This window comes from Spea bombifrons, chromosome 2, assembly GCF_027358695.1.
Source record: "Spea bombifrons isolate aSpeBom1 chromosome 2, aSpeBom1.2.pri, whole genome shotgun sequence".
NCBI classification, from domain to species: domain Eukaryota; kingdom Metazoa; phylum Chordata; class Amphibia; order Anura; family Pelobatidae; genus Spea; species Spea bombifrons.
The window spans coordinates 74,469,492-74,613,670 of record NC_071088.1 but is presented as its reverse complement, the minus strand read 5'-3'; the positions used below and the strand labels follow the sequence as shown (position 1 = coordinate 74,613,670).

Here is a 144,179-nt window from a genome sequence, read left to right as displayed (position 1 = left end):
TTTCATTAGCTTTTATAGATGAGTAAGTCAGAAAAAGACTAAATTCTAAATTTTCACCATATTTGATACTTTTTTAATAGTAAATTATATGATACAATCAAAAGAATGACTTCTAAAGAAAGCCCTTCTCGTCCTGGAAGAAACAATATATAACTTGTGTGGGTTCAGTAAACGGGAAAGAAGAAAATTACAGCTAAACACGAGCAGCACAGAAATGTTCCAACAGCCGTTGTAACGAAGGGTACAAAATATAAAATCAGCCATGCGGTGCCTATTTTTATCTCCATAACATCCCTAACATGATGTTTATTTAAATTTATAAAACAATTTTATGAATTCATATGGCAGGGTTAAAGGCAGCCTTACATGAGACAAAGGTCAGAGGTTTAGGTCTCCTTTTACAAGGCACGCGTGTTAATTTATTCGTATGTCCGGTTTGAGAAACAGTCTTGTATAATTGTGGAAATGTAAGTTGTGACACGAAGACCTGTACACTGACTTGATACACCCGGCAAATCACACTTCCTACAATCCGAGACTCCGTGGTTAACCCTTTGAGCGCAGGCGAGAAGAAACAGAACCGCAATCCAATGGAGCCGCGCTGACGCTATGGCTAGCCAAAGCTGAGCTACACAGTGTGACTATTGTCCTAAAAAGACAAAGTATCATGACAGCCCACCCCAAGCATCAGACAGCACTCACGTTGAGGTGACAACAGGAACAGTTTATTAAGAAAACACACAGCCTTATATACAAAGCTGTCAGATAAGGAGCATAATCACACAGTGCAAGTATATAACCAGATGGATATAATACGATGGCATTCATAACGCTACATCAAAGGGTTTTATTTGGCAAAATTGAAGGTTTTCCGATGAATGAATCATACTTCATAACTTCTCTATACATTTTGAAGGGCTGTTCCTAATGCACATGACTTCCAAGAAGATGGAAATCTTGCAGCATGGAAAAAAAACATTGAATCTAGTACTGAAAACCATCTAGGGCTTGTTTTTATTTCATGTCCTGTTTTTAAGTTATTAGGCCACATATTTTCAGACCCTGGCATCACATTGGCCTCCACTGTAGACATACACAGAGCATTTGACCAAAATGTTCCTTTGTTTCTCTTGATCCCTCTGAGACGATAACATTGATGTCCTGCGATAGGACACTTTACAGGATTCCGTAATCCCTGTATTGTTTCAGTCGACCTCCTGTAAAGTGAAGCAGCATTAATGAATGTCATGACTGCAGCCTACCCCACCCATTCACGAAGATCTAAATCCAGACTCAATAATCCCCATCTTTTCATGTGCCACAAATGTTATAACACGTATAAGGAATTCATATAGGCTTTCTTCGCTCATGTTAATACGACATTCGTTTTGGGATGCTACAAAATATGTAGTTGTTAACCATGGAGTTCAAATGTTTGGACATAGCTAACAAGTCAAAAAAAAGTAAACTTTTAAAATGTATGTGTGTATAGAATTGTAAAATATTTACATCAAGCCAGGAAAAATAAATCAAAGCAAACCACACAAAACAGTGAAATCGAAATACATTTTTTAATACCATTTTGGTTGTGCCAGTTTATTTGGTGTGTTTCTAACTTCAGAGAAACTAGTATGCCGCTTTTACATGTTATTGCACACTTAATAAATGCTAGTGCAAACATGTATTTAGTCTTTTATATGACTTTTATATGCTTCGCTTTAAGGCAGTTTTTGCTTTAAAGAGGTGGTCTGGTCCCCAGCCTGTGTATAATTTTAATAATTGAAGTACTTTGATGGTGGCCATTCCCCTGTAAGGGTGCTGTTGCACCTCTCTAGTATGTTAAGCAAATAGATTTTAGCAGGTCTGTTACATTGTTTTGAATTGGCATTAAAAACAACACAGAAACTCTTAAGAAGCTTTTTCGGTTGCTATAACATTAGTGCCAACAGGGGATGTGACATTTAGTTCTAAAAGTGTTAAGTTTGCAATAAACTTATTTTCACTGTTAAAATCATTATGCACTTTTTTTTTTTTTTTTAAATAGTTCTTACTGTTAAAAGTAAGGTTTGCAGAACGGTTCCCTTTAAATAACCAGTTTCACTGCGCGTTATTAAGGCCGACCACATTGAGTACTTCCTACAAAAAACACGTATATGGCACAGCTTGGCAGTGTATAGCGATATCTTCTATTGAAGTCATCTCAGCACTTGCAGTATGTATCCTGCAGGAGATGTTTATGGAGGCTGAGCCTTCATAATGAATTATGATGTAGCAGATGCCACCTTCATGCAGTCTATGTAAAACAAGACTCAGAGCTAAGAAACTGTTTCATGTTGTTTATTCAAACCTACATCTGATTTACATAAATTTACAACATTTACATGTTTTAAAATTCTGTACTTGCTTGAGATGCTGGAGGCAGAAGGTCCAACCAAAGTGTCACCTTAAAGGGAAAGATTCCCACCAAGATATGATACTGGACTATAAGGAGTCGATGTAACAAAAACCATGGATTATTCAGGCAGACAGAACCCTTCTGCACAGCTTCCTGAACTACCCAGGCTTTTCTCCTTTCTAAAATGGTCTTCACAGCTAGTCCTTTGAGCAGAATGGTTTAGGTAAGTCATGCAGAAAGTCATCTGTGGAATACACACCTGCTATAATGAAGCTCACAGACTCCCGATTGATAGAAAACTCCTCATTATTCCACAAACTCCATTATCGTCATCAATGCATTTGAAATGGTGGTTCTGTCTCATCTTAAACATTATCCAGGGGATATGAAAAGAACCCTGGAAATAAATCTCGTCCCAAATTAGTCCTCACCATTTGTTGATAGATTTGGTAAGAACTCCCATGTTTATCTGCTCATAGCAGGAACACAAATGCAAACGTCCCCTAAAATTCACAGAATTCAGTATTCTAAAGTACATGATATTTCAATAAATATTGTTTGATAATGTGTAGAGATCACATGGGTTGCAGGGTGACAAATTGCATGGTGCCAGCAGAAGATGGAATCCTTATATTGCTTACATCCCTGTACTGTGCTGGCTGAGCTGAAATATATACAGAAACTGTGTTCAACAGCACACCAAAAGGTATTATCCCGGACTTCTGAACGCCATGCTTTTCACTTTATGGACATTATATGGATGCATTTTATAAAACACGATCCAGTATTTTAGCGACACATTCCTAACCAAGGGTCTAGGCAATCCAGACAGGATAATGCTGTGGGAGCCGTCACTATGAAGCTTCGGTGCCTGCACTAATCTCATCCAGTATTCCAGAGCATCCAACCTGCACCTCCACCTCCAGGTTGGCGGGCTATAGAAAGAGAACAAGAATCAGCAAAGCTAGCAAAAAAGGAGCAGACTGCAAATGCGAGAAACGATAACAGAAGGACAATGGTGTTTTACTATACCGAAATAGGAGGGGAAAAAAGCAATACATTTATGTGACTGTGAAATGGATAAGCCTTAGTACACCACAGGAAGTAAGTCAATCAATATGGGAAAGGAAGATGTCAAAGATTTATAGAAATAGATAGCGCTACAATTGTTATAAAGACAAAGTCACGGGCAAGTACTTATATACAATGGAGTATTCAAGATTGGGGATAAAATTAAGTTGGTTTTTTTTCATTCAAGGCTATAACAAAACCAGACTGTAAAATATCCACCTTGCCCCTTTTGAAGAAATGACGAACGCTGACTGTTTGGTGGTATTAATGTTCATCTAATGGAAGCTGGGAGCTGTGGCTCATAGAGGCAAGGCCAACACTGTCTGATCAATTTCCTGTCCTGAAATTATTTCCCTTCTTACCAAGGCTGCAACCACCAACAAGACAGCACTTAATTATTGTCTTTGAGTAAAATAATATATATATATACCGTATTGGCTCGGATATAGGCCGCCCCCGTATATAGGCCGCACCCTAAAAGTTTGGTGCTTTTTTAAAGAAAAAGTTTTTTTTCTTTAAAAAAGCACCAAAAAAAACATGCTGCCACTGTCCTCCCTCCCCGAGATATGCTGCCACTGTCCTCCCTCCCCGCGATACGCTGCCACTGTCCTCCCTCCCCGCGATACGCTGCCGCTGTCCTCCCTCCCCGCGATACGCTGCCGCTGTCCTCCCTCCCCGCGATCCGCTGCGCTCCCTCCCCGAGATCCGCTGCCCTCCCTCCCCGAGATCCGCTGCCGCTGTCCTCCCTCCCCGAGATCCGCTGCCGCTGTCCTCCCTCCCCGCGATACGCTGCCGCTGTCCTCCCTCCCCGCGATACGCTGCCGCTGTCCTCCCTCCCCGCGATACGCTGCCGCTGTCCTCCTCTGCCCCCCCTCCTCGACTTACCGGAGCAGACTCCCGGGTGTCTTCAGGGCCGGCGAGGGACATCTACGCAATACGCGTATGCAACTTCCGGTACCGTTACCGGAAGTTGCATTTGCGTATTGCGTAAATGTCTCCCGCCGGCCCCTCAAGACACCCGGGAGTCTGCTCCGGTAAGTCGGGGGTGGGCAGAGGTAAAACGCTTAGATAACCTCCCCTGCCGGCACCCCCCCACGTGGGAAGTGCTGGCAGGGGAGGCTGTCTGAGCGTATCGGGGAGAAGGATGCAGGTCCCCTGCACCGCTGCGGGGGATCTGTATCTTAACCCCGCTGCCTGCCCGGCGCCCGGGACTGCATGTCCCGGGCGTCGGGCGCTAGACCCCGAATATAGGCCGCACCCCCACTTTAAAAACTTAAAGTGGGGGAAAAAAGTGCGGCCTATATTCGAGCCAATACGGTATATATATATATATATATATATATATATATATATATATACCGTATTTGCCCGAATATAAGCCGCACTTTTCCCCCCCACTTTAAGTCTTTAAAGTGGGGGTGCGGCCTATATTCGGGGTCTAGAGCCCGACGCCCGGGACTTGCAGCAGGGTTAGGATACAGATCCCCCGCAGCGGTGCAGGGGACCTGTATCCTACTCTCTGATACGCTCAGACAGCCTCCCCTGTGGGCACTTCCCACGGGGGGAGTGGCAGCATATCTCGGGGGGGGCAGAAAATTTTTTCTTTAAAAAAAACACCTAACTTTTAGGGTGCGGCCTATATTCGTGCCAATACGGTATATATATATATATATATATATATATATATATATATATATATATAAATATAATACTACTATCGTGATTATTATCCTTATCAATCTCTACATGTATGTATGTATGTATATATATATATATATATATATATATATATATATATATATACACACACACACACATACATACATATATACACACACACACGTAGAGATTGATAAGGATAATAATCACGATAGTAGTGGTGTGCATCAACCAACAAGATATGAATGATCCAGAAAAGTGGTTATAATGTGTTCATCAGGAGGCTGCTGCTCACTCCTAGGGAAGGTTATTCAGGCTGGTGTGTGCAGAATATTTAAAACAGTACAAGTGGTAGGTAGTTTTAATAAACAAATAATGTTACACCTTTTAGAATGTTAACAGTTTCTCTAACCATATGGTTAGGTGAATTCATCTTACTTTATGAAGAGGAAACTCACTTTACCGATTAAAGTATGCATTATGCACTCCTTCAGAAGATACAGGGGAAATGTCTCAAGTTTAGCCTTTTACAATGAAACCACAACTCTCCTGCGAGTGCTCCTGACATTGTCAACTTTAATGAATAACTCATAGCATCAAGGAGGACTTCTGACAATACCTGTCGTGATGACTTGACAAGGGATACAACACGACATTCACTTTCATTGCCACCCTCCAGCCTCTTCAGCAAAATGCGTGTACTTGGGACAAAGCTCCAAGAACGGCCCAGCGCAGGGCGAATCCCGGTGGCTCCATCCTTAGTGATATGGTTGGTTATCTACAGTTATAGCAACACAATGAGACATCGACCCCACATCAGCAGACGTGTAAGAATAGCAGTAAAGTTACTTGCAATATGCTCTAGTACTTAAATTTAGCTGTTCACTGTAACAACTCACAAGCACGGCTAGACTGAAGTCATGTGCTAGGGTCTGTAGGTCTCGTGCCAGATGCATCATCATTGCCATTCCTATACAATGGGTCAAGAAAATATAAGAATTAATGCAGACATTATTTACATAGACATAGAAAGTATTATATCTACAATGAATTCATCAGAGATCAAAAAACAAGTTGCCCTTTGTTAGAATATTCTTTGTCTTGAATATCTAAGCTTCTCCAGTGATCAAACAGCAATCAAGACCACAGCTTCAAAGTCTATTAATTAAGTTTATTCGATGACAAATTATCAATTCATACAATACCAATGCTGGAACAAATGTTGATAAAAGGTACTGTAGGCTTAGTATCTTGGTGAGATGAAGATGAGAGCGTGGAAAGAGACCTTATCCTTGTCGTCATGCCAATTTATACCCCTTTACATTTGGTTATGGTATACGTAAAGGAATCCTATTGGAACAGTAATATGATACACCAGCATCCCACAGAAGACCCTCTAAACTACGTCACTTAATTGATACCATATGTTCCTAGCACTCAAGTTGCATTCAGGCCTAAAATGTGCAGAACAAAATAAAAGTATAAAAATGATTTCTTACACCCTTCCAAATAATTTTTACAAATATCTCTAAAATAATAATTTCACCTGCATTACCTGGCTGTCTCTGTCAATTTTTTATATCATGTTCACTTCTAATATATTTTATCCCCCCCCCTATAAATTCCTCAATGGATTTGGTTTTATAAAAGCATTGGAGCGCTCATTTCTTACAATGTATTGTGTCACAGCCATTTCTTATGATTAAGTGTATTTAACCTTTCTTTCCGGCGAGTGCTCATACCTACCTTCGGTCTGCTTGCCTCCAAGAAGTGGGTAAATGACAGCACAAACAGAGTCTATAATCACAATTCTCAGTGGATCTCCAGATCTTAACAGCTGAAGGACAAGACAGTTTATTATTCTCTCTGTACACACCTAAAGTTCTTTATGGTTATATCAAACGTTGAGCCTGTGTAACAAAGTTACATTATTACTTTGCCAAGTTTCCTGTTGGGTTCCATCCTGAAAAAATGGATGCTATCCTGAAAAAATGCTATGGGCAATGCACTGGAAACTTCAGGTGGCTGGAAGCTTTCCTGGTGAACTGGAGTCAATTGGTGAAATCACCAATCACTTTTATTTATACATCCCACATACTGCAGGGCAACATTGCTGGTTAACAACATGCAAATTTACTTGTACCAGCTGTAATATGCTCCTCATCCACTTTCTCCCCAATGACTGGTCAAATTCACTCCCATGAAAGGCACTAAGGGGGACCATCCCTACCCCACAATGACTAGCCCTACCCCACTGTTATATTAGGCATGAAAAAAGTTGTGACTGTGTGGCCTATGATTATCATACCTGTTGGGAAATGTTTTGTCTCAGGTCCTGGAGGACATCTAACAACTTGTAAACATCGAAAACACTGACCACCTCGATCCTTTGTAAACATGCTATCTGGCAAAATACAAACAACAAATAGCCATTCTAGATGTGATCTTTCAGTAGTAATGTCTTATGATTTTGCTGGTGGCTATTAAAACTCACCTGCTCTGCTTCCTCCTGTGTTCTGGACTGTACTAACTCCAGGAGGCGGGTGGCTGTTAGTCCACCAGTAGTGTCAACATAAAGTACTTTCTGCTTCAGAGTGTAAGCCACATTAACTGCAATGCTCTGGCAAATCTAAAAAGTACAAGTAGATAAAAAACTGTATGTAGGACTGGCCTAACTTCTTTAAGCAGGAGAGCCCCTGGCTACATGAGGCCACATAACTTGACATTGCGTGGCCCCACAGTGATAGCACAGTAGCTCACATCATATAACAGAGTGTGTGTGTATATATATATATATATATATATATATATATATATATATATATATATATATATATATATATATATATATATACACAGACACACACACTAGGAACAAAGATCCCAGCCTTTTCACTGTGTGAATTTGATAAAAAAAAAAAAGTAGTTCTTTAATACACAAAAAGATTGGAAAACGTATCCATACCTGCGTCTTTCCACTGCCGGCTGATCCAGCAATCTCTGTTACTTCTCCTGTATATAAACCCGAATCCAAGATGAAGTCCAGCCTGCAAATCACACACAGTAAGGAATACTACAGGCAATTGATAAAATTGCCAATTTTAAAAACATAGCTGTATGTTCCAATCATTTTTCAATTTGAATGATCCGGCATAAAAATCAAAAAATAAATGTATCAATTATATAAACCTAGTACAAAATCATCATGGTTGCAATATTATTCATGTGCTAAACTCATAAAACAAATTTTGAAATTACTAATAATACTGTGCAACACATTATAAAGGAATGTGTCCTTTCAAAGTTATTTTTGCATAGCTGCTCCATGTACTTACCCCTGCAGAGTGTCTCCATGTGAAATGCTCTGCAAGGAACATAAAACACAGCCATTTCCCCGTTTGTTGAAATTAAATCAGCCTAGCAGGAATCCCGAAACCCAGGGTAAGATACTTCGGTAGTTCAAGCACGGACCCTTTAAGAAATAGTAAACTGAAATCTGACTAATTTTTTAGATTAAAAAAAAAGAGTGCAGGATTATCAAACTACAAATCTATTAGCTCAATGTGGCATTCCATCCTGTCTAAAAACTACCAATGTCAATGGCATAAATACTTAATTAGAGCACTAAATACATGTTCTAGCAGGAGCATAACTAGAAACCAAAGGGTGGAATTGTCCCAGGGCCCCGAACTTCAAACATGCTCCATCTTTGCCCCAAAATAGACAAACGGTAAGGGCTTCTAACCCGCTTGTTGTTAGCAGAGTCGGCAGGCCTGGTGCAGCCCCAAACGGATTTCCCCTCCGTCTGTCAGATGCATAAAAGAAACGAGCGATATATAGGGCGCGATGTCCCGATATCTGCTTGTTTCTTTTATGTACTATCTTTGCCCCTTCCTCCTCCAACATACTCTCTGGCACACATATGTAAACACACTTACACATGTTAACACACGCTCCTTCTAACACACACTCCATCACACATCACTTATCCATACATGTTCACACACTTCTATACATAGACATACATGTTCCCGTACACTTACACAGACATCAATGCCCTCTTACATTTATAAATACATACCTCCTGCCTCCCACATCCCCTTACCTCTCCTGCTGCTCACACACTGTGCAAGCAGCCTCGGTTTCACCGCAGGGTCACGTTCCCGTTCAAAATTGTTCAGAAATGGCTGTTCCGAACACGAACCGGCCAGCTTCAGGTCAGAAGTGCTCTTTCTGAACAATTTTAAAGCGGCACGAGGGGACATGAACAAGTGGTCACAGAGGTTGCTCTGTAGTTACGCCAGTGCAAAGTAGAGCTTCAAAGTAGTATTACATGCCGTTTAACCCCTTAAGGACCGGGCTCATTTTTCGTTTTCTACCCTGTGGGACCGAGGCTGTTTTGACACTTTTGTGGTGCTTGTGTTCAGGTGTAATTTTCTCCTCACCCATTTAGTGTACCCACATAAGTTATATATTGTTTTTTTCAGGACAAGATGGGCTTTCTTCGGATACCATTATTTTGATCGTATCATCTTATTTACTATAAAAAAAATAAAAAAAACATGGTGAAAAATTGAAAAAAAAGACATTTTATGACTTTTATTTGAAAAATCTTTTACTCACCTAAAAAAGCAAGTAAAAAAACTAGCTAAATAGATTCTACTACTTGTCCTGAGTTTAGAGATACCCAATGTTTTTATGTTTTTTTGCTGTTTTTTGTACGTTATAGGGCAATAAGTACAAGCAGCGTTTTATGATTTCCAAATCTTTTTTAACAAATCTGGTCAGTCTGCCTACATCTCCTCTTTGGAACATCTTTGAAGCCGGTTAACTCAATTTAACCCATTCAAACCATATATTTTTGAAAACTAGACACCCCAGGGTATTCCAAATGCTGTTATTTTAACCCTTTCCATGCACCAATTATACAACTACACTTTGTCAAACTTTGTAATAGTAATTCTTTTTATTTTTTTTTTCACACAAATTGTACTTTAGTTATAAATATACAGGTCCTGGTATATGTCACTATCAAACAACACCCCAATGTGTGTTCAGGAACATCTCCTGAGTACAGCGATACCCCACATGCATGGGTTTGTCAGATTGTTTGGCTGGTAAAAGGCTACTTTTGGGGCATGCGTAATTCAGGTGGTCATTTGGTCATTCTGCCTCCATCTCCTCTTTGGAATATCTTTGAAGCCGGTTAACTAAATTTAACCCATTCAAACCATATATTTTGGAAAACTAGACACCCCAGGGTATTCCGAATGCTGTTATTTTAACCCTTTCCATGCACCAATTATAGAACTACACTTTGTCAAACTTTGTAATAGTAATTTTTTTCACACAAATTGTACTTTAGTTATAGATATACAGGTTCTGGTATATGTCACTGTCAAACAACCCCCCAATATGTGTTCAGGAACATCTCCTGAGTGCAGTGATACCCGACATGCATGGGTTTGTCGGGTTGTTTCAGATTTAAAATGCCACATTTGGGAAGTGCGCTTTTTTTCTCCATTTTGGTCAGTCTGTACCTATGCCCTATCTGTGAGATAGGCCACTCCAATTTACCCCATCAGCAATTTTTTTATATATTAGACACCCCTTGGGTATTTGAAGTGCTTTTATTTTAACTCTTTGAGATTTTTGAGAAATTTTAGCACTTGCTCAAAATAATAAACTTTATTTTTTTATTTTTTTAATACTTTTTTTATATTTTTTTTACACATTTTGCTGGTACTGGATGGTTCATCTAGTGACATCACTGCATAATTATTTTTAAATGTTAGCACATTTTTTTTTTTTCCATTTTTTTATTTTTTTTTGAATATTTTACTAATCACATAGTGATTAGAAAGCTGGGCTCCATTGACTTGCATGGTTGAATGCAGTACCTGTATTCAACCAGCAAGTGGAGCCAGTTCTCTAGAGGGTCTGGAGACCGTCTAGCGAACTCTTTCTTCTTTATTGTTTTATTTCCCGGGCCGCCGCCATCTTGCGGATGGCGAAGATCACCGGCAGCTGCGGCTGTGACCGCTCTCCGGAGCGGTCACAGCCCACCTAAAGGTAAGTGTTTGGTGTCGCTGGATGCCTCCTGATCGAGGCATTCCAGCGACACCATTTAAGTTTAGGAGGCGATCGTTGATCGCCTCCTAAACGCTTTTAAAACGGGCGTCCGCCGCCATACAATGTATGGCGGCTGTTGACGCCCCGGGGAGGGGCCAGACATGGCCCCCGATGCCGATCTCGGCCTTGCTGAATGCCTCGACATCGAGGCATTGCAGCAAGGCCGTTTAAGCGAAGAAAGTGATCCTTGATCACTTTCTAAGCTTATTTAACTTTTTGACGGTTCAGAACCGTCAAAGGTCATTTAGTGACCTTCTTGTCATGACGGTCCTGAACCGGCAAAGGTCGCGAAGGGGTTAAAAGACAATGTTTATCTGGAGACCAGGAGGTCTGCATTAGATATCTTCGTGATGTTCCCTAAACAAAAACAAATCAAGCTGATTGCTTAGAGAAACGTTAATGGGGCTCTAATAATCAGATTTTTTCCGCCAACATTCTTTTGTTTACCGCAAGCAGTATGGTGTTTGTCTAGTAGATTGAGGTGAGATAATAGAGCTACACATATACACATATAAGCATTGCATTAAGTGAAAACTATCGTTATTTTGAAACAGAAACACCTATATGATATTGGTAATAAATTATTTTGGGGTCTTCCCTTTGAATTGACATCCACAGTAATCAACTGAAAAAAGGTAATTAAGGCCTACCACTTTAAAAAGACACATCAACTAAAAAAAAGATAATTAAGGCCTACCCCTTTAAAAAGACACATCAGCTAAAAAAAAGATAATTATGGCCTACCCCTTTAAAAAGACACACACAATATAGCAGTAGAACACAGACGGATACAGCTTTATTTTGAATCATTCCTAGCCACATTCACAAACATGTCATGATGAAGATCCTTACTTAGCATTGCCTGTTGGAAGAATGGCAGTGGAGCTCTTCAACTCTTCATACAAATCCGCTCCATTGGAAGGAAATGCAGAGTACCGAGCAAGCAGGACTCTCCTCACGGCTACAAGAGTCTGCAGGCAGAAACATGAACACAATATGTGCTCCTGTGACAGGTATTACACTGGAATCAGGTACCACTTAAGCGTTCATACACAGGAGTAACTAAATCTAAAGTTTTGAAATGTAACACCCTTTCTTTTATATTTTAGGTTACTGTGATGGGATGCCAGAAGTTGCTTCCTTTCTGCCGGGACACCAGCGATTAACCCCTTCAGCACCAGACAGAAACAGTGTTGTAGAGAGAAGGGGGGACGTCGCTGCACCAGAGCTGCGCTGACACTATGGCTAGCCAAAGCTGAGCTACACAGTGTGGCTATTGTCCTAAAAAGTACAATAAAGTATCATAGCAGCCCACCCCAAGCATCAGACAGCACTCATGTTGAGGTGAAAACAGGACACGCCCATGGCATGGAGGCTTCCTTACATTTAACAGTAAAGAGAAGATACCTTAGCATTTGATTTTATTTGCCAAGACAGCTGCGAGGTACCACAATCTAAGAGCTGAGGCCTTCATGAATCCTAACCAAAACCTGCTGGCCTTGTGCTTAACCATTCAAAAATTACCATATTTACTTTATCCCCCCCACTCCCTCATAACCTAATTAGAGAATATGAGGCATGATGCACACATAAAAGCACCCCTCATATCTGGCAAGAAGACAGAACATATGGCAACAAAAAACATGTTCGGTTAGACCCTGTGAGGTCATGGGGTGGATGCGGGGGATTGGTCTGTCAAATGTGCCACTGATCAGGGGGTGCCTGCCCAGCATAGGTGCATATATGTGCCCGCAGCTTACCGCTGCAAAGCTCACACACTTTGCAAGAGGAAGCAGGAAACTGGGCGGGAAAAGAGTTTCCTCACACACTGTGCGGGCGCTACAGCGGATAGCTGTGGGACTGAATTAGGCGACCGTGAGGCCGCTTAGACATCTACGTGGCCCCAGAACCGGTGAATGTTGTTGGAGAACAGGATGGTCCTGCTCTTTAGGCAGAATCTCTAAAGAGGGAAGTGGACCAACTAAATGCAGGAACAACAGAGGTGCTTTGACCAACAGCAGCTGGAAATCAAACCTAACATGGAGGAACTTGAGAAATTCAGAAGGGAGATGAAATCTGTGGCGGACATGAAGATGCTGCTGGAATCGCAGACACAGGAGGTGCAGATGGTGGTAAGACAAGTGGGGACAGGACAGAAGCATTGCTAGACCTAGCTTCATACAGTCTGTCTGTCACAAAAGAATACAACAATTTGAAAGAGGCACACAAGGCATCTATGGAGATGATCGAAAATGTAAAAAGGTAATAACATATTTGCGAGAAGAGCAGAATACCCCCCACAGTGCTCTCATTGCCATACGAAAAGAAATAAGTACAGATTGCAGACAAAGATATTGTGAGCCTAAAAAACGAAGCAGAGCTACCGCAGAAAACATTTAGTTCTCCACCAGCAGCAGCAGAAGCCGTAAGTCGCCCTTTCTACAACGCCCTGCCTCCCTGGTTACACCTTCTTTGAAACAGTTGGCCCCATCAACAACATCCAAGGCAGCTACTAGTCCTGAAGGATTTGAGAGACTTCCCTTCTTTGGACTCTGGCGACCAAAGCTTTGTTCCCCGTATTGAGACGCTTTACAGATAGTCATTAATAAATAATTAAACGTATAAATGTATTGTGGTCTTCTGTTTGAGTTGTTTCCAGTAGCTAAGTTAATGTTTCTTCAAAGTATTGAGATGTAGTAGACTACAGTAAAGTGCAGTCATGCCCATTGGGGCATCCTGTAGTATTTGTATGGAATCTCTAGGTAATAATTGTAATGTGGTAGCAATTTGCTGTGGACATACTTTCCACCAGAAGTGCATCCTCCAGCGGTTTTGCACTAGCCCAAAACAAATGTCCCCCCAAAATCAAAAGGAGCTGGGAGGCAGAAAACGTTTTGCAGCACACATGCATTGTTCTCTGTACAACGTTGCTTTACACCTCATCAACTCATTGTCTTTTCCCAACTCCCTAGTTGATTCCCTGCTCTTGAGGCCTACCACCATCAATGTCTGGCTCAGTATATAGTGATGTGAGTTATGCTGTACCATATCTGTTCAGTAAACGTTATTTATTTAAAAACTAATTTGATAAGTTTATAATTTATTTTTTCAGATTTTATTTTTTTCCAGTTGACATACAGTTTACAAATGTGTGAAATAAATATTCTTGCCAACATTAAGTTTTTTGTGGGTGTCTTTACATTTCAAAGTGGAGGGTGTCACAAACAGGATGCGCCTGGGTGCCAAATACTCTAGGTACGTCCCTAGATGATCAATCTGACCAGACAGAACTACCTGGGAACTCTCCAGGTCACTTCTCTGGTTAAGGGGAGCAGTGTTTAGCCGTGCCCACTTCCTGCCAACTTTTCTTCCTATGCAATATTGTTTTGGAGCAGGCCTACCTCTGACAAAGCCATTCCCCAAGAGGTAGGGCTCCTTGTAGCCTGCTCTGGGAAGTTCCCAGGTATGTAGATTAGATACCCTTTGAGACAATCCATCTAAGGTTGAGACTACCACACAACTTTCACTCGCAAAGTTCTGCCAACATCTGACACATACACAGAATGTGTATTTAAAAAAAATAAACATAAGACCACTTAATAAAGATTTATAGATCAGTAGGTCCCATTTGAATTTAGTTTGCTTTGGGTTATTTCAAAGTAAAACACGCATTCACATTTTACCTTGTATGAAAGAGAACATTTTCGAGCGAGTTCCTCTAAATCAGAAGCGACTAGGTCAACCACTAAAATGAACGATACAATATCAGGTTAAAAAAAAAAATCACTTCTTTCTAAGGCTATTTCAGCCTTGCATAGAATTCTTCGATACAGCACACATGCATTGTTCTTCTTGTATGCAAAACACAGAGTCTAAAATATTGAAATGACTCCTAATACTTGGTTTTACAGGATCACTAATCCTGATGTCTCTTCAGCGTTCCTTGCTGTTTTTCAATCAATAGAAGCTTATGAGTGGGTTATAGGCTTCCCAGGGAGATCCATTAACAAAGTAACAGAGCCTCGATAGTTGTAGCAGATTTTTTATTCTTACCAATGAATTACCGTATTGGCCTGATTATAGGCCGCACTCCCCCCCACACACTTTAAGTCTTTAAAGTGGGGGTGCAGCCTATAATCGAGGTTTAGCGTAGGGATGCATAATTCGTATCGCCCGATGGCCGGGACATGCAATTCCGGGCGCCAGGCAGGGCTTTTTCACTTAGCCCTGCTGCGGACAAGCAGCAGGGTTAGCATCCAGACCCCTCGCATCACTGCAGGGGTGCCTGGATCCTCCTCTCTGGCAGCCGGTGGACGATGCAGACAACCCACGTTGCTGCCGCCACTTTCGCCAGGCCTTCTATGAAGGAACGCCGGCGTTACATGACCTTCCGGTGCTCCACCATAGAAGCCCCAGCGGAAATAGCGGCCAGCAGGAGCGGAGGTTGTCTGAGCGCATCTCGCAGACGTTCACCGGCTGCCAGAGATGAGTATCCTACGCAGCACTGCAGGAGACCTGGATCCTCCTCTCGGGCAGCCTGTGAACGTCTGCGCAATGTGCGCGGACAACTTCCGCTGCTGCTGGCACTTCCGCCAGGGCTTTTATGACGGATTGCCGGCATAGAAGCCCCGACGGAAGTGGCGAGAAACAGCAGAGGTTGTCTAAGCGCATCGCACAGCCGTTCACTGGCTGCCCCACTAGACATCAGGGAGTCTGGGGATGCATTGGTAAGTCGGCAGGGGTCAGAGTGGCATATCTGGGGAGCAGAGTGGCATATCTGGGGGGATTAAACCATATCAGTAGGCAAAGGGGCAATCTGGGGGGCAGAGGGGCATATCTATAAGTAAGGTGCATTGTGAATTAAGGGGGGGACCTTAAAATGGCTATTGGTTTACCAAATTTCTGTTTGTATATAACCTATGCTGACTAACTGCATAATAGATACTAAAAATTTTAAAATATATGTATTTCGGTTCATTAGATAAAATATGGTTTTACCATTCCACTAATGTGTATTTTTTCCTCTAAAAATAAATTTTTCTTTAAAATAGCACCAAACATTAAGGGTGTGGCCTATACTCGAGCCAATATGGTATTTCATAAAACCAAGGAGGAGATAGGAGAGAAACAAAGTAACAAACACGCGCATCTCGACAATTATAAGCCTATGATTAAGTGTTACTTGTCACAAAACTGCTGCTTTCTTTTTTTTTAACAGTTCAGTTTGCTTAATGTTTATAATGTTTTCAGGCAAATGCATATCAGCCATTTGTATGTGTTCTACCTCTGTTATCTGAGCCCAATCTACTAGGCAAACACCCTGGACTCACACGGCTTGTGCTAAATAATGCAGTTACTCATTGTTAACCACACAGTCATTCTGACTAATGAAAGGCTACAGAGGAACAGACTTCATAGCATTGCCATAAATAATGATGTCAGTGTGATGACTGTGAAGGGAGAGTTAAAAATTGCAGCCTCCTGATCTGCAGATAATGGAAGTTTATTGGCACAAAAGGATATAAAACCAGGCTTTTGTCAAATGCTAACCTGTGTTACTGAATACAGCGCTGAAAATTATTTTTCCATGGGACTTCTCTTTTAAGCAGCTTATAGATTGTAACAATGCCTACTGATCCAATCAGATGGATTTAAATTGTTCAGTTTCTTAAAGAAAACACTTTATTACAGTTTAAAATAATAATCTTATGCAATTGTAACTCTATATCATTCCTTCCTTTGAAGCTGAGGCCTATAATCAACAAAATGGTGGAATACATTAATGAGGAATACACAATAAGATCTCTGAAGACCACTGAAAATGTTAATATCTACAATATGATAACACTTGCTGGGGCATTACATTGGTTAAACAATTTGCATTTACACACATATATTACCTGTTCTCACATTGTTTAATTTCAAAGTTCCAATCATGTCACCTGATAATCCAGGACAGAGGCCCTCCCGCAAAATGACCATGGCTCATCAAAATGCACACTGAATGACACAGAAATGAGATGTGTGATTTATCATTGAATATATTTATGTCAGGATGATATAATAAAACAGTAAAATGTTGTGAGTATAAAAACAAACCACACCACTAATAAACTCTTGCGCATGTCTTTACATCATACTGACCAGTAACCAATGGTTCTAAATTGTTACCCTTACTCATGATGAAGGGTTTTGCTTACAACTTCTTGGTAATGTGCAATGTGTTACATTCTTTAGATATACACACACAAGACACTTACGGTTGATGCTTGAGAGGCTTACGCAAATGTAATGGTAAAGTCCAAAAAAGTCTTAGGGGTATATGGATTTATTCAGGAGCGCGAGCTCATCCACGTATGATCAACACATGAGAATTCACGCACCTACAAGTGAGGCATGTTGTTGTCTATGTGAACACAGGTTAAGTGCATAATATGCTTTTCCTTTAGCATCTCAAATTTTTCCCTGTTCCTCGCTGGCTCTTAATTACATTCTTCTACTTTAATTTCTCTTTCCCACCATTTCCTCACATTCCCTTATCTTGTAATCTCTCTCTCTTTTGCGTATTTCTTCTCACAAGTGATTAAGCCTTAATCTCTTCTACAGTGCAGTAGTGAAATGTATTCATATTCAGTAGCACTAATACATTAAGGCCCACATGGGACTGTTTTTAGTACTGTTCAAACATCTGTGTTTATAGTAAGGATGCACTGTTTCCTATACTGGTAATTTAAGATTTATTATGGTACACAGGCCGCAAAACTTACAACCTGTGGGTCAATTGTAAGAGACGCTCCTGCCATCATACACACTTAAATATATATTGATAGCTGAGGGGTCCTCACTTTTCACTTGCCTCTTAGCAAACTCTTAGCTACTTGTCCTGCAGGAGATGTCTGATACAACAATGAGGGGCGCAAAAGAAACCCCTGTGCACATACTTACAAAGCACTTTGAGAAATGCATTTTAAAGTACTTACAAAGGCTTCATGTGAAGCTGAAGTGTTCGGTTAATGTCGGCCGTATAAGTCAAACACTGATATTAGAACTAATGCATAGAAAGGGGTGGTTTCTGCATCTATGTAAAACACATAAAACATAAAATGGCGATAAACACCAAAAATAAGCAAATAAAAACGGTTTTGCACTCCTGGCAGACAGGGATATATTTATAGAGCTTAATGAGCGATAAACAATTCTCCTCTCAGACTTCACTGTGTTTTAGGAAGGATCAAAAAGAGGCACACACACAATCCTTATTCTTATGTTGCAGCCTTTTAAACACAGGATATATAGTCAGGAACTGCAGTGCCATAGGTGATCTCACTTTTCTACTAGAGTGCGTTTGGAGTAGTACTGCTTTCCGGCCATAAACATTTCCAAAATGTCAATTACACCTAAGTAATGGCGGGTTTTGTCATGGGTAGTTCAGTAAATTCTACACTAATTGTCCCAGAAAGCGGGGGAATTTGTATTGACACTCTGTCTGTGTTAGCTTCTAAAACAAGCACACTAATACGTTCTCCTATATAATTATTAATCCTTAAGATTGTAAACTTTAAGATTGTAAGCATACTTGGGAACTTCTTCACTCTGCCTACCCTTGAGGGATGTGGCCAGAACTGCCCACTGGCGTCGGTGGGTGGTTCCCATCGAAAGAAAAAATGGGCGGGGAGCAGGGTGTGTCAAGGGTGTGTCCCCAATCCCGCAACTCGGAAGATTAGGGTCTTGACCCGGAGAAGCGGTGATTCACCCGGAGATCTCCGGGTTTGACCAGGTATGATTGTAAGCTTGTGAGCAGGGCTCTCACCACCTAATTTACCGGTTTGACGTAGTCAGGGCCGGCCGAAGACTTAATGCCGCCTGGGGCGAAGTTTAAAATAAACTTCGACGACACCATTATTTAACCCCCCCCCGGTACTTACCTTTAAAGAGTCCTGCGGCGAGTCTCCCTGCTCTGCCACGGTGCCGGCTTGTAATGCTGAGCGCCGGAAATTGATGCCACTTCCGGGGCCCAGCATTACAAGCCGGCACCGAGACCGAACAGGGAGACTCGCCGCAGAGGAGAGAGAGAGAGAGGGGCGCCGAGCGGGTAAGCGAAAACCACTCGGCGCCCCTCTCTCTCTCCTCCGCTTCAAAACGAACAACAACAAAAAAACGCTTGGGGCGGCAAAGTGCCGCCTGGGGCAATTGCCCCAGTCGGCTCCATTGTAGGGCCGGCCCTGGACGTAGTCTATCAATTCTATTCTTGTCATAACCCTTGATTATATGTATTGTATGGAGCGCTGCATAAATTGTTGGAGTTATATAAATAAAAGATACATAATAAATTATATGAAACTGTATAATAAAAAACTGGGGTATTCATTTAAAAATACATATTGTACACTCAACATTTAGTAGGCTGTATAGTGACTAACTAAATAAATCATAATAAAGGGTAGACCAATACAGCAGACAGCAGTTATGTTAATTAATGATCACACCTTGGGCTACATAGAAAAAAAGATAACTGTCCCTTTAAGACCATGGACCGGATTTGCTCTTTGGAAATAACCCTCGTTTTATGCATATGATGGGTATTCTGAGGAAGAAGTTAAAAGAAGAAAAGGCTGACATCATACTACGGCAGCTAATATAATGGGGAATTTGCTTTTTAGTGTCAAAGAGTGCCAGCCAGTTCGTATTATAGGTCAATATACGGTAGGAACAGCAGCTAAACAAATCAAAAAGTTTGGGACACTAAAATATGCCAAGTAGCGATATAGTGGGTGTAACTTCACTCCCCCCCGGCACCCGAATGGTCAACAAATGCAGGGAGCAAGACGTACACCAGTACGCAGAGACCTTACCAGCGAGAACCAGAAGCGTGAACGGGATGCATCAAATCATCGGCTCAACCAATAGGGAAGACGAAGGAAAGGCGGGCAAATGCAAGTAACTACGGGCTCTCGTACGGGTCAGAAACCAAAGTATAGGACGCGTTGGTCCTGTATAGCTGGTAATTGGCTGCTCTCCGCTCGACAGGAGAGAAAAATACGAGAAAGAATAATAGTTCTACATAACGTTACGATAGAGCGCTCTAAACAGAGCATATAAATAGGAAATGAGGGACTGGATGCGGGACAGTCAGCTGGAGCATTCTCCTCAGTACATTAGGGAATGTTCCATGTGTACCTGGAAGCTGGGAAAGATATTGAAAATCCTGTTACCTGCCTCCTCCCATTGTGTGTTTATATCCACCTTGTGTGTTTATATCCACCTTGTGTGTGTATGTCCTCTTGCTCTACACCTTATGTTCCTACCCCATTCCCTCTAAGGGTGTAAGTTTGTGAGCAGGGCCCCATTTACCTAATGTATCAGGTTTGTCTTAGTCTGTCAACTAGTTCTAGTTTTGTCCTACTCCTTGAATATTTGTATTGTAAGAAGCGCTGCGTAACTTGGTGCTATATATAAATAAAAGATGATAGCGTAAGCTTGCGAGCAGGGCTCTCTCCGCCTAATGTATCGGTTTGTCTTAGTCTGTCAATTCTCGTCTTGTCATACACCTTGAATATTTGTATTGTATTAAGCGCTGCGTAAATTGTTGACGCTATATAAATAAAAGATAATAATAATAATAGTGTATTCATTCCTATTGTACCCCTGAACAGAATGTCCATATGACAACAGTACCTATTATATGCACTTCCACTTTAATTATACTGTGATTGGACAAAAACCTTCTCTCGGTGACAAAACCTTAACTGTAAGCTTTTGCCATGGAAACCAAAGGGGTGCTGATTACCCCCTATTAATAGTACATTGTGGGTATTGCATATAAAAAGTGATTCTGGTGTTAAAAAAAACTTATCTGGAGTTAAGGAGGTTACGGTTCAATGTGTCACATACACACAAATAGTAATAAAGAAGAAATGGAATACAGATTGTGGGTTTGATGTTGTCCTTGATGTTTTATTTTTAAAATACTTAGCAAAGTTTTGATCAAAAAAAGTTTGGGATGGACGGTGCCGTGGGGGTGAAGGAGGCTGTTAAACATGGAAAACATGAAATACTTTTAGGATTATGGGAGATTATAGAAGTTTGAAAAGCCGAAGAGCATGAGTTTGTAGGAAGACCTCATGCAAGCATAACATCACTAAATAGAGATTTAGGGGTATGAAAATACTTTATGGCTGAGGTGGAAGGTTTGTGGGATGGTGCACAACAACAGGGCAACTTCATATAGGACTGGAGCTAGAGTATGGTTGTACTATGCTGTGGCACCATCAGAACAGAAGGAGGATGAGATCTTGGGAAGGTGAGGTAGAAGTGTGTTGGTTGTAGTGGGTCAAGGTCACTGAGGTAGCGTTTGTGTACTTGGATTTGATGCGTTACAGTTTCTTCAGAATTATATTTTGAATAATTCCTAAAAAAAACAAACAAAACAGCTAAATTTGAGATTCAGAAGCTTTATAATTCTGTTTTCCAGCAACAATAATGCCTAATACAAAAAGATCAGAGAGCAATTCAGTAAGCATCAGCTCATTTAAGGCTGTTTGTACTACTAAACCCAAAACACACATGAGAGTCCCAAAGTGGTAATAGAAACTTTTTACACAATGTTCAGGACAACTTCTTTATCTTACAATGGAACCAAAAAAGGACAATTCTTCTGATTTAAGTTTTATTACATCGCAGTGGTCATTGTGTAGCCATCTGAGCCCAGTATTCAATATACTCCAAGCCCATATCTTAATCACTCTCACAGTATAATTGAATGTAGCCTGTAACTGGAAACAGTTGAGATGAGGACTATACTAGGTGTTGAACATTTTTGTTGCAACCTTATTATGCTATATATGTCAGCGTATTAATTAAAACATTTGTAGAGACACGTTACTTAGATCAAGCAGCACAAAGGAGGATGCAAAATTTAAGATGATTTAGCTGCTCAGCCGACCACGTTTGGGACATTCAGCATTGCTTTTGATGTTTAATAAATTAAATACATGCTCTAAACTGATTTTGGGGTGGACTGTTTGCTAACCATACAAACATCTCTTCATCACAGTTCCTATGCCTTCCTCATATTACTTACTTAGGTAGCTATAGTTGCATGACAAATTGAATGTGTGACAAACAACCAATGTGTGCACAAGATATCTCTACATAGGAACAGGTATTTTTTTAAGATGGGATAAAAGGGTCAGCTGCACTGGGTCTATGTTTGCCTATGGCAATGGCCCCTAGGCCAAATTAGGCATAGAGCAGCAGTTCCAGGGGGCAGCAGTTTCTCTGCCACATAATTAGGTGCAGATTGCCCTATCAGACAATCAGGCTTCATGAAACACCACAGTTCCATGGCCTAGTTGGGGAGGTTTGATCTCCCTTGTAGACATCAGATATCATGTCCCTGTTCTCAGTATGATGTCTACCTATGTAAGTTATTGAATCGGCGGAGAGAGTTGGTGGGAGATCATGTAGATTTGTGGTGGTTTCAAATTTTAACTTTGCTATACATTATGAAGGCCCCTCCAAAATAAGCTTCTACTGCAGTAAGAGCTTGGTTAGCTCTTACTGCAGGCTGGAATCAGGGCATAGGCAGATCCAACTGTCACATTCAGCTTTCCTGCAACGTCTTCAACGGAGCTCATGTGAAGATGAATTTGTGCTCCTGGTACACCTTCTGCCCACAAGAAGCATTTGACAGAACACTGTAACTCGTTGGTGCAGTTTGTAGATTTCACAGCCATCTTTACCCCAGGGTGAAAAGTCTTATACTAAACTGCAAGGGCAGCCGGCTTGCCGACAGAACTAGTCTCATGAAATACGACCAATTACTACTACTTCTGCTTCCGTAGAAAATATAAAAGTGAGGAAACTTTTCGAACGGCCCATGTATATATATATATATATATATATCTATATATATATATATATATATATAGATATATAGATATATATTTATATATCCAGAATAATATGTCATGCTCAGTATTTTGGCATCAGCCTGTCCCAGCAGGTCACACACCTCCAACATGCTACACTATCGGCAGGGTTTCCTTGGGGCCCCTCTTTGACCAAAGACCTGTAAAGCAAATTGTCTGGTGTACTTATGGGTGGCCATATTTGTTTTATTTATTTCAGGGATCAGTTATCAAAATTTACCTCACTGATTTTTGGGAAATCCAGACCTGTAGTAAATGTGATATGTAGCTTTTCCCTAGGACAGGTAGAATAGTAGGATAGATAATGGGGTATAAGACCAAAAGCGGTATGTTTATTGTATATTTAATAAATAACTACATTTTTGGCCAGAAACACAGAAATTAAATATGGCTTCCATTCTAGCTTTGTATCAAAAGCCATAAATACATATATGTTTCCCTTCTTTATTTACTAACAAGGGTCAAAGTCTGAGTGCCCAGGCCTCTATGACTAGATAGTATTGTGGTACTAAGCATTAATAGCATTTCAGCAAGGTGCAAAGATCACATTGGAAATTAGAAGGGAGCTTATTGGACAATAGAGAAGTTCATATTCAGGGCTTTATTCGTATTGGCTAATCACTGATAAGAAAATATATCACTTGAGCAGTATTTACACCACTTACGCAAAAACCTGAATCCTGGCTACCCAGTTGGATATGTTCCAGTTTTCTTGGTTACCTACACCATCTGTGTCTACCCCGGTAAGGTGATGTTTTGTATCCATAAACTGCTGTAATATAGCCAATTATATATATATATATATATATATATATATATATATATGAGGTTCAGTGCCACAAAAGATGGTGATGTTGTTTTGTTGTTTAAAAAATGATATGAATACTTAAGGGAGGGAAAGCCAAACATGTTGCTTTCCATCTGTTATTAAACTATAGCAGTCATGATTATAGGTTAGCTTTTGCTAGCATGGGAGTTTACCAGCATCTGAGGAGACTCAGACTGGTCTTCGGGCAACCCTATGGGCCAGTACCAAGTAGCGTTACTCATGTAGCTTTATTGACACTTGAGGTGCCAGATGGATACACAGGCCATTTGCTGTAAGAGTGCCCAGGCCAGATCTGTAGGGATGTTTGTTGGTTACCAATGCTTTAGGGGATTTCCCACCACATAGGATTTTTATCTGGCGCTGGTGCCCCCAGTGGGTTAAGGCCATAGGGAAACCAGGTCCCCAATCTTCTTAATCTTGGACTGCACTTCCTATTAGTGGACATGCAGCACCTTCCCTCCCAGACCAAAATCAAGGTACGGATAGATCCTCTAGGGTCTCCCCCTAAGAGGAGACCCACTGTGGTATTCAAAGAAGATTGCTTTTTGGTGGGAGGGATGGTTGAGGTTTTTGGTCACCATCCCTCCCACCAAAAAGCAATCTTCAGGATCGCAGCTCCACTGTGTCATTTTCCAACGTGACAAATAAACCGTGACAAAAATTAAATCCACACATAACCCAAACAACAAAAAGTGCTTGATCACCCACCATAGGCCAGGGCATTTTTAAGTGAGGGATACAAAAAAAAAGTGCATGCTTTGAAGGGTCCAGGTGATTTCTAGCATACTTACCAACTCAACCCCGTGTAGCGAAGGTGACCCTGCACAAACACATAAATACGTGATAAGTGCTCTTGGGGACCAAACCAGGAGCTCTAGAAATCATACCCTGGCTTTGTGAATCCCACTCGGCCTTTTCGCCAGAGGACCAAGCTTTCCCTTCCTCATATGTACTCACTTGATCTTAGCCAAAAGGGAGCTCACAATTGGACATGTTTAAGTTTACGTGTGCATACAGGTTATAATTATCCTTCCTGTGGATTTGGAAGATCCTTACTTTGGGACTGGTAAGTATGACCACGCTTATCGATATTTATAGGAGCTGATTTTGAAACAAAACATCAAAACATTCATATCAAGAAACATCTTGAACATCCATAGGTTTGTGAGATTCCAAAAAGAGGGACTTTTAACCCCTGTCCCCCTCAGCTGCTCTGCTTTAAATAGTTTGGGCCACTTCCTTGCAATTCCACATATAACCACTAGTGTTACAATGGTGGTATCAACACCCAGAATGAATCCTTTCATTTTTCCACTTACAGGTCCTCTGTTCTTTCCATTTGGTTTATAAAACCTTTTTTAGATCTGCATAGTAAAGTAAAGTGATTATTTATACTATATGTATTATATACCAATATTTATCTATAAATGTATGTATATAATCTTTGTGAATTAAATTATGCTCTGTAGGGAAGCTATAAATTGGGCCCCCCCTCTGAGCTTTTATACCCTTCTATTGGGCTACCTGCTGAGATATACACCTATTTGGGCAGGCTTAGGTCCTATCAAGACAGCTGACACTCTAGTGATATGCTGATGAGTGGTGTGTTATAGATAGCGTATTTGTACGTTGAAGCATTGCTTTGTTTAAATGAGGGCTGGGGGCTGAATCATTACTTTTATTTGGAATAGCCCTCACCCTGGACAATCAAGAGGTATAGTCTGTGACAAGGCAGTTGGTGCATGCGGGTCACTTTGTAAAAAGTCCACCATATAGGCTACTGTGGTGTACATTGTATATTCATTTTGATGTGTATAAATGGTTGCATGCAGGGTAAGAGTTCAGCTGAATCTTGCTTTGAGCACCAGCCCCAGGACCTGCATGGGCTCAGCAAGTTCCCTAACCTAAGAGCTCATGGCCCCCAGTGATTCCTCCAAACACACCCTATAGTTTTCTCATTGAAAATAAGCCATGTTATAATGCATATCTATTGTAAGAATTTTGTTTCGGTGTTCAAAATGCCATTTTTGTGTTGAGACTTATGGCTGACAGCTCGACTTTACTAAAATATGTTACTTGGCTTTATGACCTGTTGATGATATAGGGTAGATATAGTAAACAAATATTTCTCCAGCTGTCCAAACATACATTGTGATTTCTAAAAGTATGAAGAGCAGCATAATGATATGGATACATACATTTACCATCTTTTATATAATATATATATATATTATATAAATGTTGCAGATGCGCTACATGGTTATACATGGGTTGCACCATGTATTATATAGTGATTGTGTGCCTTTTTTTTGTTAATGGATCTACCTTTTGGCATTTTCTCCCCATTGTTGCACCTGTATAAATCACCCTCCATGTATCTAAACACTATAAAGATTATGAAGACCCACCAATTCAGTTTGCCACACTTTCCATTTGGAGATTTGGTTTTATAGTGATTATGAAGATGTATATTTTTATTGCCTAAGAAAAGTCTGTTCTTCAAGTGCTTTTTTTTTTTTTTTCTCAGCCATCACATGTCTCAAATTTCTGTAGCCCTGTACTAGGGAGAGTTCATTTGCATGCATGATTGAACATTGTTCACACCCCTTCTATTCAAATGGAGATAGACCAGGTTTGGAAAGTTCTTTAAGTAACACAGTAGTGTCTTCCAGCTTTGAGATTTGTAGGACTGAGTTGTAGGTGTAGAAAGACCTCTGGGGATATTTCAAATTCTTACTGTGTTACTCCACGCTTTTCTTTGCGAAGAGTTCCTTGGGAATGTAAGTATCAATTAATGAGAGTGTGCGTTTTCCTTTTTTTTGTTGGGCTTCACGTTTCCATCTGTTTCAGATCGTATTAAGCTGGGCAACAGACCTTTTTTCTGAATGTTTTCCCCTATCCTCCCACCCAAGCAGAGGAAATAGTGTTTGTTGTAGAGTTTTCTCTAGTACCTTTCACTTATGAGTATACCAGCATGTGAGATTGTGGTCCCCTGATATTAACTGGTCCAAGCTGGGATTATCTGTGTATAATGGTAAAGCTTCTTGTTTCTTATTATATTTCATTGTTTATCTTTATTGTTTTTTTTATAAGTTGAATTCCCAGCATATCCCAAGAAAAAACATTTGACAGCGAGCGTACAAACTCTTAAGTGTGTGTGCCAAAATAAGTTAATATTTACCGTTTTATCTTAAATAGGTGAGGTTTGAATTAATTTCACATCTAGATAACAAAACAAAAAAACAACTTGTACTTTTAGGTATAGATATATTTCCATGTAGAGAACTTTGGGAATAAAAGTATATATGTAAAGCCTTTTTAGTTTCTAGATTGCTCCTTGGAGGTCCAAGATATTTTGGGATATCAGTTTGGTGAAGAATGCTGGTATACATCATTCAACCTTCCTTAATGGTCAAAGGCAATTTCCCCTGGTTAAGGGTCTTTGACAGTTGATAGTTTAAAAGGAACGTGATATCGGATGCAGAGCTAGTTTTGTTAACAACTGGCTTGGAGAAATTCTTTTCCTTTTCACTGGTAAGAATTGTTTTGCTTTGGTGGGACTGAAAGCAGGGAATGAACCATGACCTTTGTTACTTAATTACTAGTGCACTTTGGTGAGCACACAAAAGAATGCATGGGTGGCATAGATCTGTCAAATTCCTTCTCAGTTCTTTCTGGATTTGGATTAGTAAAATGTATCATTTAAAGTGACGGTAATTTCCTTATTAGCAGATTTTCCTGTAACATCTATTAGCCAATTAGTTCTTTTCAAAGCCAAAGCCATTCTTATACTGACCTTTTGTGTAGTAGACTGGTTTTATTTAACAATAACTCATTGTCAGAATGGAGTTTTGTTTTGCAGAACAAAAAAAGTTGTCTTTATCTGGTTGAAGTAGAGTAACGTTTATATTTTTTTTTTTTATTGTGTTAGTCAATTTTGATGTCTCTAGTAATTTATGGTGAATTGTTATCTTCAACAAGCATTTTCGAGACCTCAGGCTCCTTCTTTAATATGTCAATGTGTGCATAGCTTGTAGTAGTAATAATAATAACAAGTTTCTCCTGTCCCTTCTATATTTAATAAGCTCTAACATATATTCCGCAGAGCTATAGCGTACTTATATCTGTCTCTGTACGTGTTATAAGTTTCTTGCCATTATATCCACATGGAACTTGATGAAGATTAAGAAGACCTATGCATTGCTGAATGTCATGAGACCCTGATGTTCCATGACAATATTCTAAAAGTATTTTATTGAACGATGTTGTGTATTATCTCTTTATATTGTATGATATAGTGATAGCTGTTGTTAGTACCAGATTTATTTTTTATTCACTTTTAATTCCTCCATGCATGTTTAAATGAGAAGTGGCCAGCTTTGTGCTACTATTATAAGATTCATATCACAAGAATTCAAGTCGCTTTACTGATGTGGTTAGCACTTGTAGAGTTCAAATAAATCTTTCACTGAGATACCTGTGATTAGTTGAAAAGGCCTATATCTCAAAAGAGCATCAGTTGGAAGACATGATGAATTAGCAGTGAATGTTGTGAACCAGCTCCAGAATGTGTGACCCTAAAATAGGGAGATTGGACTAACAACACTGAGAGCTGCCAGGTTTGTTTGTATAGGGTTCAATTTCATCTGAAAAAGACCCCTCTTCAGTTCCATGGGCTTTTCCCTAAGATCTACAGTCCTAGATGTGAATATAAAAGCCCAAGTTGCAATTTAGTTAGAATTCAAATGGAATGTAAACACTTAACAAGAATTATAAATGCGTGCAACCTATAAAGGCCTAGACATTCATATTCCTGGCTTGCTGCTAGAATAATAATGACCAATAAGCCTCATTTATGGTGTCCTTAAATTGCTTTAAATTTCTCTCTTGGGTGAAAATGCAGTGCAGTCCCACTGATTCAGCATCTTGATAAGCAATATAGCCATGAAAAACTTGGGGTAATTTTGACATAGTGACGGGCTAAGCAATATATGGCGTTACGGAATCCCCAATATTTAGAATGTTTTTTGAATGGTAATTCACTGGGCATGCGCTGCATTCTTTCTTTGTTTTGTGTACTGATAACAAGGTCACATGTAGACCTTTCTTGTAAAATGTCTAATAAAACTTTGGATTGGGAGTATAAATTGAGAGACTTTGATCCCTAAACTTTTAAAAATCTGAAGAATATGGGTATATGGTAGTTGCAAAATTCTATGTAAATCCAGGTTTTGTCCTTGATGAATTGTACCTTGTGTGCTATATCGCGTATTCCGCAGCTCTACAGGCTGTAATGTGTTCTATCCTAAACCCGGACAGAGCCAAAGCCAGCTCTGTGGGCCCATACACAATCCAACCAATGGAGACACATCTCTCTGGATTGGGTGATCACACGGTTTATTTAATAGGGAGATGATTAAAGAAAACACGGGCAGGAACGAACTGGGGTTTCAAATTGGCCCTGGCATTTTAAAGAGAGTGGCCAGTAAATGTCATGCATGTGCCAACCTGCTGGATACATATGCACAGCTCAATGTATCCAGAAGTTGGTCACACGCTAAAGGACAGGATCGTTCATGCGAACTGAAGTAAAGGTATATGGAAGGTGCCATTGGTCACTGGCCCCCCCCATGCATTTGCCCAGTGTGCCCAGGTTGCCAGGTCTGCAATGATGAACTGTTTTTAGGCTAAAGTAGCCTTCTGGTTACCATAATGTGGGAGAAAGCACCCAAGCTAGATCTTGTTCCAATTTATGCTCTTCTCCCTCCTGCTGAATAGAGATTGGAATTCGGCTTGGGCCAATGTCCACCGCGGCCTTGGTTAGAAAACATAGCTTATTCAAACAAAGAAGCACAAAAAGGTAGCCATGCTCCCTGGAGCATACAATCAACCAGCTATTACAAGATATATTTTCCAGTTCTCCAAATGTAACCTGCTGTGGTGATGTTGTAACAGGATATTTTTTTTGCTCCTTCATGTAAAGGCATCAGTTTCCATTGGAGCCATTAACGAGCTAATGTTTGGATTTGTAAATAGTATGCCTTTTGGATTTTACAAGCTTCTTTTGTTTTACTTTATTTTGCAGTAACCTGTTTTGTCCATCAATTCAGCATGTCCAAGGGTGACTCCGACTGTACTTCAAAAGGTATGTCATTTCATTTGGGGAAAAAAATATATGTATTTAGTAGAACTTAATTGTAAAGACCAGTGCATTGCAACCAAGTTATGATGTACATAGTGCTTATATAGATTGGTTACACATAACTGGAGAGTTTACATACAAAACTATTCATTATTTGTTGCATTAGAAGAATATTGGGATGCATTTAAATAGGCAAATATATTGCCATTAGTGTATAATCCAACTTTAGATGATTCACTAAACCACTAATTGTAGGGGAAACATTCACCTCACCACGTTAACTATACATTATGAAGGGATAGCCTCTGTAATCTTCTCTTGAAGGAAAGACACATGTAAGCTTGCATAATGCAGGGTTAACCCTTTATAATGCATAATGAAGCTAAGTTAGAGCAAATGTAATCCAAGTGCACAGAAGGGCCACTTTGCAAGCTGGATACATAATTTTTTGTGTGTGATACACACATGTATATGTATGTATGTGTATATATATGTATGTGTAAATCACACACATATTCCTTGGCAACGTATAATAAGTGCATTGTTTAATAACAATGTTTCTCAGTTTTTAATGTTATCACAAGGTATCACATGTGATGAGTATAAATAAAAAAAAAATAATATTGCTAAGCAGTTATACAAAAACTATCCAGTTTGAACAATAACTGTTAAAAATAACAGTGATATAATAACTAAATAATGGTGACAATTTTGCCAGTAACTCCCTGTACGCTGCCCTCACTAAAGTGTTTGTGTTACAGTGTGTTTCTACATTGGAGAGAGTGATAGCGAAGACGAGGATGAAGGCTTTGTTAACGACTGCCAGTGAGTATCACTTGACAGAAAGTCTGTGATTAACCTGCAATAGAGTTTTATTAAAGCAAGAATTTCTGTAGCCATGAGGAAAACACCCTGCTTACACAATAAGCACTTCAGCGATTACAAAGTAACCATCGCAGTTGCAGGTTGTATCGTTGGATATAAGACCAGGTGCTTTCAGGCTTATAGCTTGTAAGATCTGGTTGTATTTTACATGCTTTCTTCACGTTTTACGCCCTTTTAACTCTTTATTGAGCCTACATTATTTTAACAGCGTGTTTCTCTCTCTTTAAGGTGCCCTCACATTTCCCCTTCTATATCTCCTGCATATAGATTATCCCCATTTGACATATTTTTCAATTTAATTCTCCATCTTTGTACTGTTAATCATTCTTGTTGATAGGGGTCCAACATAATCCCTACAGCCAGACTGACCTGGTAAATGAGTCTGGAGTCAGTTCTTGATTGTACACATAGATGATTCTTATGATTCCATACCTAATTTTTAAGAAATGACGCACAGAACTCATTTTGGACACAATGTTTTTTTTTTATTTATTGCTTTTTTTATTTTATTCTGATGTAGCTTGTTTCCATGTTCATATACTGATAGATATGTTATTGTTTAAGGATATGAGTTTTGTTCCCAGGCTTTCTCCATCTTCATGTGTACCCTTGCTGCTTCATATCTGGAATGACACCAATAGTTGGGAAGAGGGACAAGATCCTCCATTGGAGGTTGCTGTGAAGATTCTGAGGATCCTACAGGGACTAGAGAGATCCCCACAGCAAAGACAAGAAACACTTCTTAAATATAATGCCTATCTGGTGAGAACTGATGTCTGATTGCTGAAGGTCTCTTTGAGTTTAGAAGTTGTGTAGCGTGAGGGAATTCTATGTATCTCCTGGATCTAGTGGCTACCTGCTGTTGCAGGTGCTAGGATACACTCCTCGATAATGCCCAGAGAACTGGCCGTGTTTGTGGCCAGCACAAGTGGTTTTGAGGAGATTAGGTAAACAAATTGAAAGCCACGCCTTTTTTCTAACCCATTTTAACCCTTGTAATACACTGTCGGGATACATGCCTGCCAACGGAAGTCTTAGTGACATCACAGCCTTTCAATGACATGTATCGTTGCAGACCGAATTTTCTAGTATCTCCTACATTAGTATGTCCAAAATATAACAAAGAGCAGTGTGGGTGGAAATATGATGCCCTGCGTGCAGGAGGCATGCGGTTTTCAGTAAACATTTTCTGTTTACATTGGAGATACCCGGTAATCATGCTTTTGATAACTTATTGGACGTTTTAGGTAACTATTCTGTGATTTCCAAATTTTTTTCATTTTCTAAAATATATATTGATTTCTACTTTATTGATTTTTATTTTCTTATTTTTAGAATCATCGCATCTTTAAAGTGTCAGCCGCACTGCAGGAATACAGAGAGAGGCTGTGTGCTCAGGTGCAACATATCTACTGCACAGCAGTACTTTATAAACTCATTTGATATATAATTGGTATATGCAGTGGGTATAAATACATTTTCTTCAACTTTGAGATCTTGTAAGGCTGCATCTTAATGCTGAGCACTGGCTCATGACCTTACATGACCATATTCATGACTTGCTAAATGAGCTGACCCTGAGACTCATGAAACCCTTTATTAGCCCAACTTGAATATTTTTTGTAGTTACTCACCAAATATGTTGACCAAATGGCTCTAATAGAGGTCCTCTAGGAAAACTTGGAACTTTCTGGCTCCTGCTACCCAGAGCCCTCCACTCGAATGAAGCCGGTGGGCTAGCCCCACACAGAGGGAGATGCCATTGTTGTAGAGGAAGAGGGCAGGGAGTGGGGCGTGCTGTACACCTTCTCCCGCCACCCAGAGTTTCCCCAGGTTGACCCAGAGGAGCAGAGCTTCTCATAGAGTATCCAGGAAAAACTCAGAATTCCTTGCTATGCGTTATTCCCTTCTGCATATTTATCTCTAATTTTCAGAATATAATTTTTATAATATAGTACATATAACATATGATTAATACAGTACACCCTTGAATAAATTTGTATTTTATATGCCTGTTAAAGGTAGTTTCCATTCTAGAGGAAAGAGAACAGCAGGAACTCTCTGGAATAAAAGAAGAAATTAAAGAAATTAAGGTAAAATATGTGCTTATCTTGCTCATAATAAATACAGATCTTGGCTGTTGTACACTTGGAAACATCGGTGTAGGGATAGGTAGTCTTTGTGACTGTAGATGTGGTTTGCACTGCAACTCTCATTCCTCAGCCAACCAAAGGCTGAGGATTGCAGTTCCGTAACAGAAATGCGTGTTGCTTACACCTGTCTGAATATATATCTTTATATATTATTTCCATATTAGTTGAAAGGGAAATTATGCATGATGTTGGAGTTTCCAAACTAAAGCATTGCAGTGGACGCTGAATTTGGTGAATTTAGAGAACCTGACACGTATTTTAAATATTTCAATAGCATTTAATTGGGGTTTTTTGACAAGACTTCCAAAGAGACAAACTTGGTCTGCCAAAATATAAAAAAATACTCAAATTTCCAGGCACAATTTTAATAGTGAGTTTGGGTCAGTTAAATACTGGAATAAAATATTCTGGAAGGTCAGTCCAATTAAGTTTGTCTTCTTGGAAGGGTTGATTCAGCTCTACAGAATGCATGGTTAAATATGGGATGAATGTTTCGACTCTCTACAATTCACCTAAAAACCTATAGCTTAGTAAATTTAGTTAACATGGAGTTGTAGTACGATTTTTGTTTCATGTTTTACCAATTTGTATGCATGTTAACATGACCACTGAAAACTTATTTTGCAGGAACAGATTCAAAATGCCAAACGATTGTCCAGTCACAGAAATCACGTTGTGCGTAAGGTAAGCAATACAGCACAGTTACTGAAGTCTAATGGGGAAATGCAGACTAGTACATACCATTCATAATGATAATACTTTATTCATGTTATTGGTTATAATTAAACATAAGTTCTTATGACAACAGGGACCGAACAATAATGTTATATAAAGATGGGAATAACCTAAGCCTGGTTGTGCATAAGGGCACACAGCTATATCACCTTTACCAATGGGCGATCACTACTGAACACACTAGTATGCAGCAGCTCTCAATGGTCTGATGCAAAAGATGAGAGATCACCTTTAAAACCTGGGCCATGTATACTATGGAGGACTGGACAGGCATCGAAAATTGCCTATTACGTGCCACCTAATGTAGAGCACTTGGATTTGATATGTAATTTTATATCATGCATATATAAAAGTAGTTTTAACTGTTGTTGAGTTCAGGATGAATATACTCCAATGTCGTATACGGTTTACATAGCTTCCAACTGTCTCAATTTGAGCAGGATAGTCCCCATGTTCCAAGCTGACCCACTATACTACATTTCAAAGCAGTGGTGATCATAGGCTGATTGAGAGTACACTTGGTAGTCAAATGTATTAAGGGCTGTGCTTTTGCGAACCTTCCATGTGGCTTTGTTACAACCTATTGTATAGCGCAGAGCCTGGATACATCATATCTTTGTGTTCTGCTTCAATAGAAGCTGCAAAGGCTGGTACATTGCAATGCTCGTCCTGGTAGGTTGAGGGGGAGAATGAGTTGGTGCAGAACCAAACATGATTTAAGTGCCTCTGGTATAAGGAGCAGTGTCTAGAGGCAAGTCGGAAGTCGGCTTGGGTGCATCTCAGCTCTTACATGTCTAATTGAGCCCCCATTGCTTGTTTTTGTTTTCTGTATAGACCCACTCTTTTCTAAGAAATGTTAGAGGATTATTGGTTGGCACAACGCAATTAAAACCGGTAAGTGCAAAATTGACTGTATTCTACTAAAATTGTAACTTTGAATGTAGACTGATTTTGGAGGATGGGTGTCAATGGCTTTAGTTTCTAAAATCACTGTTTTTATACAAAAGAGTCCTTATTTATTGGCAAAGCATGCTATTATTGAACACTGTTTTCTCCTTAATACTCCAGATCTGTGGCTTTTCTTTTATATACTACTCTTCTTCGAGATATACCTGTTTGTCCACATTATAATTGCTGGGCTGACCTTTCTCTCTAGTAAAAGAGCTGGGATGGCAAAAGCTAAATGGTTCTTCCTTAATATTCTTCTTCCTCACAGGAACTGGGCTTGGAGAAAGAAAACCTTCATATTGTCATGTCCCAAACCAAGGAGTAAGTACTAGGCATGTGCATGGCGAGAAAAATTGCTTTGGACAAAATTTTCATTTAGTTTCCCAGCCGTTCGTTTCAGCTGAAATTCAGCAGTCTTTTATTTATTTTTGTTTTTAATAAAAATTAAGAGAAGGTTCCCTCAGAGTAAGGACGGTCCAAGAGCTGCATCAGCAGCGGTATTAGTAGAACACTGCGACTGGGTCGGCAGACACTGGCAGATGATAGGCACATGGAGCCTGGATTTCCCCAATAGTATTGGTTTTTTTTTTTTTTTTTTTTTAAGTTCCTCCAGTGTAAGGGCAGTGAAAAAGGTGCAGTAGTTGTAATAGTAGTAAAGTACTGGGCCTAGGCAGGCAGATAATAGGCACATGCAGCCCCAGCAGCAGGAATACATTTCCCCAATATTTTATATTATGCCTGGTCACCAATATTTATCAATGAAGAATAATACATGATAAATGATGATATAGAAATATAATGAAAATGACTTGTCCACAAGTTACAGGTTTGTCTGGTAGCATAAATGGGTAACTGTTTGAATCAATTAAACTCCACTCAGTAATAGGGGGAAAAATGTCTGCTGCAGTTGATGTAATACAATACAGTAACAGCTTCTCCAGTCCACCAACAGTACATTTTCTACACTATTAATTAACTTGCAGTATGATATATGAGTAACGAGCATCAATCTTAGCCTCTGCTAAGCTAACTGTCACCGTCTCACACTCCAACTCCCATCAGTCTGTAACTGCAGATACTGACAAGTTAAAATGGCGTCCACACACTTATATATATATCCAATGCTTGTCCCCTCCCCCTGTAAATGCTGATTGGCCAGAGTGAAAAACATAAGGAGAAACTCCTACAAGCTGTTGGACCCATCAATCACAGCTATAACAATCAATGCGACCGCCCCCATTTTTGGCTACGTCTACCCTGTCATTAATATGTACCTTCCTACACATAGCCTCTCCTACTGTGCCTCATAAACGAGCACCAAAATGCCTTGTAATGGCGGCTACACGTGTAAACTAATCCAAACAAATTTTCGTCACTTTTGAAATTCATTTTCGGTAGTTTCGTCTGAAAAGGCCCTCGTTTTTGTTGATTCGTACGTACAGTAAAAATAAAGTTAGTACAAAAACAAATGCACAAGTCTAGTAAGTACTGTGCTTCTAAAAGGCCATAATTAATAACACATTACAATAACCAAATATGAAGACAAGATTGTATTTTCACATAGATTTGCTATGTTCGGAAGAGGAGGTGATTTATAATGTGTTTGCACACTGCACTGCACTGATCACATTCCAAAATCTATCACATGGAATTTAAGATAAAAATATTAATTCAGGCATAGTTTTGCTAGTATTTTTTTTTCTAGTGTATAAAAGAAAATGTATTTTTACCATTTAAATTTGTCATTACTGTATGATAAATGAACATGGGGCGAAGGGGTTTGTGCTAATTTGCTAACCAATCAAGACCGCTTTTCGTGGCAATTACAAGATGTGAGAATGATTGTGGATTGCAAAACTTTTTTTTTTTTAAATTCGGAATCTTATTGTCAAGAAGACTTACATGTGTTTTTTCCATGTTGACTTAATAATAACGTTGGTGTCTTGGTGACTAAATCTGCATTGTTTCCGCATTTTTTCCCAAAAGGGGGAGAGGCAGGCAGATTTTCAAGATCATATGGTGTGCAGATGGCTTACCTGATTTATTTTTTCATAAGCGTAATGCCTACTAAATTACTACTCGGTTGATTTAGGATATCATTAAAGGTCCGCTCGAGATGGACTTTAATAAATAAACCCCTTTTTAAAACCATTTAACAGTGAGTTTTGGATATCTTATAGCACAGGGGTGTCCAACCTGCGGCCCTCCAGCTGCTGCAGGACTAAATCTCCCATAATGCTTTTTCAGCTAAGGGGCTGGCTGAGGAGGATGGGAGAAAACTATTTTCATATATAAATGCCGCCTAAATCGTATTTTATTTTCCAGAATGGAAGAGCACACACTTCTCGAAAAGGAACTTGAGGATTCTGTTACATGTCTACGGCTCTGCAAGCTACACAGTCAAAGAAGAAAATGAACTGCCTAGTTAATAAAGCTTTGCCAATACTTCAGGCCTCATGTCTTCCATATCTTACAATGCAACTTCTGCCACCAGATGGCAAACACTGTGTGACCAGTACAGATTTAACCAATTTAGGTTAATTACACTCTTAGGAAGAATGTCAGTGCATATGGACGAGGGAGCGGAATATGTTTGTTGAGAGGAGTGCAAGTGAAAACTATCAAGGCTTGCAATCGAGTGGCCAAATTGCCCCTGTAACCAAGTAACTGACTGATCAAGAAGTGAAAAAATGTCTCGGGGGGACTCTCCCAGGTATGGTGGATACATCATGGGACCTATCAGGGCTTTATGCGTTACATAGGAATTGCAATAATAAATATTCAAACCAAAGATTTAACTACATTCTTAATCTGCAAGTAAAGTGTTTACCACACAGAAGGAAATATGAAACTGTCGGGGGCAGGCTCACTTTAGAAGGCTGAGCTTCAGACCCGTTATCATGCCAATATATCCACTAAGCAAATATTAGAATATGCCCCATACACATGCTTTAAAATTTTTAGTGTACTTGTGACATTATTCCCGTCTGCAGCTTCCCTCTACACATTCTTCAATATGTGGGCAAATTTCCATGTTGTGATGCATGCCAATATATTCATGTTATTCATGTTCCTGGACTAGTGGAAGGTTTCGCGTAACTTCATCCATACAAAGCCCTAACCCAAGTATGATGATACTCAGGCATTGGGTTCAGTTATATAATGTTTCCTGCAAATCTGTTCTAATGCAATAAGGTCCATGTTCATTGCCGAAGTATGGCTATTATTTAACACCTTATTACTTCAGAGTTCGCGTTTTTCGTTGTTCCTTTTTTCATACACCACTCTTATTCAAGCAGCACTGTTTCAGCTTGAACGTGGTTTCATACTTTTCTTTCAAGAAATCTACCCACATCCAACCGGTATAGAAGAGAGAGATCTCCAGCTGTTCTTGAACTATAGTTTTGTCCAAATGCCATCTGTGTATCAAAAGAGTTTAGTTGGACAAGTGGAGGAGAGCTATCGGTGTAACAAGACTAGGGGTTGCAGAGGTGCGACTGTGTCAAAAGTGCCACTGGGGCCAGAAGCATTGCTCTTGCTGCAGTCCTGCTTCTGGTGGTGGACAACTGAGATATGTGCCTTTGCTGAGGAGTAGAAGAAAAATCTGTTGATGGAGCTGTACATATCAGTGTTATACTCATGACCGCTAGAGAATGAGATCAGCTAGACCAGTATCCTGTTCTAGGAAGGTAAACTTTCCTAGGTCGACTTATTTCTCATTTCATTCAGAACTATTCAGAGCTGAATGTGTAAGCTTCTTGGGTTTTGGCAGAAGAGCTAATTACGTGACTATAGTAATTACTCGACTATAGCTCCTGATTGCAGCCCCCATTGAGGTTGTTTGAAATGGCACTACTCTCTGAAGATGGATTTGTAGAGCATGCTGCGAGAGTATATCCTGCTGTCCCAGGTGTGCTGCATGTGGAATAAGTAATATTTTTATTAAACAACATTTGGAGGATGACTGCTGCTTCACACAACTATGGGAAGCTGAGTAGTGGTGAACTCCATCCATACATTTGCATTTGAAAGCATGTTCAATTAAAGGTGACACAGCTATTAAATACCTACATAAGTACCACCAACCACATCAAGGTTAGCTTTACAGGCACTGCTGTCAAAATGTCAAGCCTACCTGGCTGCCTATGTATGTGACCTGTTAAAATATCCGTGTCTAAGAATGTTGATACACATATAAGAATTTGGTATTTCATGTGCAGTTTCATTATGGCGCAAAAAACCTCAAGATGACAGTTTTGTATAATAGCCAGTGATAAGACGACAAACTGCTCGTCCATAGTAATAAATAATTACAAAAGTTATTAGCAGACAATGTAATGGCCAGGTCCGGTGTCACACCAGGTAAATGCCTGGTGAGGTGCTGGCCAATGTCATAACATAATTATCCTTACTGCCACACCAGCAGCACATTGGGTCCTGCTGTCTACTGCAGAGTATAAAAGCGCAATGTATGGCTGCAAGTCAGCAAGCTGCTGGCCTTAAAGTGCTACGGATGATTTTCACCCACAGTTTGGCTCTGCTCATTAATGACAGCTTTAAGGGGCTCAATCGGACACCAATAATTGTTGTGTGCATCTTCCATGACATTGGAATTCCATGTACTGCATGTGTTGCGGCAGGGGTTTACATTATAACTCTCCGGGGCCATATTCGTTGTTGGCGAGAAGTAGGGAGATGAGAAATGGTTAGATTAACATGGCTGAACAAAGGCCTGCAGCTTTGGCAATGATATGCATAAGACTTATCATGCAGTTTCTCAATGTATCCACATGGCAATCAAAACTAGGAGTGGAGCAGAACGGCTGGTGACATGGATACGTATTATTTTCCAGAAGCTGCTAGGCACTTCCAGCAGTGGCAGCTGCTCTAGATCATCTCCAGCTATTACTCCATCCAGCATAATGGTCAGCTGTCATTCAGATCCTTAAATGGCAGGACAGGTGGATTTAGCCACTGCTAGAGAGGGGTGGACAGAATGTAAAAGGAGAGCCAACAAGTCCAGAAATACTTCAAATACACATATTATTTAGTGGGGAGATGGTGTAAATGTATCTTAGAGTTTCTAAGTGTTTAAGTGTTTTCAACCTTATCTAGTAAATCATGAACATTTGTTTGAAAAGGGACACCCCCTCTGCCTTTAGTGTGACCCAGCATTCCACCGAGCTGGACCAGTTCATTGAGATCTATATATAACACAGAGGAGGGACATCATACCAAAGAACCACAAAGAAGTTTAGCAACAGAAGGGAAAAGGGTGACCTACTGAAGACAAGGATTCCAGAGCACAAGGTATGTCATTCAATGTAGTATAGAATGGAATGAATCTAGAATTACTGTACACAATGAAAAGTTGCATCCAAGTTTCTATAGATTTGGTTTGCAAATAACTTTGTTATCACTGTATGAGAAGATGCCTTTGTAGCAGTATTGTCAAGTTACAACCATTTGTAAAAACACTTGTTTATTTTTTTTGTTTCATTTTAATAAAATGACATATATTTTAGCATGTCTAGTGGAAAACATTATAACAGCATGATGTTTTTGTTTTATTTTTCACATGGTGTATCTGACCATAATATATTCTAAACGTAAAGAAAAGGGGGAAATAATGTGTTTTTTTTCATATGTTGAAAATATTTCATATTTGTAGCAATCATAGGATAATATGTGGACACTGTTTGTATGTGACAACACCGAACCATATAGTGATTTTACATTGTGCATCGCATAGAGGACCTCGAAGGTATACCAGACATAACTGCATGCGGTCCAAAGTTTTGTCGGTGATAAGAAAATAAATATAAAAATGTATCTAATGATTTAATTCTCAAAAGTCTTACAGACCTTGTTGTAAGTAATCAAAAAAGTTTAATAACTTTTCTGCTTTATTACACATATTTACAACTCCCCATGATCTAACAATACAGTATTTAATTGTGCATATGGTTGATTTTAATGCTTTTGTCTCTGATACATACAGTATACGGCAATTGCTTTGTCCATAATTTCTCTACTTTTCTCTGAATGTTTACATGTGAAGATGAGACCTGAGTATCCTGAAAGCTAATGTAACTTTACATGTTTTTTATTTTATTGTTGATCCAATCAACTGTATCAACTTCCGCTAAAGACTCCGGTTTTAACCTGGAATACATGGTATTCAATCTCTTCTTTGGTACATTTAAATTAGAATTTGCTTGATAACACACCTGTCCTTTCTGTATGTAATCTTGTTATGGTATATACCAATTCTTATGTCCTGTCTACCCTTTGTACAGCACTACGGAATTTGATGGTGCTATATAAAACAATAAATAATACTAACAAATAACAAAGGACACTCACTACATAAAAAGACAAAACCAATAGTAAATCATATAAAATATTTCTCCAGAATTACTTTAGATTCCATGGAACGTTATTAAAGCAGTAATCCACAGGCACTATATTAATCTATACATATATATATATATATAGATATATAAATTGCCAACGGCTCCACGTGTCTACTATGAGTTAACCTGTTGATGGTGGAGTACAGGAATAGCCTGGTATATCAGTGCTGAATGGAGGAGGGGTACGCTCTGTGTGGTTTCAGCAGTGACAGGTGACAGTAACACATGGACCAGCAGCAGCTTGCTTTCCATAAATGGTCACCCGTCCATCAGCCCGACACATAAGCTACAGCTGTGGGAGCTCTATGTGTGTTGCAGGGTAACCACACCAGGCCTGGCTGATCTTAGCATTTTTATCTTATCTTCCCTAGACTAGAGGGTAAGATGTAAGAGTGGATGGTAGATAACTGGAACAGCCAACCAGCAAAAGAAGTAGAAGTTAAGGGGAAATTCATGGAAGGACATAAGATTATTTTGAATCTAAGACAAGACCAAGGACCAAGAACCTATTAAGGTTTGAGTCTTCACAGTAGAAATAATGGGCAGAATAGATGGGCCAAATGGTTCTCATCAGCTGTCAAGTTCTGTGTCTATGAAATGTGATGAATGCAAAGCTGTCTTACGATGGCTCAATAATGATCGGCAGGGTAAAGCAGCTACCTAATTTGGAGATATGGTAGCAGCCTTATGTTTGATGGAGTTGTTAATACCTGCAGATGCAACATTTTGACATACCACTGGGTTTTTACAAACACTACACTGTTATTCCTATCCCTTGGATCCAGCTAACTATGTCAGTCTTTTGTAGATTAAAGAACACTTTCTATTGTTGAACTCAAAAATCTTACAAAATCAGAGCTCTTGTAAATTGTTCTTATACATCTACCCACTCTCTACTACTACTTATCCCTACTGCACTCAAAGTCTCTCAAAGTCTCTGTAGGACTACTGTACTTACTACATGGCTGCACTTTTTACACCTTCCATTAAGTACATTTGTTAGTATTACATAAATAAAATATACAAACATTTTATTTAAGCAGGAAGCTATATAGATTAATTCCTCTAAGCACTTGCATGCAAAATAAAACATCAACTACAAGGTGAAACTCTGCGACCGTGAGCACCAAAGTGCATATGATGGCTGGAATGCATCTTTAAGTACATTAGGTGAATAACAGCCAACATGGACCTGGCAAAGTTTAGAAATATGAAAATCAGTAAAGACATAACACCTTATCAACGGTTACAGCCATAGCTGACTGAGCATCATCAAGTCGGTGGCCGAAAGGGCAAAATACTTAACTGAAACTGCGGCTCCAAAGGCAGTTCAGGTTTTGCAGTGTATGGGGACCGGCTGGATATGCTTTATTCTGAGACCATAGAAACACATCATGTGACACAATGTATGCACCTTCGGCATTTGGCGGCCACTGGCCTTAAAGTGCCAGGGCTACGTAGTCGATCTCAGTCGGGCCGTGTTCTACAGTATGTAAAGAACTTAGTAGTGACTATAACTGAGCTATTTACCACAAATGTTTTACAGCAAGAATCGTGTCGCGCTAAGTAACTCTATACTATGTGTTTAATGCGTTTTATTTTTTAGATGGAAGACCCGAATCAACTAAAAGAAGAAGGAAACAAGTATTTCCAAGCAAATGATTATGATCAAGCGATTGATTCTTATACCAAAGCCATTAAACTTGTAAAAGATAAGAAGGTGTTGGCTGTTCTGTATCGTAATAGGTCAGCGTGTTATCTGAAAAAGGTAAGAAACACAAGTTAGTGCAGAATGTGATATTTTTATAGGTTGTTTTTGTCACAACAAAGTATTGTTTAAATGTCTGAAGTAGGGACATAAAATGATCACTAATACTAGGTTGGTACATAGTTACATAGCAGGTTTTTGACTGTTTTTCTCTGTTTTAAAACAGGAAAACTATGTACAGGCAGCAACAGATGCAACAAAAGGTAGGTGTTAAGATAAATATTAGATTCACAACTAAAGAGGCTCAGACCTCTAAAAGGGCCAAATGGTTCTTGTCTGCTGTCCGATTCTATGATCCTTAATTCAGACAAGTCGTGACTCTTGGCTACAACATAACCGTGAAACTGCTCTGCGGAATTGTGTAAATGGCAGTGGTGAATGTCAGCTCGGTAGCCGTATGCTAGTTATGTGGCCGCTCCTAAATTTGAATCAGCACAGGGGTGTTGCTAGGGAATGGGGGTGTCATTGAAACCAGTCCAGGAAGGACAAGGGAAGAAAGAGCCACTCAATGCACTAAGTTCTGTGGGTGTTTGGACTGAGGTAAACCCGATGGCTGCCACCTCTTAAAGCCTGTCACCCTAGGAAGAATACTCCATTGTCGGTCCTCCTCTGTTTCAGGCTTCCCAGGCAGCTGCCTTACACGTCGGTTGCTAAGACCGTCCCTGAGTCTAAAGTTAGTATGTCAGTCAGGTGTGCACGTGTTTCCACAAGGCTTCAGTGGCTTGTCTCAGCTGTTTTACGCAGTGTTAGGCAAGACAGCTGAGAGGCAGACCTGGAAAGTAAATCTTGGGTCCCCATTCAGGACAGTCCTGCTAAAAGGATACCAAGGAGCTATGTTTGTTGTAAGAGACACAAACAAAACCAGTACATCCAATTTTATTTGGATAAATGTGGTGTTATAATAAATCAACTCTTTTCTTTGTATGCCATCTAGTGACTGTTATCGTGATATATCCATATGAACATTAGTATAGGCAGCATTGATAACATCTGAAGGACTATCTTTGGTCACAGAAGACTAGTGATAGATCATACGTCAAAGAGTTTATTATTTCAATATTTCAGTTGTAGATTTCATGAAGCCCTTATTTTATTTTGTTTTGTTTGATACCAGCTATTGATCTAGATGGGTCAGATATCAAAGCCTTGTACAGGCGTTGTCAGGCATTAGAGAAACTTGGAAAGCTGGACCAAGCCTTTAAGGATGTTCAGAGGTGTGCAACCCTGGAGCCAAAAAATCTGACATTCAGAGAAACTCTGCACAGACTGGGCACCGACATCCAGGAGAAGGTAATTTTTTGCATTTTTTTTAAAAAAGACTATTTTAAGGAAATTGAGCACCACTAACTTTCAAGTTTCAACCACGACCAATTCTCTTTCACCTCTAGGCTTCTTTACTTAACACAGTGGCTTGACTATAATGCATAACATATCAATAATCACTTCTGCGTATTCTAAATCTGTTGCATTTTTCCAGACAAAGATTATTTTACTTTGAGCACCACAAAGATTCAAGAATCAGCCATGTTCAATTCATACGTTGCACTAGCAACAAAAACTACTTTACACTCTCCCACTTATAGAATGAAAAACAAAATGGCTCCACAGGCTGCAGCTTGGTGGTTTCATCTGTCTTGTTTTATGAGTCTTTCTTGTTTTAAGTTTAAAGAGAGATGTTTCCGGATCCCATTACAGCTCTGCGTCTGTGAATTCGTTATCCCTACATAAACATATTTTTTGGATCCATGGATTTTAAGATGTCCTGTGTGTAAGCCACCATATTGCTTTGTTGAAGCCTCTACCAGCATTCCATTTCGCCTTTTAGCCTCCCTGACAAACTGCTCTCATATATTAACTATTCATATCAGTCCCTAAGTTTACTAATGATGTGGATTTGAATACTTTATTGAAATAGCAGACTGCATTAGGGGAATAAAGTTTACACAAGGACAGCTTTAATATACATATTATACAGTAGAGAGAAAGACCATCTGAAAATAGTCACAACGCTTATCTTGGTTTTTTTGCTCTTTTTAAAGCTCCGTGTTCAGTTCTCTACTGACTCCCGGGCTCAAAAGATGTTTGAGATACTTCTGGACCCCAACAGTGAAAAAGAAAAACGAGAAAAGGTAAAAACGTAATAGATGTTCTGAAACTTCATGAGTGCAGATGTAGGGACAGAATGCCAATTCATCATCGTAGATGGCAAACTGAACCAAAATTCTACTTGATCATAATATACAGTGCTGTATAGAGCACATTGACATTAACATGTCGGTATGTCATTTTGTTCCTATAAACTTCTTTTGTCTGCAGGCCTGGAGACTGCCATTGCTCCCAATCATGTGATATTTTGTGTGACCTTCCCTGCTTAATCACCACACTAAGCTTATTCTTTATGGTATTGCTGATGAAGTCAGTTCCTCCATAGACTTTTATTAGCCAGATTGTTTGGTTGGATGATTAAGAGCCAATCTATTGTTTACTACAGACAGCGTGATAAGGAGTCAGGGTGTTTGTCTAGTAGATTGGGCTGAGATAACAGAGCTAAAACACTTCCAAATGGCTAACATTCTATTATGCAAAAAGGGAAACCTTTCAAATGAGAAAATCTGATACTAGTTATAAAACATTTGATGGGAGTTCCCCTTTAATGTGGACCCAATGTACAAGAGAATTGCATGGGGTGCCTCAACAAACGTAATACACTCTAGATGGTCTAATAATTATAAAGTTCTGCATAATTTAAAATAAATGTCAAATTATGTGCCAAAATATATAGTCGCTATCTTTTTGATTTGTAATATGTTCATCCTGGTTTTTTTTGTTACCCTACGCAAGGCTGCCAACAACCTGATAGTCCTGGGCAGGGAGGATGCAGGTGCCGAGAGAATTTTTCAGAACAACGGTGTGAACCTGCTCCTGCAGCTGGTAGAAACCAAAGACCCAGAATTGATTTTATCGGCAGTGAGGACACTTTCTGGAATGTGTACCGGACACAGGGCAAGGGTAAGTCATTATATGTGAGCCTAAATGTGTCATAGTGTCATAATGTTTATAGTAAATATACATTTATGGCACACTTGTTTTACTCTATATATCGGCCTTTGTCTTTGATGCTGGTGCACAGAGCTAGCAAACTAGTAAAGACTACAAATACAGGCTACTACAAACCTAAGGTAAGGAAAAGTGTCTAGGGAATTGCAATGGACTTTGTAATCTAAATGTTTGTGACTAAAAGGTCTACTTTAATCTCCAAACTGTCACCAAAACTATATATAGTTTTTTTATACTCTTTGCTAGTTCATTAATAGTTTACATAGATCAATATATTGTCCTCTGGGTCCAACACCCACAAAAAAGAAAACTGCTACCAGGGGAAGAGGGTTCTCCTGCAAATAAATAAAATACGTTTTGAAATTGACAAATTAATTTAACCTTCTATTTCTCTATCTATCTATCTATCTATCTATCTATCTATCTATCTATCTATCTATCTATCTATCTATCTATCTATCTATCTATTCTGCAACTGATTGAATGAATAGTTTGAAAACGTAATTGTTGGTATGTGTAAATACTTTACATTTTGAACACTTTTTTTGTTCTTCTTTCTGGTGAAGGCAACAGCCATCTTACACCTTGTAGGCTTTAAACGAATCTGCAGTATAATGGCTGTGGACAACGAGGAGATTGCTTTAGCAACGTGCAACTTGGTGCAGAACATTGTGGACTCCTTAACCGGAGAGGACAAGAAAGTCCATGGGAAGGATGAAGCTGTGGTATTAGGTAAGACAAGACAAGGTCAATGTGATTGGTTCATAAGACAGATCATTGAAGTATATATACCTAGTCTGTATATTGCTTTGATTTAATATTTTATATTGGCTTAAATGAACTGTATATTCATAGTCTGTGCCATGCTACCATGAGAAGTAGAATATGCCTAGCTAGCCTTCTAACGGTAGCAGTAAAGGATTATGTTTCGGATAAGAGTAAAATTACTCAAAATCAAAATCCAAATACATATGTTAAATTAACAAACTGGCTGCTCTTGATTCTCACAACCATTGGTCTTTTGAACAATTTGGGGTTAGATATGTGTTATTTTCATTTAGAATAATGTGTCCAATTCTGGAGAGAGAACTCAAAAAAAAAAGGATAGTTAAAACGGTACTAGCAAAATGTATCTAAATGTATTTGGCAACTTAAATATGTACAGCTCGAAAAGCAAAAGGAAACAGGATAAAACCATAAGGGTTAAAGGTTACTTATTTAAAAAAAGTGGGATGGCAGAACTAGAATGAATTTGATTAGAGGGTGGAAGGCTATGGGAACGTGTTAGACAAATTCTATTGTACCAAAAGGATAGTAGATACCTGGAATTGGCATCCAGTGGAAGGAATAAACACAGTAGAGTGATTCAAGAAAGCTTGAGATGTGCATAAAGTTATCCTGTAGAAACAATAAGACAAAATGGGCCAAATGGTTCTTTTGTATTGTCACTTTCTAAAAATATGGTGTTATCAGTAACAAGTAACAATAGTTCAATGATCAAAAGTGTGAAAAATAGCTGAGTTTTGCATGATTAAAAAAAAACGGAAATGATTCAAGGACAGACCATTGCACTATGTTATTGGTAGAAAACAAGTAGATAAATCAATATGATAAATAATAAAATAGAAATGTTAGGAAAATTTCCAAGCAAAAAAACATGAAATGCTAAAAAAAAGATTTGACAGCAACCTTAATGTTATTTGAATCATCTTGCAGATCACCACAACTTTGTTATTTGTATTCTCATGTATTTTAATCTAACTAGAAATGTGTGATTTAGATACCCAGATAAGCATTAGCGTCTTATCCTAACACAGACTTCCTTATTTACGTGTGAACAACAAGATGCATGTAGACAATGTCTTCATTAGAATGCTCTTCTTCTACAGACAGTAAAAAAGATCTGAGGATGATCACCACCGATTTGTTGGATATGCTTGGAAGTAAGAAGGTGTCAGGGCATGGAAGAGATCAAGCCTTGAACCTACTCAATAAGAACATCCCTCGCAGTGACCTCTCAATTAAAGATAATTCCAAGACACTTTTTGTGGTGGACACAGGTAAGACTTGGCACCAAATTTGTTGGGAACTGAGATGTGTCAAGTGTATGCTGATAGAAATAAATGCACTCAACATCAAATTCTGAAAAATCTTAACATTTGTTGTTTGGTCCAAACATTAATCTAAAAGAAATACAAAAATGTAAATATTGTAAATACAGTATTTTCACATTCAATAAGAAAACTTTATAGAGGTGAAAGAAACATTGCTAAACCATATTCAACTTATTAGTTATTTTGTATTTTTTATTAATAACAGATTTTTCTCTCTGTAGAACTATATATTTTATGATTCTTAATCTAAGGATGGCCTAGTATCCCAACCATATTAAATTCAATCCACTTATATTTTTGTCCAACTGAGGGCTCCAGGGTTTTTGTGTGGATCTATCCCACCTGAAAAACCTTTGTATGTTTAGATTACTTATTTAATTTAATGGTTGCCACTGCCCATATAGTGCTTCATATATAATGTCATTTTCAACATGTGCATTTTAAACAATAAAATCCCCAAAACTCTACCCCTTTATTTTTTTCTACTAGGTTTGAAAAAGATTCTAAAAGTTTTGGGACAGATACCGGAATTACCCAATTGTTTGCCTCTGACTGTAAACACGCGAATAAATGCCTCTGTTCTTATAAATAAGCTGTACGATGATCTGAGGTTTGACCCAGAGAGAGACAACTTCAGAATTCTCTGTGAGGAGTATATAACGTAAGTTCCAACGGTCACATACAGAAAACTGACATATATAAGAATTGAAATATATGGTAATTAAAGTGCTTTATTTCCTAAATATTTGTTTTTAAACTTTCTTACAGTGGAAACTTTGACCCCAAAAATATGGAGAAGAACCTGCATGCCATCCAGACTTTATCAGGAATCTTGCAGGGCCCCTTTGATCTTGGCAACAAGCTCCTTGGTTTGCAGGGGGTGTTAGAAATGATGGTAGCACTAACCGGATCAGATAATGAGATAGACCAGTTGATTGCAGTGGAAGCCATAATTCATGCTTCCACCAAGCTCAGCCGTGCTACCTTTATCATCACCAATGGAGTATCCATGCTTAAGGAGATCTACAAGAAGACAAAGAATGAAAAGATAAAAATACGTGCTCTGGTGGTGAGTAGTTGGTGGTGAAATATATTTCTGGAACATATATATTCCCTCAAAATAAGAAGGAAATTGGTTAAAGGGATACCATTTGAAAATCCAAGGACAGCTATTAACCATAAAATGATTATGTTGTGTAGAATGAAGACAATAAAAAGGACATCTTATGAAAAATGCATTATTGAGTGTTGCGTTTAGCAGCTTTTGATTATATTTGCTACTAGATATCCCAATATTTGTAAACTACTCCAAATGTTTCATGAATATTATGGGAAATTTTGTTTGCCTGCTTACTTCTTAATTGGACAGTTCCAAGAACAGAACCATGGTGAAAATGTCCCAGGGCATGACCTTCCTTGCCATGTATCAATATGTGGGTTGACTCTAATACTAGTTAAGGGTGAAGGGATATGATTATGTAATGCCCCCTCACCCAAGTTTCTGGTTACAAGGAGTGATGAGAAAGCTGGAAAAATACATCCATAGATTCCTTTAGGTAGTTGAAAACGTGTCTACTCTTCCTGTTTATCTTCAGTAAAAATTATTAAGGTTGGAAATAATATGATGCATCATTTGTGTTGCAGGGTCTCTGCAAACTAGGATCTGCTGGTGGTACAGACTATGCATTACGACAGTTTGCAGAAGGATCTACCGATAAACTAGCCAAGCAATGTAGAAAGTAAGTTTGAACACAAATTTGAACGCTATCTTGCATTATTCAAAACTGACAACAGTGAAAACACCCAATAGTGGTGAACTTAAAGAAAAGGCTTGCGGATATGTCCAAAAATACTATGCCTACCCAGGGACACAGGAGAACAAGTAACTACAGTACATAAAATATATATAAAAAAAAAAAGTTATAAACTCACAAAGAGCGCCCAATACGTTTTCACGGCATTGTTGTGTCATCTTGCGCAGGGTTATCTGTTTTTTTTTGTTTGTCTGCAGTAGATTGTTACCCTGGCTATAGGATTTCACATTATTTTTGGTCACCCCATTTTCTTTAATTTATTAATGTAATAAGTGGGAAGATGTATAAAGCTGTCCAAATGGCCTCTTATTTATGCCTTTTGTTCCCCCAAGGTGGCTGTGTAACCCAAGCATTGACATACAGACCAGGAAGTGGGCGGTGGAAGGTCTGGCTTATTTGACGTTAGATGCTGACGTGAAGGATGACTTTGTAGAAGATGAGCAAGCCATGCAGGCCATGTTTGAACTATCTAAGGTCAGACAGAACATGCAATTAAAAAACACTTCTATTTTGAAGAAAAATATGTATTGTTTAATAATTTAAGATATTAATCTTGAGATTAAAATTTGCAGTGTTCCCTGAAATTACCCTTTTGTAATGTGTGCAGTTACAGTGTTCTAACAATTACATGTTTATATATATATATGCATCTATATTTTATATAATAAAAATGCAAGCAGGACAGTACTGCAAAATGTACCAGCTTATTCACTATTTGCAGGCGATTGACCTGAAATGGATGTGCAAGTAGCGATCCTCTCAGGTGTTGTGCCGTCGAGTGGTAACTGCTTTGGGTTCAGGTTGGCCCAAGACATTGTGCTGCCCCCTACATTGATTAAAAAAATAAAATAGAATAAAAATGTCCACCTGAAAGTCATGCACAAATTTAAATCAAACAGTATTTTTTAGCTCATCCCTCCTTTTTCTTTATCTCTCGTTTTTTCTCCCTATCGCTCCACTTTCTCATTATCTATCCCCTTCTCTTTAGCTCATCTCTCCTTTTTTTCTTTATATCTCTCTCGCTCTCTCCCTCTCCTTTTCTCTCTCGCTCGCTTTGCTCTTTCTCTCTCTCTCTCGCTCTCTCTCTACTGCTACTTTTTCTGGCAATCACCTTTCATAAGACCTCTGTTTCAGTGCGTTGAGTGCCGGCATAAGACATCGTATCCCGGCCCTCAGCTTCAATAGCCAGCACGCTTCGCAAGGTATGAATAGACCTCGCTCTCATTTTTTGCATGTTCCTCTTTCAGACAAGTGATAAAACAATCCTTTACTCTGTGGCCACAACCCTGGTTAACTGCACAAACAGTTATGATGTGAAGGAGGTCATACCTGAACTGGTACAACTGGCAAAGTTCTCCAAACAGCATGTACCCGAGCAGCATCCAAAGGTAAGATAACATACAGCTCAGGAACAGCTTATGGGAAAAGGAGAGCTGCAAGCGATGATGGAACACAAGAGATTACTTATATAACGAAGTGTCCTTCTTAATATCTAGATTGTTTTCTTAGATGTCATTTCTTAGATTACATTTTTGGGGGTTTAACATTCTTAGAATTATTCTTTGTTCTACATTCATTAACAGTAGTGTTTATAGGAATAGCAGAAAGTGTAAATTAGACTAGCTTCTTATTCAACAGCTTCCTATAGGTCACAACATCACAAAAAAAACCTTGGTAAAGCTTTGCCCACAAGCTACATCCACAAAAACAAGCATCCCTCTGTGGCTATTTAAAATGTATGGTGGCATACATTTCCCACAAAAAATAATAATAATTTACCTGATGTGTAACTAAACGTCTAAGAGCCACGTCCCATAGACCCATTGTACCGTACCGTTGTTTGCATTTGTATATTTATTGGTTGGTGTTGGCTTTCTTAGGATAAGAAGGATTTCGTATTAAAACGCGTCAAGAGGCTACTAAAGGCTAATGTTATCTCTGCTCTTGCGTGCATGGTGAAAGTGGACAGTGCCATCCTTACAGATCAAACCAAGGAGCAGTTAGCCAGGTAAGACTAAATCCAACATTATTTGGCTAAACCATCCTTTTTAAACATACGAAAGACTGCTATTTTGATATGTTGCATTACACAAGTACAGGGCTCAAAATGCCAACACTTTTTCATCAGTTTCTTTGGTCTCAATTTGTTGACCTTGGGTGGCATCAAAAGGGAGCATCTAGCTGTAAATAGAGACAGAACTAGCTGGAAATGGAGGGGTAAGATAGTGAAACAGTGGTTGTTCCAAGAGAGGAATAAAAAATAAAATTAGCCCGCACATACAGTAATCACTGTGGAACAAAATGTTTTAAGTCCTGAAAAATGTCTGCCACATTAATACGGACATTCCTCCTTATCGGTGGTGGTAACACTTTGTTACTCTCCCTCTCTTGTGTTCTGAAATAGTACCATGCAGATGCTGACGGACCAGTAAGTCAGTTTTACCTTACCCATTCATTTTTTTAAAGGGTCTTCCTAGCATTGTGTGAAGATCCCAAGGACCGAGGCATCATTGTTGCTCAAGGAGGAGGAAAGGTAAAGTTTATCCCAATTAGCCAATGTGGAGCAACTGCACAGCCTTTTAGTGTTCTTTCACAAAAGGACCTTCCAGTACTTATATATCAACCTATGTTTTGTTTCGGCAGGCCATGATCCCATTGGCTCTGGAAGGCACAGAAGTAGGAAAGACAAAAGCTGCTCATGGTTTGGCTAAGATTGCAGCAGTATCAAACCCGGACATTGCATTCCCTGGAGAAAGAGTAAGCACATGGGACAATTTGCAATCAGGTCTTTAATGTCTTACCTGAGATTGTGACCCATTTATACAGTGCTTTTGAAGAGAGATGACTTGCCAATGGATTATGTTGGGTTATTCTGTTCCAGTAGGTTAAGAAAAAAAAATGTAACATGCTATGGATTTAATTTTAACCCTTTAAGAGGCTTGTATTAGTTACATGTATTAGTTTCAAGCTCTAGGGTTCATCCTGTTATTGTACTAACTTTTTACATATGTGCCTAATGTGAATGTCCTACAGGTTTATGAAGTTGTACGACCTCTAGTCAGTCTCCTGAGCACAGATAAAGATGGCATGCAGAACTTTGAAGCCCTTCTAGGTCTGACCAACCTAGCTGGGAGGAGTGACAAGTTGAGGTTTGTATCAAATACACATTAAAATGTTTTATTCTTATACGCAAGGATTTATTTACTGGCAGGAGAGTTGTGGTTTCAATATTACTTACTTTAATATTCAATAGGGAAGGCAGGTAACGCCAGTAAGACAAACAGGTCCTGTATAATATATTCAGTGTATGAATAAATCTCATTGATTTAGCTAAGCATTATAGAAGGCCAAACAAACTCATCCTGCAGCAAATGCTCTCTGGGGTTCAGTCAGGAGATAAAACCACAACTCTCCTGTCAACTCTCCCCTTAGTGAATAAATCCCTTTATGTATTGCAGGCATCATGCACTTGTGATACGTTTATATTTAACCCCTAAAATGTTTTATATCACTCCAACATTCATGCCAAGCACTAGTAAATAAACCAGCCTGCCAAAATATATTAAGGAAGCATTATGAAATGTTAAGCCTGCAGGGACTGGTCTTTTAGAATACATAATTAATACAGTTTAATGAGATTTGAGTCAAGTGAAAACAGTTAAAAATGTCAGATATTAAGGTCAGATTCATTACCTGTATATGCCATCTCTTATGTTTCCTTAATTTTGTAATGCTTTCTAACTGGGGCAGAAATTGGATCAGAATGAACGTGTTCATATTTAGCTTCATTACAAACTGGTTAGAAGTTATGCAAACCAAAAGTGAACGTGTGCAAAGAGAGTGTGAACACAAATATCAAACGTAACATATGTAAATACTTCCTTGGTAAACCGCTGCCTCCCACTGAAGCACTTCTCCCAAATGCCAAAATCAGCAAAAAACCAGCCAAAACCAGCGAAAAACAAAACCGAAAAGGGGATGGCAAAGGGACACCAAGACAACGTGAAACCTTTCGGTTTTGTTATTACCAATATGCAGTAGGGTGGATGACATAGCTGACAGGCATGATGAGGTCTAGTGTATCGTTTAAGGACAGTCTCATACAGATATGTAAGTAACACAAGGGCAGAATATACATAATTAGTCATGATGTAGTTATATGTCATGCTCTGCCCACATTACTGAACCAAGATTGGAGTAAATGTGTTTTAGTTTTTTTTATTGAGTCTCTATTACCAACATGGTAATGTAAATGTTTGCAAAAGAGTGATATTCAATAAAATCAAATGCTTGGTGGGGGTTATAATGATATTGATTGTGGTCGATTATATATTAAGGCATTTAAATATTTTTTCTCAAAGGCAGAAAATTATAAAGGAGAAGGCCCTTCCTGATATCGAGAACTACATGTTTGAGAATCAAGAGCAGATTCGGCAAGCTGCCACTGAATGCATGTGCAACTTGGCTGTGAACAAAGAGGTGAGTGTGGAGTAGGGGAAGGGGACAAAGGGTTTTTATGGAAGGAAGACCTACGCGGTAGAAAGAAACAAAGTTCAAAAGCAATGTTAAAATGGCTGTTTTGTCTCTAAAACAATGCACATAGAGCCATATTTGTGCTCATTTTTAAAATTTCAGTGCATCCTTTCTCGTAATATACACCATAAACTACAACTAGATAGATTAGATCTATTATCTGAGCTATTACTCAAAAAATAACAACCCTGAAGTCACCTATGGACGTACATTTATGTCCTTAAAAGGTCTGCTTAAAAGCCCTTTAGGACGTACAGGTACGTCTTGACTTTCTTGCAGCCAGCATTGCTTGTAGAAAAAAAGTTTTCATTTATTTAGAAAAAAAATCAGTTAAAATAATAAAATAAACTAATAGAAAAAATAAAGTGAGCTAAGTGATGTCATTGGAACATCACTGGCATAGATGAGATCTCTATCTATATCGTACTAACAGTGCAAAATAACTAATAAATAAATAAAAAACAATAAAAAAACCTTACATAACATTGCCCTAGCTCTACATTTAAAAAGTATAACCCCCTGCCCCCGTTCCCTACCCCCGAACCTGTTAAGCCAGTATTAAAAAATGGATGTGGCCCTTTACAGCATAAAAACAATATGTACGTGGGTTATGTCTGTAATCAGGGGATATTGCCAAACATAAATTGGGTTATTGTTCAACAGGGGCACCTAAAGCATAGAAGAGATTCTAAGAAAATGAGTTTCATTTTTTTATGGTTGTCTTTAACATACTAGCACTCACAATGACATTTTTTTCATGTTTCTATGACTTTAAATGAAAGCCTTATTTGTTCAGAAAAAAGGAATGCGTCATTTGTGTGGGTACATCAAACATAGAAAATGAAAATCTTAATTAAACCTAAATTTGGCAAAATAGCCTTGAGACTTTGACTTGAGGTACCAAAAACCCCGGGACTGAAGGGGTTAAATTTGACAGGATCTCCCTTTAGTTAACCTGTGCAGTTTCAGATCATGGAAAACATTTAACAATACTGTCCTTTAGCATGGTTTTCATTTATTTGCCAGCTGCTGATGTAAGACTTACTGGTCTGTAGTTGGCTGAGTCTTCACTACTACCCTTTTTGTGAAGTGGACCTACACTTGCCAACTTCCAGTCTGCTGGAACTACTCCTGCCAAAAGTGACTGGTTAAATAAGTATGCCAATGCTTTTGCCAGGATACTTCGAAGCACTTTTAATAACTTTGGGTTTATGCCATTAGGTCCCATAATTAATAATCCTTTATCATTCAGGTTCAAGAGAGGTTTGTGGCAGAAGGGAATGATCGTCTAAAACTAGTGGTGTTATTATGTGGGGAAGATGAAGAATTGAAGCTCCAGAGAGCAGCAGCAGGAGCCCTGGCGATTCTGACATCCTCTCAAAAGAAACTATGCCAGAAGATGCCAGAAGTGGTAAGTACCTAACAATGAATCTGACCATCACATTCCTCACAGAAAATCAATAAGCGATAACGCATATGTAAGAATTCTGACAGTTACTTACACATTTGACTGAATAAGGGAAAAACATGAACTACAATTGTGTGATTAAATTCACTCAAGAGTAAAATGCTTCCCTACTAATTGTAGGAACAGGACATTCTGTGTAACATCCTACAAGATATTGATAGATGATATTTCAAATGAAGGTTAGATTGTACAAGACCCAGTCATGAATTTATGTGTGGCTTTCTGCTTCCAGACAACCCAATGGCTGGAGATCTTGCAAAGACTTTGCCTAAATGAAGACATACAGGTCCAGCATCGGGGAATTGTGATCGCCAATAATCTTATCTGTGCAGATAAGGAACTGGCAAAGAAGCTGGTGGAATCAGAAATGCTGGAGATCCTAACAGTCATTGGCAAGCAGGAGGATGATCCCAGCAAGCAGGAAATTATCAACGTGGCCAGAGAAGCTCTTGTAAAGTGCCTAGATTATGGTCTGATAAAGCCCTTTTCTTGAGTCGTTTTACCCATTTAAGATATGTCTGCCATATTCATATCATATGTGACAAATAGTTTGTATGTCACCATTGTGTGGTCTTGCATAACGTCTTGCAGTGGGGGATGGATATGTCATTCACACCTTGAATAATACATTGTAAACATACCAAAGATATCTTGTACCAGAAGAGCCATTATTTATTTTCTGACTGTAAAGGTTTTCTAAGTGTGATCGCAAGTCTATGTTTCAATTCTTGGCACGTGTCCTTAAAGTAATGTTGTAATTCTGGAATTTGACGCATGGTTTCTGCCACACAGATTATGACTTTTTACAATGAATGGAAAACATTGAAATTGCTGGTGTGTGTTTTTTTATTTTAAATTTTGGATAATATTATGACATCATAGAGTGACAATGTGATGGAACAATAAATTAGGTTTCCTTAGGGCACTCTAGGCACTTGCCTAGGGCAACATTAACGGACATAACAGGGAACATTGGAATAGCTAAATAGTATTCCTGGTAAATTAATGCAATATTCAATACATTATTGTAATCGTTCTCAGTGTATTTGAAACCAGCTCAATTATGGTAAATCCGTTTTAAGTTCTCTTTCTCCATATTCCTTCTGTATATCAGAATGATTTCACGCATCTTATCCAGATCCTCAATGCATGAAAAACATCCTCTTTACAAAAAAAGCAACAGCAGCAGACTATATTTTGGTCTCTCATGGGTAGCAAAACTCAAATCACTTTGAGACAAGCACAAGTAACATCTGCCATTCCATTTACTGACTAAATCATGGACCGGATCCTGTAATACAACCTGTATGGTACCTGTGACATTTTTCTATTATTGCCGGATACCTTTTTATAGGCTATGCTGAAATAAATAATGAGCAATAAATATAATTTGCTGAGTGAGCCAGTGTCAAACTGAGCCTAATGTAGGCTTAACCATCTCCAAGGTGGTCTGGCTCAGCAAAGGGAATGAGGTCTGCCACAACACCTTCTCAAGTTACATATTTTGATGCCGTGAATGCACATAATGAAGATATATTTATTTACTACTAACTGCCCAGATATTTATTCCTTGCCTAAATATATCTGGTTGTGTGTCTGATGTACCTCTATGTTCTCTAACCGTGTAAATCTAATGTAATGTTCTCACTCTCTCTAATACTTGATGTTACTTTTGAAAAGATTGTTTAGTTTTGTTTAGTTCCCAAATTTCTGGAGAAATCTACGTCAGAATACATTTGTGTTGCTATTACTTCTTTTTTGACCAATGTCCTTGAAACACTTTGTTTTCTCTTACAAAACTTGTAAGCTCCTGGTTATTTTCTAAAACAATTTACAATCACGGAAATCATTTATGATCTTAGAGACAATCTGGTGTCCCAGGAAGCCCCCTAAACAACCGATCTATTTGAAACAACTTTGTAATTTGGAAAAGAAAAAAATTTACTTTCCTTACGGGAAAGCTCTGCAGCTTTCCACCCCTTCATGTGCTGATGTTTTGTGCCAATGATGGGGTACTTCAAGTATGCCACATGTATGTTTGGATGAGTAGCTCACACACGGATTTCCTTGCAACCATCATTATAAAGGCACAGGACAAACCTTATTCAAATTAAAGGCTCTCATTGTAATGCTGTCCCTCTTTAGATACTCCCAATCACAAACTGAAGACACTACATCATGAAAATGATATACTTCATTTATAAACAAACAAAACTGAGGCATTTAAATCATTGATCATATATTTTTAATATGAATTAAAAAGTTTTTATTTACATATTTCAGATATCTTAACAATCAGCTTTGCTGTCAACACCTGGAATTCCTTTGGATAGGTTATTTTAGTTCGCAGTAATAGTCATATCTGGAAACTCTCTGGGTTTTGCCCACTTTCCCTCCAAAAATGGCTTGTGGCCCTAACATCGGCAGGGTCTACCCACCGACACCAGCGGGACCTCCTGCAAGGTGAGGCTCCGGGCAGCTGAAGCCACAGAGTTCCCAAGTATGGTAATAGTGCAAAAGATTAATTTTATAAAACCTTAATAGAACTGCCATACAAAAGATACCCAAGATTTTTACACTGCTTTCCCTTTAAAACATATGCTTTACATTTTGGGGATCCCCCCCAAAATGTCTCATAAAACACTCCAGAGCTTTCTATACGTGTTGCATAGTTAAATATTATAATGCAAGATGGGATTTAATGTTCATCATGGAGAGCGGCAAAGCAAAATAAAACAATTGGGCTGCGAAATGATGTCATTTATTTAAACAATAAACTGATGAAATGTCCAATAAGTAGCCCATGGTAGGCAATGTTTGGGATTTCTTATTTTTAACTGTAATTCTTTACAGTGGCAGTGCAGCAGTCAAAAACTGTACTACACAAGCTGAGGGATAAGTAAAAATTAAAAAGGTAATGTTAGTAGGACAGCAGTAAAATGTGTGTATGCAGACTTTATCGTTCAAAGCATGTAAACCCATCAATCCTTTTAATGTATTTACCCCCTATATTTAAGCTTCATATGTACAATAAATCAGTAATTGGAAGCGGACACCTCGGATGCTATTTCTGTTGCTGCAGCTTCGTTTCAGATCAACTGCAAAACAAATCAAGAAGACATGTAAAAAGCCAATATCTAAGTGTTCTAACAATTGTCAGCAAAACTCTGTGTGTAATATCACGCACATTAATACTTTATTTGCATAAATCAAGGGATGCTGCATCTCTAATATACATTACTACGGAAAAGAGAGATAATGGTGTATTTAATAAAACAAGAGTTGGCTGGAGAGTTGAACATTACAATTCCCTGAAATCATTGTAAGGTTCTCCTGCAAGTAGAGGTGAACTGGCCCTGTGTAATGTATAGTGTAGAGATTTACCTACAGTATATTTACGATCCAGGACTAGCTTAGGCGGAGAGGAAGAAGAAAGTGACTCAGGGAAGCAGGGCTTCTCCCAAGTATGGATATCACGGTACCGAGATCTCTAACCTTTCTCCAAACTCCTGGTTTAGTAAATATACCTCATAGCACTTTCAGCATGTATCAACCCATAGATGATAATTCCAAAAGAAAATTACTCATTCTTGAAAGTGCATCCGCTGATACTTTTCAGAACATATTTTCACAGGTGATGGAGGCAGCTGAAACGGCCGCCAGGGCCGTCTTTAATGCAGGGAAAAAGGGGCAGCAACTGCGGTCACGGGGGTCGCAACTGCAAACAAGCCCGGCCACTCTAGGGGGCCTGGGCAACCCTTGTGATCATTTCCGCAGGGGCTTGCTACTTACCTGTGCGTAGCTCGCACACTGTGCAGCAGGCCCCTGCGGAAGTCTGCAAGCAGCACAGAGACATCTGCAATTCAGGTAAGGGGGTAGGGAAGCTGTATGAATAAGTATGTGAGATTGAGTGAATGAATGAGTGAATTAATGAGTATCTGAATGAGGGAATTAATGAGTTTCGATGAGGGAGTGAATGACTATATGTAAATGAGTATCTGAATGAGGGAATTAATGAGCATCTGTGAATGAGTGAATGAATGAGTATCCGTGAATTAGTATATGAATGAGTGAATAAATACCGTTTTGCCCGAATATAGGCCGCACGCCCCCCCCCACTTTAAGTCTTTAAAGTGGGGGTGCGGCCTATAATCGGGGTTTAGCGCAGGAATGCGCAATTCGTATCGCAGATGCCTGGGACATGCAGTTCCGGGTGCGGGCAGGGTTAGGACACAGATCCCCCGCAGCGCTGCAGGGGACCTGGATCCTACTCTCTGGCAGCCGTGGACGTCTACACAATGCGCTGAGACAGTCTCCCCTGCCAGCACTTTCCATGGGGGAGGGGGGTTGGGGGTGCCAGGAAGGGAGATCGTTAAAGCACATCGCGCATACGTGCCGGCAGTGGAGGTTGTTTACCCTCACCGGTGAACGTCTGCACGATGTGCTTTAACAATCTCCCTTGCCGGTACTTCCTACGGCGGAAGTGCCGGTACCAGAAGTTGTCTATGCATATGGCGCAGATGTCCCCTGCCGGCCCCACTAGACACCCGGGAGTCTGCATTAGTAAGTCTAGCGGGGGGTGGGATTACTAGGGGGCAGAGTGGCAGCATATCTCGGGGGGGGACAGAGTGGCAGCATATCTCGGGGGGGCAGAGTGGCAGCATATCTATTCCACTAAATTGTTTTTTTTCTAAGAATCTAAATTTTTCTTTAAAAAAGCACCTAACTTTTAGGGTGCAGCCTATAATCAGGTGTGGCCTATAGTCGAGCCAATACGGTATTTGTGAATGAATACGTGTGTGATATCCATTGTACAGCACTATGGAATTTGATGGCGCTATATAAAACAATAAATAATAATAATAATAGCTGTTTGGGGCAAAGATGCAGGCTGTTTTGAGGGCAATGATACAACAGGCAGGCTGTTTTGGGGGCAAATATGCCACAGGCAGGCGGTTTGTAGGGAAATATGCCATAGGGAGGCTGTTTGGGGGAAAGATGGAAAGTCCTATGCTTCCAATCTGGGTGCTAGGCAGGTCCTGTGGATGCAATCTAGGTGCCAGGGTTGATTAACTACATTGTAGAAATACACAATGGGGGGCTCGCTGGAGTGCACAAATACACGTGGGGGCTGGCGGCATCAATACACAAGGGGGGCCATCACATAAATAAATACCAAAGGGAGGGACAGGCTGGGGGTATTAATACACATAGGGCTGGCTGGGGTGATACACAAGGGGCAAAAACACAAAAGACATAAGCAGTGTGGAAAATGTTAGCTTAGCTGGTCCAGATGCGGGTGTCAGTGTGGCAAAGCCTGTCCTGGGGTGTGTGTTTGGGTGTCGGTGTGGCAGAGCCTGTCCTGGTGCGTGTGTGTTTGGGTGTCGGTGTGGCAAAGCCTGTCCTGGTGTGTGTGTCTTTGGTTGTCGGTGTGGCAGAACCTGTCCTGATGTGTGTGTGTTTGGTTGTCTGTGTGGCACAGCCTGTTCTGGTGTGTGTATTCTGTTTCATGGCACTTTACTTACTGTAGGAATAAATTGAACTATTTAATTTTTACTTATCTAGAGATAAAACTCACTCCTAAATTCGTAGTCGCTTCAGAGGACAAAACTTTCTAGGCCCAGAAATCAGTGAGAGGAATAGTAAAGGTTTTGTGTTTTTTTTACTGCATATTTTATTAAAAAGGATTAATCACACTAAATTGTGTGTAAAGATGTACTCCCAATCCCATCACATAAGATTCTATTTTATACTATCTGCCTAGTACTGACGTTCTCTTTATCCAGTACACATGGATGCCAAGGAGTTAAGATTCTGCAGACTGGGATGAAGAAAATAAAAACAGCTAGAAAAAATACTGGCAAAACATTTCTTACAATTTACTTACTTAATTGCTATATATCTAACACGTGGAAAAAGCTGCAAAGTGATATTCAACTATATTGTACACAAACATATTTGTATTTTTTAATATACACTCATTGGCCACTTTATTAGGTACACCTGTTGAATTGCTTGTTAACACAAAAAGCTAATCTGCCAATCACATGGCAGGAACTCAATGCATGTAGACGTGGTCAAGACAACTTGCTGAAGTTCAAACCGAGCATCAAAATGGGGAAGAAGTGACTTTGAAGGGGATTTAAGTGACTTTGAATGTGGCTGGTTGCCTTTTTAGATAAGATTGTTCCCAGAGCTTTGCAGTAAAAATGTTTACAACCCCTGTATGGCATGCTCCCCTGTGTACTTATGTGGGGTAATTGTGGGGGATTGCATACCTCACTGTTACAGTAGCAACGATGCTCCCTGAAATCTGCTATTCAGTCTTGATTATAACACAGTCTCTGACATGCCTGCACAAGCTGAAGCCCTCTGCCTGCCATCTCCCAGCGATACTTCTGAGAAAACCCGAAATGATTCAGTATTAGCCTCAACGTCAACAATGTGAAAGAAAACAACACAGAGACTGAAGAATCGTATGTTGCCACTCTTATTTACTTAAGTGACTGTATGTATATTTCTTCAAAACACTGGCATTGTAAACATAATACTATATACAGATATCCCGATACCCTACATGACCAAAAGTTTGTGGACACCCCTCCTATTGAGTTTAGGTGTTTCAGTCACACCTTTTGCTAACAGGTGTATAAAATCAAGCACACGGGCAGCCATCTCTTTGGGAAACATTGCCAGTAGAATGGGTCGTGGTGTAAAGTTTATGCCTTGTTAGATCAGCTCTGGGCCACTGTAAGTGCTGGTATTGTGAAGTGGAAACATCTAGTAGTACCAACAGCTACCACACACACTCACTGAGCGTGTATTTTGCTTTGTCCTTGTTGGATTGGCTTTGAAGCTGAATTACTGGGTGGTCCAAGTTTATTTCTTATAATTATCGTGACAAAAATTATATATCTAGGCAGAGATCTCTTTTGGTATGCGACTGAAACAAGGTCACATAAGAGGCCGGGCCATTTTTAGTATTTTTGCATTTCGATAACAACTTTAGAAACAGCTTACATTAAACTTGCGAAATATACCGGTATGTATATATATTTTTGCAGGACAAGTTAAGCTATAAATAGATATCTAGATTAGGGCACACCATGCATCACATAACAATATAATGTGGTAACCCCCCACCTCCCCACTTCAAAAAATAAAATAAAAAAATCCAAACCAAACAGTAGAAGTGATGGAAACAAAATCATTTTCTTGAAAGCTCCCACATCCCTTAGTCAATTTATGCCTGCAATTACGTTTTTCTTGTTGTACCTCCGATGCACTCACTTTAGGGAATACGACTCCCAACACCATCATCACCATTCTGACCGAAGGCGAAGGATGTTGTAGTCCATCAAAGCTCATTGGTCCATTCATTTTAAACATGAAAAGGATCTAAATAAATGTGTCCTTGTTTATTTTATTTGTTCTTACATTTTTATCGGGGGGGGGTCGTTGGGTGTTGGATGCCATAATCCCTCACCTCTGCTTTTTTCCAGTATGCCAGCCATCTGATCAACTGGCAGTTCATAACAGATCAACTGGCAGTTCATAACAGATCAACTGGCAGTTCATAACAGATCAACTGGCAGCATACTGGGCCTTTTTTTTTTTTCTCCTTACTTGGTTACCAACCATACTGGGTTCCTGCTCCATGGACCCAACCACTGTTTAAAGACAGCAATCTTTCTTTCTTTCTTTCTTTTTTTTTTTTTACTTCAATTTACCCACAGAAAAGCTGCCAACTGGTCACAGACCAATCAGCATTTTCCCTTCTCCCAATACAGAACCTTCCATTTTAGAATAAAACACCAGGCATGCGTCTCATGGGTACTCCAACATGTGAGACTTCCATCAACGGACGGAAGGGAAAGCACACTTTTCCTGCTATGTGTATCCTACCTAGCGTGCATCTTTTATACTTACTTTTGGGCACCATGAATTATCTCTAAAATCTCAAATATATATGCTGCAGAATAAACAACTAGGCAATTGCTATAAGGAAAAAACAAATATTATAAACTCATAACAGAGGAAAACGACAATGGCAAGAAACATACTACATTATTCCTTACCTTAAGAACTACAGCAGCAAGCACGGCTACAATGGGTAGAAGCAGCAGGCTCAGCTTTTTCTTGTTCACTTTTTTCATCAGCAGAAACTTGGTCCACTCCAACTTTTTAAGGCTGTATGGGGGGTACCTGATTTTATTTACCCCTTCCATGGCAAGAGACTTGATGAGACAAGAGCGTTTATGGGAGAAAGTATCAAAGCTGTGTTTACCATGGTAGGCACCCATGCCGCTGTTACCTTTAAAGAAATATGAGACGAGAATACATTTAATAATAATAATAATAATAATAATAATAATAGACTTCTTGTTATCAAATCAAATTTTCCCATACATCAAACTGACAGTGTCTGTTTAGTACAGTGGGTCATCGGGCATTCTACATTCAACATTTAATAATCCAACTGCTCTGGTTTAGGACACACAATATCCTGTCTGGTATACAATATCAGTCAATCATCCCTTTTTTTGAATCATCTATAATATGCACAGGACACATTGCCTCGGTCCACTATCCCTTTAAAACAAAAACCTCTATTGGTCAATGTAGAATCAGAAATGCTCACCAGCACGGGTGTGTATCACACTCCCCTGCATTTGCCTATTTGTTCTAAACCCATTGTGTCGAGCACAGTAATGGTATAAGCAGAGAAAGTACGATAATCTTTACAAATGTGTACTCACCAACACCTCCAAATGGCAGTGATGCAACTGAGAAGTGCATAATAACATCATTGGCTGTTACACCCCCACTGGACGTCTCGGCAATCATCTTTTTGATGACCTGAAAGATAAATTACTAACGTACAGTTTGTTCAACAGTTCAGAGGGCTGCCAGTGACAACTGAATCTAAAGGGTTTGGAACCACCGATGCCAAATTAGTCTGGAAACGCATGTGGGGAACCTGCAGAGTACCCCATATGCATCAGCCCCTTTGCTCGCCCTCAGCTACTTTCCATGCAGTGTGATATACTTGCATTTGATTTACTTAACCTTGATCCAGCATTGGCTCTGCAAATGTTGTGTGTGTGAAAATCCAGGCTTCAAGCAGCCAATCAGTGGCGAGAATTGTCGGACCACGGAGGAGACTGCTACCCAAGGTAAGTACTTTCAATTTTACGTTTTGGAATAATGCATATTAAAGTACTTACAAAGTACCTTAATATACTTTTTTTTTTATTATTATTTGTGAGTGTCACAGACAGTCCAGTGCCCCATGTAGCCTCACAAAGAAAGCATACGAAAGTATTTTGTGGGCACTTTAATATGCATTCTTCAAACTGTTAAAAAAAGTACCTACTACCTATGTTTAGGAGAAGCTGCAACTCCAGAGCTGTGGTGCAACACCCCCCTCCCTGGCAGTGGCATCGGCAGGGGGGGCCAGAGGGGGCCATGGCCCCCCTACAACATGCTGTGCCCCCCCGTGTGCCCCCCCAATTGAAATGCCGTCTTTTTTTTTGTAATAGACGCGGAGGAGAGAGGTGCCGAACAGACGCGGAGGAGAGAGAGAGGCACCGAACGGACGCTGAGGAATACGTTTTCAGAAACCAGTCGCCACCTCTCACTCTTCTCCGCGATGCCTCTGCCTTGGTCGCGGTGCCGGCATGTCCTGATGAAAGTCTACAATAAAATAGACTGAAACGTTGACCAGAAAATCGGAGGTTTCGTGTAATTATTTATAGAAGTCCCTGGAGTGCCGATAACTATCACTGGACTTTATATGATTGATTGCTACAGTTATTTGGCACCGGGCAGATAAGCAGTGGTTGGTGTGCAATTGTAACTCTTGGACTTTATATATATATATATATATATATATATATATATATATATTATATATATAGTGTATATGTACCGTTTTATAATTGGCCCCCCTCCTTTGGTCCCTGACCCCCCATGTGCCCCCCCTAAAAATGAAAGCTGGAGACGCCACTGCTCCCTGGTCCTGTCTTTGCACTGATTGGTTGCTTTCTGCACTTGAACTCTCGTTGATCCAGTGCTGTATTGTGTAAGCTAATGAGGTTGGGGAGGCAAACGCATATGGGGGGTTCTGCAGAATCCTTTCATGCATCTGCAATGACAACCATTTGAACATTTACTCAGCATTGAAGTGCATATGATGGCTAAAGTGGCCTTTAATATAGTGTTATAGTAATACCGTGCTATACATCCTGGTGTGCACCGCTATCTCAGGCTGATTTACCCACCCAGAACTAGAAATACAATTATTCTTATCTTTGATATATATATATATATATATAATAGATATATATATCTATATGTGTGTGTGTGTATATTTGTGTGTGTGTGTGTGTATAATCCACACACTTGGCTTTTACATTTTTAGCTGGATTAAAGTATATTAATATATGTCACACACACAGAACTCTTCTGACTTACCTTTTTATCATTTGAAAATACATACAGGGCCAGGGGCTTTTCTCTCTCATTAATGAACGTAATGGCTTCCTCTAAATTTCCAACTGATATTATAGGAAGCAATGGCCCAAATATTTCTTCTTGCATGACCTTCGACTCTGGATTGACATCAGCCAGTACCGTTGGTGCTGTAAAACAGGCGATTGCAATGAGTGGTTGACGAACATGTTTTTAGATGTCTGCGGCGTGTAAATGGAGATAATGGTAAAGAGCTCCGAGTTTAATAAATTGCGATTATTTGATCAAAGGGGTGCAACAAACACACTCTGAAAAAAGGCTATTGTAGATCCCATTTTTACATAATCATAGTTATACTGCAGAGCAACAACATCTCTTATACTTGCAGGGCCGACTTTAAGGATGCGCGACGTGTGTGACCGCACAGGACGCAACAACCAAGAGGGTGCCTCATCTGTGGCTCTGCCAGAGGCTTTGGGTGTGGAGATCAAACGATCTCCACACTTCAGCCATCTTTCTGCAGCAGCTGACAGGCACACACCGATGTCTGCCACCCTGCCAGCTCTCTCCAGAGAAAGACTGGACATCGCTGGAGGAGCAGGGCAAGTTGGAGAGATCATGGATCTACCTCTAAGTAGCCTACAATAAAGGGAGTAGGAGGTCTCTTCATACCGACAACTGTTTTACTGCTTATTTGTGATGTGTGATGACTATTGATGTTGAGCACCGGGATACGGTGTCAAATACTGGCGTTTAGCACTGAAGCTGCGCACACCACGATGGAGAACTGAGACAGAGGTTTCTATGAACAGAACTTGCACTCACCACCACAGGACTTCAGAAAGGCAAGAGATGGAGAGGAAGGGGAGCAGAAGATAAGAAGAAAATGAAGAAATAAAGAGAAATATATAGGGAGAGAATGAGGTGGAGGGAGATAAAGAGAAAGAAAAGATGGGGAAAAAGGGAAGAGATAACAAGTAAGGGGAGAGATAGTGAATGAGAGGAGACATGGGGACATAGGGGGAGATAATGAAAAAGGGAGAGAAGATATAAAGAGAAAGGGGGCAGAAGAGGGAGAGGGGAAAAAAGGGGGAGATGTATGATGAACAGAAATGGGAGAAATAAAAGAAAGGGACAGGTAGGGAGAAAAGGGTGAGATACAGTATGGAAAAGAAAGGGAGGAGAAAGTGAAATAGGAGTAGCAATAAAGAGAGATGACATGAGGCACAGGGGTGGACTGCACAGGGTGCCTCAAGACCTAAGGCCAGCCCTGCACACTTGGATTCTTTGTTAAATGTATTTTGGGGGTTTTAACCCTTTTTACAATTCTATGGGAACCTGTTCCTTAAGATATATTGAAAAAGTATAAAATTTCTCCTTTAAACTTTATCTGTTCAATGTAAAAGACTTGCCTTGGCAATTACGGAAATAGATCAAGTTATGAGGTCACCTTTCAAGTCCACAACAACGTGACAGAAGGCTCCTTTATCGAGAATCATAGAACCCAGCTATTATATTAGGCAGGAGTTATTAGTTATTAGGAAGGTTTATAATATAAACCTTCAAAAATATGGAAATGCAGAATACCAAAAAGCTTTATTTAGTGTATCATTAGGAGAGGTAACGGGAGTAGTTTAAAGGAAGACTAAACTGAAAACAGCGAGTGGGAGGTAGTAAGTCACAGCAGCAAACTGCTTGAAATCCCTCAAACCTTCTGTTAAATCACTTATAAACCACATAAATACTTGTTCTAACCACATGAGTGGAACTTTTATGTTTACTGTTGTATAGTTGGGTATGTCCTTTTTTTTTTTAAAAAAAAATAAGATTGGAAATGATATGCAAAGCTTTTTTAAAAAGAGAGTCAGTGCATATTTTCCCCTGCTAGGGGCCAGAGTTTTACTATAGTTTTACATTTAGGTGACAGTTCTTCAGACAGCTTACACGTTAATTAGGGAAACCTATATATTGTTTGATTTTAGGGTAAACCATGGATCATATGAGATAAATAACATACAAAACACAACTCTCCCCAATTACTGCCTATAAATTCCAAACAAAGTAGCAAAAGTAACTACAAACTGCCACATGTTAATTAATGTGTTTTTGTTTTGATTCCATTTCTTTTTTTTTTTTTATTGGGAGAATGGATTTTAGAGGGGGGCACTTGTAACAATCCCCGATAGGAAGGATGCTTTTTTACCCCCCAGCATGCCAGACAGCTGATCTCACAACTAATTAGCTGACAGCATGCTGTCTATTTAATTCCCCAGCTGCCCACCCCCACAGCATCTGCTACCATAATATCAAGCTGCCATATTGGACTGCCTAGTCCGTGGGCCAATCGCTGCCTAAAGAGAAACGGAAATTCCTAAACAAATTGTTCAGTTAGCCAGTAAAACCTATAACACCAATATATTTGTTGATGGAATTCAAAAGGTTAAGTCACATTACCAATATAACATGCTGCTTCGTCATGGTCCCCTCCAATAACAATCTTCTGTCCTTCCATCAATCCGAGCAGGCGTTTAAAATGACGCCTGCTGATAATTCTTTCATAATCTGGAGACTCTTTGGCATTTTCCCCATAAAATTCCTTCAAAGAACATACATAATTTTAAAAAGTTTTAGAATTTCTCAGGTTATAATGGTTCTGCACCTTGATGAAGCCCTTTGCAAGTTGAAACACACCGCATGACTTTGCTACTGAGCAAAACTCAGGGATTCAACCTATTTCAGTGTATTCATACCTGACCCTTGTCTGCCAATAAAATGTATTTGTTCAACTTTGCTGTTGAGGAGGGAAGATCTTGAGTAAACATCATTAAGACAGCTACCAATGGATCTGTAGATCAAGAATCTCAGAAATCACCTTAAGCTATTTGTGACGTTTTTACATAGGTTTCGATTTTATTCAGGGCAGCATATAAAGTGAAACATAACCTTTTATGGATTTGCCTCGCCAAACAGTATGAGATACCAGCTTGTTTATGTGTGATCAAGCACAAGGCATATGTAAGGTATATTCAAATTAATAAACTGTAAAACTTGTAGAGAGTTTAATTTCTACATATATTCACCGCGTACCTTAAGCGTTTCTCTGATTTTTTCCACCAGTTTTCCCTGGACAGACTTGTCACACAGCACATAATCAGGGGCGATGCATGTCTGACCACAGTTGAGATATTTACCCCAAGTTATGCGTCTAGTGGAGTAAAAATAAATAAATGGAATATTTTCTGTTATCTTAAAATGCTATACCACCCACCTTCAAAATATACACATCACAGACTCTCCACATAACTCTCGCTACAATCAAGCAATGTTCGTCCAATAAGTGTCTCATCTTCTGTCTCATTCCTTCTCAACCCTCAAAAAGATTTTAAGCTTACAGAAGCAGGGCCCTCTTCTCGTTCTGTATCAATATGCCTCAATGTATACTAGTCTTGTTCTCAATTTTGTATATTATTAATTTTCACTCTCTCTATTGTGACAGTTATATGGTTGCACTCTATAGATACTTTGTTATATATGGTAATGTATTACCTTGAATGTATGCTTGAGGTCGTGGCTGATCCCAGAACCACAAAATCAGATAAGATAGCAAACAATAATAAAATATCTCCCTTGAGAAAAACAGAATAGCCCAATATTTTATCGGATGTTATCCCCATATTATATGTATTCAAATCATGGCCACCAAAACACATTTATACATTTAAAAATAAAAAATGTACACACATAGCTCACACAGTAATCATTGATGGAATTTAAACATACATTGGATAAGCAAGCACAAGACTACTCTGTACATAAGATAAAACAGGCAGACTATACATGCAGAATGGTTCTTATCGCCCAACAAATTCTATGTTTCAATGAAAAAGTAACCTTTATCCTCTTTGGGATGACAAAGTTCAACTCACCTACTAGCAATATCAATATCACAGTTCTTATCGATATAACATGGACTCTTCCCTCCCAGCTCAAGGGTTACAGGTGTCAGGAACTTGGAAGCAGCTGACATTATGACTTTGCCCACACCAGTACTGCCAGTATAGAAGATATGGTCAAATCTTTCATTTAGTAACTCTGTTGTTTCTGGTACTCCACCATTCACCACAGGGTACAGATCCTACAACAACAGAGATGACATCTCATCACAAACGCTATATATCATTTCAAAGACAGTCATGACCTGCTTAGTAATCGGGGAAAAAAATATCTAAAATAGTGTTTTTAGACTTATAATGAGAAATGACAGTAATAGTACCTTGTCTAAATACTGTGGAATAATTTTCTCCAAAAGCTTGGCTGTGTTTTCACTGACTTCGGAAGGTTTCAAAACAGCTGCATTACCTTAGGGAAGAGCCCAAAAAAAAACGCAGCATTAACCACACAAGTGCAACAATGTATTGCCATTCAGAGGCTGACTAACCAAGTGTTGAACAACACACACACACACACACACACACACTTCACATATTACACTGCAATGTCCAGGAAGTGAAGGGGAACCATCCTCTCTTGAGTAGGCACTAATTCCATAATTTAGTAGAAAGTGAATATAAGGATGACCTCAGATGACTGCCCAGAGGGCGAGTGCTTTGGAGCGGTGTATCATCTGCTGACTCCCAAAAATTCAATCCAGTTACAACCTGCTGCACAGGAGTGCAGGACCAGTCCAGACATTTTAACGAACACTGTGAGGCAAAAAAATTTAATGTTGGGGCAAATTCAGCCCTTTTGCGAATTCACCTCTTTGTCTACACACTCATTAACAATAAACAGTGCTGTATCCAGAATGCTGTACACCTGTATAAGGACCACATGAAATGTAATGGGACCACTCAGCTGTCATATGCATTAAAGGGTATACGATGGCTGGAGTGTCCCTTTACTTAAATGACTATAATCATAGACATATAAATACATGTAGAAAATATATACACAATAAACATACAGAATATGATTGTGCAAACTGTACTGCTGTACCTGCTGCAATGGCACCCACTAGGGGCTGCAGAAGAACCACCACAGGGTAATTCCAAGCCCCAATAATCAGGACAACTCCAAGCGGTTCATACTGGATATACACGTCATCTCCCAAGGTCATTAGATTCCTTGACACATGCTGAGGTGCTGCCCATTCAGCAAGCTTGTCCAGGGCCAAGTTAATTTCTCCCAACATTCCCATGATCTCATGGGTGTAAGATGCGCATTCATTCTAAAATTGAGATAAATCACAAAACAAAATCATTACATGATTACAGACAGGAGTGCCCAATCCCTCTCACAAATTACACTAGCCTCTTTTACAATTCTACAAAATTGTCAAATGAAATACATTATGATACTCTGCTAAGCGCAGTTCCTACACAATGACTCCAGATCAGGTTAATATACTAAAAATAAGGAATCAAAGAAAAATCAAAGCTACTTCAGCTTATCATCATTTCTGGGAACTCCCTGAGTCTCTGGGTGAAGCCCTTCTTCCCCGGGTCAGTTTCGTCTTTCTTCAGGCAGGGAAGTAGCCTTTGTCGTGTCTACTGCCCACATGTGTTCTGCCTACTCCCAGTCCACTAAAGGCTGTTGGGGGATAGCCCTAAACCTATGTGTGGCTAGCCCTGTACTCTTCATGAAGCCACTCCTAAAAGGCGATGGAGAGCTTCCAGCAGCAAAATCGTTAGTTGCCAAGGATACATATTACATGCTAACAAATACTGTGTCTTCATTTTAATGATCTATCATTTCTCTTGGTATATCTTTGTTAGATTGGAGTTTCTTTTTTAGTTGTGTTTTAAGCCTGTCTCTCTTAACTAAAGTTAGCTTTTTTTAAAAAAAATATTTCCCCACTTAGGTCATGTATGCTAATACAGTAAGTAAATTGGCCAAAGACCAAATACCGTATTGGCTCGGATATAGGCCGCCCCCGTATATAGGCCGCACCCTAAAAGTTTGGTGCTTTTTTAAAGAAAAAGTTTTTTTTCTTTAAAAAAGCACCAAAAAAAACATGCTGCCACTCTGTCCCCCCCCCCCCGAGATATGCTGCCACTATCCTCCCTCCCCGAGATATGCTGCCGCTGTCCTCCCTCCCCGCGATCCGCTGCCGCTGTCCTCCCTCCCCGCGATCCGCTGCCGCTGTCCTCCCTCCCCGCGATACGCTGCCGCTGTCCTCCCTCCCCGCGATACGCTGCCGCTGTCCTCCCTCCCCGCGATACGCTGCCGCTGTCCTCCCTCCCCGCGATACGCTGCCGCTGTCCTCCTCTGCCCCCCCCCCCTCCTCGACTTACCGGAGCAGACTCCCGGGTGTCTTGCGGGGCCGGCGAGGGACATCTACGCAATACGCGTATGCAACTTCCGGTACCGGAAGTTGCATGCGCGTATTGCGTAAATGTCTCCCGCCGGCCCCGCAAGACACCCGGGAGTCTGCTCCGGTAAGTCGGGGGTGGGCAGAGGTAAAACGCTTAGATAACCTCCCGTGCCGGCACCCCCCCCCCGTGGGAAGTGCTGGCAGGGGAGGCTGTCTGAGCGTATCGGGGAGAAGGATACAGGTCCCCTGCACCGCTGCGGGGGATCTGTATCTTAACCCCGCTGCCTGCCCGGCGCCCGGGACTGCATGTCCCGGGCGTCGGGCGCTAGACCCCGAATATAGGCCGCACCCCCACTTTAAAAACTTAAAGTGGGGGAAAAAAGTGCGGCCTATATTCGAGCCAATACGGTAATACTTTACTTACTTAATACTTTACTTAAAATTGTATTCAGCACTTTTTTCTCCTTATTTTAGGATGCGCACATTATACACAGTTACAAAATAACATATCTTGCACATATTTAATTCTAAAGTAAGCCTGCTTAGCTAAGTCAAGACAGGGTTGCACGTCCCTGATGTTCTGCTAGGGATGATTTTATGCACCAATCCTAAACCTACTCCATATGGTCAATATGGCTTTGACAAAAGCCCCAGAGCCTTACTAATAGGCGTGTAACCTTTCCCAGACATTTATACATCGACAGATATTTTACAGAGGTGTTCGGGAATGACTTTTGAATGTGGAACAATGTGGGTTTAGGATCTAATGTGCTGATAACTTCAATCATTTGACAGATTGATATTGGACAAGGATGACTCAAGATCAGACCTGAGTATTCAAGGTCTTCAAACATCAGGCTCTAGCTACTTCTTAATCATTTTGCACACCTGAAGATTTCAGGTTTGCTTACTTGGCGCATAAAACAAATGAAACAAGGGTATAACTTCCATGCTCCCAATGATTGTTCTCCGATTCAGTGATAATAAAATCATGTTTTTAGAGGGCCCCTCTATTATGCAAGGCATGTTTTACAAAACAAGTGAAATCCTTATGGATGAAGCACCTTCTTTAAGTCTGCTTTTATTGCTTTCTTGATGTCATCTTCCTTCTCAATAAACATTCTCTTGAAGGCCCGAAGTTGCTGGAGTCTAAACTCTAAAGAACGGGTCTTTCCGGTGGCATAGGCCTGCCTCGCTCTCTCCACGATCTGCTTCATCTTATTACTTTGTACGACTGAAAGAAAAAAAACAAGGAATCAAATAATGCAAAAAAGGAAACACAGGATAGTAAACATTTTTGTTTTAGGTATGCAACACACAAATGGTAACATTTAATGGGACAGCACAGGTTACCACTAACTAGTTACTAAAACATTGTTTCCGAATTAATGATTTCCTTTTTGTAAATTGTAAACGCTGTCAGAGCACCTATTTAGAACCTCATTTTATCTTAATTATGAAACCTGATGCGAAAAGGATTCTTATAATCATTACCCCTCCTACTAAAGGTTAAGCCAGATTTCCTGCAGGAAAGGACCCCCTCCTTCCATTTCATCATTGACCATGAAAAAGGAGACTGACAGGTACATTGCCAGCTCTCACACTTTACTATTATTGTTATCTTTAATTTCTATAGCGCCAACATTTACGCAGTGCCTAATACAATACATATATTCAAGGGGTATGACAAGACGAGAATTGACAGACTAAGACAAACCGATGCATTAGGTGGAGAGAGCCCTGCTCACAAGCTTACAATCTTGAGGACACTTCCAGTTTCTATGTTTTTATTTAACTGCATAGTATTTGCTATTGTCTTTGCTGTCAGAGGTACATGGTTTCTTATGCATTTGGCTATATTTTTATCTCCTCAGGCCAAAAGAAAGTAAGAAAGTATTCTGATCACCAGCTGCTATAATGCCATTTCGAAGACAGAGGCAACATTCACGTCTTACATTATGCACCATATTCAACTATCACCAGTCTCATTCTAACCCATGGAGCTTGGAGTTTAATGTTACCTGGCCAACCGTGACTGTCCAGTTTAATCTGTTTCCCTGCACCTAACAAAGAGTAAGTCACAGCACCAAAGTATTTTTTTACTGTACTGCGTTAACAATAAACCACTGGGAGAACTAAACAAAGACGGTTACATCTGAGTCACAGTGACATGCAGAAAAAAAACCTGCCGTTGCTTTAAGATCTCTTCTGTGTGGATTTCATAGAGTAGATGCAAGACGATGACATGTTGAATTGAAGGAAACCTGGCTATATACTGCTATATATTTGAACTGGATATCAGATGAGCCAAAGTGCTAGGCAAAGGCATAAGTCAAAGTACAAATAAATTGTACCTTACAGTTGATTTTGACCGTTAAGCTAGTGGTGTTTTATAGCTTATGCCAATTATCCTATTGGGCAATTGGATTCCTCAACGCTCAACTACTCTTTGGACCGGCCGAGGACATAATAGATCCCCTGTAATCAGTCCATATAACCGGCACAGCCTCCCAAGCTAACCTACTCGGAGCTGCGTGTCCTTAACTATGATGTTATATCCTGGTGCTCAGGATAAAGGACAGCAGCTTCGGAGGTAAGTGGTGGGGGGTGCCCTAGGTTAGACGTAGGGCAGCAACCAGCCAAAATATGCCAGTGTGTTAAGCAAGGGTAAAACAGCACTTCATGGATACTGTATCTTCCGTATTGTCAGAGACAGGCTTCTTGAGCAAGCATGTGAACATGGTCAAGTTAATCTCTTAAACCCTTAAAAGGGACAATACTGCGACATACTTTTAACATAAAGAAGGTTTGTTCAATCATTTTCTAAAATGCCAAAATATTAGAAATCAGTAGTAAAAAAAAGTTTAGTGGCAGGTTTTCCACAAAGTGTGAGTCTGCAGAAATTCAGTGCCACACCTTAGTGACACCTCACCCAGTGCTGGTCTTTTAATCCACGTGAACTAACTGCATTTCTTTTAACCTCTTAACAGCCCTATTAACATATACAGGCATGTCCATAAAAAGTGTGCCTACATGCCCCCTTGGATGCACCTGTTTCTCCTGACTTTTGCAGCGGGGGAAATCTCCCTTCCTCTGTACAGGTGATCAGGCTGTCTAATAGAAATGCCCTATTACATGATCAGACAGTCCCACCCACCTGAATGTCATTTGAGAACTCTCTGACTGCTCCCTCTGCTGGCTAATTGCAAACATTGCGATCAACAATGCAAAGCTCACAGAGTACTTAAATATGCATTCCTCTATAGTAGGAGTGTCAAGGACATTAGACTGTCCTTTTAATATTTTTTTTTTAAAGTATCAGCAAAATATGGGATAATGAATTTTGTTGGCGGACAACTTGCCGACCCAATTCCCCCCTTTCAAAGTGCTGCCTGGGTCCCAAGGGTCCACCAGGAATGACTGGACCCAGGGAAGCTGCACCTTTTGCCCTGCGTTAAAGACAGCCCTGTCTGAATCAATACATACATGATATTTACATGCATTAGTAGGAAAGAGGACCATGGACAGGGACAGTTGGTAGGTATGGCAATCCATGCAGTTTATGTTAATGCTGTATGTATATATTGCCAAATATATTGAATAGAGGAAAGAGTATCAGAGGCTTCCTCCTCTGGATAGTAAAGGTAACATATTATACTCAAATAGGTGATCAAAAGTGTTCTCTTTCTTAAGTAAATTGTAAACAAGGCTGACTTGGTGACTAATCATAAGGAGAGAAAAAAGAACACCAGCATTAGTGGAGTTTCATTTTGAATTTCGTTTAAAAATGGGTGAGATTAGAGAGGGTGGGTCCCCCTAGGGCTTTATCACGACCTGCAAAGACCTTATCGATCACTAATCTGCTGGTCATATTGTCATATGTCACGATATCCCAGTAACAGCTTTCAAAAGACATTGACTACATTCCAACACACTTTCTGCATTTAAACTTAAAACTGGTTATTATTGCCCTGCGATCACATTCCACAAATATGCCTCTAGTGCAGATTAGTCTATTGTAGACCATCATGGCAGAAAATGGGTTATCACGCAGGCATCACAACAAGATCCGTGGATGGTAACCAGGGGGGGGGGGCAAACAGCTGCTCGCACCCCCTCCCTCAGCAACCTCTTTTGCGTATAGACAGAGCCCACCCTACGTCACACTGACATGCTTCCGGATTGAGGGCAACTGCTACGTAAGAAGGGGGGAACACCTTGCATTGTACCTTCTGCTCTTCCTACCTGCGGGTGATGGTCAGAGACTCGGGGCGCCAGTGACGGGTCAGGAGGCTGCAGCAGTGACAGACAAACACACAGCTCGATCCAGGACGGCGCTGTATGCCCCGCCCCCGGAGCACGTGACACTGGGCTGTGGCGGACCGGGCTGAAGTCCGATGTGGCCCTGCTTATCGACCAAATCACCTCAGAAATATTAATCGCGCGGGCTTTCTCCACGTTATAGCTTCACATCACCTCAACATCCCATATTGCAAAGCATTTTGCGATGACTGAAGGAATGGTCAATCTTGCGAGTAAATAAAATACAAGTTGGATGCCAAGTTGCCTAATAGCTTTTAAAGGGATAGTAAAGATTTCAGCAAACCGGCCTCTGCACGCTCGAGTACTACAAATATATTTTTGTGTGAAAAGCCTCTTCTGTTACTTATTTTATGTTACTCCAGATGTTACAGGATCGCAATCACTGCCACATCTTAGCCAAATGTATGGGAAAAAACGTTTTGGGAAAAATAATTGGTTTCGTTTTTGATTCATTTGTTTTCAGACAACGAATTATGCTTCCTGCTCTTTCTTTTCCATTTGAAAAGAAGTTTGTCCTCACTCTCCCTCATTCACTCTCTCAGAATGTCTCCCTACCATCTCCACTTCTTGTCTTGCCTGTTCTTTCTTGGCCCGCCTCTCTCAGGTATCCGCTGTGTTATCCAGGCCTCCTGGAGCGCTTCTGCAAAAGGGCGGAGCCTTCTTACACACCCTCCCCCGATTGGAGGAATGGGGGATAGAGTAGAAACTCTTCTCTTTCAACGTGGATCCGTAGGAATTATTCTGGCTCGTTTAGTACTCAAAGGGCCGTGCCAAGGCGGATGCACAGGGTTCATAGTACCCAGGGGGCAGGGAGCGAAGGAGAGAGAGGCGCAGAGCAGTCGCTCATGAAAAGGTTTTCAACAACTGCTCCCTGCCACCACCCACCTCGGGGCTGACCTGACTGCGGTGGTGTGAGCATGAGGTCTTGGTCATGATGTGGAGCGATGAAATATGATGTCATATCCCAGTGCTCAGCAGTAAACCTGCATGTACCACAACGGAGCACTTTTGGTAGTTTTCTGTCTTTTTTTATTCTTTGTGAACCCCATAAATATTTAATATGTTGATCTGTGATGAATCAATGTTCATATTCTTAACTGTGCATTCTGATTGGCCAACCTTTCATAGTTTCCTGTAGCTGGTCCTTTTATATATTTTAACTGGCCCTTAATAATGTATAATTATTGGACACATGCTTTACCTACAGCTACTTGGTTTAAAAACTAGGAAAGCGTACAGAAATGGCCCAGCACACAATTAAAAAGTGATATTGATATATTAATGTGACATTGGGAGTTATGCTGAACCACTGTCTAGCTCGGTATATAGTAATGGGAGTTAGGGTGTAACACTGTCAACATCTGGCACAGTATATAGTGATGGGCAATATGCCGTACCACTGCCTATGTCAATCTTGCTATAATTATAAGAGATACACTGTAACACCTTCAGTGTCTGGATCACTTTATAATGATAGGAGTTATACTGCTGTGATTGTGGTGATGGAAGTTGTGGTGTTCAGTGGGTTAATCCAGCTCTAACACTTATGCAGATGTTCCAGCATTATTGTTCTATTCTTGGAATAAAGTTTGCCACGTGACTTATTTTGCAATTGTTGCCTCATTGGCACAGTGCGTGGTACTTTGTGAGTAATTTATTGTGCATTATTTACTTAACTTCAGGAGAGGCTGCTAGATCTAAATAACAAACCTACTTAGAAAACAATATATTAAAGCAACATTCCAGTAACCCCAGGCAGCCTTGCCAATAAATAATTCATATTAAATTACTTTTTAACAGCAAAACAAATGTATAATTAAAGACTTGCAAAAGACTTTAATGTATATGATGAGAGGGTATAATCATGGTGTCCTTCTTCCAAATTCAAGGGACAGTATATTTACTGCCAGCCAGCTCCAGGTAACCAGTCATGCTGTGCGAATGTGTGGAAAGTGCTGCCATTGATTGCTTCAAGTATATAATCAGTGGTGAGAATCATTGGACCACCAAGGAGGAGGGGAGCTGCAAATTTTCCACACGGCACTTTTTTTTTTTTTTTAATATGCATTTTTGGCTGTCTGGGACATTCTAATATCCCTTTAAGGCAGAGGAAAATGACACAAGACCGTCCTTGTAGTTTGAAGTTACATAAGTGCTCACAGACAGCAGTTACTTTCCTATAGTTTGTTTTCCTAAATAATTGATAACTCACATAAAACAAGATAGAAGATGAAAATATAAAATTTTCGGGTGCCTACTTTTGATCCCCTGTAACTGCTTAGTAGGCACCTTTCGATATACTGGTTCTGTTCGCTCAACCGTTTTCAACTACTACAGTAAAATCCATTATCTCACTTATTTAACTATATATTATACAAGATCAACCTGACCTTTCGGAACCTTTCTAGGTCTGGTCCTTCATTTTGCATAATAAAATGCGATCGGCATGAAACTGCAAGTTGTGGCTTCGACTTCCTGAATTTGCCATATAGTAGGCTAAGTAGGCTTAAGTATTATAGTAGGCTAAGGCGGCTGAAGTATTTTGGTGGGCAGCCCCAAGTCTCTGGGATTGCCTATTGCTTCCTACTTCAGCCTCCTGAGTGGGGTTATGGAACACACGTTGCATGACACTGGAGTAGTAGTGTGGCCTCTCAGAAGACAGGGGGAGAGTGTGTGTGTGTCCACAGATATCAGCATAGCAGCAAACAATTCCCCCAAAGCAGCAGTACTTCAATCATGACTTTGAAGGGAACCGTGCAGTATGGACATATAAAAGAAACAGACATGATCATAGCTGGGGACTCATGGGAGGTTTGCCACTTTTTCTGGGTCAACATCCGAATCCTCCACTCTCATTAAATGAGGGTGTGTCCTGCAACAGTGCTGGTACTGCCCACAATGGCTGCATCCCGCAAAGGTATGGACATGATGCTTTGGGTTTTGCAATAAAAATTTACCATATTTCCTCATGTATAAGACGCACCTTAATTTTGGGGCCCGAAATTTAAAAAAAAAATGTATTATCATAAAATTCATACTTATCATCCTCATCACTCCCATCCATTAACTGCCCCTAAATTAAACCTAAAGACCCCATTAACCATAACTGCCCCTAAATTAAACCTAAAGACCCCATAAACCATAACTGCCCCTAAATTAACCCTAAAGACCCCATCAACCATAACTGCCCCTAAATTAACCCTAAACGCCCCATTAACCATAACTGCCCCTAAATTAACCCCTACCTCCCCTAACTTTCAGCAGCCCAAATATTATTTTTTTACTAACTGTTAGATGAGTTGCTTAGCGATGTGGATGCTATCAGGAAAGGGGCGGGCCAATAGTCAGTGTGCAGGGAGGGACTGTTAATCAGAAAGGGGCGGGGACGATTGTCAGTGTGACTGCAGGGAGGGACTGGGAAGTAGTAACTGCAATCTACAACCACTGTATAAGACGCACCTAGTTTTTAGACCCCAAAGTTTTCGAAAAAACTGCGTCTTATACATGGGGAAATACGGTAATAATCTAAACAGGAAAAAAATCAAAGGCCTAAGATTAATATGCATACAGTAAGGGCCTATGCGTATGTTTGTGTGTGTGAGTGTTAGCATGTGTGCGTATGGATTTAGTATGAGGGCGTTCGGGTGTTTAAAATGTTAAAGTGTCATTGTTGAGCCGAGGGTTAGTGACAACTGGGAGAGAGGGGGAGTGTGTGTGTCTGTATGTACACATAAATAGGTTTATGGAGTCAGAGCGAATGGGTGTTAGAGAGTAGATTGAACCCAGTCATATTGGGGAACAAATACATTTGCGAGGCATCATTAGTGGAAATAATGCCTTGCTGCACTTGATTGCACAGCAAGCCACTACAGGAGATCAAATAAATTCAGTTTTCAGTGTAATTAACTACTTATTTATACAGTGATTTCTTATTTACAAAGTGCTGTATATGCCGCACCCTATTTATGAGTAATCTTGAGGCTTATTATTAACTATACATTAGAATTCCACTATTGTTCTTTGGCAGGATTATGCAACTTTTTAACTGGTGTGTCAATGTTAAGAGAAAGTAAAATAATGAATGCAGCATCATGGTGTTTGTAGAAATAAATACGTTTTTATTGGAGGCAGTCAAATTATCGGATCGTTTTACATTTTCCATAGGCTTTATTGTGTTAATACAGATTCATCATTTTCTTCCTGTACAGTCATTCAGGCTAAAGGCTCAATGTCAACTACACTGGCAGGGCCACTCTATGAAGATGAAAAGTATCCACTGGCAGAGCTGAGGTATGCTGGCAGGACATACGCTCCCCACTGGCCACTTTATTAGGTACACCTTGCTAGTACCGGGTTGGACCCCCCTCATTCTTCGTGGCATACTTTCTACAAGGCGCTGGAAACATTCCTCAGAGATTTTGGTCCATATGGACATGATGGCATCACGCAGTTGTGACGGGAAAGACCTGTACCCCGACTGGGTACACCTGCCAAACGTTGCTTCCTCCGCCCCATGGCCACCGGGACACCAGCGGTTAACCCCTTCACCATCAGACAAGACCAGCGCCACAGCGAGAAGAGAGGATGCTGCTGCAACAGAGCTGCTCTGCCTTTGTCGTCCACACAGCTGCCACTCACTGGATATTGAGTGTCTTTTTCGGACCATTCTCTGTAAACCCTTGAGATGGTTGTGTGTAAAAATCCCAGTAGATGAGCAGTTTCTGAAATACTTAGACCAGCCTGTCTGGCACCAACAACCATGCCACGTTCAAAGTCACTTAAATCCCCTTTCTTCCCCAATCTCTTGATTCATCAAGTTCTCTTGACCACGTCTACATGCCTAAATGAGTTGCTGCCATGTGATTGGCTGATTAGCTATTTGTGTTAACAAGCAATTCAACAGGTGTACCCAATAAAGTGGCCAGTGAGTGTATATGCAATATTAAATGGAAGGTTTAATATGTCCATGACGCTCCATTATACGGGTCCTTTATTTTTCATTTTGGAAGAATACATATTAAATCACTTACTTGATGGAAGATGAAGCACTGTAAAAAAAAAAGTTACTTATTCATAAAGGAGAAAATGACATTTCACAAGAAAAGCGAAGGTTAATAGCCATGGGGATCATAAGACATCTTAAAAGAGACAATGTCGGATGGCATTCATTTTCATTGCTCTGCTCTATCTCATACAAAGTAACAGTACACCAATAAGGTTTTTTGGTCGTTTTTATTTATTCTTAATATACATTTATACAAGCCATATTAAAAAGGCTATTTTGCAACAGTTCAGTGAGCTGTTTTCTAGCTTTAAGAATAATGCATGCATTTTACAAACCAGAGGTAGAAACATGGTATTAAGGGCCTAGAAATGCATACATATGCATTTAGATATATCACGAGCAGGTATATAAATAATAAAACACTTCCAAATTAATTGGCAGAATTTAAGATAAATAATGTAAAAATGGCTGTCAAGTAAAATAAAACCATACTGCTTCTTTAAAGTTATAGTCAAAACAATATTGATGCTTTGTTAGCTGTGTAACTCACTTTCCTACCAATTCTGGAAAGGAAATTATTAAATTCAGTTGATTACTGAAATATGGTGTATTCAAGTATTAAAACATTTAAGAAACAAAACAATTATATATATATATATTTATGTAACACATGAAAGTAAATGTGAAATATGTCTGCGTAGTTCCAGATATTGCGAAATGCCTGATAATCTACTGCTTGATCAAGAGTTCCTCTACGAGCTGTGTTTTCAGTTCTTGACCCTTCAAAAAAAAAAAAACGAACCTTCCAGATAGCTACAAAATTGTGATTCATTAATCTACGGGCAAATGTGGTATTAACCCTTTGTTCACTTAACTACTGGCTCGGAAGTAGTAACTCCCAGAGGAACCTCGTGGCAAGCACCAGAGACCCTATATTATCTATTGGCAAAACTTCTTCCTAATTATGTATATATATACACATAGAATTGCAAGTGTTCCCATTGCTATCTGCTTGCCCATTCAGGGAAGTGTCTCTTAGCTTGGAGGACCTGGCTTACAGAAGACACTGCTCTGATACCATGAACCAAGCCTGGGACCTGCGGAAGTTGCTATGTATCAGGGATATTAAACTCAGTCTCCATGGGACAGTACTCAGATTCAATGAACATTTTAGGATTAACATGGAATCAATAAACACAGCATATATTTTATATACACACACAGTCTCCTTCGCTTCCATTGTTATTAGCGAAATCTTTGAACTGAGGGCTGAGTGGCTATGGAAAAGGGAATTCCCCTTCAGCAACTCAATGTTTCTAATAAAACATTACTAAACATGGCACAACAGCAGTTAAAAGAACTCAAGTGGAACATAACTATCACAACAAATACTACAAGGAAGTCTTTGCAATGACAGCTCGGTTCAATGAACCTAAACCATTATCCGGGCTGGATTTACAATTAGGCATGGTGGTCTTCAGCCCCTGGGCTAGGTTTAATATACAAAGCCATGCTGGGCCTCAAGGAGTATTAGGTAGAAAATATTTTGGCTCTCTAAAACACAGTACGGCCAATTATTATGATGCAGCTTGAAGCTGGTTCAAAGAATGAGATAAATGTTAAAACCGTGAGTCATGGCTGTGGATTATAGAGCAACACTTTCCACTTTGTAACTAGTACGAAATCCAGCCCAGTATTCAACATTTGTCCAATCGTTCATTAAGACTGTACTGGAAGATTTATGTGGAAAATCAAGTGTGTGTGAGAAAAATTCATGATCCAAGTAACTGCCATCACTACTCTTACACAATATGTCCTTGACAAACCTGGCCGCCACAAGACCTTTGTGTATTTTGCGTGATGTTACATGCCACCTTCACGAGTAACCCAGTAGTGAGAAAAACTTTTTCCAAATGCCACGAGAGCGGCAAATGAATAGATAGTGACACTGGGCTACCACTGTTACTCTCTAACACCTACTCACTTGTAGCAGTTCCACATCTAAATTACAGTATTTTTTCTTTCCTCGACATTGTCCATGAGAAACATTTGTGAACTGCTGTTACCCAGCAGAGATCATAGGTGTGTATATATATATATATATATATATATATATATATATATATATATATATATATATAGATAGATTTATAAATGAACATATCACATGCACAACCAATGTACTCTAACACTCTACTCTTCTGTAATGAAAATCACCAGCAAAAAAAACAGCTGGAGAGAAAACAAACAGGATTAGGTTCTCAAGTATTTAAACAAACAAGTAGAAAAACTGGACACACGGGAATTGGTTTGAATGGTCCATAAAGTCTTTAGGAAGCTACATATTCAGATATCATGAAGATTTGGATAAATACAATGAAATAACTTTTTTTCTTTCATAAATCCTTTGTGCCTTTTTATACTGATAAAAGTTCCATACGAGATAATAATTTACAGTTTTGTTTTTTTTAAGAAATTAGTGCAAAATAAATTGGTTTAAAAGGAGAATGTCATTTACAGTCACATCAAAAAAGACAGTAAAATGAATCAGAAATTTTACATGGCTGGATTCTGTTACCTGTCCCAGTATAAAGTGCTTTTTTTTTTTATAATTATTTTGTTTTTATTAACTGGATGGTCTTACTACCCCAGAAATTCCTTGAAAAGTCAGTAATACATGCCCTCTTGGAATACCGGGTCACTACACATAACCCTATCTGCTCCATAAACTCCCATTGTCCCTTCTGGAGAAAATAATTTCCCCATTTCCATTACAGATAAAAAATACATCTCCATAGTAAAAACTGGCAGTCGTTTCTGTCCATTATTATTGAAAGGCAAGTTTAACTCCTGCAGGAGTAAGGAGTGTCTGTACAAGTAAGGCAACGTTCCCATATGCGGAGGAGAACTTAGAGATCCATACATCGGCTTTATTTTCCATTTAGAGCTTCCAGGTAAAGATTTTGGTTCCTCTTTGTTGTCTTGGGTTTCTCAATAGCCAATACACATTTACAGTATAAGAAATGACAGTGGTCCCTTATATTGTTGTGGTGTGGTCCACTTCTGTTTACTACTATTCATACACTGCTACTGTTCCATAGCAGAGGGCGGACAGTCTGCTTTCTACGCTTGCTTTATCTGTGAAGAGAATAGGCAGTGTTAGCTAGATATCCTCCAATAAAATTGCATGTTAAGTGTTCTCCTTAGGCATGTTTAGAACAGACACCTTTAAATATAAGTTATGCCCCAGTTTCACAATGTGACAATTCCCACCCCCTGGCATTCAGGGAATTTAATCAAAATTATTTTCCGTACTCACATTTGTGGACGTTTTCAATGTCTTCTGGGCTCTGCAGAATCTTCGTTAAGCCGTCCAGAAGCAGCGCTGCTTTGTGGTATCGATATGCAATATCTTCTGTCTGTTGGAACATCTCATCAAGAGCAGCAGACTGAACCTGCATCCAGATCATACAGCACAGTTAATACTCATATCTAACATAGTGATCTTTAGTGTCTAACATGTGGATTCCCTGTCAACACCAGATAAAGTTGGATTGTCTGGCAGGTTCACAGAGTAAGCCAAAAACAAAGTCACGTTATACTAAGTTGACTCAAATTCCAGAAGGGTGTAGTCCCAAAATTGCCCAGACTTTATCTAGAACGTACGAATGTATGCAAACTTCAACGATCTACGTAGCATGGTGCGATGAAACTCAAGTGGTATGGGTGCCGAGTAAACAAACTATTTCCTTTCTTACCATTTCCACTGCACAGTTATAGATGAGCTTCTCTGCTGTGACGCTGTTAATTTCATCGATTAATCGCTGCTTGTCTGAGAAGAAGCGGTTCAGCTGCTCAGTCAGCTTCTTGCACATGCTGATGCAGAATTTATACCTCTCGTTCATGTTCTTCACAACTGCAACACCAAACAGAAGTATGTGAGCCCAAAAGGTAGGCTTTTTCTTCATTTAGTGTCCCACCTATGTCCCTAATGACTTGGAAGTACGTCATATAATTATATGTGGGTATTGAATGACTACTTGTGAACAGAGTTATCGCTATGCATGGAATCGTTCACTTTCTCACCTTGCTTAACAGCGCTTGAAGGGGTCAGCTTTCCAGATTTGATTTGAGACTTAGCGAGTTGCAGTGACGATGCTAAAAACTGTGCAGCTTTCATGTACAGAACCAGCTGTTCCACCTGCCTGTGAGACAAACACATAGCTCGTTGGTATTCAAACAGTAGATACATGCCATGCACAAGAAGACAGCCTGGTGGAGGCCCTGTCACAATCAATACAGGAACTTATATTGAACTTGTATATATACACACACACATATTATATATATATATTAGGGCTGCAACTAATGATTATTTTAATAATCGATTAGTTGGCCGATTATTTTTTCGATTAATCGATTAATCGGATAAAAAAAACGCAATTTTTTTAAATTTAAAATAATGGAATTAAAAATGTACAATTTACCCTTTCATCTCTTTATTGCAATGGCCTCTCTCTCTCTATTCACCTTCTTATTTTACTGACATAATAATAAAAGCTACAAGAACCCAAACACGGTGTTTCTCAAACTAGGTTTTAATACAAAGTTATTAGTAAATATTAATTCATATGTTAACTATTTTTCATTTTTAATAAAAACTATGAGAAAAAAAGCCTTGTTTAAATTTTTTTTATTTACCGAACTGCCCCCGGTTATGCACATCAGACCCCCAGCTTGCCACTCTGCCCCCATATATGCCTTATACCTTTTATATGCCAGATTCCACTGTGCCCCCTGATATGCCATCGTGCCCCTGATATGCCTTATACTCCTTATATGCCAGTGATATGCAACTGAGCCCCCTGATAAACCTTTTACCCCCAGATGTTTTATGACCCCCTGATATGCCTAATATCGATATGCCTTATACCCCCTATATGCCCTGAAATTCATAATACCCCCATACACCACTATAACTCACCCATACACAACTTTGGCTCCTCCCCTCCCATACACAACCTCGGCTCCTCCCCCTCCCATACACCACTCTGGCTCCTCCCCCTCCCACACTCCACTCTGCCTCCTCCCCCTCCCATACTCCACTCTGCTTCCTCCCCCTCCCATACATCACTTTGGCTCCTCCCCCTCCCATACACCACTTTGCCTCCTCCCCCCTCCCATACTTCACTCTGCCTCCTCCCATCCTCCACTCTGCCTCCTCCCCCTCCCATACTCCACTCTGCCTCCTCCCCCCTCCCATACTCCACTCTGCCCCCCCCATACTCCACTCTGCCTCCTGTCAGCAACGGATCTTCACTAGACAAGGACTTTCACTGCAGCTTCATAGAAGCCACAGTGTAAGTGAAGTGCAGTAACGGAGGCTGTCTGTGCGATGCAGACACTCACAGGCTGACAGAGAATCATCCTCTCTATCAGCTGGTGGGGGTCTGCATCGCACAGACAGCCTCCGTTCCTGTCAGTAACGGAGCCGGGTAGAGAGGCAGAGTGGCGTATGGGAGGGGGAGGAGCCACAGTGGTGTATGGGAGGGTGGCTCCCATACACCCCTCTGACTCCTCCCCCCCTCCCATACACCGCTCTGCCTCTCTACCCGGCTCCGTTACTGACAGTAACGGAGGCTGTCTGTGCGATGCCAACGATTTTCATAATCGATTATTATCGATTTTATCGATTAGTTGTTTCAGCCCTAATATATATATATAAAACGCTGACTTTTAAAAACAGGAACACAAGAATGGTTGTCATGAAAACCAAACATTTAATTTTTACTCCATTTTACAATAGGTGGCATGACACAGCCATTCCCAGTATGTGATAAGTGAGCAAATATTAGAGGTGTTGCGAAGCTTTTACCGGAAAGACTATTCATGATAATATTTACTCCTATATTTAGACCTTGGACACTTACCCCCACTCTTTGCTCAGCTGGCTTATCTGATCCACCACAACACTCTCCTGAATCTGATAGAGAGACACAGCAGATGTGCCGAGATCAGATGTCCCTCCCCGCGTAGCAGTCAGCTCTAATACACACTCTGTGAACATCAGCATGAGGTTGAGGTGACGCAGAGTATCCGTGTGCTCTCTCTGTTATCACAACAAGACACGATTACTCTCAAGCCACTTCCGCAAAGTCAAAGTTTTAAGCCATATAAAGATGTGTTATCTAAATATAATGTCAATGAGCAGATAGGTAACTTTGTAATAAATGAGGCAAGGATTCTAACAAATACAGGAAATGCAATCTCCCAGTCTAATATGCTTATTTATTGCTGCTTCTACTTTACCTCCATCAGAGTTTCTTCAGGAAGTTCAGGGGCTTCAAACGTGATGAAGTCTTCGAGGCTGGGAGGCGACGTGCCATAAGACATGTACTTCAGACTTGGAGCTGCGTCTGCTCCAGGAGGCGAACAGCCCATGTGAATACAGGATGGGGATCCCATGTGTACACGTCCACTGGTGGAGCACAGAGATCCAGCAGAACTGTTTGATCCAACTGAAGGTAACAGACATTATAAGTCACACTGACAACAGCCATTAAAACATACATACAATATGGCACAGGTATCATTAAGCGCTGCGTAGATTGTCGGCGCTATATAAATAAAAGATAATACTAATAATAAAACTACAGAACTACGTAATTATTTTTTCTTGGCTTTAATAATATTATTTTAACTTAAAAAAAAGTCAGTTACAAGTCTGCCATTAACTTTTGCCAGAGCATAGTAGATATACCAATTTAGTTGAAGAATAGTTATCTTATGTATGGTTACGTTAATTTTACCCGTATTAAAATACTATAGACACACTTAGGTGTTAGATGCCATAGTCTGATTATGTCCTTTTTCATTTATAGCTGGCCACAAAGAGATACATGGGTTAAGTTATGATAGGTGGAAAAAAGTACACTTGAGAATTCTGTCCAATCTATGCTTTTGTGTGTATATATATATATATATATATATATATATATATATCATATATACGATGTGCTATTATATGCTAGACGGTTAGAGTGTGCCTTGAAATTTAGATTCCAAAGTGTACAGATAACTTATTTAGATTATTTCATAGACAGTTTAGGCTTTTCTAAATTGAAAGTTATTTCACTTATTATTTCTTAATGCGTCACACTCCCAACACCCTTGATTGGCCAGCGAAGTGGGGATTATATACTATTAACACAATTTAACCTAGCACTGAGAGGTCAGGAAAATCAGGGAGTAGCATTTTATTGGGAGACATATGTACTTAACCCTTTAATGATGGGTTGGGAAGATGAATTATTTAGGGAATAAGTTGATAAATGCTGGGCTTACCTGATGTGGTTCTGGTTCTCATCATCATGTGGCTGCAAGTAGGTGGGGTGGAGCTGTTAGGTGGGGAACCTACAGTAAACATCACTGCCCTGGTACCAATGGAGGGCACAGTCAGCGCTGATCCACCTGCCCCTGCAGGAACTGAGAAGATGTCTTACATTAAAATCTTGCATACCCTATGCAGTTTCAGTATTCTGGGGGTTTGGGGGAAGGGCATTAAGGTGCTATTGCATGACTCAATTTTGCATATACTGTTATGAGAAATGCATTAGAAGACACTGAATACAAAAAATATGAAATTACGCACTACAATTCTTCTATCAAGGCCATAAAATACACATGACTTCACATGACTTCTCCATTTTCTCCAGTGTAATATGTCATGTGTTGTTGTTCAACTGAGGTTGTATCTACCTAATTTTTAGACCTGCTAAGGAATAGATGATTGTTATGTCTTGATATGTAAAACCATAGAGTTCAAAGAGGGTGTACTTCCTTTATACTGCTTGCACATGTGTCGGTGTGTGAATATGGTGTGCTACCTGTATCCATGGGCCGCTCCGAATTCAGGCTGTCTGTGCTGCCCTGGTAATGCTGATATCCGAGAGTAGCTCTCCCTGTCTGATCCGACAGCTTCCCAGCACTTACAGACCTGAAAGGGAAACCACAGTTTACCAACTGGAACTTACTGCATCATCTCCTTCTCCTGGCACTGGCCGTATTTCAGAATTTATTGGTTTTGTAAAAAAACAGCAAGTTATAGGTGAAACATCTCACCTTTAAGTTTCACCTGCAAGAAGTGCTGATATTACCATGTGTAATGCAATATTTAAAATCGCAGGGTTTTAGTCTATGAGATCACATACTTTATCTCATGAGGCAGAGGTCATTGTTATCAGAGCTTTAAATATGATATAGGCTTATCACATACTAATAGGCAACATCGATATCCAGTCATACAAGCAGCATTACCAACCATCTCCACTAGGGAGCAGTATAACCACGTTATGTGCATCCTTGGTATCCATTAAGGTCACAAACATTTCACAGTATACCAATAAAAAAAAGCTATAGCAGGCTTACAAATTGAGAGAGCATAGTAACAAACATGTTACTTTGCGTAAGGGAACGCATACAATTTGCAACAACATTTGTATGTGACAATGCTGGAAACTAACTTAAATTATATACATGGCAAATGCAATTTATGATATACATTTAGGCAATTTCAGTATTACTTTGGTTCTGAAAATATGCAACACTGGGTTTTCTTTGCAAATCAGGACTGCACTCGTCCTTATCCACGTGGTCCGATACTTTTGCACGAATCATCCAGCAATGAAGGGCTTAACTAGACAAACACTTTGCTTTGTTAAAGCTCCACAGAGTTTTCAGGTACATCAAACCAGTTCTCTCCACACATAAAGATAGTTGCACAGAGCATGTATAGTAGAACAGTCCTGTCTAGCTTTCACACAATCTCACCTTCCAAAAGTAGTCTTGCTGTGCTCTGAACTGCCCTGCTTTTCAGCAGTGTGCATGTAGTGGTAATGGGAGAAGTCTCTTGGGTCAGGTAAGTCTTTAGCCTGCGCAGGAGTGTCAGTGGGGCCTTGACGAGAGGCCAGAGCGAGCAGGTTTGACGATGCCTGTGTTTTCGGGATCTTGAATGGAGCGGTTGCCTGGAAATTCAATATAATTAGACGTGAGATTACTCAAAGGGGATTTCTATATAATTCATTACCATCTGGATGTAGCCACAGATGGGCAGTTTGGCAGGAGGCCACTGTGCTAGGGTTATCCTCCAACGTATATTCCAAAATAGATTTAATTATTCTAGAATGCATCAAACTGTGACTGGTTTCTTTTGTCCTTTGTGCTGGGCTTAGGGTTAAACCCAATGGTCCTAGTGCCACTGCTACAGTGGCTTGGAACGGCAGGGATGCCAGCACCAGGATTTGCAGCTTGCTAGCTTTAATTCAATAAACAGTCACAACTTTTTACCATATTCCTTTGTGTAACGTAAGGAAAATTAATCTTATTAAACTTGTTCGTAGTATAGCATTAATACAATCAATGTATTGTTGGTTTTCGTACTGACAAGACTTTAATATTTAAGCATTCGTAGCAAAATCACACCGAGAAACTAGTAATCGGGTACCAACCAACACCTTACTGTACTATGATCTTAAAGACAAGAAAAACAGTTACCTTAGTCGGCGATCCAATAATAGTGGGGAGCGGGGATTTATATAGCCATTCTGAGCTCCTGGGTGATGATCCCATGTGCTTTGTAGGAGAAGCTCCAAGGCTGACAGGCCTTGTTGGCTGTGGAGAATGGCTGAAGCCATGGCCTGCGTACGAGGGACACACCGGATCGGAGTGTTGCTTTCGCAACTTCTGCTTGTTCTGGTAGATATCAGTGAGTGTAGGGGAGCTCTGCAACCTGCCTCCCAGCAAAAACTGTGGGGACTGGGACTGCGGCACTGGGGAACCTGCAAACAGTTCAGTAGGTTACAGAAAAACAGATGGATCCTGATGGTAATTCAATTTAACCTTTTACAGTAGTGTGAGCAAAAAAAAAAGAAATCTAAAAGGACTACACAGAAAACAAAACTAATTAAAGCTACCTACCTGAGGAATTTCTGCTCCTGGATTCATGTCCTTGAGCATGTCCACAACAACAGTGTCCAAGCTGCTCTGGGATGACACCAACTGTAGAACAAGCCAGGAAGACACAGTAAGGCAAATGTACCAGAATCAAAGGCAGTATTCATATTTGTGTGTGTGTTTGTCACTGTGTTCAATTCAATGCCGATTGCTATTATTTGGTTTATACAGCGGGATTCAATCTGTGGACCTTGCGCATTCACCAAATTAAATGGCACATAATGGGTAGAAATCAAGATAGACTGACAGGGAATTATGCTATAGATTAGAACCAGAGATAAATCTATTGACCCTATCCTCTCCCCAGTGTATATTTGGCCCCAGTACTAGATAGTTATTTGCAATAAAATCAGCTTCTGCCCTATTGTGTTTTATGTAGTTACCTAGTGGTGAAGGAGAGTATGGGCGCGAGGATCCGGTGGATAAACGTCGTCCAATGGCCTGCACCACTTCTGCTGAGCTGGGAGAGCCGGAACCAACCTTTAAAAATCCCATAGGACTAGTATTGGAGCGCCTTACTGCACCAGATCTGCTGGAGAAAAATCAATGAAAGGAGCGTGACTTATTGAAGACAATACCCTTATGGGTAAAAAAAAAAAAGTTAAAAAAGTAAAAATATTTTAAACATATAGTTTCTAAAACAGAGATAGGATACATGCTTTAACGCTGACATGTTCAGCTCTTTTTAATTAATTTTATCTGCATAAATAATGACAGGTTAATAACAATTACACAACAACTATTATTCTAAAGGCAGTTCAGATGTACAGTGTACAACTTAAAAGCACCTCCTAGTATGATTTAAGCAAAACATGAATATGTACAATGAACATGCTGATGGTAGGGTTTTTTTGTTTTCACGCTTTTGCGTGTTGAACTGGTGTCCTCAGTATTAGACATGTGGGTACAAAATGTCCACATATTTCTATTGCATCACATAACACACATCAGATGACTAATATGTGGACAAAGAAGCCTGATGGAACATGAGACAGGAAATGGCGATTAGATTTTCAGGTACGATGATGCTTATGTTCAGGTAACTAACTAAAACATTCATGACATGCCACTGATTAAACTCACCATGCAAGTAGTCTATTAGTTATCTGATATTACATAACACTTCTATTAACTTACCTGGGGGAGGCATGAGGATTAGATGTTGGGCTGGCAGTGGATGACAGATTCTGCTCAATGCGTTGATAATTTCGCAGCTGCGTCGGGACAGGAATTGGCGCGCTCTCGCTACGTGGCGACACCTGTGGCTGACTCGGTCTGAAGTCAAACGGCACAAAGAAAGGGAATAGATCCCCGTATAAATGTCTCTGTGTTATCTGAACCATCGTACTGCTGAACAAGGCAAAATAGAATGTACGCTTCACTTGAGTGCCCAGCTAATGGCTCGAAAATCTATTGTTGCTGCTCTGAATCCCAGAAATCCATTAGTTTCAGCGGCAGTAACAGTTCCCTGCCGTGTCTTTCCAGCAGTACAGAGAAATCTGTGCTTTCATGCACTGAGCTTACAGATCAGCGGGACCAAGTCCCTCCCTGCCAGCCTCGGCCATAAACTGCATTTCAAAACAAAGCAATTCTAGGAAACTCGGCAGCCAGCGAGAACAGGAAGTACAAATGGAGTTCAGAGCAGCTGCGCTGTTTACATCAATTTGACCGTACACGGCAGATTCAATATAAAAGCACACTAGGCAAGTCTAGCACAAGAGTACAAAACATTCTCTCATAAAATTCCACTTGTTTTCAGAAAGGTAATAAAAAAAAAACACTCCACAAGAGGTGGGCAGGTTCTTGATCTAATTATTACTAGATTGTCCATTTCCAAGAATCTGAGGACACATGCTTTTTATCCAGTGGAAACATGAAAAAAAAAAACACACAAAGAATGCTGGGTGTAGATTACTATACACAAGCTTATTAAAACGTTCAACACACTTGGAAAGCTGCCATATGTTGGCCCCCTATTCAAACAAAACACAATGCCAGTGTCCAGTAAAACAAAACGTAGCATTAAAGAAACACCATTTTTGGTACTGTTAAATATCACTGTTAGGCTGTTGCCATAGAAGCAGCAAAAAACAAAACAAAACCTTCTCTAAACCTTCTGAGGACAGAATAAAAGTTACAGATCTGCTTACGCTGGACGGCACAATGCTGTGTCTAAGTGGAACGTCTCTTTAGGTAGTAATGTGTCAAATGCATGGGCAGCTCCTTCTAAGGTCCACTGCTCATAATAATTTGATATGATTCTTATAAATACTACCGACTATATGCTTGGCTGGACATGCTGGAAACAGTCATGGGACCAAAAACAGGGGTTTGAGCCAGGCTTGTAGTTCTCTTATAACAAGCAGGGGCCGAGCCAACGGCAGGCATCGCTATAATTCTTCTATACCAACTGAAAACCTTGTTTTTTGAGGGCCATCCTGGTTTCTGTTATATCTCTATAGAAATATCATCATACAATCCATCTGTTTGGGGTGTCTGAATGGAGGTAGCTGATCTGTTTTTTAGGGCACATCAAGTAAAACTTGATCATTAGCTTTTGTTTACGTAGCGCCAACAATTTACATATCACTTCCAACGGTACTGTGCAAAAGTTTTAGGCAGGTTTGATGAAATGCTGTAACTTAAGAATGCTTTCAAAAGTTCAATAGTGAGTGAACAGAAGAAAAATCTAAAACAATGCTTGGTGTGACCACACTTTGCCTTCAAAACAGCATCAGTTAAAAGTCAGGGATTGATAACTTGGCCTAAAGGGTTATTTTTACTTTGTTTCGTAACCGCATGCTCCGTGGCACACCTTGCCTATTTAAGGAAGGCCAGGTGATATTTATGGACTGTGGTTTGAAGACTGTGGTTGGCAGCAAATACTAAATCAATCAGATAGAAACCACTGCTGTTTAAGATGTAGGCACATATTAAGACTTAGCTCAAGGAATCATAACCACTCTTGAACACCTGGGAGCCATTTATCTTCCAGCTTAATAAAGGAGTCAGCCTATCTTCAGAAAAAATGCTTATGACCCACATGGATTAATAATTGCACACTTTGTTGGTCTGATTGATTCCTAAATCATTAATTTAAAGAAACGGTGCCATCAAAGTAAAATATTATTTATCTGTATATTTTTAGGTCTTATGTGAAAGTAGAATATGCAGATAGTTATACTTTAGTTTTATATTTGCAGTAAATTCAAAGATAATATTACTAATAGTATCTCTTTAAGGCAAAAACCGGAGCTAATACATAATTTAGCACTTTCATTGGCTAACTGCCATATAATGGACTGCAAGCTTTCAAGACTATCTAGGTCTCTTCTTCATGACTTAGATGGTCTTGAAAGCTTGCAATCCATTATACGTCAGTTAGCCAATAAAGGTATCATCTTTATAAAATTAGCTTTCTCTCTTTTCTATGGCAAATACGGTACAACTCTACACCTTAAAACACCACTGTGTATGAAAACAAGCTAGTCTGCAGTGCTGAGTACGGCTTGACTAGAGTAGGCAGGTAGAACCAGATGAAATTCCCCCCATTTAGGAACTATGATGCCGACGAGCGTGGCTTGCCTTGATAAACCGATCCTAGGGTCTGACTAGGTCCAGGCTTAGTTTATGCTGTGCCACTAATCAGTTCACCCACCTCTATCACCAATCATTGCTGGTAGGACAAGGAAAACCTATAAACAAAGACTCCAAACTCGTGACACAACACACCTGGTTGGCACTGTTGAAGAACCACATCGTGAGGATGAAGGTTTCTGTGCATTGCCCGAGCCACCAGATGTGTTTAATGGCGATTGTCTGTAGTAGGAAGAAAAAGAAAAGACATACAACATAAAAACACAATTTCAGGAAATAGAAAGCAAGGTAAAAAAAAAAAAAAAAAAGCTCAAAAAATATTACAAAAGCATTCACCTTATTCCACACTGCTCCCATATTATTCCGCATAACAAACTATAGTGACAAAAATCCATTGTTATGCCAAGAGTCTGAACATATGAAGCAGTCTTCTTGTTGACAAAGATTTATACTCTAATATCAAATGGATAACAGACCTACAGTCATTAGATGAAGACTTTATGTACACTCTAGACAGATGAGCAGAGGACCTCGAAAAATGAAACAAATAGACATCGCTTCGTATAACAGACGCTGTCTCTCACTGCACTGCCTGCAGATAATGCATGTAGTGGCGCTGGTAATTAAAGGAGAGCAGAGCATTGTAACTTACCCTCCGCACATCAAGAAGTCGCTAGATGCTCTCCGCCCAGCCGCCCCTGTAGGCAGATCATCTGCAGAGCAAGAAGATATTTTCACTAAGACACAGCAACCAACCATAATGGAGAAGTGTATACACCACTATCATCGAGCACAAAGGAACCTGTAATGGATCTACAAAGCATCAGCTTGTCAATAGCAATTAAGAGCTATTTTAAAGTGCTATAGCCATGCTGTGCTTTTTTACAGTCCGATTAATGTCCTCGTGAGAATGGAGCAGATCTGTACACAACAGCTTTGAAAGGACACTTTATATAATGCTTTGTATGCTGTCCAGGGAACTCGGTGCAACATTAATTAATACTATGTGAACTTGAAACCTCTTAATTGATCACTGTGTTCAAATCATGCACATTAGCAGGACTGTGGGAGTGTAGAGTTTTTCTGATGACAAACTGAACATTAGAAAATAAAAAGCAAAGAGAAGCTAAGAAATGGAATTTTCTTCAACTGGTTATTTTCAACAGTTTAGATCTTCATTGATAACAATTTAGCACTGTTGCATTTTCAAATGCAGATGTATATGTTATTCTGCTGGAATCATCGTAATCCTCCACTGGTTTTATATGCTCAGTCTACTTAACCCCTTTCAATTTAAAGCTCAGCTTTCACAGTAACAGCTTTTAGTAAAATTGCATTCTTTCATTAAAACTACCTTCAGTTAGTGTTTTTTCTTGTATATCGAGAGTAAATGGAGATATTTAAAGATCATGTCTGCGGCTTAGAGTGGCAGGGACACCAATTACCTGTCCTTTGTATTCTCACCCTTCTCCTCATCCTCCCTTACAAAGAATGTCCAAACCAACCAACAAGTAATAAGGCAGAAATGACTTAATCAAGCAAATAAATAAGGTATTAAAAGACAGAAGGGTTTTTTTTTTTAATAAATATATATTCAACCAACATATTTGTGTGTGTATATATATATATATATATATAGCTGTAGAATGTAGGATTTAGCAAAACTAACAGATCTTGTGGCTCATTAGTCATTGCTCATAAACCACTCAAGCAATGGAAGCCAACATCATTGTAATGGTTTAATTTACGCGCAATAACACAAACTACCTTAGGGGATGTGTTTTATAATATGCAGTTACTGTCATTGGTGCATTATGCTAATTTTCCATGCAGAATCTGTACATATAAATAGACCAATTGGAGGAGACACTGTTACCAAGGTAATCAGGCTCGAGTCTCAACTTATTTTGGGGTATTATTACCCTTTCAAACTATTAAAAAAAAAAAGACCTTTTTGTATGCAACGGCACTGAAGTGTTAACGATTTAAAGTTTTTGTTATTATTTCATCTGTTTCTTTTCTTTGCCATGTTCATATTCTTGTTGTGCAACTACAAAGAGCAGCATTTATACTGGGGAACTGCTCCCGACAATAACATTATTCACAACTGCTTTACGTATCAAGCAACAGGGACTGCTCCATAATCAAGGCTGGCAGCACCAGCAAGTACAGTATTTATAAATAAATAAATAAAAAAGGAAAGTGGACTAAGTAGTGTTAAAACTGCATTAGTATATACAAAATGGTCAGTATGTCTAAGACTTCTGCTTTACTTGTTTTAAAACACAGAGTGAGATCTTACAGGAGTGGTCAGAAGACAAATTGTGGGGAACGAGGACAAAGTCATCAATATCCCCAGAAGAGTTCTTGCTGCTGGTGCTGGCTGAGTCTTTGGACACTTGCAGGTAATTTGGAGGAGCCAGTGGAGGGGAAGAAAGGTTTTCCTCCTGGACATGCTGCATGTCTGGTAGAGACTGAAACAAGAAGACAATGGAAGTCAATCACCAGAGGGCTAGCTAGAGAAAGTTGTTTAATCGCTTAATGGAAAGTGCACATGCCCTTCAAAGAGATAGATCAGTGTAAATCTCACTCTCTATACAATACAGCTATCATTCTTCATATTCTTCTTTTAGTCCTCTAATTTCTCTCCAACCTTTTTTTTACTTGACATCTAAAATCCAAATTATTTTTCGGTAATTACGTTTCTTTCATATCTATGCCTTGTTCTGTTGCTGTCTGATTTTCATTTGCACTCCCCCCCTCCATCTTACAGCCACCTTATTTTTCAATTTTTTTTTGCATTTATTTCACTTCTGATAACAGCGGGAAGCCAGTCCACTAATTGGCTTCTAACCTATCAAGGCATAGACACCTAAATTACCCAGCCATGTTGTTAGTGCAGGCAAACCAGCAGGAGTGAGTACATGAAATGCCTTCATTTGAAGGCATTTATTACTATAATAGATAGAACGTAAAAAAAAAATTCAACAATGTATTTTTCACATTTTTCGCAACGCTTACTACAGGAGCAATGTAAACTTACACAGCTATGTTTCTCCCTGCGGAGCAAGCGGATATTTTATTAGGAAAAGCAGAGCCAGGCGTTTTAACATAGCCAGCAGCTGCGGGTAGAAATCATTTTTCCTTTGATGCCAAATGGCCGTTGGCATCAAAGGAAAAAGATAGATCGATGAGCAGTGAGAAATGCATAGAATTATGCCATCTCATTCAGGAGAGATGCTAAAGGGTTGATATAGAGCTAGATAACAACCCTGGCCAACACAAACGTTACCTGGCCACAAGGAGAACTTACTTGGTGCAACATGACAAATTCACCTATTGCCGAGCTACACATAAATTTCAACTAGATTACTAGGTTTGGCTGGAACTCCCTGAACATCCAGGAAAGGAATGTTGCTACTGGCCTAAGCTGAATTTTTAAACTTTGGATTGACCCTCCTGGTGGATAATGCCAAGTTACGTGGCTCAGCTCAGAGGAAACGAAGCCTTGTTCGTGTCAGTGAAGCTGATTTCTACACACCACTGCAGAATGGACACATTATGGCAAGATCTGCTTGCAGAGGTTACAATATTGTGTGCCATTATGTGGAACCAGTAACTTTATATATAAAGCAGCATGGATTTCTAAATTATTTAGGTATAAACTGTGCATCAACACTACGGCTCGCAATGCAACTGCTGTCTGTCTTTCAGCTACAGTACAGGACTACACAAACCTTTGTAAACTTTCAATAAGTTCAATACTGAAACACGTGTTTGATTCTGAAACTACTGGCTACGCAAGCAAGAAAAACAATTGCACACTTACAGGAGGCGAGGCGTAACGACAAGATGGAGAGCTTCCACAGGAGCTGCCGGAAATGCTTGACCCAGAGTATGTAGGCACCGGGACAGGACATGCTGAGGAGACACATCACAGATGTGTATTTAGATTCAATTGAGCAATGAGGGCTACTACACTGATGACCCCTTCATGATAAGGACACCTTCACCACACAGATATTCAATATTTTGATCATCTTAGTGTCACTTTTTGCTTGCATATATTCTTTTGTGCTAATCTCTTGTCAGGGAGTGGGAAGCAATGCTAGAGATCCCACAGACCATGGGCATCACCTCTTCTGGAGGATAACCCCAAGTAATGTTGCTGATGACATTATCAGAGAGGATTCAACCTCTATCTTTATAACACACACGCAATTGTAAGCCAATGTGAGGCCTGCCAAACAATTACACAACCCCTGCTTTACACAAATGTGAGATCTGGAACCAGGAATTAACCAACATGGTTAACATCAAAATAACATGTATTAGAGAAGGGGTTCTCAAACTAAGGCCCTCCAGCTGCTGCAGGACTACATCTCCCATACTCCTCAGCCAGCCCCTTAGCTGAAGGAGCATTATGGGAGATGTAGTCCTGCAGCAGCTGGAGGGCCGCAGTTTGAGAACCCCTGTATTAGAGCCTGCAGGTGAGAATATATAATGATTCCTAGTGGCAAAGTTATGGAAAATTTACTGGGAAATCAAAAGTGAAAAAAAGAGGACTGACGGGTATTGCAAGAAACCTTCATGACCATTTTAGCATTTGTAAACAAAGTAATAACTTTTAATAAAATAAATACAATTACGCACTTCTGAATTGGCAATATTCAGTGAGATCAAGAACGTCCATCAGTAAAGCAAAATCTCTTTTTTAAATAAAACACTATTTAAGATGTTCCACTAAAACTGCAATCTGATTGAGTCTTAAGAAGAGATCGCAGAGGTCCTGAAAGTTTATCTAACTTTACATAAAGTTACAATAAAAGGTGTCAACTTCATTAACTATTTTCTCATGGGCTAATATGGCTAAATTCCTTTTTCATTAATTCTGCAGAGTGTGTTGATGTAAACAAGACCTCATTACAATATAGGCTGTGCAAAAAATCTAACTAGCTTCCTTTTAAAAGACTAGTCAAATCTAGAGAGTGTGATTATCTCAAACGATACCATCGTGACAATCAGGTAACAGACACTAACCAAGGTCAGTTTTGGCTCAGAGCCACACAGACTATTCCAACAGATCTAAATAACAAGCCTATTTAGAAAAGAAAATATTAATAGGATCCGTATTTGGTAACAAGGCATACACAGTGTTTACATTTAATATATCAGTGGCAGAATACACTGAGGGTTACTTACATTTTTTGACTGTAGACACCTGGTCGAGAAACGGGTGATTAAAGAATCCCTCTGCAAAAATAAATAAATCAAGTTTCATGAGAACTGTGTAGATAACACGACTGTAAACCACATGAAGAAATCCCCCTCAATATATAGGTATTTGTTTTTTCTTATAATAGCAAAGCTGGTAAAATGATAATTTAAACTTTTTTTTTTTTTTTTTTTTTAAACGTATTATGCAGAACCTTAAAAAGCACACACAACTTAATATTCTTGGCTCACTGGACAATGGAATAGAACCCAAGGCCTCGGTGAGGATTCTTGGACTTGTACCTGCTTGTTACCACTGGTCTAAAGCACTGTCTGCAGTCTTGATAATGATTCATATATGTAACACGCTGCCTTTAATGGCAAGTGTTCTGGGTATATCACAAACTATACTAGTATTTTCTCTCTCTCTCTTTTTTTTTCTTCCTACCGAGAGCAAAGTATTTTTGGTGCTGTAAACACAATAACCTCTGTCATATGCTGGCATAATGACAAGCTTCCTAATAATTAGCTCCATAGGACGGTGCCAGAATGAGTGAGGTGTATGATTGCTGCCTGCTCACCTCTCTCATGCTATGAGGAGACAGAATTGCAACACCAGCTGCGTTGATTAGCTGGCTCCGCCTCCGATCTCCTGATCGGACAATAAAGCCTTGGGAACAGAACGTTCTCACGGGGATAAAAGCTTTCATTTTAAAACCTTGGAAATGTGACAGTGCAAAAATAACACCTTAGTCGAAAACGTGCATCCACATTACACAGAGATACTCAACGGATGTGAATGTATCAGACGATATGGACCTATAGTCAAGCCTTTTAAGCTAATTTTCACCCATTTTTTTCTTTTTGAATGCGTGTGCTTTAACTGCTTGCAATAAATACTGTGAGCCTAAACCTTATTAAGCTAAGCAAATCCAAAAACCATGGTTGTTTTGATGTTTAGGTTGACCCATTTAAAGAAACTAATGAGATGATTTCCCCATGTAACATCTCCAGATTAATGCAGCCAGTAAAAAGCATGATAGCCCATATGTATCTGTGGTATAGGAATCGCAAATCTTGATTGGAAAATTCAACGTTTTCAAGGTAGATTATCTAAAATCAATTCTCAGTCCATCGTGGGACAGATATATAACAGAGCTGTCAATACATTGTAATGTGACTTCCAGTAACACACAACGGCCACATTATGCAAGCTGGTGGTATTGACCAGAAAAGCAGACTTAACATATACATGCATTATATTAAATCATATTAGTATATGTAAGCAAACAGCTCTGATACCAGCGCAGCTTCAACACAATGGTTGATGACTAAACTCTGTGTCCTAGTAATAAAAGAGTTCTATGATTCAAGCAAGTCATAAAAAGCATGACTGCCATTCATAGGAAGACCCAATCTCAAGGGTGAATGAAGAAAATTCTCAGTGTCGGACTTTTATCATAATAGCTTTAAGTTTATATGTTATTGGCATCGGCAAATATCTTATATTTGAGATATTTTAACATTTCTTGAATAATTCTAGGTAGCGAGATAATGGTTGCTTTGCCACCATACAATTGTAAAATGTTCATTAAATACTGGTACTATTTGTTTCTCTTTGGGCAGTTTTCTTATTCCCCTGGTTTCTACACCCATAACAGTTCCTAACACTAAAATAGATCAATCTCAGGGTGAAATCTGTGTAGACGTGTTCATTGTATTGTGCCTTGACATAAACTACATAAAGCTGTAAATCTTCCTCGGGGACATATCAGCTCGATGCTTGTTTACGGAATATAAAATGCGTGAAACAAGATCAAAGCAATCCAACATGGAGACCTAAAATGCAGTGGGACTAAATAGTTCATAGAAAGCACAGGCATGATGAATAGATAAATTGATCAGAGCGCATTAGTTTTAATCATACATTGTGCAAGGTCAATTCTTGTATGAAATCCTAATGTGAATAAACACAATCTTAAAGCTCGATGTGCCTGAGACACTTTAATGTTTACAAAAGAGATCACTCGGGCACCTGCTTAAAGAATTTCTAGGATGCATCCAGACATATCAAACCAAACCTTAGTTCAGTAAGTAAGGGCACCCAAGAATTACAATTTTATCCACCACTCCCTCCACGCTCAAAAAAACCCGGGTTATGTATACAATATTATAGTCTAGGGCTATAAATGAAATATTTGGGCTAAATCGCAAGTTTGAGAGTTGCAAACAAGCTATCCATAATGCAACAGATATGCAGAAAGTGTGGATAATTTTTTGGCAACGTACTCAGACCGTTCACATTGGAAAACAATGAACTTTCGAATGGAAATTCTGTGTGCTGGAAAGGTCTCCAACCGAAGACAAATTATATCTTGACCGGAGCATGGCTTTCACTCCTATTTTAGCATTCCTGGCTCAGTGAAGACCTACTGACTTTTTAAATGGGCAATTACTAGACAATCTGACAAAGGGCTACAAAGAAGTGCTGAGAAGAAGTTTGCAGATTTGCCACCCTCCAGTAATCCATACTTCGTGAGCATGGACTAGTTGAGAATCAAAATATCTTAAACAAGAGGTTACAAATGATTATGTGACCTTCTGCAATGATCCAGTTATGGTCTGTCAGGGAAGGTTCTCTCTGTTATTGATAGAAAGGTGAGTAACAGTCTTTGGGGCAACTCAAGGCATACGTATATCTTCCTTTGTAAAAAGCCTTGATTGAATCAATCCATGAATCAGTGCAAATAACCTAAAAATAGTTTGAGGTAAAAAGCAGCCTACAAGCTAATTAGAAAACAATGTAGATTTTTTTTTTTATCATTTCCAGAGCCTGTTAAGGCAAGTGATAAATATTTTGGAAAAAAATAAAATTTCCATCGGTTATGAATGTCTGATTCAACACTTCAGCAAACTTTAATATACAGTGGGCGTCTTAGCTATTAAATATAATTTTATAAAACTTAAAATGTCAGGAAAGTGTGAAAACAGCAGCTCGAAAGGTAAAGCCGCGACATTTACGTCACGCAGGACCCACTCTTTTCACACCTACAGAGGTAACCTGCCAACTGAAATCAACACAGGCGGAAAACGCTTGAAAAATCAGAACAAGATGTTCTTTGCTTGTTGAGTGCCCACTGAACAGCAGTGCATGATGGGATTTTACGAAATAAAAATAACACTAATTACCATGCAAACTTTAAAAAGGAGAGAGGGCTGTATTGATAAGGACAGTATATAAGTGTTACAGTGGTAATCCCTGCATTTTGAGCAAAAATAAGTGCGTGTGGGAAGGAAAAACTGGTCTCTAAACAAAATACAAAATTGTATGTGTATATCTATATATATATATAATAGAGGTTGTAGCCGTATTAGTCCAGTGGTGTCAATATCAAATAACAGATGAAATAAGTATCTTGTGATTATACCTTTTTTTTATAATCATAAATCATAATAAATCACAATAAATAATATAATCATCTGTTATATATATCAAATGTTTTTTTTTCATTATTATTTATTTATTTTCCCTTCTGTTTCTGACAGAACAGATATTGGAAAAAAGTAAAGAAAACACTGTCCAGTTTTACGGCAATGCTCTTTTTAAAGGCATTCAACACTATTTGCACACTTGTAAGCAGCACATTTATAACTGCATTAAGCGAAAACATGAAAGCTATACATATATGCGACATACCAAAGTCCAGTCTGTCTTTTTGGTTTCTCTGAAGTAGACTTAACAGCAAGTCAGACAGATAAGCAGAAGTCTCTCGAGGAATGCTGAGGGGAAAAGCAAATGGAAAAGGTGTATTTTTTTGTGACTAAGGCAACAGACAATAAAAAAAGGGGACCAAAAATGAACTAAATCCTAATTTATAAACCATGTTGCACTGAAAAAATGGAACCCTCCCTTTTAAACTTCCAATGTAATTATTGAAAGTTAATACTTAGTGTGGGTTTCCCTCTTCACTGCGGGATATGATATACTGCAATGGCCGTCAGCCCACAAAGGGAAACGATTTCTTTTTTGCTATGAGGTATTTCTGAGGGAGTAATTATTTCAAGGATGAAGTCCAAACCTTGTTTACATGACAGTACTTAAAACAAAACTTGGGGAAAATACAGAACACATATTCACTAGTTTCCTATATGAAAGGTTGTCTATTATGAGGAGGGACATTTCATAAATAAAATAAAACCAAAACTGATAAGGGGCTCACCTTGGAACCAGATTTTTATTCTTTTCGTAAAACAGTCTTAAATCCTGAGGGCTATTGGCCTGCCAAAGGAAAATAATACACAGTTTACCATACATTTTAAAATCAGGGGACTACATACAAGTTAAATAACACAACCAGCATGCGGAAGCTGGCAACCCAAAAAATACACCATCGGGACATTTTTAGTTTTAGTATCTTACTGGGATTCGTCCACTGGTTCATTTTATACATATTTAAGAGTTAGGAATATTTTATCTCAAATAAACAAATGTTTGGGTTTTTTTGTGAAAAAGGGGAAAGCAACTATAATAGAGATAAAATGCAGAATGTCTTTAAAATGGTTTGGTCCATTTGAGGGAAAGACTTTGGGCTAACATATTCCCTCTACTGACAGTGTCACTGCCATCCTCATTCCATTGTTATTGTGTATCTCATTACATTACAAAACAGAATTACAAGTAAATGCAACGGTCATATTACATGATGAAAGAGAAAGGCATAGGAGTTTGCTAATAAGCCCCTGGCAGAAGTAAAACATAATATGTTTGCATTATACTAAGTGTCGAGGTCTTCCGCAGTAAAAAGGGTATTACTTAAGGGACACTCTGATTTTTACGGCAGAAACGATGACAGTTAACAGCCTTTTAGAATAACCAACATGTGCTTACCTGGAAAGGAGGCTTGCCAACCAGACATTGATAGATCACTGTCCCTATGCTCCACAGATCTGCCTTGGCATCATAGTGCTGTGACATGATCACTTCGGGAGCCTATGAGAATAACGTCATGAAAGCAGGGCAACTTTAAGTTACGAAAGCAGGTGAAAGCATAAAAAGAGCTACCAAACTGTCTTCTGAATAACCCAAAGTACATTGCTCAATGATGGGTTTTTTTTAGTAACCCCATGCTTCATGTGCTCGTAGAGGTTTCTATTCGAACTACCTGCAGTGTTTTTAGGTCTCCTCAACTTCCTGTGATCTGGCACAGGGTGGGAGGACATGAACTTGTGCATATGCAGAAGCACCATAAGGCCATAGCTATCTGCATGAGATTAGACGGGCCCTACCTAGAAAATAAACAAGCAGCATTTGTGAGTGAAAATCTAGGTGATCGTCCCTTTGTTTCACTACATGTAAGTTACTAGAAATATTAAACTGCCATTAATAAGTCATAGGTCCATTTTTAAATTTACACCGGAGACTAGGAAATGCAATTCCACAGATCATACTAGTTTTATCAATTGACGTTTATGTAGATGGATTTTCATAAAAAATGGAGAGAATGCAGGCATTTTTTTTTAAACAGGTACGGCTGGTCCATACAGTAAAAGCAGTATCTCATCATTCGTATACATTCACTTGTAAAGATGACCAATTTATGCTGTTATATCAGCCACAGTATAATCCCATGATTAAATACAATGTACTCTGATAAACAGTTATCAGTTATGAAATTACAGCATAATAAACTATTCTTAAAACTAAATTTCCTAATAATTTGATATATATATATATATATACATATATATATATATATGTACACACACACACATATATATATATATATATAAAATACACTTTGTAAGATGTCACAAGTTCAATAACTCCAGCTAAATGAGGAGGCCAACTAATCTTTGTGTGAAAATAAGCGGATTCTGGGAATGCAGCAGTGCATTCTGAGCTTCCTTATTAACACAGAACTGGCAGGTCATTCTGACCCTATTAAATACACAGCTCACTGTGACTTCTATCTCCGCAGCAGATCATAGCTCCTGCTCCCCAAAGAACATTTGCCTAAGGTTTTGTTATGAAGGTACATTTAAACACTAGGCAGACAAGGTTTAACAAATTAATCAGATTAGGAATGTAGCAATATTTCAGTGTATGTGATTATATACACTTATTTCATATCAGCGACTGCTTACGAGCACACTTGGGAACTCTGGGGGTTTTACTCCACTCTGAGGCAGGGGGGCAGCAGTTAACCATGCCCAATTCAGAGAATTCATTGCTCTTTAGGGTTTTCCCTGCCCCTCACAAGCCTGAGTCTCTCAGAGAGAGTTTGGGGAAATTCCTATGTATGCTTGTGAGCAAGAAAGAGAGATGGTTAATGAACACATCTCACTATGTTCGTTAGACGTGAGCAAATAGTCCAAAAATCATTTGGACACATTTTTCGGTTCAATTTTGGCCCATTCATTTTTGGATCCTTTTAGCTCCGGAAACTTAATTTGTTGTCCACATTTATCCTCACTCTCTCATGCTCTCTGAATGTCTCCCTACCTTCTCTGCTGAACATCCCTGTCTTGCAGCTCCACTGTTTCGCCCAAATGGTGGAGCTTCCGGTGCCCCACCCCAACCCCTTCAATCAGTGGAGAGGATGTCACCAGAAGCTCTGCCATTTTGGAGGTTCACACAAGGTGCTTCAGGTGACGTCCTCACTTCCGATATTCCCCTCAGGGGAAAGGATGTCACCGGAAGCCCAACCATTTTGGTCACACAGGGTTATATTAGAGCAAAATGAAGTCTCATGTGACGTCTTCTATCCCGACTCTCCAGATGGGTATGAAGAGGATAGAAGAAGAAGAAGATGAGAGACGCGGAAGCAGAAGTGGTCAATGGAGACATTCAGAGAGTGTGAGAGCTAAATTTCGACGAGCTTTTTGCTTTGTGCTGGGAATTTCCACTGTAGGACTTGCTAGTGGGATAAATGCTTTGGGAGCAGATAACTACCCCTTTGGTATTGCATTATCCAGTGGACTCACATGTTGTGCCTGATTCCAAGAAATCAAGGTAAGGACACATTAAATATTAAAAAAATAATAATCTATTCTGAAAAAGAAGAGTATTTCTACTCACCATGTACATAGGTGATCCGCATAATGTGGCAGCCATCATATTACTCTGTAAATATCGGGCAAAGCCAAAGTCGGCTATAAGGGAAAGACAAAATTTATATATCACTATGCATAAAAAATGTGTCTTGTTAAGCAATTTATTAGGACATGTTCCTCAAATCCTACAGTGTTGGCTTATATTAGGTCTGGTAATACACAGTCAGGACACTATTGAAGCTGAAACCTATAATTTAATTACGCCATTATGGTGTAACTTAATTTCTTCCTTTCAGTTTATTTCCCATAAAATAATTTCAGTATGATTAGAAAAAAAAATCCAAACGTTTAAACTCTGAAGATTATAAAGTTTGTATTTCACCTTCTTAATAGAAGCATATTGATAAAGATATGCAGGTTTCTATTTTTTTCAAGCCTAAGCAAGATGAGTAATGATATGTACTGCAACTATTAACGCCCTTTCCTATACATTTTTGTCTTCAATTAAAAGTGGCCCAGTCACCAAAATAAAACCAAAATTATGTTAAATCAAGAACACATAGACAAAAACCTGGTTACATTTGTTCTCAGATTATATATATATATATATATATATATATATATATTAGCATTGCCAAACGGGAGTGCAGACGTCCATGTAATTACAGGTAGTTTTGTATCAATTACAACAAATATTCATAACAGACCAAACTGTATGTATAGTAAAAAATATACATAGAAAATATATAGAAAAATACCCAACTGCATCCCAACTGAGGATACAGATACTTCTGACTTTTGGCTTACCGATTTTAATCCGGATGCCGCTAAATGCAGATTTCTTCCGAGAAGCGTAAGAGAGAAGGATGTTTTGTGGCTTCAGATCTCGGTGGATTATTCCCTTACTGTGCAGAACACGCATGGCCGCAGCAATCTGTTGTAGGAATACACGAATGGTGTCCTCACTCAACGTACCTTTGGCTGTTCATGGAAAAACATTAAATTAAGACACTGATTTTTAGAGGGTGATGATGATTTTATGAACATGGTCCAAATGTTAATTAATGTTAATACTAATATTAAAAACCAAATTTTGCACACAATCTTAATCCACATTTCTCAGGTTCTACAAGAAATGAAAATGTTTATTCTGAAAATATTTAGTACTTTAAAAAGTACAAAAATATTTTAAAACTGGTCCTGGCACTTTGAGGTTAGAAGATGATAAATCAAAAAGTAAAAAGTATAAACACAAAAGTATGTTGGATGCGCCATTGGGTACCACTGCACCTGGCGTTTGCATAATTTGCCCAATAGCCAGTCCATGCCTGGTCTGGGACAGAATATATATTGGTTTCTACTAACTGCTTGAATGAACCAGCCAGGCCCCTTACTGACACAATAGCAGTGCTAATTTTGGATTAACCATAAGACTTATGTATTCAGATTTGTAAAAATTTCTAATTTAATATAATTTGCATTTTTGTCAAGTCATACAAATCTCAGAAAAAAAGGCAACCCTCTCTCACAAAATGAACGAAAATGAACCAAACACATCTGTCTTTTCGTTTGAATTTGCCTAGAAGCTCCGTCATTTTGCCCAAAGATAACTTACTGTGGAGATGCAGACGAAAAAAGAGAGATGGAAGAAAAGAAGAAGAGGATGCTAGAGAAGCGCTGCTACGAGACACGGATGGAGTGGCCAGAGAAGGTAGGGAGACACTCAAAAAGCGTGAGAGTGAGTGAAGGAATGAATGTGTGAGAGAGAGAGTGAGCAAGTGAATACGGGCCTTGGACAACAAATTGAAATTCCATTTTTCATCCAAAACATGGGCACAATGCAGTCAGGCAGGTAAGGTTCTCCTGGCATCACACAAACCCAGACTCGCCCATCAGACTGCTAAACAGAGAAACAGAACTCGTTTCCACGAGTCCAGTGGCGGCGTGCTTTACACCACTCGATGCAACGTTTGACATTGTACTTGGTAATGTGAGGCTTGCATGCAGCTGCTTGGCCATAGAGCCCCATTCCATGAATATCCCGCTGCACAGTTTTTGTGCCGACATTAATGCCAGTGGAAGTTTGGAACTCTTCAGCCATGGAATCAGCAGAGCGTTGGCTACTTTTGCACACCAGACACCTCAGCACTCAGTGACCCCACTCTGTGACTTTATGTGGTCCTCCACTTTGTAGCGGAGATGCTGCTGTTCCTGAATCTTTTACACTTTCCAATAATACTACTTTAGTTGACCGAGGAATATTTAGCAGGGATGCAATTTCACAAAATGACTTATTGCAAAGGTGGCATCCTATCACAGTACCAAGCTTTAATTCACTGAGCTCTTCAGAACAACCCAAGTAGCCATAACCATCTTCAATGACAAACTATGCCTGGGATAAGCTGGAGACATTCTGACAATTTAGGCCTGCACTGTACACCAAATTACAAAGTGAAAAACTCCCACAACATATAATTAGGCATTAGGCTAGTAGCCACAAAATCAGATGTGACAATTCTACAATAAAATGGGGGCAGTATAATAGCGACAATAAAGCATGGTTCCTTTAAACAAATATTACAGAGGGGCCTAAATAATCTAAATTTCATGGTCTATGCTTATGGCCCCCTGCCGTAATGGTCATAACATCAGCTTCCTTCTCCCCCCTGGATGCTGTGTACCTGCCCTTACGCAGCGGTTGACTACTTTCACGCGCCACTAGTCTGACACCATGACACCATGGTTGCCAGCTCTCTTCTTTGTGTAACTGGGTCACATGAGGACAGACTCTTGGCTCAGAGCACTCGTATTAAAACCTCAGCCCGCATCCAGAACCCGGAACAATGAGAACATCTGAGGCAAAGTCTCATGGCAGAATTCGTGGATTTTGTCAACAAATTAAACACTCTCGGCTATACGCCAGCCAATCAAAGACAAACCTCAGTTCCCTGCAGCTGCAACTCTGTGGGGTATTTTCATAGTTCTTTAATATTCCAAGAAATCCCACGTGTAAGAGGACAGTTTTTTGGTTTAACAGCAAAACCATTAAAATGATTGGATCACTTGACTAAGTAAGGCTTCAAAACAGATTAATCGTATGGCAGCACAGGATTGGTTTTGTTCTGTTTATGTAATCTAAGTACCGTATTTGCTCGATTATAAGACAAGGTTTTTTTCAGAGCAAATGCTCTGAAAAATACCCCTCGTCTTATAATCGGGGTCGTCTTCTAATCAGACCTCAAATAGAGGTCTGATTAGGAGACTAAGATCCAGATCCCCCGCACCGCTGCAGGGGACCTGGATCCTCCTGTCGTCGCCCCCCCCCCCACACACACACTTACCGGTGCTTCCGGAGGTGAAGTTGGCAGCGGGGGTTTGTATGCGTCCGTCGCAAATACCTTCCCCGACTGTCAGAGATCAGAGTTCAAGAGTTCCTGATCTCTGACAGCCGGGGAAGGTATTTGCGACGGACGCATACAAACCCCCGCTGCCAACTCCACCTCCTTCCGGCTGCCGCGGAATGAGACGTCAACCCGCTGCCCCGGCAATACAGCAGGAAATTGGAAGCACCGGTAAGTAAGTAAGTGTGTGTGTGTGTGTGTGTGTGTGTGTGTGTGTGTGTGTGTGTGTGTGTGTGTGTAGGGCATTTCTGGAATGCCTTACACCCCTATATGCCACTCTGGCACTTAGGGGGTTAAAAGGCATATTATGGGGCAGAGTGGCATATAGGGAGGTATAAGGCATTTCAGGAGGCAGAGTGGCGTTAAGGGGGCATTTAATAGTGCACTCTGCCTCCTGAAATGCCTTATACCTCCCTATATGCCACTCTGCCCCATAATATGCCTTTTAACCCCCTAAATGCCAGAGTGGCATATAGGGGTATAAGGCATTTCTGGAGGCAGAGTGCTCTATACAATGCCTTTTAACTCCCTTAATGCCACTCTGCCTCCTGGAATGCCTTATACCTCCCTATATGCCACTCTGCCCCATAATATGCATTTTAACCCCCTAAATGCCAGAATGGGATATAGGGGTATAAGGCATTTCTGGAGGCAGAGTGGCACATAGGGGGTCAAAAGGCATACCATGGGGCACAGTGGCATATAGAGGGTTAAAAGGCATATCATGGGCCACAGTGCCATATTGGTGTGGCAAGCCTGGGGGCAGATGTGCGTAACTGGGGGACAGGTTGGAAAATACAAGAAATAAAAACAAAAAAAAAATATTTTTCTCAATCATAGCTTTTATTAAAAAAAATAGTTTACATGAATTAACATTTACTGGTAAAACTTTTTTCCTTTAGGGTCGTCTTATATTCAGGCTTTTTCTTTTTTTCCTAAGTTAATATTCAGATTTTGGGGGGTCGTCTTATAATCAGGGTCGTCTTATAATCGAGCAAATACGGTAAGTTTTATTTTACGGTGGTAGATAAATGTCTCCCATAAGAAGTGGCAGAGGCTAATACATTGAGAATTAAAACATGGTACAGACGAGACCAAGGACTTTATTAAGGTCTGAGTCTCTACATCACTTAAAATCAGCAGACGAGAAGGGCCGACATAATTTATCTATGTTCACTGAAGAGATATTAAACTTTGAGTTTAAAAGACAATATTCGCGATGTTGACAGGGCTTTTCTTATTATAGTTTGTTGTTTTATCTTCTAGTTAACTAAAGGAAAGAACATTGTGAAATAGCACGTATTTACATTATCTGGAAGGGGCTGGTATAAATAGGATTTTACAGTAAGCAGGACATCAATCAAATATTTACACTGTGATATCGTCTTGCCCGGTTTTGAAATAAACCATGTTTTTTCCATAGGAAGAGAACGCATGTACGTAAATAACTTGGTAAAATCATACAACCTCTTATTTGTCACAGCCAAGATATATATAAATAAATATTTTGTCTGTGGTTAATTTGGGTGTTTTGAAGAACACTTTGTAATTAGGCTCATATGTTATTAGCACGGATACCTACTGCTTATTCACGATTTGTATAGGATTTTACTAGTTACTATTACAAGGACGGTTTGGAAGTCGATTGCAGCACCAAAAAAAAAGCAATATGATTGATATTGCCTTATTATAATGTATATAAAACAGATAAACTATCGGTCTAGCAAATATAGCCACGTAGACCAAGAGATCTCTTCTTAATTTGGCTATTTTACAAATGCCCAATGGTTCTTTGTTATAGAAGGAAAAAGCAGTCTTGCCCTGTCTTCTACTTAGCATTACGTATCTGGGGCCTTGCAGTAAAATACTACAAAGGAAAAGAAAAATAAAGGGAGTGAAGATAAGCAGAGCAAATATATCCAGGGAGGATGATGTGTAAAAAAAAATATTCTAGGGCCTGCCAAAACTAGCTCCTTACCTATACTGCCAAAGCAGAGCATGCAGGAAGGCAATGCCAACAATGTAGTTTGCCTAAGACACTAGAAACCACAGGGCTGGCTTTGGATAGATTCATATACTTCGAGGTCACGGATGTATATGTGTTTCTTTAAATATGAGAAATAAGGGCTCTAATTAATTCGAGTGGGCTTGTGGCCAGATGAGATTTCAAAACTTTGTAAAGAAACTTATTCAAACACATTGCTCTTTTCACAGAAACGCTTATCTTGTTCTATCAGATTGTCTTCGTTATTGCACATATCACGTTCCCGCCTTACAAACTTGCATAAATAATCAAGGGTCAAACTGCTGTCCATGACATCATGAACATTCAGAGGAAAGGGAAGTTTATGAAAAACATTAGCGCTTCACGCCAAGCTTTACAGACACAGATAGTGAATAACGATTCGAGCTTAAAGAGCCATGTTTTTGGAGACACCATCTTCGTCACACAGATTTAATAACCAGAATGACTTGGCATATTTTGAGTGGAGCATTTTTAGATGTGCCAGGCAGTGACAACTTGCATGAAATGCGACTATACCATCAAATAGCAATTGGAAAAGGACCAGACACTACCACCCCGACACCACCAGCCCAAAACAAGTCTGCTAATCAGTTCTGATACTGGAGAGTTCCCACATTTTACACATCACCTGTCCAACATTTTGGGTCAGAACAAGTCAAAATACCAGTAGTACCATAGAGTTTATGCTAATGATGCCAGAGAGGGCCTGACAAGAACAGCCATGTAAGCCTTTTACATGACTGGTTTCCTCAGGCTTTCTTTTTAAAGCCTTCTGCAAAACACGGGGAGCACCATTCACTGCATGCTTTAATATAAAATTGAATTAAAGCTTTGGACTCCCAGGCATGACAAAGCAACAGCAGCACAGGGCAGCCAAGGAAATCTAATTGTGAATCCAAGGCTCCCATTACTGTTTTTAACAACAAGCAGGCACCTTTAAGCAGCAGTTTGCAGGGGGCATCAGAAAAGGCTTACAGTTAAACAAGTTACCTTGTAAATAGTCTGCCAGGTCCCCTCCATTGCAGTACTGTTGAAAAGAAAAACGTATGTTCATTAACTATTTTGACAATCTTTTTCAAAACTGCATATATGCTCCATGAAACTAAACAAGACTCCAAGATTTCCTGAAAAAGCGTATTGATTACATGATCATATGTGATTTTCCCCCAACACACGCTCTTACACATACTCTCACTCATACTTTCCGTCACTGTTTTCATAGATTATCTGCCAACCGCTTCTGTGTTCCTGTCTTCTTTCCTGCAGCTCCACTTCTTCTCTTTGTTCTTCTGTCTTCATCGACCACTCCCTGTGTCTTCTTTCTTCGTCTGTTTCTCTGTGAACTGGGCCCCTGGAGCACTTCTGCAAAAAGACAGAGCCCCAAGCACATCCTCTCTCTTACTCGATTGCAGAGGTGGTCCCTGTGGCTACACCCATTCGCAGAAGTACTCCAAGAGGCCAGAATAATGCAGACAGATTCGCGGAAATTCTCTCTCTCCTTCTCTGCATATCCATCTTCATTACTCTGGCCTCATTGAGTACTTTCCCAAAAGGGCGGAGAGGGTGTGCCCGATGGCTCCGCATTTTTGCACAATTGCTTTGGGAAGCCTGGTTCACAGAAATGCGGACAAAGAAAGAAGACACGGGGAGAAGCGGGTGAAGAAAGAAAAAAAAGAAGAGGCAAGAGTAGAAGCAGAGCTGCGGGAAATGACACGGACACGGAAATGGTCAGTGGAGAAGGTAGGGAGACATTAACAGAGCATAAGAGAGTGAATGACAGTGTGAGAGAGTGTAAGAAATGAGAACAAAAAGTGGTTGATTTTTTCCCCAACAAAATAAATGTTCAGGGCTTTTCTTTTCATTTCTATAAATCGAGCAAATACAGTAGTATTGCCCTTTCTCCCCATCCTGCACATCCTTGTTTTGTAGTCACCAGTTAGTGTAGCTGCCAACCATATGCAAAGACTGTCTGCCGCTGGCTCTGGGATATAGCTGTAGACTGCTCTTTATGCAAGAAGGCGGAGAATGAAAGTGCACTTATACTTGTTTACACAGAACTGAGACAATTCCAAACTTGTTTAAGACGCAGAAAAGTACTCTTAAACTTAAATCAAGTGATCTGCACACAAGTTCTCTGTTTACAAGTGAATGCAAAGAAATGCAATCTCCGAAAGTCTGCGTTACAGTCCATGTCGGACAAGTGATATGTTCTAAAAACAACCCCCGGCTCTGGGAGTCCCCAAAGCCTTAATGGATAATCCGGCTCTAGTACCGTGTATCTTGGACTGGATGATGCGTTCACAGTTATCTACTAGCAATGCAATTGCTGACGCATGCAGAACAGATGAAGTCTGTTTCAGATATGTTGTGTGTGTGTGTGTGTGTGTGTTCACATGCCTAGGGGCCCCGGGTCTTAATCTGGCACTGCATTCAATCATAAGGCATGCCTGGAATCCATTATTGTAACACGCTAGATCAAGTGCAGGAGCAGGATTCCTGATCTACACAATATTCATCACAGATTAAAAATGATATGCATTCATATGCAAGCAGAAAATATATAAGGTCATAATGTATCCATCGGCTATGGAAAACTTTAACTTTACTTTTGAATGATACATGTACATTAAGTCAATCTGGCAAACTGCCTACATTTTAGATTTCAAAATGAATTTCACACATGCCTACCTCCATGACCAGGAAGACGGAGTTGGGTAATTCCTGGAAAATAAGACCAGAAAGGAATTAGAAGTGAGATCCACAGAAGATAATAAACATGGAAGGGCTATCACCAATGCACTTGCTCAGAGTCATCATGTCAATACTTTAGCTTTGTGAATATGGGTGTGATTTACAAGCCTCCACCTCTACTGTACAACAAAACACTACTTTGATAACATTAATAAAGACAAATGTATTTATTTTACTGATTTTACTGTAGGCCCCCCATCACATATGAAATTACTTTATACATAATACATCAAATACATTTTAGAAAAGGACGCAAATGTGCCCCACATTTAAGAAAGCAGCTGGCGTAAGAAGTGAGCGTAGTGGGGCCATGCCTTCACCATAGGCACGGATCTGTCAACAACGGGGACTAGACATTCGGTGGTGGGGTTTATTAACTAAAGTGGAAGCCTGGAGATGAGTATGTGGTAGAATTTCAGTTTCAACTCTCCCACCACACTATCCATTATGCAGGACTAAATGCTAGAGGACCAACCAAGCCTTTCTTGCAGTTGTAACCTGATCAGGGACTTAAATAAATCTTATTGATTTAACTATGCAAGGTTGTTGTAGCCCTTCCTTAATCATAAGCAGTGAAATTATGGAGTTCCTCCAAAACCCTGCTTTTTGAGGAATAAGGAAAAAACAATGACATGTGACCTCAGATGTGACTGTCCCTTTAAATCTGACAAACAGGTTTTGTCGACGTAGAGAAACGGCTATTTGGATAATTCCCCCAAACAGGCTCTGATCACGGAGCAGTTATCTGACCAGTGACATTATATACAAAAGTACATGTTTGAGATATTTTCCTATTCTATTGTATTTATTATAAGGTTTCTCTCATAAAATTTTGGCAAACATAGGGTTTCTTCAGGGAGCAGACACAAAGAAGTGCATATGTGTTTTTCTTCTTAAACAACAGGAGCGGTGGTGACTTTTTGTTACTTATTATGTTCCGAGACACAAACTTTTTATAAAGCAGGCTAAACCACAGTGGGGTCCTGCACACCTTACCCTAAGGCAGAAGCACTCTGAGTACTCATACTTTAAAACTATGTTATATCCAACACACACATGCATTATGCGCCTCATTTCAAAAAGGGTCTACCTCAATATAGGTTGATTTAGAGGATGTCAACACATTCAGAGTGAACATATTCAGTGTCAGAGCTATTCTATAGCACACACAGGGTTAAGTTTGCAAGAGCACTAGTGAGTTCACACCTCGTGGCAAGTCAAAGTTCAAGTTCACTGATTGTTTTTCTGTGTATTGCTAGAATGTGAACTTCTAGGAATGTCAGCCTTCCTGACAGAGAGGCCCTCCAACTGCTTCCACGGCAGCTCCGGTTACACGAAAGCTTGTTTTGTTACTTTGGTGCAGCTGCAGGGACCTAGACCAGTCAGGAGACAGCTCCTGCACTTAATCATTAGGGCCAAACGTAAGAAGGGCAGTAATGTGAGATAAGCCCACTCGTCTAGAGTGTATAGCGTGAATGGGCACCTGTGGACTTAAGCCTAGCCCACATAAAGTCCATTTTCCAAAAAATCCAATGTTTTCCGTCTTATTTTCCTCCCCAACTAAAAGCAGTAAGCATTCAACTAGCATAAGTGCTACTGGCTACATCTCACGTGAGTGGAGCTTGTATTCGTTTCAGTGGGTTCACTATGTTGCAAGCACAGGAAGTGTACTTAAGTATGCTTCTTTACTTTCGCCTAATGCAAGCAAGAAAAAAACGCAAAATAAAACCAACACTAAACAGTGTCTCACTGCTTTATTTTTGTTTCTGCACTTTAAAAAAAAGTCAGGTGCAGTAGGAATTTCACATATTTAGCTCATTCGTCACAGCTGTCACAGAGGTTCTTATGATCTATGGGCTAGTTATTTGACATGTTTGTAGTTTCTAATTTTTACACGGAATAGTAAATGCACTGATCAATCTCATATACTGATCTCCTTGGGAGGAAATTACCCCAAAACACTGATTAATGCACTGCAATCCTCTTAGTAGGAATAATAAAGATTTTATGCCTCCAAAGTTACTAGGCACCCATCGTCAATAAAAAATAAAGAGATGTTCTTTCTAAAGCATTGCCCTTGACATTTAGAAAAAACACAGTGGCACCAGTTTGCCAGCAAATGACACATTATAAGGGCAGAAGGAGAACAAAGCAGACAAGCTGAAACAGCGTGCCGATGGAATAGGAAAAGAATGGGTGCCAAACGTAAAATGCCCCCACCAAATAGAGCAAGAGAAAGCAAAATAACCACACCGCTGGGTTCACTTAAAACTAAAGTCCTATGGAAAAGTACCGTATCTGCTCAATTATAAGATGACCATGATTATAAAACGACCCCCCAAAATTTGATTAATTTAGGGAAAAAAGAAAAAGCCTGAATATAAAAGACTACCCTATAGGAAATATGTTTTACTAGTAAATATTAATTCACATATAAACTATTTTTTCATATTTATTAAAACTATGAAAAATACTTTGTTTTATTTCCTTATATTTGCCACTCTGCCCAGTTATGCACATCTGCCACCCAGATATCCCTTATATCCCCTTATATGCCACTCTGCCCCCCAGAAATGCCTTATACCCCCCTATATGCCACTCTGCCTCCCTGATAAGACACTCTGCCCCAGATATGCCTTATACACCCATATATGCCACTCTGCCTCCCTGACATGCATTTTAACCCCCTATTTGCCACTTCCCCCAGATTTGCCTTATACCCCCTATATGCCACTCTGCCTTCCTGATATGCCTTTTAACCCCCTATATGCCACTCTGTCTCCAGAAAACCACTGCCCCGATTTAGCAGTGCATACCTTTACTTGTGACTCGTGCTTCAGACTCCCTGGTGTCTAGTGGGGCAGCCGGTGAAGGTCTGTGCTATGCAGACCCCTGCTGCTGGTGGTCAATACTTCTGCCGCGGCTTCTATGACTGAGGGCCGGCATCACATGACCTTCCGGTGCTCCACCATAGAAGCCCCGGCGGAAGTGCCGGCAGCAGCGGAGGTTGTTTGTGCGCATCCTGCAGCAGGTGAAGGTTTGCGGGATGCACACAGAAAACCTCCACAACTGACAGCACTTCTATGGTGGAGCACCGGAAGGTCATGTGATGCCGGCGCTCCGTCATAGAAGCCCCCACAGGAAGTGCCGGTGGCAGGAGCAGAGGCTGCCAGAGAGGAGGATCCAGGTCCCCTACAGCACTGAGGGGGATCTGGATCTTAGTCTTGTAGTCAGACCTCTATTTGAGGTCTGATTAGAAGACGTCCTAGAATACAAGACAAGGGGTATTTTTCCAGAGCATCTGCTCTGAAAAAAACCTTGCCTTATAATCGAGCAAATACGGTAGTTTTTCTGGGAGTATAATGTGAATTGTTACGTTATATACTGTTTGTTATGTCCTGTCTACCCATTGTACATGGAATACGATGGTGCTATATATAACAATACATAATAATAATAACCATTGCGGATACACACGGGCAGTGCTTAGGGGTACCTTTATCACATTACTGCGAAATCTAGTGAAAGTTTTAAATTTAATTATCTTTTCTTCTATACCAGGGCTGCACAACTCCAGTCCTCAAGGGCCGCAAACAGGCACTTCTTCTTTTAACCTCCCAGTTTGTGATGTGTCATTTTAGGACATGTGGTTACAATATATTTACTTTATCTGATAAGTAGGAGCACAAGGAAGTTTATGAAGAGACATTTTGGTTCTGCCACCTGCTCCAAATGTCTCACAATTCAGCCTATTCAGCACTTTTTTTTAAGTGGGTCTGCAGCTGTGCATTACCTTTCCCAAAAGGGAACAAAATACAAAGACTGCATAGTCTACCACTGCAGTAGGATAAAAGCTTGCTATGTCCACCTCCTAGCACACAAGGACAAAAGTAATCGCAACTCAGTGTCATGTAATCTTTTTCGAGATGAAATGAGAGATCTCCACTGGCCATCATTCTCAGCAGATCAGACAAGTATGGAAATTCTACCATCATATTCAAAGCAGGACATTACATACGCATTTCACAGCAGCTTCTCATCACATACTTTCCAATGTGACCAAGTTGTTTATACCAACGGCACTGAAACTGAAAATAAGAGTAGCTTTGTCTTTAGGGCAGTTGTGGGCTACACAATGAGGACCCAGTACAAATCTAACGATTATGGTTGGTACGAACTTAAAACAAAGAGGAAACTTTAGGAAACCACAAAAGCTTGTGTTGCCAAGTGATGTCCGACGGTTTCGCAGACCAGAAAGACTACGAAAGGCTGATTCTTGTATCTCTCCTTACATTCAGTAGTAAAGGAAATCCACGAGCAGATTCTATTTACAGACAACTATTTTAGACTCGGGACGACTAGATCAGCTGTTTGGTCTGCAATTTTTTGGTGGGTGTCAGGACTCATGTGACCACAGAGTTAAAAATGCTTCATTACGTTAGCCAATAGTATATATATATATATATTGTACTTGCACTGATTTGGAAATCACCCTACACCTCCAGGAATTTCGTTTATTTTGGCCGTTAAAGGGCAAAATATTAGAAGGTGTGCATCGCAGACCAGGAGTATCAGGGCAATCAGGACAGTAAAATGTTGTGTCCTTCCCGTGCCTTTTAGCATAGCACAGCCTGCACCATTCCTGTGTTTTTCATTTTTTGCAGGTTGTTGGAAATTTAATGCATCTGTTTTGTTTAATATCTCCATTGATTTTACAGCATGCGGAGATCGATATGTCACAGCATTGTGGCAAACAAAATTGACAACAATGGTCAGCAAAGTCCAGCATTATGTTTATGAATTGGATCCCTAATCCTTGCCTGAACAGGGAGTAGTTGGGGCAGGCCAAATAAAATGCCAAATAAAAGCCCTGTTTTCTGCAATATGATTACTGCCTTTCAGGGAATTTAAATCATGTGCTGCCCGACTTCTTGCAAGATTTGCACATCTTTCTCTAAAGTATTTCTGATTAACTTCATCTGAAACTGTAATAATGCGGCTATTTTGGTGGGGTTTGCATTTTTTTTAAATCAAAAACGCATTATGGGTTTTCCATCTGCAACATGTAGATTGCTTGCAACCTTCTTATACCAGGCTTTTGTCTTTCACATGAGATATTGGCTGCAAAATCAAGACCCCCCCCCCCTCCAATATGCCTGTTGAAAGCCATGATGCAGGCTGGCTTCCTTAGGACCTCAGGTTTACCCCGGGCAGAAACAGGCACAGTGCCATCATTGTGGCTGGTGGTTAGCATACAAACATCCTTCCTGTCTCTAAATATAAGTCCCAAAAGCTCCTCTTGGTTCAAAGCTAAGAAAGCCCCTTTGGTATCCATAAGCTATTATGAGAACCTTTTGGGTTTTTTTTTCTTTTATTATGGTACCGCAAGCCACCGTATTCATACTAAACAGCAGCTTGAACAAAGGGACCTGGTATGACTTATGTCGTGAAGGGGTTAAACATTTTATTTTTTCGTCACATAAAAACAGTATAGAAAACTTTAAAGGGACACTCCAGCCATTATGCACTTCAATGATCTTTACGTTTTCCTCTTGGCCATTTTGTCCTTTAATAAGTCTTTTCAGGTTCATAAAGGGCTTAAGAAAAGGCAGACTAATATAAAAAATCTAATGATTATATATAATCAGACTGTTAGACACGAGTGGCCATCCATATATCACAACAACAGGGTGTAGTAGTGCAGCATACACGAGGCCTCTGATCATCCAGTGCAATGAACTTAAAGACATAACCAGCAGTGTCACCGAGTTCATGCTGTATGTTAAACATATCACTTAAATACTTTTTGTAGCAGGAATAGAATTAGTGATCATCAGGGTTCAAGAAATCAACTGTTAATACTAGCCGGTATCTGTCAAAGAACAGAAACCTGATCAGCCATGGCTGATATCAGTGATAGAAACACTGAATTTAACAGGATATAAGAATCATTCGGCGCAAGTAGTCTACCCATTTTTCCTGTGACAGGACTCTCTGTTCACTAGATTTATGTGCTAATGATAGGAGTATGAAAAATTGTAACTAAAGAACCACAATAAATAATGACAATTTCATGGTCCATATTAGTCATCATGCTTTTGTACATAAGTTCTTTTTGATAAAAAGTTGTTTTAATATCCTTTTTCATTTGACTGAGAACCCTCCAGTGATCACGGCTAAAATTGCCATAATAACCGAAGTGGGTAACAAAGCTCTGACAAAACCGTGCTGTCAGTGAAGAGCTTCTCACAGTTCTCACGCTTCCTCTTTACATAAACATTTTTTATTCTTCGAGCTGTTTTTCCGATGCAGGTCATAACAAAATGTTCTTAATATGTTTCTGTGACTCAGCAATTAAAATGAAGAAGTTTCTCATGTATAGCAGCTCAAGTCAACAAGGCTCCTTGCAGCTCAGAGACACCAAGAGCAATAAGACCCTTCTACAATACCAAGAAGTACAGTATGTGCATACATATAAACACGCATACGTGTGTGTTTGTTCAACATACGACAGTATTGGTTAATAATCCACAAGAGATACATAAAAACAGCAGTAAAAGACTCCTGACATCTGGCTTGTGTTCAGCAGAAGACAGCTCACGTGTTGAAACCAAGCTGAACCTGTGGCTAGTTTTATATTGTCGAATTTATATATTTGCGAGTTACTGAATGGTTATTTGATGTCTAACCAACTATACAACCACATCCTTGGACATTTATTTTGATGTCCTATGATTTCCTAAGAATACGTTCTTTGGAGCTAAAGTAATAAACATAATAAAATAGGGTTACTTTTGGCACGGCAATTACGTGTTCTCTTGCTCTAAAGGACTAAACGTCATATAACTCATGTGTTACTTGGTTCATTCACTTGCGCTATGAAGCTGTAGTAAAAAAATGTTTTTGTTTTATAATCTGTGGTTCCATCGAATTCTGTGATACTAGAGTGACCAAGCGTGACTATTGAGAACACTATTTTGCTGCACACTGAACGTTCATTTGATCTAGGAGAGGGAAAGAGGGTTTCCTTCATGTCACATGTGTGCACCCTTGTGAAGCATCACACTTTCTGCTAATAAATCTGTAGTCTACACAAGAAAAAACAAAAAACCTAAGAGTTTGTTACAAGTGTCACAAGGTTAGAACAAAAAGGAAGTGGTTCCCAACGCAGTTCTCCACCAACAGTCCAGGTTTTAGGAGACTCCCTATTGTAATAGAAGGTGGTAATTGCTACATTTTGCCCTATTACTCTACTTCGATTACTGGGTTGTGGAACACTGACCAAAGGCATTAGCCGATAGGTTGTTCATGAATTATGGTGATCATTTAACGTGAAATATATAGAGAATGTTTAATAGTGATTTACAGGCCCTGGGAGGCTAATTATTCTTGTGCTGCTGCGTTGGATGATTGCTACACCATGTAATTATTCATCGGGTGCAGGTCTTGTACAGCCTTGGACTCCTATACATCTTCCTTTGCGATGGACTTTATGAAGTGTCTTGGTAAGAAGTTTTGCATCATGTCACTTGAATAAACAGACAATACCCATACGCTGAAGTCAGCTTTGTACAGCTAGTATTAAATAATCAGTATGATTAGCCAGGCTAGAGTTTCCTATGGGACACAGCAGATACAAATGGTTGTGGTATATACTTCGGGAAGCCTGCAGCTATTCTTTATTATCAGTAGCTGGACAGTAATTTAACATTTCGATATTTTCATAATGTTCTTCTTTTTTACATTTCTGTATGTATATTTAATAAGTGATGCAAATCCTAAAGAGGGAATTGGCAGGAAAGAAGGGCTATTCCTGGCAGGTTTCACCTGTGTAAAGGCTATGTGGACCCTCCATAATGCATACACAGTGTGTGTGTAGTACAAGGGGTTGAAATGTTTAACTTTCCTACAAACTGCCAACTTCACACGACACAATAACATGCTTACTGCAAACTAAATAAGCAATACAAAAGTCCAACCAGGCAAACGTAAATCCCCTAAGATCACAATAACAAATGTGAATATTACACTTATATCACTATTTATATTATTCTATATCTGGAGTATAACCCTTTCAGGCCAATTACAATATGGTGATACATAAAGGTCGCTTTGGCGTCTATGATGTAGATAGCCATTCGAAAGTTTGGGGTCACTTAGGAATGCCCTTGTTTTTGAGAGAAAAGCATATTTTTTACAATAAAATTACTTGAAATGGGTCAGAAATAAATTGTAGACGTTTGTTAATGTTGTAAATGACAATCGTCGCTGGAAATGTTTGATTTTTAATGAAATATCTTTATAGGTGTACAGAAGCTATTTATCAGTAACCATCCTGTGTTGCAATGGCACTGTGTTCACTAATTGAAGTTTAAAAGGCTAATTGCTCGTAAGAAAAACCTTTCGCAATTATGTTGAAATTTCCTTGTTTTCAATTAAAACAGTTGTACAACACTGCAGAATCCGATGATGCTTTATAAATCAATAAATATCATCATTAAGTGGAATCCAACTCAGTCCTCAAGGCTCACCAACAGTGCAGGTTTTATTACTAAATCCTACCTTTGGAACTGAGGTAGGGGCATAATTCTGGCATAATTCACACTAATCAATATCTATACAATGTATGCAATGGCGATATTTGCTTAGCTTACGGTAACAAGGGAGATGAACAGTAGCACAGGGAATGGTGAGAGATAAAGAAACAAAAGTCACTAGATTAGTATCAGAGAGATGTGATATTTTGTATAATACTTTGCCAATAGTGTGCTATTCCCAAAAAGTTCTGTTATAGACTAACTACAGCATGGATAATCTGCATTTTAAGATAGCTTTTAGAAATTTGCCTTCCTTAGTGACTTAAAGTAATCATGAGAAAGTTATTTGTTCCTCATATTGGATCGGCTATCTATACAAGCAGTGTGGATGCCAAGGTCTGCCTCGGGTAGGGAGCTTACCGCTAAACCTTCAAGCTACACACAATTGCATTTGAAACACTTAACAGCCCAGTATAGGTTTGTGTGTGGCAACAGAGGCACGTACCCCCAGACCAAGCCTGCCGTGAGGGTGAATACACATGCTAGTATTCCACCTCTCAGATGTACTAGAGTATTTTTAGAGGCGGCAATGCAGAGATCCCCCTATTTATAGAAACCGGGAGGCAGAGCACAGACCGTGGAACCTCAGAGCCAAGCAGTAAACTAACATTTAATGACTCACCAGATAATCTGGGAAGACTTCCAGTTGATTGGAAATGTTTAATGTTGTGATAAAATGAGGACCACGTGCACTGAACGATGCCAAATACAAGACGCCGTCCAAAACACATCCACGTGGGAAACAAAGAAATGTGCACCTGGTGTTTTCCTCTAGAGGTCATCTAGAAACCGAGGCAGGACACTGAATAAAGAGGCAAATCTGGCCTAACAAAGTCAATTAATGGCAAATTAAAATCCTTCAGTGGAACCACTGTTTCAGCCAACTATGGACAGGAAAATCTTTGAAACCTCACGTGTTGACACTGACCATTCTAACTTATGATAATAGATGTAACACTTATGAATAAATATATGTTCCTCTGCCTTTAACCACTCTGAAGTAGACGCTGCTTTCAAACACAGATGCATCTACACCCATCCTTCCTAACCCCTGGCCAATAAAGGAAGGTGGACAGGAAGGATGCGGGTGGATCTTACATGGCTGCTTTTCCTAAATCAAGGGTTGTACGAACGTTATAAGCCGTTTGCTCTCAAATAGCTCACTTCATTCCTAGAAATGTAAATTCCTTTTTTTCAGATATGAGAAGTACATTTTTTATGGACCCTTTTAATTCTCTGTATTATTAAGCATCAACAGGCTATACCAAGCTGACTCGATGTCAGGTTAGTAGACATTCGCACTGGTCGGTGTAGCCTGTGACAAGTATGGGGATGCTATAGCCTCTTGTATCATTAACGTAACACAGTTCGCCTTAAACTAATATGTAACAATTACATATTTTCCTTTTTAATTGACCTAAAATATTAATACAATATCATGAAGCTTGTTTGTACAAAACATACATCGGGATCCAAGAAACAAACTCCCAGTTTTATTTCTGCAAAATATATTCTTAGAGCTGTCGTGTTGCCCTGACGTTATCTTATCTCTGGGTTATAAAAAGATCTCACAAGTCACGTAAGGTAGTGTTCGGAGCCGAACTGTAACGGTTATTGGGCAATATTTCTTTTTTTATCGCTAGTAACGTAACATAAGGTAAAATAAAACGAACCTGAGACATAAGGAGGAAAGCTGAGGTAATCCATATTAGAGAATCAGCACCCAGAAAGTACACCAAACAGAAACATGAAAAGTCGCTGTTCAGTCCTACATTTATTTAATCAAACACAGAATATTGATTACCAATAGTTCAAAAGTCCATGTTATACAAGGACGTATATAAAATACGTATATATATTTTTTTATTGAAATAGTACAGCTTTTTGCATGCCATGGGTTTCTTCCCATAATTATATTTCATAAAAGGAGACTTTTTCACAGATTCTAAGCATTACAACAAACGTTGCAAAGCTCAGCAACTACAAGGTGGTTAACGACAAGGACGTTAAAACGCAGGTTGTCATGCGAAGTATAGAACTTGAGGACAACATTCTATAGTACAGTGAAATAGATAAGGTTAGATATTTAGTTTTAAGGACATGTTCTATCTTAAGCTGGAATGCAGGTCTTTCCATTACCTTAATACGCTGCCTACATCAACTTCGGATAGCCCTGGAATCTTACGTAGCCTCCTCCTGTACTAAAGTGGTTAATCTCTAAAGGACAGGTTAACATATCGCTACCTACTCACTAGACTGAAAATAGGACACTGATCCTATGAGAAGTCTCATGACAAACATGCCCTATGGCTGCATTCCAAGGGCTGCGAGGCACGCGTACGCCAGCGCTCACTAAACACGGGGAATGGAAAACAGCTAAGTGTCTTACAGGTGCACAGATACCATTTCAGTCAATCACATGAAACACTCTGAAGGTCAGTTCTGCCACCGCAAAAGTCCCCGGGGGGAAAGAAACTCACAAAGATTTCATGTGTGGGGCCAAACTGCCTGAAATAAATACAAGCTTTGTGTGCGGCTGCGTACAACGCTTCAAAGGCAGAGTGAGTGCTCAGTAATAAACAAACAGGTCCTTCATGGCTAAACACTGACTCGTCTCTGTCCAGCACGCTTACAATTAAACTCGGCTTACCAAAGAAAAGGAAGATGAAGTCACCTGCCCAAGGTCACACGAATTGAGCAGAATTAAAAGACCCCGCAGTTTTAAGCAAAAGTTTTATTTCTATTCGCAGCAATGTACCAATTACATCTAGTATGAAACACAATGTGGACTACTTCCGTTTCCACCTGTACATATAGAGTAGTCTGACACTGACCTTGGGGCAGGAAGAAAAAAAAACCGGGTCACCCTTCCACTTAACCCCAGCTTCCAATGCGAGGGGAAGTGATAGCAATGCAACACACACCAGTACGGTGAACTTGGGAGTCATTTGACATCAATTCCTTGAATGACAAAGAAACACAGCCCAATGGAAAACTGAGCTGGGGCTGTTAGGCATACATTACAATAAGGGAACGTTTTTGCCTTTGCACTAGTTGGAAAGGCTGTTTCAAAAGAATGCTGTGGTTAAAGGGTTATTGTCACATCTGAGATAAAACCCCAATTCATTAATAAAACCATCTTTGACTTATGTTGGTATTTTACGTTCTTAAGTTATTCGGGTCTATACTGTGTGCGTTAAAATCCTATCGCTAACCAAGGCAGGAGGTTGTGGCACACTTTCCAGACTCTGATTTACTAGACTCCGGTTATAGCGTGGGTGTACAACCATGGTGTTCCCCTGTAAAGCTATTGCCACAGATATCTTGGGATGAGCCAGTAATATAAAACTAGGTGCAGCAGGAAGATTGACAGCTCCTGCATACAGAATTTTTATATTAAAATCTACGCAAGAACAGAGTTAAAACGCTGGATAGGGGTTGACATGGAATTTAAAAGTTCCCCTTTAAGCAGCTTTTTCATGGGACATAATACAGCCGATTAGCAGCAGATGAGGCACCAAAAGTCTTCAGTAAGTTCTTGCCTTGGCGTGTTCATAGGAAATCCTTAATCTATGCTAGCTTCAAACTGACTCAGGATTCAGCTTCTACAAAGCAATAAACAGCGGATACTTGTGTGTTGCTTGGGCAGCCTGGTGAAGACATTGACTTCCATTCCAACAAGTATTTTAGTAGTATATGTTCCCTGAGCCTGGTAGCGTACATTATGAGGATACAAGACTAAGGGATGTTGAGATAATATGTTTAATGGTTAAATGAGCCGCTTCTACAGGACGCTAGCATTATGCTTGTTTAAACTGGTCCAGAAATCTTACCGCCTACAAACTAATTGTAAAATAAGATTTACAAGTGACTAGAAAAACCAGTCGGGCCCCCTTTAGAGGTTTTACATTTTAATTTAGTAAATAAAGCTGGGATCCAGGAACTGCCCATTGAAGAGATTAACCCGTAGAAGAAAACAATGTAAAAGCGTCATTTAATGAAAGTTGCGCCCCTTCCCCCAACCGATCTTGGAGCTGTTGCTCTGAGAAAAAAAAAAAAACATTCTACGCCCACCGTCTGGGAGTAGATGAAATAAAGCATAAATCAGTAGGTTTTCCCCTCAGCGTGATACTTTAATTGCTTTCATGTGCTTTCAGTTATGAAGCTTCATAAGATTGCTGATGTAAGTAATGTTTATCCTAGATAGGTCTCTGTATTAAAAGTACACAGGCAGCTGTCACTGCACCGTCGAATGTAACCATGTAGCTGCTGGGAATTACTCAATCACAGAAACAACAAGAGGTCTAACAGGGGCAGACAGTTAATATGAACAATATTGGAAATATGTCTGGGTAAAAGAATATACCTAGTTCATTCTCCTATAAAAGAAAAAAAAATAACCTTCCTTGGCACCAAACCCGATTGTCCAGGTTAGAATGCTCAATTAGTCACTCAATATATCAGCATTATCAACATATCAGTTTATTAGGTAAAAACACAAGAAAGAATAAAAAAACGGCAGATCTGGTCCAGTTGAACAGCACCTTTAACAAGTAACGGCACATAGGTAGATATGACAGATATCAGTTACTGGGCGAGCTGCACACACAGAATGCATGCATATACAGGGTTCTTCACAGACACTGTCAGGATGCCTGCACTGTATTGCGGCTCTCTCGCCAATACGACTATGGGAGAACTGCGAAACTGAATTCTCTCTCGCTCGATAAGGGAAGATGCTTTAAATTAAAGGAACAGTTACACTCCAAGTGCAGTGGCCTCTCAGCCAGACCTCGGTGATGGACGATCTGCAGATTTGTTTAAAAAAAAAAAAAATCTTGCCAGTAAAGCACTCTTGCTGTTTGTGATACCAAGCTTTCTGTCTTTAGCCAAGGATATAATTGTTTTTTGTTAATTACATGGGGATAAAGTCATTTCATGGAATCCACTTCCGCAGAAGAGGTAGTTGGGAATTCTCAAGCTTCAATTATAAAAAGAACCTTACTTTATTGCGTGTGCAGTTCTTATCTATTCTGAGATAGCACATGTCAATATAATATACTTTTTATTCATAACTGAGGGTATACACAATTAGCCGTTGCTATAACAAAACTAAGGTATTACTGGGAACGACATGTTACGGTATTACTCACGGGCCCTATAACATTATTCATAAACACTGAAGGTAATCTAATTAGGTTTGCAACACTGTTACAAATAAATACCAGTCGCTATTTCATAATTCTGTTTTTTGTTTCCTATTCTTACCCGCCTGGTGGAAACATAATGGCTAAATGTGTTAGGTTAAGGTTATATGTAAAAATGATTTAGACCCTACGCGTCCAAGAGCAGATGGAGTCTTTAGTCCAAGTTGATCCCTTTTTATTGGGCCAACATTCAAAAACATGTAGCATCACTTAAGCGCTTGAGACCTCAAATGTTTCTTCTTCAGATGAAAGAAAGGACATCTGAAGTCCTAAAAACATATGTGATTCTACATCTTCTAATGCGTTGGCCAAATAAAGGGTATCACCTTGTGATGATGCAAGGCAGGTACCTAAAAGAAACAAGAGTATGGAAAACCACCATGTAAGCTATGGCTAAAAGCACTACGTTTATAGCTTTTTATGATGTTTTGGAGCATTCTAAATGTATAATTATTTCTTTTTAAGTAATAACATGGAGCCTTTTATCTGGGTTCACTCTATGGGTTGAAAGTCAACACATCCAAATAAATGAATATACTTTTTGTCACAGAGCATCAGATTCATCTATACTAAGTAAAGCGAGGCTTACCTGCACATCGTAAAGGGCCACAATGTTTTCATGTTGTAGCTCCTAGAAAGAAAAAAACACAGAATGTTGATACTAGGTTTAAATGTATCAAATGCACTCCCCAGGAACAGGATAAGAAGACCTATATACAGACTACAGAATAGTCATTACAAAAAACCATAACCAGGTGCCTGCAAATAACCAAAGAGAAGGGAGTTTACAGAACAAGATGATGGAAACACTGATTGGGGTTTATTCACTAAAGAGGGACTTATCCGGAGAGCTGCAGTTTCATCTCACCAAGATTGCCTTGTATATGGCACAGTTAAATCAACAACTCCTGCTTTAGTGAATGAACCCCAATATGTCTTCAGACACATCTAGGAGGTGCCACAATCTACAGATACAAACTCCAACTGTCTGTTTTGCGGACAAGGTTTATTTTGAGAATTACGGTATATTTGGGTAACAAGTTTGATAAAAGTCCTCCATAATCAGTGCTAGTATTATGCATTACTATGCGGGGTATATGACATTGTACCCCATCGAATATAAGCACAGGTAGCATTAATTTTAAAGGAGCATTAATCCATATTTTTCCGGAGGAGCAAAGGGACGTAAGGGGGGCTGATGCAACTCAGATAAACAAATAGTCCTACCAGAAAAAAACAACACGAGTGTTCCTGAGACAGGTTCATATTTATAGACGGGGTCATCCAGCTCAGTCCGACCTGTCTGCTCTGATACACAATGTGATGGGGACTCTTTAGGGTTTGCAATGTTTCTGAGCTAGGAATCACACCACATCGGGGGAAAGTACCAACAGCTACAAAAGAGACTCATCAAAATTCTGAAAGGAGATGAAAGCTCATCACATATCTCCAAACACGCAAGTCGGAAAATCTTGCGGTACGTTATGGATGAATCCTAAGTTGTGTTTGATAAGAAAACAAATGTCTACAAGACATCAGTACTCTTACACGGAGGAATGCACCTGTCTAGTGAGATATGTATCAATTAAGTTATTAAAGGAGAGATTAGGTGGTGGTCACTTAAATGAATACAAATGCAGTACATGTATACAGATGTATACAGATTTATTAAACTGGACAAAAACAGCTGCTGGCACAGACAGCTTCCTCCTTAATAGTGATGATGTCATCAAGACAGATAGATGATGTGTGCTGAAGGCTTGGAAATAGTTGCAATGTATGTGCTGGATGGGAGATCCTAGCATATATATGTCTTTACAGTGTAATTAAAGAGCAGCACATGCTCGCTCACGCGTGGCTGTATGACTAAGAACAAAAACACTAAAAGAGGGAACACCAGCAGAGCGTGCAGGAGCGGAGAGGAACGGGTGCTGCATCTAACAAACACGCTGACATCACAACGGGGAGGGGCAAACTGGGCATGGATTCTTCCACGCTGACATGCCAACTGCTATTTATTTGGGATTACACAATTTAAGTGGAAAAACATATTATGCCTCACTGACAACAAACAGGAAATGTTTCATAGGATAAGCTAAGAAAAAAATAAACAACATCATTAGGATCATAAGATGCAGCAAGTCCTCGACTTGCGTAAGTGGATCGTTCCACAGCTCTATGTGCAAGCTGAGTTTTACGTAACTCGGAGACATGTTTTATTATATAGAGTATCGTACGTTGCCAATTTGTTCCATAAATTCCGTACATTGTTTGCACACATCATACATTTTTTACGCAAGTCCGGATCTATGTATGTCTGTAGTGTAAATGCTTATAATGAATCAAATAAGTCACTTTAAAGTTACTGATTACAAGATGATTATTAGTTTATATGAAGCATATATATATATATATATATATATATATATATATATATATACACACACACACACCATATATATATATATATATATATATATATATACATACAGTATATATATATATATATATATATATATATATAGGTTATTGTAAGCAAAAAGAGGGATGTCAGGAATACATTGTTAGAATGTTCTGCGTTTTCACAGGGAGGGAGGGAATTTTATCTTTGGAGGGAAGATGTAACATGACTCTTCTCTTCTACAACCAGAAATTTTAAACATTGGCCACATGCTGATCAGCTGTCCCAGCAGATTACTGTATTTATAAAAAATGGACTCCTGTGTCAAACATTATGTAGAATTTGCCTTGTAAGGCACTGGCCTAAAAATCAATTCTCTTCTACAGCACATATCTTTAAACGAGGGCCCTGTAAAGATTTGGCTTTTCCGAATTGAATCGCTGCTGCTGATTCAAATTTGATTCAAATTCTTCAAAGATTTGAAAATGTCAAATCTCACGCGTCACTGCCTCACTCCATCGATCGGCCCTTTTGTGCACAGAAAACGCACAAAAGGACTGACAGGTAGAAATTAGCACAGCCCTCACTTATAACCAATACGCTATGACATCATATTCCAGAACTTAAGACATAACCAGTGAGTGAGGACAACAAGACAGCCGCAGATGAGAGCGGTCACCAGCTGCTGAATGAGCCCTTCCCCCAAAAAAAAGATAGGTGTGAGTTTGTGTGCGTGTATGTATGTATGTATATATGTATGTGTGTATGATATATCCACCACACCTACAGAACAATAAAGGATCCTTATCCTATATAATGATATATATATATAGCCAAACAATGATAATGAGTATTGTTTATTGTAATCAATCCATAATTGAACTGATGAACAGGAGCATGTTAGCGCCTCAGAGTTTCCTGTAGAGTTATGGAAGCCCCATTACAAGAGTTCTAGCTGTCATTGTTACTGTGATTGATGTATGCTTTGGTTACTGAACCAATGGGGAAGAAACGATCTGGATCACAGGAATATGTATTTTATTGTTTTATTCCATATTTTATTTTGGAAATCTGCAAACCTTACATTATAAAGCACTGTAAAATACTTTAACAGGGACCAAACAATCCGGTTTCCATACAATTATTGATACCTACTTACATTAAGTGTAGGACATTTAGCAACTGAGGGCGATCTAACGTATCTGGTTATGTGGGAACTAAAGGCTAACTCACAATCTAGAGCGATGCACAAGAAGATGACACAGGACTATTAGTGACAATACTCGCAAAATCCATAAATATCAATAAAGAGATACATTCTATTTTAATAGAGCTATGGTGACTCTGTTGGCGACAAAACTAGATCAACAAAAATAAGCACACGTTGTACCAACATATTCTGCACGCTGTCAATTTAACATTTATCTTTGATAAAATATTTTAATGTACATGACATAATCCACACCAAATACAAATGTGTAAATATCCCAATATATATATATATATATATATATATATATATATATATATACACACACATACACACACATATATGTACACATACAGATAAATGATTAGCATGTGCACTCTTATGGGGGGAATATGGATATCTGTTTGCAATAAGCCTTGGCAATAAAGTTGTATTTATTTCGGTTTACCTAGTGCAAGAGCAAAATAGCTTTCCAGCACCAAAAAGCAGTAAACCAATCAGAAGAAGATTGTTTTGTCACTGTTTCATGGCATCTGTTTATCGAAGACAGAATAATCCTCTTTGTGGCATTAATTTACATGTTAAGCACCCAGAGGTTTATCTTTGCAGTTTGGCTTCTCAGATTAGAAAACCAGTTGACAAAGTTCATTTAGTGTCATAAATACGTGTCCCAGTTGGTAACCCAGAGTTTATCTAGAACTGGCCCTAGTTTTACTGTTAGATACCGTATTCACTAGATATCAAAACATCTAGTAATGGCTAATTTGAATATAATTTGAATGTACATTGGAACTAAATGTTTCTATTGTTTCACTTCCCCCTCAACCACCAACTAGATTGTTACCTCGGAAGAGCAGGGTCCTCTTCTACTTTTGTACCAGTTTGTTATTGTCTGTGACTTTAAACTATACCACTCTTATATCACTCTTCTTGGCACCACAGCACGCTTCACCAAAGGCACAGATGGGGCACCATTGGATTTTGTGTTGACTAGCAAGGGACACTTGAACTAAGTGTGTACTCAAGAGACCTATAATGTCTCTACAATAAGAAGGGAAGTATTTAATCCAGAATCTGTGACATAATACAGTAGAACCTATGTTTTCTGGGCTGTTTTTATGACTATGATGTATCTTTCTCGGTATATAGCCATATTGGTCCAAAAGAGTATGACGTCTTAAGGCAAAGATGATACCTTTTATTTTGCTGGCATAGAAAAAGATATAAATTCGTGTACATTTTTGGGACATGAAAGATCTTTTCTACAGGTAAAATAGCTATTAGATATCATCTTCAGCTAAAAACTCCATCATGACGCAAAGCACACAAATAATGTAATTAAACTAAAGAACCAAGCACAACAGCAAAGATATTTCTTGGTTCATTTTGTTCACCTGGGGGGGAGATGCATTCATTTTTAGTTCTTCCCCTTCATTAGATCTGGTTATAAAACGTTCACTGAACCCTGACAGATTCCTGTAGTCGGTTAAGGATTCATATGTTGAAAGCGCAATGGAAAACATGATGTGATTCACTGCAGAGAGAGTGTTTGCTTTTCATTAAAGGTTAACACATTCAGTCTTATTTTTAAGGTCATTAGGCCCTAAGAGGGGTTGAGGAGCATGGCACCATAACAGCCACCAGGATAGAAAACATTACCAGCTTATTGGTATTCATGTTGGAATTGAGTCACTGCATGTATAAGAATAGGACTATGAGTGGGATGTTCTTTTCCAACAATTGTGATGTAAAGTGTAAGAAATGACCCTTGCAACTCGACTATCAGAAGTCAGGCTGCATCCTAGCGATTGCGCTGCTCAGGGTTACAATGCATGAAGCTGATTGTTTGCAAAGAGTACAGGAGATCAGAAGACTCTCCTACAAGCTGCTTATAGTGCATGCATAATGGGAAAAGGGGCATATTCACGTTATAATCATGGAACATTCTGCACAAAATGGTAGAGAAAACATGTGCACCCCAAAATTCACCTCATTTATGCCATTATAGAGGGAAAAAGTTAACTGTGATCAAGAACTGACATGCGTAGAAAATTGCTTCTGAACAAGGGAACCTACAATCCCCAGATGTACGCTTCAGACCTTATGAGGCATGTGTTGGTGTCCCACTTGCACGAGGTGCAAGGAAGTCTACAAACTGACTCACGTGTAGTGTTGGGGAAAACATCAAGAGGTTCTCTAGGTTAAAAATATACATCCCTTGCTAGCTAAGACTAGATCACCTGGAACACAATGGTAGTAGGGCCGGACTGGGGGTGACTTGGTGGCCCTGACTCACCAAAGCCAGTGGCTGGACCTGAATGGTAAGGTCTTCAGTAGCGGTTTTAAAACCACTGCTCACAAACGTACTTCGTGAAATCCTTTGTACAAAAATGCGTGCGTTATATTTCATTTTCTTAAAATGAATAATTAGTTAGCCTGTAGTTTGTGCTGGCAGTTGACATTAGGCGAGAGAGATAAAAACAAGAATGATGTACTACAAAGGTTGATAAATTGCTGAAGACACATTTAATATGACCACAGAGTGTACATAAGCTGAGAGAACATTTTACTTACAATTAAATTTAGAATGTTCAAAACAGTATTTGGGATATGCCGTCATATCTATATGTACAAAATTCCAGCAGACACTATATGTCTTACTTTACCCAAAATGATCAACATGTAGAACTGTAACTTTACCCAGCTCCCCATATATGTTTTTATGCCCATATTCATCTAAAGGGTGCCATCGACAACAGGGGGGGGGCTGTACAGAAGCTAATATGGTTTATTATCTGAAAGTCATACTCTCACAACTTTGCATGAGGAAACACAGAATGAACTTCTTCTTATGATCAGGTTGGAGTCTATGAGGTTATTCAATAAAAAAAATCAATATTTCTCATAAACCCGGAGACGTGCTAGTAATTCTGCTGTCATAACATATGGATTTTAATGTTATACACATCCATCTTCTATATATCATTCAGAAGACCAGATGGCTTTAAACCAAAGCTTGGTTAAAGGGAACTGCATCCAAGACCACAGGTGACCACCAGAAAATGCATGTGGCCCCATAGTAAAGGAAGATCCTTGATCCTTACCTTCAAGATCTTTATTTCTTTACCAAGCAGGATCTGCGATTTGGACAAGTTCTTTTTATTGATGCTTTTTATAGCCACCTCCCAGTCTGTTTTCTATAAATAAAATAAAAAAGAGAGAGATTAGGCAAACTTTTTCTTTCTGGTCAGAGAAGAGCATGCACCATAAATAATTACGCAATGCAATTAAATAAATGCTATTGTTTTTTTTTTTTATCTTGTAGCATGTGGAAACATTGGCAGCAAGCACTTGGCCCATTTGCCAATTTCTTTTGCAGACGGTTATGCCCAGTCATTGACATACTTTTAAAGTAAATATTATTATCCAAAGTAGATTTCAAACAAAGTGACAGTGTACCCGGATGGGAAACATAATGTACCTGATGAACAATGCCTAACCACAACATATCTGTCAGGTGAGCAGCAAGCTTTTTTGTGATCAAGGGAGGCCTGGTAAGGTTACCATGGCAACACATGAACCTGTACTTAGGACGACTGGGCCCTTTAATTGTGGGTGCTTAAGAACCTACAGGGCAGAAATGTTTCTAATGTGGTCATGCCATATATATATATATGTTCTACAAACATTTAACACACTCACACTTCCACATCTGATCACCTGCTTCAAAACCTTTGATCCAAGACAGTCTCAGTCTTTGAGGTTCAAAATGGTCCTGGGTTAAACTACTAAACATGTATGTTCAATGACACACAGACTTAGCCGATTAATTATATGTCTGCTAGACATATCTTAACACACTGGATAGATTCTGGTCGTTGAAGACACAGAATTAAAAACTGATTGCCAACCTGATTGTGTGAGCTTTGTCCAGCAATTTATTCTGGCCTAGGGCAGCAGGTCTGGTGGGGTGGCAGTACACCTACTCCACAATAGAGGGTCACTGCTCAAAGGGTCTCTGATCTCAACTGGCCCATTTAGACTATGATCAGCATAGTCTCCATAAGATGCATTGCAAGGAGCTGGGCACCATTAAGACAGGGAGTGATGGCATTTGACGTGAAGTGGGCAGCAGGGGGTGCTGCTCTGTGTCAGGTCTAGGGCAGCACCAAAGACCCATATACCTTTTATAAATTATGTGACCGAGATGAAAATAAACTTGGCTGTGTTGAGCGGTGGTCAATGCAATTTGACTGAGGCCTAGCCTTCGGAACCTAGTGCCAAGTTTGTTTCTCGCTTCCATCAGCTGGTCTGCCATAGACTAAATTTATTTATATATACTGTCAGATTTAATGTTTTAACAACAACCAAGATGGTTTCCATAATGTTTTCCATAATGAAAACTATCAGACTGTAACTGTTATTGCACAACGCGTAACTAAGGTGGCTCTATCTAGTCTGACAAACTCTGTGTTTATATTATATTATAGCAGCATACAAACAGATAAGGAGGTCTTGTTCTTGCCAAACTGTGATTAAACAGGTAAACCATTTTCTACTTGACTTCAGAGCACTGTTTTGCAGTGAGTGAGTCACCTGCACTGGACCTTCATTAACTTTTACAGCTGTCTCAAAGACTGGAGTGAATTCAATGCATTCCAGATGAACCTTTTTGTCATTCTATCCAGTATGGTATATAGGTATATAAAAAAAATATATACTAGACTGGATGGCTTAAATTAAACTCTAATATTATTTAGGTACTTTAACAATTTGGGTATGGGTTTGACTTTAAAAGAGGATCACTCCAGGAATACTTTATCTACTAGTTCTCCATCTCCATAGAAATAAAGGGTTGGAGTTTATAAGTAGTCCTATTTCCCTACTTTGCATCTTGGACCAGTGACGTATCCTGGGCCAGGCCTATTCTACATATGTAGTATGAAATGCATTCAGTGCCAAAGCAGATATTTAAGTGAAAAACTGCCTCATTTATTTTTAAAAAGGTACTTAAATCTCAATGTACAGAGACTGCGTCTGTCAGCATTTTGGACAAGCTCATCAAGGGCCTCATTATGGTCTCTAAGGAGCAGTTCCATCTCTGAGCGCCATTACCAAATGATACCAAATACCCACATCCAAGTGGGAGTGAGGTTACAATAATAATTTCTTACAACGCAATTTCACATGGCAAAAATATTGTATTACTTCTGTTTTTAAACGTGTTCTCACGTTAACGTCTATTCCAATATGACAAAAAAAAGATGTTACGCAGCTGGTGATCTCACTACTGTCAATGTCCTGCTCCCCACTCTCCACTCTCCATAATGATAATACCATTAAGGATGATTACCTACAGCCAGAACGCACAAATAGGTATCAGTGAATAGATTTTTCTACCTTGTACTATGTACACCTGTACACATGCGTCCTACGTATAAACTGCTTCTGAGGTTGCGATATTGCTCACAGACCCACAATCCCAGAATTCTCGATAGCGTATATATGAATAGGATCAGCATTACCATTAATGACCAGCGTGTTCTTTATTTGTCAGGCTATCACAACAAGCTTTAAATGGATTAAACACATAAGATGTCAATAAAGCAATTTACCACGTGTCTAAAGCCATCCATCAGCACAACCGTAAGGCTTCGGTTACAGGTATATAATTATATGAAACTCATTATAACCCAGGCCAGCTTCTCTGTGGTGCGTTGTTCATTTGTTAAAGGGAAGAATACCACAGTACTGTCTGAGCGGTCACTCTGTGGGAACCATGCAAGCCTATAACCCACCACTAGCTGGTGTTTCTGATGTCACGTCGGTTCGGAGCTTCCAGGAGAATTAAATATTCCATTTCCCTTATATCACTGATTTAGCAAAGGCCAACCACAGCGAGCTCATCCTACAAAAAGAGCTTAGCTAACCCTGCAAAGCGCATAGATGAATCAGTCGGAAGAAACTACCACATTACCTATATGCTATGTAGGGCCAATTAAGGTCTTCTTTCATTGGGAATCTCACCAGGGTTCGCCTTTGATAATGCACAGTGATATAAGGGTTTACTCTACTATCTTGCAAACTCCTTCTTTAGTGAATAGACCATGTCGTCCTTTAACTTCATCTGCAAACCTCTCCCTAAGACAAACCAGGTCAGCATCCTGACATGACCCAAATGAAAATCAGCACAGACGCAAGGGATAAAGTAACGCTGGGCATAACCATCTGCAAAAGTGAAGAGTAAACCATAACTAATGGAGAAGAAAATTTTTCTAGAAGACCAACAACCTTGATTTCTACCCTCAACCATTTCCATTGCCAGCAATATTATAGTTACCTTCCTGTGGCGCCCCTTGAAGACCACGGCAAAGGCCCCATGACCAATGAGATCCTTTCTACTGTACTCAAAATCTCCCACCACCTCCATCCTTAGGTCAAAGGCTCAGGAATAAACATTCAGTGAATCAAGAAGCAGTTTCTCCTTTTCTCCCACAAGGTGATAATAAACTGGAACCAATCTTTTTGAAAAAAAGTCTTCCAACAAAACTGGTGATAGCATCATGGGTGGCCCCGTCCAGGACCCAACAAACTCTCTTTAATGTTGTGATGTCAAATGGTTTTCTGTCATCAGCATGCTGTACATTTCCACCACAAGTGACAAGTGATCCAGCACTGTCAAACACCAATTTCACGTTAATGTTAGAAATCTTCCTTTGTGTCTGTGACAAATGGCTTCATAGTTGTAATAAGAACTGGATAAGCTTCAGATTGCAATTGCAGTCAATTGGATGAACAGCTTTACTTGCTTATTTAAATAATTTAAGAACTGATGATGTGTTTGCACGCCTGATTTTGCTGACTTAAGGGATAATGGTCCCAGAAAGATGCTGGCATGGAAAGGTGCTGGTGTTAAGTTTCTTGCACTAGTTTACAAGATACAGGATTTCACACTCCTGGTTTCTTGTTGATGTCTCAAAGCTCATAGTCCCTAGAAATGTCTATTTACTGGAGCTGAGATATCCACTCCCACAGAGGCTGTTGCTGTGTGTGAGCTCCTCAGATGCTCGATCACCCCAGTGGGGCAAAGGCTGTCTCTATGTGACAAAATACAACACCCCAGTAGATACAATACAACATCACAGTAAAAGAGGCGATCCGCAGTGGCTTCTTCTGCTGGCTGGCAGGGAGAGAAGAAGGCACCAGGCTCCACAACGTCTTCACAGCCTCCTGTTTCTTTGTGTCTCGCCCTGCGGACTATGCTGCTTCTTGGTACAACAGTGTGAAGCATGTAACAGACACAGAGGGGTTAACCAATGATTGATTCCTCTTGTTTATTGTTGTTTAGTAGACACGACATAAGCACCATGTAAAACCAACAGCGTAATCCGTGGGAACAAAGGCGAAGCGGGCAGGAGACTTCACTAGACACCTTGTAAACAGAAGAGCAGTGTGCCTATTACTGATCGGTCTTCCTCCTCCCACAGTTCCCGTCAGCCCCATCACACTCCCTAACGTCAAGCGCTCTGCGACACTGCCTATATAGGACGCATCACGCACTATTTAGATTTGAGCTTCCGCTGCCTTCAAATAGTCCGGGATTATTTTACGTTTTTTTTTTATTACAGCAAAACGTAATCTGCAGAAAATGATGGACATATCCGATGCTTCTATATGACTGTTAGATAAGTGCAGTGTACAGAATATCTGCCGTTAATAAATCTCAATACAATGCGAAGCCTGGATAACTGACCTACTTTTTTGCTAGGCAGCTTCGAGTGGAAAAGGACCTGAATGAAACCAGGCGGAGTGATCCCTCTTAGCATCACGTTTTAACGTTTTTTTGACCTCACTTCCGCTCAGAGTCAGACAAGGACAGTGTCATGAGAGGGGGCGATGTCAGCTTAGCTCCACAGTGACAGCCTATGAACGGTAGCTGCTGTCACACGTGTAGTTGCTAGGGGATAGGTTGATATGACTTATTCTCTGCTCATAAAATAGCAGACCTATCAGAGACGTTCACGTGACGAATCATGTCAGGCTTCAGTAATGTGCATGGTGATGCAGGATATGCACCTGCTATAATGCATCTCATAGCTACAGAAAAGTCCCAATAATGGCACAAAAAGGCCCAGATATTTTTGGGACTTCTGGAAAATATTCATGGCATTAATAGGTTTAACATTACATTCTGTGTGCTGTATAGGAATTCATTTATTTTTGGCCCATATATCATAATAGATATATCTTGATAAAGCTCTGGTATATGGACCCAAACGTCAATGGTTTATTCCACTGAATAAAAACGATTCTATATGGAGAAGGCCCATGTGCATGTTCACGATGGATTTGTATTGATGGGCTATATGGCACTGTTATAGTCGTTTAGATTGCATAAGGTTTTTCGTTATATATAATGTTTTATAGTTTCAAGCATTTTTAATTTGAGATAAAAAAAATGTTGCAGCCATTTTTTCAAGGTATTTCCTTCTAAGCAAAGAAAAATGAATTTAAGTGTCCCAGCCGGTATATAATACTGTCAATACTGGCATGTATGTCCATAAAGTTCCTTGGTTTTCACTAACATTGCAGAGTTCAACAGCTGCAGATATGTCATTACAAAATAAGGTGTCATCGTTTCTAAAGGCGTAGTATAGATATCACTTCTTGGCTTTTGGCTGAGATGAAGTAAGCACCTGTGAGGGGGGAAAGCTCGGTCCAATGGCCTTAAGGCCAAGCAGGTTCAAGAAGGCTTGGGTACACTTAGGGACCCTTATTTGGTCTGCCAGGGTACTCATCATAAGTTGTGTAGGGACACTATTTCACTTCAGAAGCATGCATTTTATGTTGTTTTTGAGCACTTGTATTTTCTTGATATGGATTCACTGAAAACGCCACAGTTGAGCCAGGTCCCTGAATACTCTTCTTCTTGGGCACCACTCATCCTTGAAGACTTAAGTGAGGTAGACGATTCGGCCTTTTGCTGTACTGGTGGTGCCTGCACATCATCTTTACCACCTAAAGCTTTATTATAGTAATATGCAAATACATAAAGTCAGGGGAATATGTTGTGGTAGCGTGGGGAATCTAGCAGTGTTGTATAAACAGTGACAGCTGTTTTCATGCATCATAACATAGTACAACATTACCTATGTAGCATTTTAGAATAGAACATAAGACATTACATTTTTTGACTGTTTTGACCTTGTGAATGTAATTAATTTAGATCTGTACATGTTGTGTTTCAGTGCTGGTCAACTGCCCATTTAAAGAACTTACAAAGTAATATGCAATCTTGCTTGGTGGGGCTTCATGGGGCACTGGATTGTCCCTTCTTGTTCTCAGGAACCTGATTATTCTTCCCTATTAGGTTATTTTCCCCCCTTTTGTTAGATTACTACTCCAGTTTGGTATTCAGACATGGTATGGATGAGGTGATGAGAAGGGACAACACTTCAAGGGAATTATCGTGCTAGTTTTGACACTGATCTTGGTTTCACAAAGGACCTTTTAATTTTAAATCAAATATCTCAACACTTACACAGAAAAATAAAAAGCACAAGGCTAAGGTGGTTTAAAATTCTGAATAATAATGTTAGGTGACAGTCTGGTTTTCAGTTTTACTTTGGAAAACCCAGATATAAACCTCTTGTAGAAAATGTCTTTTTTGGACAAATTACATTACAACTTCGGATCACTGCATACTAGCATGGATTAAAAATGTGTTCATGCGTGCTGACCAGCTATATCAGCTATATGTATAACAATAGGGATACATTATTGGCTTCTTGGGTTCACCATGCTACCCTCATATCCCATACATGTTTGTTTTTGAAAGGCAAATAAACATATTCGGTTATGCTAAAATAACAATAGGCAAGGTAACAGTTAGTGGCATATTCCATCTTCGGGCAACATATCGGGGGCTGTTATAAGGAAGATCTCTGATCTCAGTATGTACCTCATTTACAATATGGATGATTGTGCCTAGTCCACTGCTCATTCTTAAAATGTGGCTATCCCAGCAGTAAGAATGGCGGTGCGAAGGGGGTAGCTGGGCACTTGGTCTGACTCAGGGCAGTGCCAAATGTGAATACATCACTGGTTTCCCTTTAAGCATGCACACCAAACTAACTTGATAGTATATATTTTTTTAATGGCAGTAATTGTATTAAAGTGTACAGTTTTGTCTATAGAATGCAAAATCCATGGGTAAATGAAGCTTTAATTAATGCAGCGCAGCCTCATTTCTACTCCACGGATGAAAACTAAGCCTTAATTTGTGTATTGCTATTCAACACTTGCTTTGACCTTTTTCAGCAATGATCATAACTCATATATGTGCAGCAGTTCAGTATCACAAGACTTGTTAAATATTTCTGTTTCACATTCCTTCTGGAATTCATACAGAATTCTTTACTTAACCACTGAGCTTTCACTTGGTACATAACCAATATACAGAGAACTACAATAGTGGAAGCACTCCAATACCAAAACTTTCTGTGCAAAAGGGCAGATTGTCCATTAGCGCATGTTTGTTATTGATGA

At 39.6% G+C, this 144,179-nt stretch overlaps 5 protein-coding genes across 7 annotated transcripts; 2 read left to right on the top strand and 3 right to left on the bottom strand.

Moving 5' to 3' along the window:
- Positions 1 to 3,200: 3,200 nt before the first annotated feature.
- RAD51D (RAD51 paralog D) lies at positions 3,201 to 17,279 on the bottom strand. Its single transcript, XM_053454817.1, has 10 exons — positions 17,158 to 17,279; positions 14,941 to 15,002; positions 12,110 to 12,228; positions 8,091 to 8,172; positions 7,620 to 7,754; positions 7,434 to 7,529; positions 6,872 to 6,962; positions 6,025 to 6,095; positions 5,745 to 5,903; positions 3,201 to 3,330 (listed from the first exon to the last, which is right to left on the bottom strand). Exons 1-10 carry the CDS (start codon positions 17,237 to 17,239, stop codon positions 3,250 to 3,252), a joined length of 978 nt encoding a protein of 325 aa, XP_053310792.1. The 5' UTR covers positions 17,240 to 17,279; the 3' UTR covers positions 3,201 to 3,249.
- A 6,554-nt stretch (positions 17,280 to 23,833) lies between these two features.
- On the top strand, positions 23,834 to 37,325 carry LOC128472853 (uncharacterized). The gene is made up of 10 exons (XM_053454818.1): positions 23,834 to 23,930; positions 30,102 to 30,161; positions 30,920 to 30,983; positions 31,628 to 31,805; positions 32,379 to 32,441; positions 33,065 to 33,136; positions 33,824 to 33,880; positions 34,766 to 34,825; positions 35,148 to 35,200; positions 37,205 to 37,325. Exons 2-10 carry the CDS (start codon positions 30,128 to 30,130, stop codon positions 37,293 to 37,295), a joined length of 672 nt encoding a protein of 223 aa, XP_053310793.1. The 5' UTR covers positions 23,834 to 23,930; positions 30,102 to 30,127; the 3' UTR covers positions 37,296 to 37,325.
- A 2,718-nt stretch (positions 37,326 to 40,043) lies between these two features.
- UNC45B (unc-45 myosin chaperone B) lies at positions 40,044 to 56,877 on the top strand. The gene is made up of 20 exons (XM_053454813.1): positions 40,044 to 40,189; positions 42,902 to 43,063; positions 43,230 to 43,266; positions 44,178 to 44,353; positions 45,103 to 45,192; positions 45,905 to 46,072; positions 46,687 to 46,852; positions 48,010 to 48,180; positions 48,724 to 48,895; positions 49,003 to 49,303; positions 49,879 to 49,973; positions 50,381 to 50,522; positions 51,296 to 51,436; positions 51,929 to 52,056; positions 52,515 to 52,581; positions 52,692 to 52,805; positions 53,082 to 53,197; positions 54,410 to 54,527; positions 55,834 to 55,992; positions 56,282 to 56,877. Exons 2-20 carry the CDS (start codon positions 42,902 to 42,904, stop codon positions 56,540 to 56,542), a joined length of 2,784 nt encoding a protein of 927 aa, XP_053310788.1. The 5' UTR covers positions 40,044 to 40,189; the 3' UTR covers positions 56,543 to 56,877.
- Positions 56,878 to 58,271: 1,394 nt separating this feature from the next.
- On the bottom strand, positions 58,272 to 77,221 carry ALDH3A2 (aldehyde dehydrogenase 3 family member A2). 2 transcript variants are annotated; one of them, XM_053454814.1, is made up of 12 exons: positions 77,081 to 77,221; positions 73,900 to 74,069; positions 71,518 to 71,749; positions 70,796 to 70,881; positions 70,449 to 70,657; positions 69,610 to 69,727; positions 68,977 to 69,118; positions 66,526 to 66,692; positions 64,809 to 64,908; positions 64,128 to 64,363; positions 62,328 to 62,447; positions 58,272 to 59,147 (listed from the first exon to the last, which is right to left on the bottom strand). In XM_053454814.1, the coding sequence occupies exons 2-11, from the start codon at positions 74,050 to 74,052 to the stop codon at positions 62,370 to 62,372; spliced, it is 1,521 nt and encodes a 506-aa protein (XP_053310789.1). In that variant the 5' UTR covers positions 74,053 to 74,069; positions 77,081 to 77,221; the 3' UTR covers positions 58,272 to 59,147; positions 62,328 to 62,369. The 2 variants fall into 2 exon arrangements, with proteins under 2 accessions (XP_053310789.1, XP_053310790.1); XM_053454815.1 differs by lacking the exon at positions 62,328 to 62,447.
- A 7,130-nt stretch (positions 77,222 to 84,351) lies between these two features.
- ULK2 (unc-51 like autophagy activating kinase 2) lies at positions 84,352 to 140,752 on the bottom strand. 2 transcript variants are annotated; one of them, XM_053454811.1, is made up of 28 exons: positions 139,972 to 140,752; positions 136,736 to 136,828; positions 130,610 to 130,651; positions 116,154 to 116,186; positions 114,456 to 114,492; positions 108,846 to 109,019; positions 108,064 to 108,137; positions 105,874 to 105,975; positions 105,206 to 105,264; positions 104,683 to 104,765; positions 100,974 to 101,024; positions 99,601 to 99,692; positions 98,074 to 98,245; positions 96,424 to 96,484; positions 95,907 to 95,993; positions 93,312 to 93,449; positions 92,558 to 92,706; positions 92,139 to 92,219; positions 91,716 to 91,999; positions 90,993 to 91,186; positions 90,050 to 90,159; positions 89,508 to 89,648; positions 88,473 to 88,681; positions 88,094 to 88,272; positions 86,250 to 86,368; positions 85,922 to 86,079; positions 85,483 to 85,618; positions 84,352 to 85,301 (listed from the first exon to the last, which is right to left on the bottom strand). In XM_053454811.1, the coding sequence occupies exons 1-28, from the start codon at positions 140,059 to 140,061 to the stop codon at positions 85,237 to 85,239; spliced, it is 3,213 nt and encodes a 1,070-aa protein (XP_053310786.1). In that variant the 5' UTR covers positions 140,062 to 140,752; the 3' UTR covers positions 84,352 to 85,236. The 2 variants fall into 2 exon arrangements, with proteins under 2 accessions (XP_053310786.1, XP_053310787.1); XM_053454812.1 differs by having other exon boundaries at positions 92,558 to 92,703.
- Between the last annotated feature and the right edge of the window lie 3,427 nt (positions 140,753 to 144,179).

Coding starts and splice junctions, on each gene's coding strand:
- LOC128472853 (XM_053454818.1), top strand. CDS start 30,128: ATGTCCAAGGGTGACTCCGACTGTACTTCAAAAG. Junction 31,806..32,378: donor TTAAATATAATGCCTATCTG/GTGAGAACTGAT, acceptor TCTTATTTTTAG/AATCATCGCATCTTTAAAGT. Junction 35,201..37,204: donor GTCATGTCCCAAACCAAGGA/GTAAGTACTAGG, acceptor TTTATTTTCCAG/AATGGAAGAGCACACACTTC.
- RAD51D (XM_053454817.1), bottom strand. CDS start 17,239: ATGGTCATTTTGCGGGAGGGCCTCTGTCCTGGATTATCAGGTGACATG. Junction 8,173..12,109: donor CTTCCAACAGGCAATGCTAA/GTAAGGATCTTC, acceptor TGTGATTTGCAG/GCTGGACTTCATCTTGGATT. Junction 5,904..6,024: donor ACTTCAGTCTAGCCGTGCTT/GTGAGTTGTTAC, acceptor CTATAACTGTAG/ATAACCAACCATATCACTAA.
- ULK2 (XM_053454811.1), bottom strand. CDS start 140,061: ATGGAGGTGGTGGGAGATTTTGAGTACAGTAGAAAGGATCTCATTGGT. Junction 95,994..96,423: donor GACTTCTTGATGTGCGGAGG/GTAAGTTACAAT, acceptor TTCCTACTACAG/ACAATCGCCATTAAACACAT. Junction 88,273..88,472: donor CTGAAGAAACTCTGATGGAG/GTAAAGTAGAAG, acceptor TTGTGATAACAG/AGAGAGCACACGGATACTCT.
- ALDH3A2 (XM_053454814.1), bottom strand. CDS start 74,052: ATGAAGCAGATCGTGGAGAGAGCGAGGCAGGCCTATGCCACCGGAAAG. Junction 71,750..73,899: donor TAAAAGCAGACTTAAAGAAG/GTGCTTCATCCA, acceptor TCTCAATTTTAG/AATGAATGCGCATCTTACAC. Junction 69,728..70,448: donor GATATTGATATTGCTAGTAG/GTGAGTTGAACT, acceptor TTACTCCACTAG/ACGCATAACTTGGGGTAAAT.
- UNC45B (XM_053454813.1), top strand. CDS start 42,902: ATGGAAGACCCGAATCAACTAAAAGAAGAAGGAAACAAGTATTTCCAA. Junction 44,354..45,102: donor GCACCGACATCCAGGAGAAG/GTAATTTTTTGC, acceptor CTCTTTTTAAAG/CTCCGTGTTCAGTTCTCTAC. Junction 55,993..56,281: donor GCCAGAAGATGCCAGAAGTG/GTAAGTACCTAA, acceptor TTCTGCTTCCAG/ACAACCCAATGGCTGGAGAT.